Raw genomic sequence first — 144,179 nt, forward strand, 5'->3', positions numbered from 1 at the left:
TTTTTCTTCATCTACTTTGGCATTTTCGGCTTTGAAATCATTAGTTTGAAATATCTGCATTTATTGACAATATAATGGATAATATTAGGAAAGGTCTTGAAAAATGTATATGAATAGACTTCTTGCGGGATCCACATATGACCTTTATAAGATTTGTGTACATCGCCTCAGGTACCACTATGACTGCAAAACGTTAACAACAAATAAGGTTCCTAGGCAGCATAATATTACCCCTCGCTAAGTAAACGTGATATGGTGTGTTCAATAATGTCGATCATTACCTCAACGACATGCAACTCTAACCAAACCGTGCAAGGAAAAAAATTAAGACCCAATCTATTTAAGGTGATAATAAGTCTAAGGTGGCTCATCCCAATCCCAACCCCCGCTGCACGTGTCTAGACCGATTAATTATATTTTAATTATCGTCAGCAAACACCTCTCCCGTCGGAAAATTACCCATTACCCGCCCAGGTCGCCGGTCGCCGGTGCACTGCACCAACCACTTTCACAAGCCATTTTGCAAACATTGGCATTATTTTGCGGTGCAAACCAAGGAACCCCAGCAAAGTCCGCGCAAGCGAGCCAAAGTTGTGTGAGATATTTATTTTGATAATTTTGCGTTTTTGCAGCTCTCGGTTTTGCCAAGTTTGTCGTTCGCTCTTCCGCGCTATAATTAATGCAGTTCGAGCTCGAGTTATTTCTTCAGAGTGCGGTAAGAAAATTGGCAGTGTTTGCGAAAGCGGTGGGAGAGGGCTGGGGGAAAAGTTTGTGCTACAAAGACGCTGGCCCGATCGCCTGCATCGCTTCGTTTGCTGCCTTGTCTTTACCTTTTGCGGGGGAGGTGACCATAATTTTATCATTAAATCTGCAGCGTCGGTTGGTTGGTCGGTTCCACTAGGTTCACCCTTGCCGTGTACCGTGGGGCCGGATTTTCTGGATCTTCGTTAGCTTCCCACGCTGACTTCCAACCGAAGCCGGATCCAATGTGAAAGTCAAAATTGTCGAAGTGCTTTTGTCAGCCGACTGCACCATCGGTCATTGGGATGCTGGTGCCTCGTACGGTCACACAATCTCGTCCCCCATGTGAAGCACCTGTCAGCACGTAAACCTTGTCGTTGACTCCCTGGTTCGCGCACTCGAATGCAATGTGACCATGATTTGTCGCGATGTAGTAGCGTGTGGCGTGTGTGTGTGTGTGTGGGACGCTTTTTATCATGCTTCCGGAACTGAAATGTCGCGTCCTTTTAGTCACGGTGCAGCTTGATGGGATGCTGATGATGCTGATGGCAAGTCGATTCGGCGCCAACGATGCTGCCATGCATGCGATGATGACGGTGGTGATGCACCGGAGGCGATAGCGACCGGTACGGTATCTCTGAGCCCTGACGAGCACTCCCTGTCCGGGGCTCCCCCGCTGTCTGTGTGTCCCGGTGTGTGAGTGCATTTCCATAAATTTAAAGTTGTTGAATAAACCAAATCCGATGCACGTTCCACCGGAGCGCGCACCAGAACATAGTGTGCCGTGTGTGTGTGTGTGTGTGTGTGTGTGTGTGTGTGTGTGTGTGTGTGTGTGTGTGTGTGTGTGTGTGTGTGTGTGTGTGTGTGTGTGTGTGTGTGTGTGTGTGTGTGTGTGTGTGTGTGTGTGTGTGTGTGTGTGTGTGTGTGTGTGTGTGTGTGTGTGTGTGTGTGTGTGTGTGTGTGTGTGTGTGTTGTGCAGGGTGGTTTCGTCGTTTTTTACGTTTTACTTGCCGCCATTTTGAGTTCGGTTAGAAGTATTGTCGTGTTATCTAGCGAACGCGCGAGCACTTGCGAGCACGGGACAGGCCGAAAGAAGGCCGCGGGGATTGAGCATGCCGGCGGACCGCGAGGTTACTCCCGAATGGCGCGTTGGACACGGAACGTGGGAATAGAACTTCGCGACGTAGCAGCATATCAAAGCGGTCGGCAGCTAGATCCGTGGATCCACATCCGTGTTCACATACTACCGACCGAGTAATGATGCGATGATGGCGAACGAATGCCACCGGGCTGGTTGGAGTATCCGCTGCTGTTGCTGCCACTGCTGCTTCTGTTGCTGCTGATGATGATGATAGATGATATACGAGTTGATTTGTTTATTCGGTTCTGTGCTTTTTAGGGACGTTTCCCATTTCCCGTCCGGGTGGCAGGGGCTATGCGGGATGGGGGCTTTTTTCATTTGGAGAGGGGATTCCCCGGAGGGGGAGTTCGTGTTACGTGGGTGGGTGGGTGGGTGGTGCTGTTTGCGTGTCAGTACTGTGTTGATGCTTGTTGGCTTGCTAATGTTCTTTGCCTGCTTTGCCTGTCTTCGAGCTGTCGGTTAACGCCTCGGTTCTGCCCCTGTTCTGCTGACACTATCGTGACGTACATTTTTCATCGGAATTTTAGTAAGCAGAATGATTAGTGCCGAAGTGATGATGTTGTTTGGGGACGGTGCAATTGTGTTGCTGTAACGCGGGGCAGCATTTACGGTAGCAAATTTAACCGGTTCGGCTGAGGGACACCAAATACAGGCAAATTGTTTACAGAGTTGGAAATCAGTTGGTTGCAGAATTGGTAGAAGTTGTTTTCGGAGAGCATTAGCATTTCTATACACACAACATAATGTTAAGCGGAAGCAAATTTGAATTTTATTTTAAATTCGTTTAATAAAATTAAAGCTAAATAGCAAAGTAGATAGCAATAAAGTTTCTACCTTAATCCTATGCTTTTTATTTTTTAGATGCATTATTAAATTAATATTTTTTTAAAAGTAAAATATAACAAACTATTTTCGTTTCTGAATTTATGATCACTTTTAACAACATTGCATGATGCTTTTTTATGCAAAAATAATTCAAAGTTCAGGTATGGCGGCTATTATGTATCTAAAAGAGATTCCCAACGGATGCAGTGTTAACGATAAAGGTAACAAAGTTCGGAAAACCCTTGAGCCAATTCCTCATTTTCTTACTGGTATGAAACTTGACACTTTCCAGTTTAAATGACATTCTTCTAATGAAAGAAGATTATTTGTACAAATCATCAGTCCTTAGAATATCTACTAGAAACTTGATCGATGGCATGTTTCTGATATTTCATTGTTTAAATACTAGCTCAAACATTTCCGACGGAAGGAACATTTTCTAAAGCTAACATGTCTTATCACAAAAATTATGATAATTATCAGAGCGTTTCTTTTCGTTAAGAAGCCCTATTTTATCACACTTGATAAGTTTGTAGTACACTATTTTGAGTAATAATGATCGCATAACTCAACTTCAGCGTATCAGACTTATAAAAATACTTCTTAAATATCTAGACCGTTCTTAATGTCTTCAAATAGGTTTAAAAGGCCATCAATCCATAATTTTCCAAAATTGACTATTATTCTATATAACTACAATCAAAATAAAGAGCGCTTGTCAAAGAACAATGATAACAAAAACTTGTCGAATATTATCTCACTTTTATGATTATTCTAACTCCTAGTTGAAACCACATAAATTGTGATTCCAATCAGGCAAATGTTGAGGACCAACAATTGTTGTCACCCGTTTTAAGCAAATATTTGAATAAAATCAAAAGACTCTCACCAGGTGAACGTATGTACATTCGATTCAAAAACTATTAAAATTGTTTGCTCAAATACCAGTCTCCTATTTTCTTTCGAAATTTTTGGGAAGAAGCTGAATGGGAACTGAAACCGAGTGCAAAGCATCCATACGCGTACAGTTACAAATCCAAGTTACGAACCTTTCAGAAGGTGGACAATAATGGCCGATAGACTTACTTTTAAGTTGAGCCAAACTTTCAGTGTATTATAACGCACGGACGATATAGTAGAAGAAAACAATAGGAATCGATGGAACGTGATACAACTTTGGCTGGACTATTCCACCATCGCCATCCCCATCTCACCCGGATGGATAAGGTGCATGATGTCGTACGGAGATTGTCGTCATTCTTTTGTATAGTAGACGAGCGCGCGAGATGCGCATCCCATACATCAGCGAGGTCAAGTCGGGCGGCAGTCGGCAGTAAACAAAAACAACCCCTAGAAGAACGATTTCGAAACCGATTGCTTCGCCGCTCCAGCATGAACGTCGTCGTCGTCGTCGTGTGCATGTGTGTCCGTGTGGTGGGTTGCAAACGCTAGTGGTCGTCCGTCCATGTTTATGTAAGGGCCGGTACTACTGGTTGCTTCGTTCGCATACCGCAAAAGCATGCGGGACTTCAATTAATCTTAATCAATTTTAATTGATTGCATCTGTGGTGGTGAAGGCGAACGCCGGGCGAGCACACAGCGCGTGGTTTTGAATATGCGACCGACGGGATTGTGGTGTTGTATGGTTTTTTACGACCGTTCGTTCAAACGGGCCCTTGGAACGACCGTATCCGCTAGTGCCGGGCTGCCGAAGAACGTCCTGTCTGACTGTTGGTGGTGCAAAGCAATAGCGGACGGGTTTCGACTGGCAGCATGCATTCCGTTGCCCGAACGCATTCATTACCTTTCGATGGAAGTTTTGGAGTTTGTTCTTTTATGCTCGAGTTTGGATGGTCAACCATTATGGTCGAGGCAGTACTTAGAAGTAAGGGTGTTTTGTGTGTGTGTATGTGTGAGTGGTGGTTTATTATGCAGTTAAGGAGCAAAGTGCACCAGTAAAGAGATGATGCCAAAAAAACACGTACATAGATTTTGCAGCTTTTTATTTGAGATGGATTTCGCAATCAGAAGTGACTGGATAACAAATCTTCAATAAATGAACCTTATTCAGATGGCATCGAATGGACTGCTTGATAATATCATTTTGATTCCATTGAGAGCTTTCTATTTAAATAAGTAAATAACAACGTTACTCCTATTGAAATTTAATCTAGCAGGTAAAAGCTATTGAAATCCTTAAGTCGACATATTCGACATTGTCAACTTTCACCTATCGAAAATGCCGCACAAATGCAACCTTCATTTTCAATTTTATGAACTTCAAACACGAAGGCACAATGCAACTCATCAGTTTGCGAAAAGGTTTCCGCTTTCATAAAATATTACTACGAAATGAATAGCCAATTCATTCATGTTAGGCAAGCATCGGTAAGACCGCCCGGCTAGATTACCGTTCTACGGGGATCAAAATTACAGCCACTTTGCCGAGCATTAACTTCAATATCTATTGCCTTTGGAACGGACGCCGGACAGTTCCTGGCTGAAGCTTACTTTTCTTGGAACAAACGATCACGTACTACGGTGACTGAACTGGCCCTACCATCATCACCAGCTCCAGCCATCGTTGGACGAAGTCTCTCCGGCGGAGGATAGCGTTTCGGACGAGTGAAGAATTATGATTATTATCACTTTGGGCAATGATTATAGAGTACAAAGTCGTATCGTAAAGCATCGATTTGCAGTCAATTCGCCTAGCGGGGCAAGCCTTTTATTTTAGCTCCATTAGCGTAGCTCCCCGAGCCGTGGCTAGCCGTGGACTTTGGGGCGAGTTAGGAAGAGGAACCGGGCTGACTTTGATCTCGATATCGTTCCGTTCTCCTTTTTTTTGGCACGGGAACGGAAAGAATGGACGTAAGTGGAAGGATGGTTTCGCCAAAAGGGTTTTTCCTATGAACGGTAATCAAGGAGGATGTTAGATATTTCGACCAGGGCCGCACCCAGCCGGTTGGGGAGAGGCTTTGTTGATTTTTTTTCTTCTCGGTTTTCTATTGTGCTTCCTTTGATACGCTGTACGATTGTCGGGGAAAAATCGTGGAAAGCGAACGAGGGATACCAAAACACACACTACATTAGGTCGGACAGGTTTACCATCGTTCAGCTTTCAGGGAAGGTTCATTGGCTTCGGTTCGGAAATTTAATCACGGCTCGGTGGTAATTCTTTTTATTAATGCATTTCTCCCTTTCCCGTGTTGCTTCTGCTGGAGAAAGCAAAAGTTTCCCGATCCGAACGATATGCAGCAGCATCGTTGTTGCTATTTTCCAGCGAGCAAACGGCAGCACGAATGGTGGATGGGTGGACACCGAAAAGTTGCTTACGCTCACGAGATCCAATCGAACCACGAATATGGCACTGGAATTTACTGGGGAAATTTACGTTCATTGAATTACGTTTGGTCGCGCTGGTCAACGTACTCGAAACTTATCCGAAGGGACATCTTTGAGGGCTGTGAGGGTAGTCGGTGGGTGGTTTGTGGACAAATTTTGCATATTGCACGGTTGACACAACTCGCAGCTGCAGCAATATGCAGCTAAAATACAACCAGTGTGTACATAAATAGCGCTCTAGCGTAAAAGGTGTCGGTGTGACGCTGGGGAGCGAGCGAGTCTGTGTCCAAAACTTTGATATGGGAAAGATGCGTCGAACCTGGTCGGGCATTTGCCCGGCCCTTCTTCGGCTATTCCCCGGTGGAGGTGAGGGCGACCGGATCGAACGGGAGCAAAACTCCCACCATTAATAAAGATTAGAAAGTAAATTTATTATCATTTTTATCAGTTTACCTATATTAAATTCTCCACCCTTGTGTCAACGGTTTGGCAAAGCCTCTGCCATGCACAAGTACACGGCCATCGTGTCGGGGATGTAGCCGAGAAGGTGTCCAAAATCCTCCGAGATGAGCCTTCCGAGTCTGGTGAGCGCTGTTCTTTGCAAACGACGGCATGAAGCAATTCATGGTCCGCCATGGAATTGGGTTAGTTTGGAAAAACTTTTCCCCCCAGCAGTGTTGTCGCGTGTACCGAGAAAAAAAAAGGGAGAAGGAAAAATGCAAAACCGTGCAAAAAGAAACTAATACTACTAACAGCTTTCATTTGGCGCGACGTCCTTGTACAAAAAAAAAGAGGCGAAAAACTCTCCCGCCGTGGATATTGACCTGACCTTCCTGAACCACGTTCACCACGTGCGAGACACGAGCATTTTCCCCGTTTATAGCGCCGGAGTATCGTTTCCCGCCCGCCTGCCCGCCACGGAAGGATCATCGCTGGCATATCGCTAGACCTGTTCCGCTACTAGGTAGAGCTGCCGATTTTTTAATGACCCCGGCGTAAAAGGAAGCGTCTCCTTGGGGAAGCTTAGCCGGGAGATGGCTCCTGCTGCTGCTGCTGCTTCTGCTTCTGGTGGGAAAGTGTGCCATCATATCAACGCGAATCGGGTTCCGTCCGACGATCGGGGGCGACGCTTGGAGGTGTTATTATTAATATTCATAATTTGCGTTAATGGCATCGGTGCAAAGGCCGGTCACGAAAAATGTTGCTAAGCGGGCTAGACTCTAACGGTGACAGTGTAGATGTGTGTGTGTTTTTGTGCTTCTCTTGTTTGGCATTGCACGGTGGGAGAGCTCAGCATCAAGACAAGCGGATAATTTTCTAGAGGAATTTATTTAAAACTTAACTAAAAAAATGTTAAAAATTTCGATATTTCTAGTTCCTGTAAAGAAGTTTGAGGTGAAACTTTCAATAAATGCAACACGCATGCACAAACATAACATCGGGCATACGATTCAGAATTCCAAATGTTATTTAAGTTTTCATTGTAATTTCAAAGGTGGCCAAAAGCCTTCTAAACTTTCACAGAGTTTTGGATAATTTTGCACAGGAAATAGTCACCGAGTTTATATTGTCCAGGAGTCCAAAGTTAGAGAGAGTGAATTGAGGATTTTAGAGCCACTCACTTCGTACACACTGTTCCTTCTCAGCGCTGTAACACCTTTTATTACGAGTCCTGTACCTACAATAGATCTTCTCACATCCCAATCACATCACCGTCCAAGAAGGTGCAATTTAAGATCGCTTAACCTCGGCCCACGAGTTCCTTCGTTTTCCACCAAGACCTTGTGCTCAATAATTTAAAATTAAACTGTATATTTTTTTTTAATCCATTGAATTAGAATGTAACAAAGCTATTGGAATGGTACGAGAAAAAAAACTGAACTGAATTATGGAACGAAGGTATCGGAACGGAATCCTTTTTTATGGAAGGATTTGAACGGGACGACCAGTAAAGATATCGGAATAATATTTTAATATAATATTTTCTCTTAATTATGCAGTAGTCAAGATTGTCTGCAGTCAAGTATATATTTAACCTAGGGGTTTTGATATTGTTCCAACCAAATTGTCCTCTACTTGTCCCAGTGTGCACCTGTACAAGGCTTTCGTTGCATCCGAGGACCACCCAGCTCAAAACTCGTACACGGCAGCAGTATTTAAGCTATCTCAATGGGAGTTTGGTGTTTCATCGCAGCCCATCATCATGGCGAACATCGTAGGCAAAAGAGGAACACTGGTCGTGCACAACACTTCTTCGCCCAAGAGTGATTCTTCACGGCCTCCGGTAGCCTGTGATGGGCAACGGTGATGAAGTAGTTACTCATAATGGAAGCCCATTTTGCCCCTATTGCTCAATTGTGTGATGTTTGGGCGCGTGGCGGGAAAAACACCTTGGGATCTTTGAGCGCTGCGGTTTTGTGCAGAAGAATCTTACAGGACAATAAAACTTTTCCAATCACCACCAGTCCAACAGGATTACTCCAAGTGGTCGCACCCGTGCCGAAGGTGCTTTCTTACGCTCGGAACGCGGTGAGTAAAGTTTTCCGGTCAATGATCGTCGTCCGATGGGATTGCTTTAAGTTTCTTTGACCGACTTTGATGGACCGTGTTTTCGCCGGACGGGCGCATAACAAAATGTACGCCATTCGGCTCGGTTCTTTCATTTGGCCGCTTCGAATCTTCCAAAACCTGGAACGATAACCAAAATGTTGTGCTTATCGGAGCCAAGCCTGGAAGCAATCCAGGAGTTAGGAGCATCGATTAAGCAGCTCCCTCGGTAGGAGGCACACGGGCGAGCCTGATCTTATCGTCTACTCCAGCTATTCTTGGTTCGTAACGGCAAACGGTCCGATATCGGACGAATCGAGTCGTGTCACGGCGGTAGCAATATCGACTGGCATAAAGTCTACGATTGATAATCTCACAAAAGGCCTTCCAGGCGATACGAACGATACGCACGACGGGCCTCCCGGTTCCCGGAGCCGGGTACGTGTTGTTTTGATTCGTTCGCTTCACATGCGTTCGTTCGTTGGCCCACAATCGCACATATCATTCTGGAGCGAAGGTGTTTCGGGTGTTTCGGAAAGGTGTGATTTGGGAAAATTTGCCCCAAGCGGCCCGGTTCGTTGGGCTGCAGTGCTTAGACAACTTGCTAGAACACCCATCGACAGACGGGAATGATATGAGGTGGAACGGAAGGTTAATCTTATCGTCCATTTTTTCTGCAATCCACCCGAAAATGGCTGACTGTTGTTTCTGTCTTAGGGGTTATCTTATCATCTTAATCGAACGTTTCTTTGAGCGTCGTTGCACCTGTTCGGATCGATTTGTCGAGCGGGAAGCGAAATTGTATAAATAACGGCTCGAGCGTCTTGGCAAGGTTTCAGTAGTTCGACACGGGCGTGATTAGTGGTGTTGATTGTGGATAAAAAAAAAAACGTTGGCCGTGTAAAATGCGCACTCTATCGCTAGTGGCTCTGGGGCTGGTTTGCCTTATGGCAACGGTCGGTGGTTACGAGACGGAGTACGAAGATGATGTGTAAGTCGTCGCTGAAATGCTCTCGAATAGGTTTTTTGTGCAATGAATTTAAACCATCTGTGTGTCGTTGTGACATTGGTGGTCGATGGAGCTTTTTCACAGAAAATACTAGTTTACTCGTAGATTCGAATTTATGGTTCAATGAAATCATGTAAAACAAGCTGATGTGGAAAGTGAGCGCTCAAAACGCATTGATGGAAGGATTATTCTAATGAAATCAAATATCGCATTACATCGATCGGAAAACATTATTTTAGATATTTTCCATAAAAAGTCAAACATCGCTGAGGAGATGTAATTGATTCCGTAGAGATCAAAATTCGTTTATATACATCGACGATGTTTAATCAAAAAAATTCAACTGAAAAACTGAAGTTTGGGAGAATTTTTGTGTCCAATAATAATTCCTTTTAACTAAATAAATAAATGTGTAATGAAAAAACGAGATCATCAAGGGAACATATGCAAACGGCACGCTTAATATCAGCCCTTATCATAGGCACAATGCTGCACGCTATCAAACGGACCCAGGGACTGCCAGCTGCCGAACGACGTGTTTAGATAAATTAAACCGATAAGATTATGCCAACGATCCTTTGTTGTTAGGGATATCAGTTGGAGCACAGTGGGGCGTAGGATTAATATGTTTCGCACCTGGCCCGCAGAGGGAGTGTGTAATTAGTCAGGAATTTAGTACGATCATAAGGGTTCCAGACAGCCCACAACCTAGAGATTAAAATTTAAATCATTTTTAAAGGCTATGTAACAGCTACATAAATAATGATTTAGAATATGCTCGGTCCCATTGCTGAAGAGTTGACATCACCAGGAAATCCAATGCCAAGCTACTGATCGAGCAAAGGGTTTACAGTGCAGTGTCCATTCAACGAGCGTTCCTGGAAGCATTTATCGCGCTTGAAACGTTACATTATGCATCCGTAACGGTTGAAGTTGCTCTGACCATCTCACACCTCCGCTTTACTCCCTCCCCAGCAGCTTTTCCAATATGAAATATTTTACATTCTTGTTGTGTGTGTCCGTGTGTGGGCTTTTTTGTTGTTTCCTTCCAGAAATCGTAATACCGCCATGTCGGCGAACATGAACAACTACATCGACGTGGTGATGATCCAGGTCGGACCGTGGATGAACCAACATCTCGTCCCCATGGCGCTGCTCGATGTGGTCGAAGGATTTGAGCATGTAGGTACCCGGCAAAACCGTTTTTCGGGGCGCGATAGTTTCGCGAACCATTTTCCCCGAGTTTGTACTTATTTTCATGGTTGCAACACAACCGGCTAACTTTTTCACGACGCAGCGCCCCATTCTGATTACGTACCACGGTGAGCTGGCTCTCACGAACGGAGTTTTCCACACCATCCACAGCGTGGGCCGGAATGGAAATGCGATGATGCATTACGACCGCCAGTTGCTGCGTGTGTCCGTCGGTGCCAACATTCGGCAGCTGGGTGTAAGTATTGTGCAGGCCGGAGGTGGAGAGAGAGATAAAAGTAACGGCTTCTAGGAATATGTAATGAGAACAAACTGTTCGTAAGAACGTTTTGTTTTGCTTTTGCGCAAGTAGCGCGAGTTAAAGCGATTTGCAGGGGAAGATTTCGCTTGAATGTGGATAAACAAGTGTGTTAATTATGGACACAGAAATTGTGCTTGTGGTGGGGATTTTGGTTTACATTCTTGTGAAAGGAAGGACTGAATTGTAGAGTTTCTATATTCCTGTAGCTGTATAATATGTTAATATTCTTCATCGGATAGGGTAAAAGATTTACCCAAGTCCTTCCAATAGCTGAAAGATTGACCTTAAGAATGTGTTTCATTCGTCAAAGAGCTAAAGAATGGGTCTCTTTCGTCGAAAAGACTTTTCCTACCACCAAGAGATACCTGCGCCAGGAAAATGGGCTTGCCTGTCTTCTGTCCAATCTGGCGCTATCTGGAGAGCCATCTGTGACTCGGTGGTGGAAACTTCGGGGATCATTTTCTACCAGTCAATCCACATTCTGGCATACGCTAATGACATAGAAATCATTGGTTTGGGGCTATCCTTTGTAGCTTAACCACTAAACCTCGGACTGGAGATAAAGGCGGTGAAAACCAAATTGATGATGAATGACTGATTTACGCTGGGGTAATGTACAGATAGATGTGCGCCTTTATAAAGTCGTGCAAAACTTAACCCATCTGGGGTCAAAAGTTAGCACCGACAACTACCTTGTCCTTACATATGCCTCTTAGTCATGGAACCTCTGTCCGAAACTTAGGAAACTCTCTTAGCCGCGTACGAGAGGAAGATCATGAGAAGATCGTCATTTCATGAGAATGGCACCAGATGACCTAGCTTGTAAAGTTCTTTTAGTCCATCTACACGGATAGAGAAGGTGTAGTAGGCCTAAATTGAGATTATGGCGTTGATGCGTCCACCAGAGCGGCCGGGATAATGGATTGGCATACGACTGCTCAAGACCATGAGAGGTATCGAGGATTGTTACAGCAGGCTAAGATCGGTTGTAGCACCCAATAAGTAAGTAAGGCGGACAGTATAGGCAAACCATTACTTAACAGAATCCAGTTATAAGATGTTTTCTTATAACACTTTAATCGAACACAATCTTCTTCACTTTAAGTGCAACAATTTCCTTTGATGGGTACAATAATTTTGCAGAATGTTTAATGTTTGCATAAGCAAAACGAACGCACCCTCGTGTTCCATTGATTCATGGAGTCGCGAGCGATCTATGCTTTAATCCAATAATAGAACAACAAATTCCTCCAAACCATGTAATCAACATTGTTTTCCATTGTACGAGCTAATCCCGGTACAATGAAAAAACAACTTCCCACACGTTCATTTGGTGGTTATGTTGACTAAACGATTGAATGGCTACGGGCAATTCCCGTAATACCCTGCTGGTAGTAGTGGTGTTTTCCCCCCCAGAGCATAATTCTACGAAAACCATGCAATATTATTTTGCAATAAAGCATGGATGAATTGTTTCCGAGTATTATCAGGTCAGCATATGTGTCCCGTAGCTTTCCGTCTCTGCTGGAGCTGACTCTCGTTTACTAAACTGACTCGGGTAAAGCTTCGTTCCATTGTTTTGTCAGAGAGTAATTTTAAAGTAAAGCTTGTCATAATGTTTTATTCATGGATAAAATGCAATCATCAAAACAGCGACTGTGGCGAGAGAGAGCGCAAGAGTAATTATAAATAATAGTTAAAAATAATTTCGCACCCCGAAAAACTAACTCAAAACACCACAGCTTCGACAGCCACCAAAGCTGCCAGGTGCCAGCCGTTTTCGGTGAAGCGTAAAATAAGATTCAATATCGTCACTCCTGTCCGTTTCATCTAACGCCGGTTGCGCCAACGAGGTGCGCCTCGTTAAACCGGGTGCTCACTCCGGTGCAGGCCGAATGAATTATTCAAAAAGCAAGGAATTATTCTTCACCTCCCAAAGGAGACACTCCCGGGGAGCATTGGGAGCCACAACCTGCCTGCCTGCCTGCCTGGCTCGTCCGGGAAGACTTTGAGCGGTTAGCAAGATCGCTCATCGCTTTTCTACGGGATACACACACACGCACACCAGGAACGGAAACAGCCGGCAATTGCCAGCAGACCCGATGGAAACATCAACCGGAAGAGGTGTGTGATTTATTCAGCAGCCAAAGTACCGGGAGTAGCGTGGAGCTCACTCGTTAGGTGGGCTGCCTCGAGACCGGGAGAAATTGAGTCACCTGCAACCACCATGACAAACAGTTCGTCAAGGTACGGATGGGCTGCCGCCATTTGCTTCGTGCCAGATTCGCAGGGAACACATTCTTGCGGCAACCGGGGTGTTTTTTTCTGTGGCTTTATTGCGTGGCGCACTTTTATGAAGCGTCCAAGTACCGGCAACAAGAAGAATTGCTGTGTTGTGCCTGATTTTCACACATTTCTTTCCCTCTCTGTCTCTTCGACTGAGGGAGTTTTTCCTTTCCCAACGCCGGAGGTTGGAAAATGAATTTGTCTAAATTTATCATTCTAACGACTTTTGCGCAAGGAAACACATTGACGTGCGTGCAGGTGAATATAGCAGCTGCGGTGCGTGTTGATATCTTCCCTCACACAGCACACACACACACACACACACACACACACACACACACACACACACACACACACACACACACACACACACACACACACACACACACACCGAACGTTATCATGTTCGGTGTCATGTCGGGGTGTGTAAAAGTGCGTTAAAGCACCAAGACACCGGCGATCTCGAGTTGCGATGAAATTTGTACCAAAAACCTGCGGAGCAACTTTCCATCCAACTTCCTTCGCACGCCTGCTAGGTAGCGGGGTGAAAATGGGGAAGAAAACCCCACCCCTGTTGTTGGGTGCCCAAGTGGTGGCCGCATTCGTCGTCTTGTGATTAAACAATACTTGAAAATTTATTACCTCGGCGATATGCGATACCGAGAACGAGTCACATTTAATTTGCTTTTCATCGTGGCGTTCGCGGCGGTGGTTTTTTTGTTTCTCGTCTCATCTCAGCTTGTTCTTGGCTAGAGTTTAGCGCGGTAAAAAAGGGGAACTCTCGCTGGTGTGTGCCCTCAAGTGTTACCGAAGCACGGAAAGAGAATGAAAACAACTCACCGAAGGAGCGGTGGAGTGGATCTCGCAGAGAGGTGGCGCAATTTCTTCAGCCCGAGGTGAAGGGCTTGGGGCCCGGTTGGTGTCCCGAAAACCAAAACGCCATTAAAACCTGATCCAAGGGTGTAATGGCGCCTCTGTGCGGGTTGGTGACAGGGAAGGGGCGTGGAAGTGTGCCGGAAAACTCTGCACCAGAAAACCCTGTCAGGTGTTGGTGCAGGTGAGTGGATTATATTTTTCGACGACACGGTGACGCCCCAACCGGAGGATGGACAGATGCGGTTTGGTGGCAAAGAGTTGTCTGGAGGTAGTGGTGGCTTATGCGAAGCTTTCCATGAGCTGGTTTCGGGTTTTTACCAGCCATTTTTTGCGGGGGGTGTTTATTACGCCACAGGTTTAGCTTAACCGAGCCAATGCAGAGTACCGCCACACTTCTTCCAGGGCAATTATTGTTGTTGTTTGAGGCGACCGATCGGTTGGTGGTGGGTTCTTGTACGAGGCGTTTTGTTTATTCTTCACCCGGGCTGCCCCGGAGGGTGTAGGGAAAGGCGGCAAAAGAAAATCGCGAAACCCACCAAGGTGTTTGCTGTTGGTGTGCCGGGTTTTCCCGGCGATGGAAAAGTTTTGCACGCACCTGGAGCGCCCGGAGGTGGTTCGGTTTCGGGATGTTTTCCGGCGAAAGCTTTGCTGGTACTTCTCAGTGGGGAAAAATTATTTTCTTCCAGTAGCGGGAAGTTTCATCACGCGATTTCGTAACCGCATTTCAGTTCACCTACGACTACTCCGCACACATCATGGATCTGGGCCCGACCGGCTTCGTTGACGTCGATGTAGCGACGATGACTTTCACCAGCGAGTTCATCATCGACCTGACGGATTTCTACATCTGGATGCAGGACTTCCGCCTAACGAACATGGGGTAAGTGATGGCGACTTGTTTTTTTTTGGTTTTGCTCTCAACCTTCTCACACTCTCACACTCATCACAGCCTTTGATCACGTCTCACGTTTCTCATAACGTTCCAAGTTCTCGACGGTGGCCCACCCCTCCCGGCATCCTCACCATTTCTCCCCTCCCTCCCCCCTGTACAGGGGGTGGCCTTTTTCTTGTCCTTGCGTGTATCAAGCGGCCGTTCGGTTGGTGGGACGGCTGTGCGTATGAGTTATTTGATCGGCAAAGTTGGCAGCAAAGCATTTAATTATTAGCGAGAAGTTTATTTTCAGCTTTCAGCCTCACCGGTAGATTTGTCTGTGTGTGCGTGTATGTGTGCGCGCAGGTGGAATCGTTTCACGTCTGTAAAGTGATTCACTCTTGAAACTTTCGAATTAACTGGAAGCACTGGAAAACTTTGCAACGAGCGATGTCGATTCCGTTGCCGTGTGGGATTAGCGGATGGTGCATGGGTACGATTTAGATGATGGTGCCCACTCCCCAGGATTGGAAGCTGGGTGAATCATTGCTTGAAGATAATCATTTACAGCAATCGGTCTGAACGGACCTTTTAATTTCGTAGATTTTCATGCCATTTTGCTAACTTTGAAAAGAGATGTTGTAGAGTCTGCAGCTACTTCTATAGCTATTCTTTAGAAGCGAGGTTTTCTCTTGCAAAATTGAACTTGTTTGAAATAAAAATGGAACTCTTCTTGCCTAATGGACGTGCAATAATAAGGAGTGCTTGGAGAGGAAATTGACCCTTTCGTGTGAAGACTGGCTATCAAAGGCTGCTCGACAAGGTTCCACTACTTTGAACATCTGTTGCAGAATATCTCGTCTAAGTCACGAACAAGCTTTTTTTTGAAGAATTGGTTGTTTGTGGATGTTGAAGTCTTTCAAGCTGTATCGAGGGCGTTAGATAGAAGAAAAGTAAGAGATTTTTGTTGCGATTGAACTAGCTCCGTTCGAGCAAAATTCTTGAACTATTTTCAAGAACTAGTGGAGTTTCCAAGTCCATCTCAACACATTCAAGCCTCTTATGGTTCAATTCTTAGTCTATCTTCTACCATAACATACACTTTACTTTACGTGAGTTTTGAGATATATCTGATTGATACTACTTGGAAAATTCAACTACTAGGTACATTTAAACTTCCAACATCATTGCATAAGATCGTGCCCACTTTAGTGGCTTTAAACACCTATTTCAAACCAGAGTCAGCTATATTCTACGAAGCTCTGGAAACTCCTGCTCTAGGATGGCGCAGGCCCTTCCACTATAGAAAATTTATTGTTTTCAACCCGTGCGTTACAACATTGTTTGAGCTTGTGTCAGCTCAATCTCAATTCGGCGGCCGGAATCTCGGTCTGAAATGAGTCGGTTGCCTTTCCAATATTTGACATGCAGGATATTGTCACCGGTGAATCAATAGTGCTCACCGAACCGTGCGCCATGTAACAGTAGCGGAGCTGATGGAGGCTGAGCTTCAAAAAACGGAACCGAAACCGATTTCTTACTCCAACTTTCGAGCCCCACTCGGGTAACGGCACACACACAATCGTTTCGTAGAAAATATCCTACGGGCATTAAATTCGATGTGGGCTTTCGAATTTCGTTCCGGAGTCGTTTTCCCTAGACTTGATACTCGAGCCTCGGGCAGTACTTTCAAGCACTGCAATACGATACGGGCAGTATATTACCGGAGCGCAAGAGATCAACATGCTAGACGTTGTTACCACTGCGCCTAGAACTCGCACCGTGCCATCAGTGCAATCATGATCATGAAAGTGTTCTTTTTTCTTTCACAGAAAAAATGGACCGCACGAGCACCGGAACGATTTCTTTTTCTGTTCCACGTATTCAAATTGTGTGAATTTCGCTTTTATAGAACAGCTAACGTAACAATCATCGTTTCCTGCTGATTGAACATCATTCAATCGTGAAATTGTCACCATCCATTGTGTTGTGCTAAAGCTAATTCCTACAGGCAGTCGGCTGCCTCTCGGAGTTTTTGTTTCCTTCCCGGCGATTGCCATCGCAGCTCCCGTTTGGTTCCCCGTTGTTCATTTTGCGGAGAAGTTGTGATTCAATATTAAAATTTGCGCATTTTATTTACTGCGACCATTTAATCCCAATGGGCAGCAGCAGTAGCACCACCAGCGTGTTCTCGTTTGCTTGTCCAAGCCAATTGCTGGGGCGCTGTTTTTATCGTGTGCTTTCAATCGACTGCGGTGTGAGCCCGGTGGGAAAACTTCCGGAAACAGAATGAATAAACAAGCATAAAACTGTTAAGATAAGCAACGCAAATGTGTGCCACCGTGTGTCTCTCTGTGTTTGTGTTTGGGAGCGCACTAATGCCACCGAGGGTGAAGCACAGCACGTGTGACGACGATGGTATCGGGCAGCCAGAACTAGCGACAGCTTCTCCAGTGTGATCCCTTTTCGCTTTGTTTGCCCCGATACCGACGCCCGCGTAGTTAGTGCGGTGGGTAACAATCGAATTAGTAAGATTTTTATTTCATCCACTTTTGCTTTGTGATATCAATCTCGCTCGGATGGATCTCGGTCGCACTGGGGGCGAGGTTCCGGAATGGGGCTTCTGTTTGGATCCAACCTCCATCCACCCGGGTGACGATAACGCTTCCGTGCGAATGTTGTTTAGCGAATGGATCCTTTCAGCAAATAGAATTGAACAACGGTGGCAAGACACGTGTGGTGTGTCATTATCACGAATGTTCCTGGCTGCATGCAGCCGGTGGTGGTGGTGGTGGGCAATTCAATTTTATTCGCACCATTCCCACAGCCACAACGAGCGCAAATCGGGACGTGTGGTTGCGAAGAGTTTCAACAAATTGATTAATCCTACGTTCAACAAAAGCTACGTTCTTTACAATAAAAGCTCGTGCACAGGCGGGAAAAATGGACATATGGTATAAAAGTATGGATTAAAATGTTTATGATCGAATTAATAGCCTAACCGATCGGGTTTCCATCGATTGGATTCAATGATTGTGCTTCCATTACTTTACGCATATGAAGAGGTGTGATTTAAAGTGGGCTTTAAGAGATCATTTCACAAGAAGCTTCAATCAGTGAGATCCTTTATTCAAAAAGTTGCTTTATTGAATGTGTGCTAATTAAAAATGAGCCCCATTCACTAGAATTGTTAATTGGGATATGATTGTCAAACGAAAGTTACTCAGTTTGGAATTGTGACCGCAGTAAGTGATGGCTGACGTGACATTTACGTAGCATATTAATAAATTCTGAAAAAGCAGGTCTCCCAAGTAAAGATAATTGTGAAATTATTTGAAGCGAAGAGTACTCTGGTCATTAAATAAAATTGTCTCCATGTTTAAATCAATGTACATCTCGCGATAATGTGTTATATATCGAAATCACTTATTGTTTTATGCACGTAGTCAGCAGTTTTATAGCCTAATAAAATCTTTTACATCCCGTCCTTTAAAAAACCACTTCAACAGCTCATAATACATCATTTCATGCTGGTCCCTCCAAATATACTATTATATTTTCTGCTCTTGTTGAATATCTTCAGCTTTGTACCTAGAAATTTTCTATGATTTTTATAACAATATGATGTAGAGATTGCTTTAACATTTATAGTTGAGGTATTACTGCTTATATGTGAAATTTAACTACAAAAATTTGACTGTGATTATCAAATTTTTCATTGAGGATCTTTGGCATGCTACATACTCTAGACGACATAACAATCGAACCGCTTCGATTTTTGGTCTTATGTTTTAAATGTACTTACTGGGTTTTTCTTGTTTTAGTGTAAAATATTAAAACAACCAGTTTAAACCTTTTTGAATAATTACATTGAAAGTGTTGCAAATGATACCATGAGGAAGGATAGACGAGAGATTTTGCAAATGGTTAAAGATCCGTAACGGGGCACTTCGGTGACCAAGGCGACAGTGGCGCCGGTCTTCACACGGCAGGACCGGGGTTCAAATCCCATCCAGAGAGCAGCCTGCGCGTAGGCAGTGCTGACTACTTTGCTACTTGTAGCGCTACAGAAAAGGAGGAAGGATCCGTAGTACCTATTAACCAATCAAGATCTATAAAGCTGTTGTGTGAAAATAGTGCTGCAGTCAGTTTGGAGCTATAGCTCGTTGGAAGATTTCCTTTAAATCAATAGTATTCCAAATTTCAGAATCGGGTTCTTCACATCTTCACAATTAGGCGTTTTTTTTAAGAACGGTACAGCGTTGGTATCGTTGGTTGGTGGTAATTTTCATATTTGATAGCTGATAGTTGGTCAAATTGCTACTAAATGGGCCAAAATTAGAGAATTATTCCTCGAATTTGTTTTTTGAACTACATCTTCAATGGGAATTAACAGCAAATCAGTGAATCAAAATTGAGCAGCATACTACCTTTGCATTGAGGAGCGTATTTTGCTTCCTTTTCTATGAAATATTGAAGTTAAATGTAAACGGGTATGAACGTTTAAATTACGTTATAATTTAAAAATGTTTAAAATTAATTGTTTTAGTTATCTAGACTGAAAATAGAAGAATCGAAAGGTAAATATTCAATATATTGACTCAAAACCCTGATGGTGCTCTTCTTACTTCGCTTAGTGGCAACTGTTAATATTGACTTCCGGAAAGCTTAGAGAGCAACAGTTTTGATCGACTAACATCGATCAATAACTACCGCAAAAGACATATCCCGGGCGGAAAAATGCAACGCGGTAAACCTAATTCAGTGAGCGAAATATAATTAATCTGGATTAAAACCACCTATTTGCCCATGCCAACCGCTGAAACACACATGAATTTAGTGCTACAAGATTTTCAATTGAAGTTTAACGTTTACAAGTACACGAAATTTAATTACATTGATTTAATTATACTCAATCTAAATTATATTCATCGCATAGCAAAGTTGCTGCTATCATAAAAACCCGGCATCAACTTCAATGGTTTAATCTGGCCCATAAAACCACATCCATAATTCACACATACGCACTTGTCAATAGTGTTCTCGGTGTGGCTGGTGGCATATCGCATCGGACAGTCATTACGTGTGGCATAAAACATTAAGAGAACTCACCGGAATGCGAGAGGATGGGCACGATGATGGGTGAGCGGGGAGGAAACATATTTATAGCAGCCACAGACAGCCATATGTCACAAACGCTCGGCAGGATAAAAAGTGGTCGGATGATCCGGATCCGATATTAAAGCCACCGCGGGACGTGAAAGTGTTTGAGGCTTCAATTGACAGTGTTTGGATGCTCCTGTGTGTCCTGTGCGCTAGAACAATAATGTGTACGGTCGGGCCGGTACAATGCGCACCACTTGACGTGCTCGTATTCATCGGTTGTGGCTTTTGCTTGTTTAACGTTATTGAATAGACATAATTGAAGTGGAAAACGATTTTTAGTAGCTGTTTTACCGTGATCTCCTTTTTGTGCCATGGGAGTTGACAAAAAAAAGGTAACTTTTCATAAAACAAAAGAGCACCCGGTGGTCTCTGGTCGCTTCCTGATTTATTTTTTCCTTGTTTTGCTTGATACCATAAACCGTTCAAGTGCGATAGTGTTTATGGTGTGCTAAATGGAGATTTATTTAAAGTGTACTTAAACTCCCTGCCGTCCCATTTACGGCGGATCGAGTAACGAAATGCACATTTTGATAGTTTTTAACATACTTATTTGCTCGTAAGCACCGTGGCGTTGGTGGGCGAAATCTAGATAAAAACTTTTTTACCACCATTACTGTGCCACCCCCCGAGGCATCACGTACACGTGACTGGGCGTCCTGGGGAAACCGGAACCAAGTTCGGTCTGGATGGGACACAAAGCAAAATAAAAAAAGGGAAAGAAGGAACACCGAAACTCGGTTCGGTTCTGGCAAAGTTACTCAGTTCCGGTATTATCGACAGGCGGAATCGCAAATGATGGAAATGCTGGCCTTCGTCGGGCTGGACGCTGCGCTCCGTCTCGTCAGGATATTATCGGTTGAAGTTTATTTTATTGTTCGTTTTATTTACTTTTCATTGGTTTGATGCTGAAAGACAAAAGAGAACGACAAGCGTAAGAGGACACGTTGACGCTTTTCAAAGCACGCTTCCTTCTTTCCCTCCCCGAGGGGACTGAGAAAATCTGCCACCGATCACTGGAGTAGTAGCAGCAATGGGGCAAAAAAATGCGAAAAAATATCACCACACAACGATACGCGGTACGATGCCGATTTTTTCGTCATAAATTTTCATCATTTCCTAGCAGCCTTGGGAAAACTCGAGCGGTGGCGGATGGTAGGACTCGAGCGCTCTGGCTGGCTTGCGATAGTGCAGATCCAACTAGTACGTCTCGGTCGCGTGTCGTTCGCTCCGGGAAGGATTTGCAGCGTACGGTTTTTCGATTCCGACGAATGATAAAAGTGACGGGGCCAAATAGCAAATGGGTACCATAAAGGACAAATCATCGTCGCAATCGCCATCGTCATCGTAGCTGGTTTGCCACCTTTGCCCAATTCGTTCGGTCGGTCCTGAATGTTGGTTCATCATATCGGCAGCGGAACTCATGTTTGCTTGATCCCTGGCTGAGGGTGTGTTTTTTTCTCTCTCTCCCCTGCATGCCGTAGAAAACTGGTTGATTCGAACCAAGGCAAGCATTCGGTTGGATTAAAACAAAATCGGGAATTCTCACGAGCTTTCGATTCGATCGTACTCGCTATTCATCTTGTACTTCTGTCACTTTTCGCATTGACGTTGACAGTGTGATTACTGGAACATTTCATCACTTATTGATCACACACACACAAACACACGCGTATACATACTAAATGGTCTCTCCTCTTTCTCTTCACAGCAACCTGAACATTCGGTTCCGCGGCAACGTGCTGGTCGATTGGTTGACCAACATTTTCGTCAACATCATCACGACCGTTTTCCGCAACACGATCACCACCGTGGTGTCGAACGGTGTGCACGACTTCATTCAGGCCACCCTGGATGACATGAACGGACGGCTGCGTGGACGTGCCCTGAGCGAACAGGAAGCGGCAGTGTTGATTGAAAATTTGAAGAAAATTCTTACCCACTAAGCATGGGCCTAGAGGGCTGGTGGCAGGCCCACTGCAGGCACGGTTGACGATGGCCATGGACGCTTTACGTTTGTGGTGAAGTAGTTCAGCTTTGCGTTATGGATTTGTTAAGATGTTATGAAAGTTGAAGTTAAATAAAAGAGTTGCAGTTGTTGTGTTGTTTCCCATAAAGCTTATAAGCGATATTGGATCTTTAAGTTCGTCACTGCAGATGAATTTTTCGTGGAAGGTATGAGAGCAATGTTTGATGCGTGCAAATTCATAAAATAACGAATAAAAAAATCGTCTGTTAATTAAATTCAGTAAAATACTGCCTCAATTACAGTGCGTGGAAAAATCCCAGAATCACATGCCCAGTTCACACGAACTTGTACCAGTTATCGTTGGTGTTTTAAATTGTTTTCATTAATCATGACGAACGTCGTGTTTGCTGTTTGCTGGAAAATTGAATCTCCTCCTCGAACTGTTTGTACCATAAGTTTCTAATCATGTGCTGTTTAATGATTTCCACCGAATTGTCTCACAGCGCTGGAAAATTCGTGCGCTCGGTTGTTTGCTCTGTTGGAACGCCTAAAGGTATGCAGTGTATGGGGTTCTAATTTTTAGCAGTCGATCAATCGAGAACTTTTTTTATCGATTATTTACGAAGGCTTTGGGTTTCTGAGACCTCGTAGTTGCCTCTTTCGATCAATCGAGAACGATTTTCGTGGGACGATGATTAAAATTTGTGCTCGAAGAAGGGTAACATTTATTTCCAGTAATTCAGCGGCAACAAGAGCGGACAATATTTAAACTATGTTTGCATACTTTCAGGCGTATCCAATTCAAATCACAAATCGTTCTAATAAAGCTTTTGTTCATTAGAAAATTTGCAGAAAAATGGAATGATTGAATTATTGTGATTTGTGTGCGTGTGTGATATAGATTTACAAAATTTTTTTTTAGTCATACCATTATCGTCGTTAAATAGCTTCGCTAAGAAAAATGACTTGGAAAAATCTGGAAGAAAATCAAGAGAAGGTCTATTTAGTTGCATGAAAAAACATGCTAAATTACCTGAATTTATCGTTTCTGTCATTCTGCAAAAAAGAATTCAAGCGTTAAATAATTTAACTTCAATATTTCTAGAACGTATCTCTCCCATATTAATCAATCGAATGTCATCGTGTCAATGCACCGACCCGAACGTACAAATGCAACCATTATTATTAAAATACTTTATTTACAGGTTTGGTTTTGATTTTTTTTGTTCTCAGCATTCATCCTCCCTCGAGGTGTTTCTGTGTTTCTGTGTGTGTGTGTCTGTGTGTTTGTTAGCTAGTGATGAGAGAGGGGGAATCCTTCCTGCTTGCCACTTATCGTCTTCATTAATATCAAAAAGGAAATCGATTACACACTCGGTAAATAAATAGAAAACTTAACTGTGATTTTGCTACCGTTTCCCGACCAAGGGGGAAAGAGATCCGATTTCTCGCTTCCTATTTGTTGTGTGTTTGATAGTGTTTCAGAAAGGTTTTACTTACATGGGCTGTGCGCTACGCTCGTCTCTTCATTCGATCTACTCCTGTTGCGGTGTGCCATTTTATCCGCACATGCAAAAGGGCTTGGCAAGTGGCATCAGTTTCGAAAATCAATATTTTGCTACTAAATTTTTCCTAAAAATTTACAATACGTTCGTTCATTTGCTTGCACACTTTGAGATGGAAATTAAAAGAAAATTCAGTTAACCCATAAGAAAGGGTGTCATGTCTTTACATTTGGTTCAGTTTGTTGTTATTAAGCTTTCTACTAAATCTCTTCTTTTAAATAAATTACAAATGAATTTTCTGTTCTGTTTCACATAAGAAATGGCACAAATTTGTTTGCACGTTGAACATACAAATTCAAAAAAAAAAATCCTCAAATCTTCAACTTTTATCCCAATAGTCAGGATAACGCGTGTGCTCGGGGTTCGCTCGGGAAGTGACAGTGAACCGAATCGCTTTGCTAGCACAATGCTGTCTGTGTCGTGCGTGAAGCTTACCCTGATTACCTTTCCCGAAATCGATCCGATTTCGACGCGGGCGTTTTGCTGTAGTGTGCGCGAGCATTCCCGATTCCGGAACGCACATGACGGACAGCTGTCAGACTTGATTCGAAGGGTTGCCCGGGTTTTTGGCAGATTGGATGGCCTAGGACAAGTTTGGCATCGACTGTGCGACGTGTAACCGTCGCTTCGGAACCATTAATCTCGAGCAGCGAGTTTGAAGTTGTCACGGACCGAACACAACGTGTGCCGGTTGACGCCACGCTGATACTGTTTACGCTAATGATGAATGGAAACTACATGATGTTGGTGCGCTAAACCGTTGTCCGCATGTTGCTACCATAACATACATTCGAATCTGTTTTGTTTGTGTGTTTTATGTAAAAAAAAAGAAACCAAATCGTCATCCACATTTCCTGAACAGTGCTCGCCATACACGGTCATCAACGGTTCGCTCCCTTGACTAGTGCGAGCGTTCATCAAATCTCTTTTGCTACGAATTTTCCCTAACACGAGCCCGCTGTTACTGAATGCGGCATACTTATCATACACTTAGATACATACTCCCCACCTATAAACCGGCAACATTTATACAGTTCTGTGCACGGATTGTTTTTTTTTTCGCTCCGGCCAAACAAAAACACAAATCGCACCATTCGCGTAAGGGAATGGGTATGCAACATTAAATCGATCGAGCCCGCCCAGACCAGCATTTGCCGGCCTGTAATTAACAATTTTAAATTGCACACAAACGATTGTTTTGTACACACACACAACGCACACACTTTCGGTGTCTCTCTCTGTTTCTCTCTCGCTCGCGGTCACTTAAAACAGTTTCAATTTATTGCCTTGCGCTTGACGCACACTGTTTCACCTGTAGGGCATTTGGCATCCGGTCACGCCATACCGAGCTCTAGCAGCTGTTTGTTATAAGATCTAGTTTAATACATTCGCCTACCGTCCGCTGGATGGGTTTTGCTTGAGTGGGTGTGTGTTCTTCAGTTTTTTTTTTGTTTCCTAATTATGTCCTAGGTACTATGTCTTCCTCCTTACCAGCTTTGGCTTACGATAAAATTCGAACAGTGAGAATATACAACAAAATCGCCCTCGGCTCAGAACACATCCAGAGTGAGTTGAATTGTGAATTGTGTGTGTGTGTTGTGGTTCGCGCCATTTACCTGTGTCTCCTGTTGCCTGAAGAACGTTGAACACCTTTTCCCGCTAATACTTCCTCTGTGCTGCCACTGCCCAAGACCCTGGGTCACTATCTTCCAGTACCACTGTGGGGAAGGTACTCAATGGCAAGTCCCCCGGGTGGTACGCGTCGGTACAGTGACGCAGCCTCGAACGATAAGCTCCCGTTTGACGGATGACGCGCATGAAATACTAAGTATATCTCCACTGGATGGATGGATCCATTACGCCATCTGCCGGTGCCGGTATGTATACCAACCGGCTAGCTCTATCTCACTCGTAATATTGTTTGGTTTGGTTGTGTTTATAGCTCGGTGAATGGGGAACTCTGGCGCTGGGGGCTTGGGGCAGCAAGGACGGGTGGGCACGACGGATCTACGACGGATTAGTTGTGTGATGTCCCGGACGCGACACATTTCATTTGCAAAATTTTGCGGAAAAGAGTGCCCCCCGGTCAAGGTTTCGGTGTGGAGCCAAGTTTAATTAGCTTTCGCAAACTTGTCTCACAGATACACCAGATCCCGGTCCAGTGCGCTCGCGCTCTCGCCATTATTGTAGCGCTGCGGGATGATGCCGGAAGAGGAGTTGGTGATGGTGGTGTGTTGCTTCCTTAGCAGGATTATGCTGTAGTTCTAGAAACAGTACGTCCGATTGGGCGGACACATCACGATGGTGTCCTCCCGCTCGCTGATCGTTGGTTCCTTGTTTTTGAGGATGGACTGTGGGTGATGTTGGGGCTGCTGATGTTGCTGCTGGCTGGGGTGGGAGGAGACGGAGGAGGAGGTACAGGAGGAGGTGGTTGACAGTTGGGACGGGTGTTGCTGATGCTGCGCGATGGTGTGGCTCTGCACCGTTCCGGAACCGGGCGGACCGGACGTGGCGATAAGAGCCGGCTGCGAAGGAACCGGATGTCATCCGTAGTAGTACTGCGCGTTGGTCGCTCCTCTACTGAGACTGCGGGGCGTATTACCGTCGTGGTCGCTCGATAGACGGCGAAGCGTTTGAGTGCCAATTACCGAGCCGCCGAGAAAACCGGGCGGAAGCTGCTGCTGCTGCTGCTGCGAGCCTTGGTGGGGCCTCGGCAGTGTTGTCATGGCGGCTAGCGGCGTTCTTATCGCACCTGTCGAAGAGGATTTTGGGGGTTTTAGATTCCGATGGAAAATTGTGCTGCACGCAGCGTTGGAAATGCAATATCTTTCGCTCGGTAGATTATCACAAGTTGAATTAAATAGGCAAAAAAAAAACTCTTTCTCATCACGTTGATCGATTGTTTTCGTACCCTGAAGCTAAAAATAACAAACGGCAGGAGCTTTCAGGCTCTTCGGGGAAACCATTTGCCGGGCGGAAGAATGTTTGTTTTCGTCCTGCATTCCAATGGCCGGAAATTCTCAGCCCTTTAAGCAACATTCCGGTGAGCCTCGCGTAGAAAGAATGGCTTTCAAAATTGCCCTACCTATCGGCGGGCAGCAAAGGCTTTCCATGGTAACTGCTGTCGGTGTGTGCATTGAGCATGAATTTTCAGCTAATTAAAGCATCGTAGCGAAGATGTGCAGGACACAAGATGCTGCTGAGGTCGAGCAACGCTTGAACGCTGCGTTGAACTAATTAAACAACTCTACAGACATCTCGCTCCCCGAAAAAGCACCTTTTCCACCTGATGTCCTGAAGGCGTTTGAGACCCCTGAACCGGGTGCGAATGAATTAAAATATGGCTCTAGGTGAATGGGTGAAAAATTAAAGTCAACGACAGAACATCCGTTGAGGTACAACAGCAGTGCTGGGGGCCTGTGTGTGTTTTGGCAAGTGGATGAAAAAAGGGATGTTTTACAAGAAGCCCACCATCAAACAAGCAAATGGTAACGGCTTTAATGTAAGGTTTAAGCATCGTGAGAGAATGTGTTTTGTTGGGTGGTCTGGCAGAGTAAAGATCATCAGGACATGCTGGATAAAGTGTGCTTTTCAAAGGTGGCGGTAGGACTTGTTTAACAGCAGCTTATTGGCATGAAGCGAAGGACATGGTTTAAGCGGGAAGTTTTTGCAATCTCTCTCACGAAAGGTAACAGCAATATTAGTAACTGTAAGTAGTGCGAGCCTTGTTGGAAGTGGAAAAAGATGTACATAATTTATCGCAGAGAGGCTCGAATGGTTAGGCTTTACAGCTACGCAAGAGTGTGCTACCCTTTATCTGCAGCTCATTAAGTGAGTTTTAATCTGTTAAGGGTCACTATCGATGTTGTTGGGTTACTTTGAATATGTTAAACAAGTCGGTAGTCAGTAACCGTTCGGTGGTAGGTTCGTTTGGTGGATGGTTTCAGCTTCTAGTGTTGACGAGGCACATGCTCATAGAATATTAATGCTTCCGAGTGGTAGGCAAGCTTAGAGCTGTTCAACATGCTTTAGCTTACTAACAAGTACACTAGTGTTTATCGTTTGATTGAAATAGTTTACTAAACATGTAATGATGTTTTTAACATATGATTTTGGTTGTGCAAAAATAGATCCTTTAGTGTTTCAGCTTCATGCTATTTTTTATAAGAAAAGATTTCAGGGACAAGGGATATCCTATCCAGTCCTATTCATGGCGGCAATATCTCAACAATGTACGAGCCAACTTTGAATACATGTCAGCTCAAGCAAATCAGGACTCCATTAGGAGAACATTAATAATTTGCTTCCAAATCATTAAATATCTGGCCATTACCGGCTAAACAATCGCCTCCAGCATTGCAGCGCAACGCAACTCAACGTGATAATCCAACAGAAACTAATCCCTGATCTAAAACTGCATATAAATGATTTCATGGGAATGAAAAAAGAACTTACCTATACTCGAACCCAACTGCGACGGCATGATGTTGATGGGACCGCTCAGATATCCGGGCGGTTGGGACGTGCTCATGATGGCGGCACCCATCGAACACGGTGGCACCAGCATCGTGGTAGAGGTGTGCGAAATGTTCGATGGCCCCAGATTGCCGTACGGTCCCGGGGACGGTGTGTACGGTCCGTAGCTCTGGTGCGATGCAACACAATCGGTCCGAGCGCGCCCGTTCGATGGATGGCAATCGTGAAACAGGAAGCCACAGGCCGGCAGCGAGAAAGCGTGCAGAGAGCGTGCAAACGGCAGACAGGTTTGATTAGACTGTGGCGACCTTCAGACGTGCCCTCGGGTATGTCTTGTGGGGCAGCACTCTGGCAACCCTCGCTCCACCGTATACTTACATCGCTACGCGAAACACTCGGCACGGGCAGGGGCGTCTGCAGATCGATATCCGCATCGATTTCCGATATATCGTCGGTGAAGCCGTTCGGGAGCGTTGTTTCGCCGGTGTTGGAAGTTTGGAATTTATCGTCCCCGTCCTTTGCCGTCCGTCGCCGCTGCATCACCAACCGGCCGATCACGATCGACACACAGAGCAGGATGGCGACCGTCACCGCCACGATAAGGTACAGGTAGAACTTCTCCTGATTTTCTGCTCTCGGGTGTTTCGGTGTTTGTCGCGTGGATTGGTGAAGGTGGCGCAAGTTGTCATCAATATTTCATGGGGAGAAAGAAAAATGAACGGAAAAATATTTGTAAGTAACGTGATAGCTGGAGAGGTGGAATGGAGAGTTTAAATTTCGCTTCATTTCACGCCACATTGGTAACAGAGCTCGTGAAGCTGTAGTTTATCGCTGCGTTAGATATATTTGGCAAGCGGTTAAGAAATATCTTTAATGTAACTTGAGCTTCGATGGAAGTAAGGACTCCTCATCAGCTTCATACCTGAACAACCTAATCGCTCTTTGATATACGATTCGTGTGAAAAATATCCTTTAAATACGGCCATTACCACTCAATCCACAGTTCAAAGCAGCCCACTGTTGGGAAAACTCAATTTTCGCGCCCGCCAGTGTACTTACGCTTCCAAAATTGACGAATTTCCCACCAAACAAACAAACCCGGATAATCGATTCGATCGCTGTTCGGTGGAACCTTCGGCCGCTCGTTGTTGCGACGCGGGCTGTCGCTTGCGTTCACGGGCGGACCGAAACGACCATTCACCAAATCGTTCCGCTCGGACACACCGGTCGGATGCTGTGCGTCAATAGTCTTGGAAAAGTCGACTAATTTCTTATTCGTTCGTGTTCGCGTTGCTGAATTCGGTTCATTATGTGTTTCGGGGAAAACGATGGGATTTCGTTGATTAACACGGCCACCCTCAGTGTTGGCCATTCCATCGCTAGCACCCAATCCAATCGATCGTCCTGATGGCATAGAATGGTGTGTGTGTGTATGTGTGTGTGTTGCAATGGAGGGAGAGAGAGAGAGCTTTAATTCGTTCGTAAACATACGGTTGTGCCATCAGCACCTTCAAAGCTTACAAAGAGGTGGTTGGTGCGTGATTTAAGGTGTGGAGAATCCAACCGAAAGATGGATTCGAATCGATGTGTGAGTAGCGTGTGAAGTAGGTGAGTTGAACTGAAAGCGAATAAAAAACGGCTTGTGTGGTGGTGCTTGTTTGTTGTGTAGTCGATGCAAAGTACAGCATATATGGAGCCATTTATCAAAATTTGAACTTAAGATGGATACTAAAATTCATTGACCCCACCTCGAGGGATTCTCCAACGACTTTTTAAGAGAATATTATTTTCTATTTCCAGTATCCAGCAAAACCCAATCAACCGCCAACTATTCACAATAATAAAGTATGACTTCGCATCGCTTCGTGTGCCCTACAGCTTCACGACCCTAACGTGCCAAGAATGCTAGCGTATGGATTAGCAATAAAGCAAACCAAACAGCAACAAAAAATCCAATCCATACAAACAATTCAACTCAGTCAACTTCTGCGAGCACGGCAATGCAAGAAGTGTGAAGGAAATTTTTAATTAATTTCCTCGCCTTAATTGCATCAAGAAACCGAACAGGTTTTGTGAAACCCGAAGTGTACTGTACGCTGTACGCGCAAACTTCCCTGCGCTATTATACGTTTCGCGGGTAGAAGAAGCTTTCGCTAACCATCTAGTGGCAGGATTGCTTCAAGAGAGTGTTCTTCCGTTGCTTCAGAATAGCTGCAAAGGAAGCAGGGCCGCTGCTGAAGGTACCGAAGGCATTCTCACACCGTGGCTGATTATTTTCGGTACATCCAGCGAACGTTGCCTTGCGAAGAGCGCGCATCTCGTGTGAAACGTGTGGATGGAAACACTTAGTAGAATACATAACGGCATTACGTAACCTGTCACGTAGTACATCTTCAAATTAGCCTGGATTTTGCCCACCGCGCGTACGGGAAGGGTGGCCACGCCGGCCACCGCCTGCGCCGCCGAATGCCGTAGCACTAATTGGTTTATGCTCTTGCTGGGCACGGTTGGTTTTGGTAGCATGTTAATTTACTGCCCCCGGAATGTGTGTAGATCAGGTGGTCGGCTATGCGCGGCTCGGAGGTAAGGTAACAAAAGAAATAGAAAAAAAAACGAGTGCGAGCAAGTGGACGCGTTTGCCAGACAGAACGGCAGAAAAGTGCCTGCATGTTTGTTGTAGCCATCTGTTGTAGAGGGGCAACAGAGCCGTTGTAGTAGTGGTAGTAGTTACGGGCTCATGGTAAGGGTTCTTACTTAGAGAGCACTCCAGCAAAGTTGACCGGTAGCATTGTTACTGGTCAGCCGGTACGTGCCGGATGAGTTTAAACGCTCAGGTAGAGAGAAAGGATACACAGTACCAGCCCGGTAGCACGATTTGCTCGATTTACTATGTAAACTTTTTACAGGGGTTCGTTCTGCGCCCAGCAGGGTAGCAGGTTTGACGTGATGAGACAAATAAATTTAATTCCAGTGTTGTAGGGTAGTTAATATGCTATAATGGTGCTTGCCGAAAAGCACTTTTGTTGTTTGGTATGATAAATTTAATTAAAAGTGTTTGAACTTGCAGTTTCTGTTTGTTGTTTGATCTTATAAGTTGCCTCGATCTTTATGTGGGTCTTCCTAATGGATGGTGATTGTAATTACCCAGCACTAAACTTTCAATTTGCAGCCATGGTAAAGAGGGGATCTTTGAGTATCTTTGTTACTCATGGCTCGTAAGTACCCAATGTTTTTCATGTAGATAAACATTTTATTTAAATGCTATAAATTTTGATTGCATTACCCTGTTAAAAACTTGCCGAATAAATTGGATGAAAGTGACCCTCTAAATGGCATATTTAGAACTAACACCGCACAATCCTCTTCTAGTCGTATTATAAACTCTCAAGCGAGGCTTTATTGAGAGAACAATTAGCATTAACAATGATTTTTATAACTTCCTTTCACAAACAGTTTATTAGTATTAAGCCCATCTTGAACCACAGAACCTCACTCATGAATGATCATTAATCGCATCACGATTCATAGCAGAAGTGGTACGCAGTACGCAAAAAGGATCTATTAATCTTGCCCGTCTTCCGAGGCAATCGAGCAGATGGTTTACCGACAGCAACCACTGGTCGGATAATGTATGTATCATTAGCTCCATTTGCCATTGTCGGAAGGTGACTTCTTCTTCTTCCCTTCCACCCAGCATAGTCAGAGCATCCTCAAACCATTCCGGAGGAAACAACGAAGACACGAGCCGACTGTCTGTCTCATGACTCTTCCACTGCTGCTACTGCTGCTGCTGCCAGCGGGAATTTTAAAGCAAACACTAGACACCGGTCACTGACAGCAGTGTCACACGGGCCAGTCAAACAAGTGCCGTGGTGGGTGTGCGAAGGTGATTGTTTTCGGGGGAGGGAATGTTCTCCTGCCACCCAGTTGGTGCATCCTGACAATGTGGCCAGTACAACAGTCAGTTTCTTTGCTGTTCGTGTATTTTTTGTTTTGTTATCCACCACTACTACTAGGGAACCCGGGAATTAATACAAACTAGCCTGCGCGGATGGGTGAACGTACTTCGGATGGGAAAGCGGTGGGGGAAATTGTCACACTGGCCCATTGCAGGAAGCTGGCAGGATAAATGGTTTTCCGGCCGCCTGTTTTCATTCCCAAAGCACAGTTACGCTTCGGCTTTGGCGGGCACGTTACTCTGTGTGTGTGTTTTTTTTTTGTTGCTCCCACTTCTACCAACAACAACACCGAGCGGGGTGACACAGGATGAGACAATTTATTTTGGCCACCGGCAACGGTGCCACCAAACCAAGGCACCAGCGACGGCTTTAACGGCTTGCCTGGGAATTTGCTGCACATAGCAAAATGGTTATTTTTCAGGCAGTATAATAGCCTGTCCGGACTGTTGTGGTTGTCGGTGGTTTCGGCAGTTGCTGTGCGGCTGTGTGGCCCCGGTTTGCTTCATCTCGTTTGGCCCATTTTCTAAGCTTCTGTGTGAGCTTTCCTTGGGCTGGGTGAACCAGCTACGAGCTCGTTTGCTTCCAGGGGACAACATTAATGCAATCGAGGTTTTGCTGTGCCTTGCTCGTTCATCTCTCAACTCAATCACTGTGCCGTTGAGGCATTGGACTCGCTACAAGGATGTACATTCGAGATTTCCCTGCCGTTGGGACATGCACTGTGGCGCGGTGGGTGGTGGTGGAGGAGAAAGAGAAGAATTTATTCACAAGAAACACTTTCCAAAGGTTGAGTGCTCCATACCGCAGGACCGATTGTAGCAGCGAAAGCGAATGATCTTACTTGAAGGCAACTATATTTTCGCCTGTTATGCGGTTGATTGTGGCTTCTTGAATCACTGCAATCTTGTTTGGCGGAGCAATTGAAGGCGCTGGTTCACAGTGGGTGGTCAATTATAGGTAAATTGAAAGGCAGCGCACCCAGTCGCACCGGGACAGTGATCCCTTGTACGATGAGTTCATCGTAGCCGGAAGATACGAAAACTGAGTTATGCAGGTTATTCAGATTGCAGTTTGCGTAATCTTAATAGCACATCTCAGATTGCTCCTGGGCAATGGATTTTTTGACTGATATTTAAGAAGGTATGATGAAATATGTATTTTGCTTATTAAAATCACAACACCACTGATATCCAACTTTCCTCCCATCGATGGAGGCGCCCGGTACTTTACATCAACTGCGATTCAAACGGATGGAGGCGCCTGGTTGCTGGTACAAAAAGGTTCTTCTCAACGGTAAATCAGCAATATTTGTTTGCTTTTCGCTATGAAAGGTTTCACGCCCTACCGAGTTTGACGTATGTTTGTCGTTTTTGCTAGGCTAGCTTAAAAGCGTGTCAGGTTACGTTGATCGAGCAATAAGTGTCAAATAAACGACACCCCGATACTGGACCCAGACAAGCGCGCTGCAGAACGATAAAAAATGTTGCACCTGATAATATGAAATAGATTTCGAGGAATTGTTTGCTCCATCGAATACGCAAAACAGCAATGAAGCTTATAAACTACGTATCACTCGCCCCGAGCCCGTCTGAAGAGAATGACGAGAGTGTTTTCGACGGAATATATTATCTCGGTTGTTGGCCAAGTGACTGGAAACCAATTTTCTTATAATACGTTTTCTCACTAGGTGCTATGTTTGCTTGAGGAGGATTTAAACTTAGCCTTTGCTGAGAGGTTGAGATGAAAGAGTGTTAATTTTAACTAGTGAGATTCCTTTGTTCACCTCATATTTACGCTCTGCTGGAGTGTGATCTTACTTATCAGGTTTAAAACTTGAGATAAAATTTTAATATTGCATAGAAAATCATTTTTAAATTAAAAATCCTTATTTAAGGAAAGCAAATATGGAAAGCCTGTATGGTGTATAATACAACATTGCTTCATGTATAAATAAGCGCTACACACAGTGCGTGAAGCAGAATCTTGATGACAAACATTTGCAAAAAGGCTCTTTATATCAATGACAAGTAGTGTTGTTTGACGATTTGCAAGAGAAAATATCCTTTAAAGCTTTTCACATAATGCTTCACCAGCTAGGTAAAAAAGACAAAGAAAACCACGACTGATAAAGGTCCACGACTCTGCTCTACTTACCACCGAACGAAAAGTCACTATCGTCCATGATGTCGTGGATGGAGCGTGGCGGTACCGCCGGGGTACTGCTCGATGTGCCAACGTACACCGGCACATCCGACACACGACCGTTGGTGGGGCCACCCTGCAGCTTCGGTGCTGGACCAGGTGGCGCAGCGTCCGATTCGCGGAAAAACTGATCCTCATCGTACAGCTCGTCCTGGTCCTGTTCGAGGTCACTTTGCAGCGGTTCGTCTGGTTCCGGTGCCGCTTCGAAGCGGTCCTTCAGCACCTTCCTAGGCACTGTGGGCGGAGCAGAAATGAACGAAACGATAAGCATTTGTACAGTACGTCATGTTCCAACGTCAACGCTCTGGTTGGCGAGCGAGGTGCGAGGTAGAGGTGGAAAGTTTTATCAGCCCAAAATTTTCCACCACCTTCACAACCGGAAACTGCCCGGATCCCAATGGATCGGAACCGGTGCCGAGGATGCCACTTGCGCACCTCGAGCGCCATATGGTGGAGCACCAGGGAGATACTAACCGCATGTGTAAACAACTTTTAAATACATCCTCGAATCGGGCCGACAAGGTTTGCCGAATGTTGTGCTGTCCGCCGAAAGTGTGCATTTCCGCCGTCCGTGACACTTTTGCATCACCGTTTCCGTGGCGTACGAGGCGAGACAATCTGACAAAAAGAGAGAGCGAGAGAGAGAGAGTAAGAGATAGTGAAAGGGTTGCGCAAATAGTGTAGAGGAAAAAACGGAAGGCTCGGCCACCATTTTATGGCTATTCCGAAGGGATATGTTACTGCTACCAGAACACAGTTGCACATTTATTGTATCGGATTGCGGGAAAACCAACTCCAATTTCGTTCACAAAAACCATCCTGCAACCCGGCTGTTTTGGGGTTTTATTCCTGTCCATACTTATTCTATTCCTTTTTTTTTGTTTCGAATGGCAGCTCGAGATGCGAGTACCTGACCGTAGGCTAGCTAGCGTTGGTGTTTCGTTTCCGATTAGCTTTGGTGTGAAAATGGTCCCCCGGGGGGAGGTGTAGTCCAAAGGATTTTCCTTCTATTTTGAGCCCTTTTTTAAGAGAAACACCACCCGTTTTTTGGAGTCCCTTCGAGCTGTCGTAATGCATGACTGTTTTAAACCGCCTTTCCCCGTTGTGCAACCGGACCCTTACGAACACCGCGCTAGATTAGGTGAGAAAGAACCGTGAGAAGGAATGGCCAAGGGAAGGGGACGGGGCGGGGATTTTCCAGGATGTCGACTTTTGAAATAGGACACAGGGTAAGCGACCGGCGATTCGATGCGGGTGCGGGATACTTACTTTCCTCCTTTACGCCCTGCGGTTGCGCGCACTGAAGACTTTCGTACTCGGTGCGACCGTAGTTCGCACTGTAGATTGCTATCCGGGAGTATGGGTTGCAAATTAATTGAATTACATCGTTTTCGCAAGCGATTTTGCTCCGGAACTCGTCTGTAATTGAAGACGTGAGGATGTGGTTAGTCGGTGGAATGTGTGAAAAGTGCTGGGCGAACAAAAGGCGGTGCTGCTAGCACAATCGGTTCGTTCGTGCTGTTGCACCGCAGAGCAGTACTAATTAGGCGAGCGAGCGTTTTGCGCAGTATGATTAGCCGTTGTACAAAGAATTTCATTAATTGATTCGTATGAATGAGGGCGATGTGGGTTTCGATGTGCTAAGGGAAATGCTGAGAAAAGGAGAATTTGAAAATATAGTTCAAAATGTTATGAGGATGTAAAGTAAACTCTTTAAAATCCTTTTCCCTTTGAATTTCTCGTAGCAATTTATCAAGAAGAGTCCGAAACCAAACCATCTCTACCACATTGGTCATCATCAAATATATCACACAGTATCTTAAAGCTCTCTCAACCCTTCTGGTTGACGGCCAACATTTATCTTTGTGTGGTGATTTATTCAACCACCATAAGCGATAAAGTTCATTTTCCATGCTGTCGGAATACACTCGGATGATAATCATGCTATTTCGGTTACACAAAAGCCCAATACATATTTGCGGTGGTCACCCGTGGGCTTCATATAGACTCACATTCTCGCAGCCAGAAGCGACGGGCGAACGGTGGTAAAGGTGTAATTATTTAAATTCTTAATGGACGCCACGCCCTGCACTGCTGGTGACAGGCTTTTGCATGAATTTTGCATCAGCTGGCTGCTTACCAGTCGTCCAAACCGACCATAATGCTGAGCACGAGGCGAGCCGGCGGACATTTATGAGCTCGACTTGATGACATCGCTGATAAGAACATCTTCTGAATGCCGTGCCACGGTCGCAAGACGGACGGCCCAAGATGGACGACGGCCAGAACGATTAATGGTGGCAGGTTCAGCGAACCAAAGGCACACGACATATGAGCATGATGACAGCCCGAACCGCTTTTCAGTGTGTGCGTGTGTGTATGTTGTTGGTCAGCATAAATCTGATCAGTTCCTTTGTGAGGCGCTTGTAACAGTGGCAGCATGGCAACCCCCCCGGGGGGCGGAAAAGAGGCCAAGCTTTGACCTAAATCGTCCGTTCCCCGGATCTGCTTGCCAGATTTTATCGTGTGTGAAATTTATTGAGCAAACGATGGCGCAAAATAGGTGTACTTACACGGCCGGCACTTGTAGGCCACCTCGACGAACTTCCGCTGGCCCGGGCAGGGATCGCCGCCGAACGTTTTCGGCGAAGCGAGAAACTTGCAGTGGCGCTTCTTTTGGCACGCTTCCACGACCGTTTGCAGCAGCGAGTACTGTAATGAGAGACCGGCGAAGATGAGAAGAGAGCGAAATAGATTTAATGGCAAAAGTGGCGAAAGCATTTGTTTTGTGTAGGTAGGTGAAGGAGGGCAAGTGCTTTTGGGGTTGATTTCAAGAGCACACGGGATGCATTAGTTGCAGCAGAGGTAAAAGACTGTCGGAGACAAACCGACCGTCGCAACGCTAACGATGGCTACTTTCGTTGCGGTTGTTCTTTAATTGAAATTTATGTCACATTTAATCTTTGGCATTATTTTGGATAGTGTATAAAATTGTCATATGCTTAAAGAGCCATTTCAATTCATAGTTTTATGTATTAAAAGTAAATAAAAAAAGTTCTCTAAAAGAATCCAACAATTACATCACTTTCACAGTGAAAGTAGGATTGCGTGTTAGCTTTCCCTTCAAGCGTTGGCAACAGGAGTGGAATGTATTGCTCCACATGGTGCTTGGACACACCAACTCATCCTGAGAATGTCCTGGTGCGCCTTACGCCATTTTGGTGACTTTAAGTTCCATTTGATCTAAGCAATACGGCCAGGCCGCTCGTTATGAATAAAAGAAAGTTCCATTTAATCCAACTGCTAACAGGACACGGTTTGCTTCAAGATCATATAGAAAAGCCCAAGCAGATCGAAGAGCCACTGACTTCCCTGAGTGCAAGAAGACATCTGAACAAGTATCGTTGGAATCACATTCAACAAAGCAGAATACGAGTATAAAGAGGCAAGTTGCGAATTGAGACTGGTCCAGGTGATCGATCAGACATGATTCGGAGGAGTCGTCTCTTAAGTCGAACGCCGTATTGTTGAAGGCAGTAGATCTTCGTTGGACGCTGCTAAGGTCTCATTTGCTCTTCCAGTAGTCCTCGTTGATGGTGATGCTAGGACACTAGACAAATCTAACCAAGAAGGATCATAGCACAACACCGAGATGATCCCCTTGGGATATAAAGCGACTAAATCCTTCATTTGTGAAATAATACGCTAGCTAATGTTATCTAGAAATGTTAGCTAAAGCTTCATGGAGGTTTTGGTCAGTAAAACCCTTACAATACCCAAAGGATGGTCCCTGCCGTAGACCTCGTGGGTGTCCAGATTCACTTTATGAAAACAAAAGCAATTAAACTTTATATTTAAACTGCCGGTCTTGACACGGTAGGACCGGGATTCAATTCCCATGCAGACCGCCTCCCAGTACGCGAGGCTAACTACTTTGTGACGGGTAAAATCCAGTCTTAGGAAGCCAGAAATGTCAGGCTTAGGCCTTAAGAGCTCACAGCCTTAATATATTACACTTAGTTTTAATAACTCTTTATTAAATTCATAGAACTCTACCATTATCTTACATCAAACCGCCTTCTTTAACTTGAACCTTCAGAAAAAGTTGCAAAAAACGTTACCCGTATTTCCTTGGTAGAATTGGTCGGTCTAATGTGACAAGATTTAGGCATGTGACAAGATTTAGACGAACATGCGACAGTAAAACCAGCACAGATTTTTAAAACTCTTTGACAACTGTTGCTATTCCCTGTCCCTTGAAACCGTATGATTTCTACCAAGAAAAAGTTGTCATTTTCCTTAAAAAGGATTGCAACATGAAAATTCTATTAGCATTGCCTGAGGGGCAATACGAATCCTTACGAGACTTTACACTCTGCTGGTCCGAGCAATTCAAACCGTTTTTTTTTCTTGCAAAACATTTGCTTCGGAACACTTAGTTACCGTCCACAAATCTATTCCAACTACCAGTTGGAAGAATGGAGCGTATAAATTGAATTCTGTTGAAGAATCAGCAAGTGTGCCACCTGCTTTCAATTTACAACCGGCAGCGTCTGATTCTTGAGCGTGATTGCTCAATCACGTGAAACAGTGTGATTTGACTGTTCGGTAGGAAGCTGACGAACAAAACCACAAACGGTTCGCCGAACCGCTTCCGGAGTGCTGCAATAGCAACACGAAAACAACTGAAGATTGAGCAAATTTGCACGGAATACTTCGTTTGCTGTTTGTTACTTCGCTACCTTTGCTTTGCTTTTGAGCTATGCGAAAGTACAACACGCTAGTACAAGACTTCCCGCCGCAGCACTTGCCTCACTGCTGCTCACATGGGAAAGTGTTGCGGCACATGATTTGGTCGCACCTTAGTTTGGGTCGCTCGCTCGACAAGGATTTCATGCATGCAGGCGACACAATTCCCCACGACTCACGTACAGCCCAAACAGCATGTTTTCGGTTATGTTTTGTTTGTCATTGCTTACCGTGGCAGTACGGTTCGTCATTTGTCGCTACAACAAAACCTCACACACGATCACGTGTCCTCCGACTTACAAGCTTGCCACCACGCTCCTGTTCTTGAGACATTGCTGCCTAGTGTTTGGATATTTGCAAATCACCTTCACGCGGTGCTGCTCTAGCCATACGGTGTTCTTGTGGCATCCGACGGCTCTAGCACTAAGCAAGCGGGGTTTTTGGGTCTAGCATCTTGTCAGCGAAAGGCGCAAGAAAACAGCAAACAGCAATTTAAAGTAACATCTTGAACAAAGCCGCTCGGTCCCGGGAAAAAGTACGGCAAGCAACAATTATTTGGCAATAAACAGCGCCACAGGCCGTGTGCGAAATCGCGGTGCCCAATCGAAAAACGCTACCAAAGCGGGGCATGATGATGCAGCACTGAGCCGCTTTGTGTGTGTGTGAGAGAGGGTTTTGTAGCAAACCGTTTTCCCGTTGGTCGGAGCTTTTTTGCCAAGCAGCATGCCGGATTATCTACGGCACACTTCACCACCGCCGAACGGGCGAACAGTGAACCAGCTGTTGACAAGATAGTACTAATTGAGATAAATGCTGTTCTGCAGGCGCTAAGCTACGCTAGGGTGCGTCGGCTTTTTGTCTGTGTGTATGTGTGTGTGAGCGCGTGGTGGTTTTTGGTGTGCCAACCGACCCGAAGAACCATAATTCTAGCGGCACAAAGCGATGCCTAGCGTTTGCCCCAAGCGTTACAGCGTGTTTGCGTTGTACTGGAGTGTGGAGCAAGCATATCTCTAATGGGCTTATATTCTTAGTGTTAATGGTAGCTCGGGTTTGTTTTTTCGTCATCGGTTCTACTATTTGAACCGAATGACCTTTGTTCGTTATAACTAAATGCATGGAGAGCTTTAATTTAAAATGTTTTAAGAACTTTGGTAGAATTATACTGGTAAAGGAATATTAAATCGTTTCATTCTTATATATATGTCGCGACGATTTTCAGAATCTTCATTTAAAATGAATATTCGTCTTAAGATAAATTCTTTAAAGCTTAAGCGTTTCGTCGTCTCAGGATGTAAAAGTATTTCTCTAGCTCTCTGGACCTCTGGCTCTTTGGTTCTGTGGAATTTCTGGCTTACTAGACGATAGCCAGTCCTCTGCAGGGAGGAATGGTCCGGACAGGATTTGAACTCCGGTAGTGCCGTGAGAAGACTGGTATGGTTGTCGCCACTACCACCAGGCCGCCCCAACAAGTAATATTTCCAATTGAAATTCTCTGATCGTTGCTACACTTCTTTTCAACCTTATTTAGCTGTTGTGGGAATTAGAATAATTATATAATCTTGCCTGCATTTGAACTACAGGATTTAATATTACAATTTTCGAGCATGCATTTAAATTTCACGAATTAAACAGTAGACAATTAAGGATTAAGATTAGGACTACTCGACTGTTATACACTTACACGAACTACTCGAATTACATGTAAATCATTATGGACAAACGAATACACAGTTGCAAACCGACCAGCGATACGAGTGCACACAGTCTCACTTCAATCCTCAAAATATATCACAACCACCCCCTTTCGTGAACATTTTCACATTTGTTGGTCCTTCGAACCGGATCGTGATATACGGAGAGGAAGTTTCATTCTGCAACCAAGAGTGGAACTCGGTATACGGAAATTGTGCAAGTCATTACGTGACAAATTCGCCATCGCATTCGGCCCCGCGTCAAGGGCAACGGTCGGTTACACTCCACCATTTCGAATTTCGCGCCAACGAGTTGTTCGTTACCGTCGTGTGATATTTCGTGTGATATTTTCGAGAAGCAATGGATAAGAAAATCAAGGCAGTGCAGTTGAAGAAAAGGATTGCTGTGGAAAGCATTAAATCCATGGAGCGGTTCCAGACGGATTTCCAACCCAACGACGCCCAACAGATTCCGGAGGTGTTAGAGAATTTGGAATCGCATCAGGCAGGGTTCTTCGCCGCTATTTCTAAACTGGAGGAACTCGACGAAAGTGATGCAACAATCGAAGCGTGCATTATGGAGAGAATCCACTTCGAGGAACGTTGCAGGAAGCTGAAATCATTTTTACGTGCAAATCAACCCAAGGAAGAAGGAGCGGTCAACGATACGACAGGTTTGGCTTCGTCGACACTCGCTTTTGGTCGACCGCACGCACCAAACCTACGCTTACCCAAAATCGAGCTTCCAACGTTCGATGGAGATCATACGAAATGGCTGTCGTTCCGCGATCGCTTCCTTGCTATGATCGACGCTTCGCCTGAGCTTCCGTCCATCGCAAAACTGCAGTACTTACTTTCATCGCTAAAAGGAGAGGCTGCACTACCCTTCGAGCACACACCTCTAACGGAAGACAATTACGCAATCACATGGGCTGCTCTGCTTAAACGGTACGACAACTCGCGTCTACTAATCCGTGAGTATTATCGGAAAATGCACTATCTCCCCGGAGTGCATTCGGTGTGCGTGGATAAGCTTTCCCACTTGGTGGATGAATTCACGCGCTTCGTGAACGGATTAGTGAAGTTAAAGGAACCGGTAGATTCGTGGGATACACCGCTGTCGAATATGCTGCTTATGAAGTTAGATCGGGAAACGCTGTTGGCTTGGGAAAAGCATTCGGTACACTTCACGCGGGACAAATACAAGGATGTGATCGAGTTTGTTCAAGATCGGATCCAAATCTTGAAATCGACCAACACTTTCGTGATGGATCAAAGCGCTGGTGGTACCAAGGTGGCCGGCAACAGTCGGCAGCCAGTGCAACGACGGTTCATCGCGTATGCAGCTACTTCTCGCCCGGCTCCTGTTCCTTCGTCTGCCCTCATCCAACCGCCAAAGTGTCCACTGGAGTGTTCCGAAGGTCACACTTTGCGCAACTGCCCAGTGTTCACAGGTAAAGAAGTTCAGCAACGACGAGACATTGTTGCAACGAATCGACTGTGCTGGAATTGTTTGAGCAGCAATCATCAGGTGAGGGAGTGTAAATCGGAATTTTCGTGTCGCATATGTCGGGAGCGTCATCACAGCTTATTGCATCACACTCCACGCTACACTCCTCCCACAACGGTTACAATGTCTGCTCAAACGGATGACGACAATGTGTTCCTTGCAACGGCAAACATCCAAATCAAGGATGACTACGGCAACATCCACGAAGCAAGGGCTTTATTGGATTCGGGTTCCACATCGAATTTCATCGCGGAAGACCTAGCTCGAAGGCTGTTGACCAGTCGCAAAAGGGTCAACGTCGCTGTTTCGGGCATCGGCAATTCGGTACAGCTGGTCAAGGGTTCGATCGTCGCCACCGTTCACTCCAAGACACAACCCTTCTCAACGGAAATGGCGTTCCTGGTTCTGGACACGCCATGTACAAACATTCCTACTTCACCAACGGACATCTCTTCATGGGAAATGCCGGATGTGGCATTGGCGGACAGCACCTTTAATCATCCGGGGCAAGTCGATATCGTCATCGGAGGCGATACGTTCTGGGAGCTGCACACCGGTCGCAAGCGCTCTATTGGCAGAGGCAAGCCGTGGCTGATTGAAACCCGTTTCGGTTGGGTTGTCAGCGGCATCTCTCATCATATATCAGCCGGTCCGCGGCTGTGTCATCTTTCTGCACACGATGCCACATTGGAGGAGATCCTGCATCGATTCTGGGAGAGCGAAACCATAGCCGAGGATCCTGTGCTATCGGTCGAGGAGAATGCTTGCGAAAAGCATTTCGCTGCAACAACTGTTCGCACTACAAGTGGAAGGTATGTCGTTCGTTTGCCTTTTAACCCCAATCCCAATGTCGTTTTAGGAGAGTCGAAACAAATAGCTGATCGTAGATTGCGTAGTATGGAACGGCGGTTGAACAGTAATCCTACAATGAAAAAGGAGTATGCCAAATTCATGAGAGAATACGAACAGTTGGGGCATATGAAACGACTTACCAGTCCTGCAGATGATTCGATAGATCACTATTACCTTCCACACCATGCCGTTGTTAAAGAGTCGAGCACAACCACGAAGGTTCGCGTCGTGTTCGATGCATCGTGCAAAACGTCGAGTGGTTACTCGTTGAACGACAAACTCATGGTGGGACCAGTCGTTCAAGAAGATCTCCTATCGATCATCCTTCGGTTCCGTTCTCGTGCCATCGCATTGTCTGCCGACGTAGAGAAGATGTATCGGCAAATTTTACACAGTCCCGATGATTGTAGATATCTGCGCATCCGGTACAGAGAAGATCCTGCTGAACCCATCTCAACCTTTGAACTACAGACGGTTACGTACGGCACAGCATCAGCTCCTTTTCTAGCTACAAGGACCTTGAAACAAGCTGCTATTGACAACAAGGAAGAGTACCCGCTGGCAGTGAACGCTGTCCTAAACGACTTCTACGTTGATGATTTGTTAACGGGTACCGATGATATCTATGAAGCGATTGAAATGCAGAAGCAGATATCAGGCATGTTAAATTCAGCTGGTTTCACACTGAAGAAATGGGCTTCAAACCGCACCGAAGCATTGCAAACCGTGGAATGGAAGGATTCGAAGCAGGTTTCCACGTTAGGTATCATGTGGGAACCAGCTGCTGACACTCTACGTTTTCGGATCGATATACCACCTACACCATCCCGCATGACAAAAAGGCTAGTTTTGTCATACATAGCTAAAATATTCGATCCCCTCGGGTTGCTGGGTCCAACGATCATCATCGCCAAAATGTTCATGCAGCAACTGTGGGCTCTAAAGCAGAACGGAAGATCGTGGGATTGGGACAGCGAGCTACCATCGCACCTACAGCAAGAATGGTTGAACTTCCACTCTACCTTATCCTCACTGCGCAACCTGAGAATACCACGGTACATAGCTCAACGCACGGCCACAAGTCTGCAAATACACATCTTTGCTGACGCATCACAACTAGCATACGGCGCTTGTTGTTACATCCGCGCTGAAGGCTTGGAAGGAGTCACCGTACAGCTGCTAACAGCCAAGTCGAAAGTCGTCGCATTATCTAACTCACACTCTATAGCTAGGTTGGAATTATGTGCAGCGCGATTGGCCACACTCCTACACGAGAAGGTGATTAATTCACTGAAGGTTTCTGCTACTACAATCTGTTGGACCGACTCAATGACTGTACTTCACTGGTTGAACTCCGTACCAAATCGCTGGAAGCCGTTCGTAGCCAACAGGGTGGCTAAAATCCAGCAAACTTCCGGCATACAGTGCTGGAAGCATGTTCCAGGCACCGACAATCCAGCAGACGACATCTCGCGTGGCTTAACACCAGAGAAACTATTGGCATGTGAACGCTGGTGGCACGGGCCACATTGGTTAGCACGCAACGCTGAAGATTGGCCACAAAACACTTCACCACCAAACGAGGCTGAGAGCGCAGAGGAGGAGAGGTTAACTTCACCACGGGTTGCAACAACATCTACAATCTGCGAATTTCGGAACAGGTTGTTTTCCCGAATTTCGGCTTACCACACACTGCAAAGGGTTGTTGCATACGGCTTGCGCTTTATTCATAACGCGAAGCTTCACAAGGGAAATACGGCACATTCAAAACACATACCACCTCTCACTACGGACGAACTCAAGGCGGCAGAACTCAAACTGTGTTACCTATCACAACGAGACACTTTCTTCGAGGAGATACAAGCCCTACAGAAGGGCAAAGAGATTCCAAAGAACTCCAAACTGAAGTGGATCTCACCCTTCATCGACATCGACGGGATCCTGCGCATCGGTGGCCGGCTCACTAACGCACAACTAACAGAAGCAGAAAAACACCCGGTCATCTTATCTTCAAAGCACCCACTTGCCGCACTACTAGCTGTTTCGATTCACTTGCAAAAGTTGCATGCTGCACCACAATTGCTGCTATCTACTCTGCGCCAAAGATTTTGGATTATTGGTGGTCGCAATTTGTGCAAATCCGTGTACCACACTTGCCACGCGTGTTTTAAGGTAAAACCAACACTCATCAAACAAACTATCGCCGATCTGCCAACATCACGCGTCACACCAACAAGGCCATTCTCGGTATGCGGAGTGGATTACTGCGGGCCAATCTACCTAAAACCAACCATCCGCAACAGAAGTCCGATCAAAGCATACATCGCTATTTTTGTATGTTTTTCAACACGAGCGGTACACATCGAACTGGTTGGCGATTTAACCTCAACAGCATTCATAAATGCACTTCGTCGTTTGGTTGCACGCCGCGGTCAAATCAGGGAACTTCACTCCGACAATGCAACCACATTCAAGGGAGCCGCGCACGAGCTGAATCGCATCTACAAGATGCTTAAATGCGACGAACACGATCGAGCTGCAATATTTGATTGGTGCGCGACGAATCAGATGAAGTGGAAATTCATCCCACCGAGAGCGCCGCATTTTGGAGGTTTATGGGAGGCAGCGGTGAAAGCAGCTAAAAAACACATCATTAGAACCATCGGCACTACAAGCATCACGCAGGAGAACATGCTTACCTTGCTTGCCCAGGTAGAGCAATGTTTAAATTCACGGCCAATAACACCTTTATCCGATGAGCCGTGTGATTTAGAACCACTGACACCGGGCCACTTCCTTGTCGGTGGCAATATGCAAGCGGTACCAGACATCGATTACACCAATACGCCGAGCAATCACCTGAAGGAATACCAATTGGTACAAAAACATCTCCAATCGATTTGGGCCCGATGGTATCCGGAGTATCTGCAACAGTTACAAGCCCGGGCCAAATATTGTTCCGGTAAAGCAGCCGTCCTACAACAAAATCAATTGGTGATTATTAAGGAAGACAATGTTCATCCTACCTCTTGGCCCATGGGGCGCATCGTTGCAGTACATCCAGGAAAGGACGGGGTAGTTCGCGTTGTTACACTGCGCACTGCTTCAGGGAAGCATATCGTCCGCGCAGCTAATCGTCTAGCTGTTCTACCAAATCCAGACCCGCTAAGTCATCTTGAAACCACGGAAACCACATGCACTGATTAATGCGCACTTGTAAACCACGCTACATTGTTTACATTCACAAGTGTCAATCACGGATCAAGATAAACAAACACACGCCCACACGCACCCACATATACACACACACATATGATAACAGGCAGATAGGAGATAAGCATTGCGTCAGGAGTACACGATTAGTTTTGAATTCACATTTGCATGAAATTTAAAGAAGTTCCTTCTTTGGTGGCCGGGAATGTGGGAATTAGAATAATTATATAATCTTGCCTGCATTTGAACTACAGGATTTAATATTACAATTTTCGAGCATGCATTTAAATTTCACGAATTAAACAGTAGACAATTAAGGATTAAGATTAGGACTACTCGACTGTTATACACTTACACGAACTACTCGAATTACATGTAAATCATTATGGACAAACGAATACACAGTTGCAAACCGACCAGCGATACGAGTGCACACAGTCTCACTTCAATCCTCAAAATATATCACAACCACCCCCTTTCGTGAACATTTTCACAGCTGTAGAAGATTCTATCTTATCAATCAGTTGTTATACTTTTTCTGCCATTTTAAATTCTATGTAAATTTCATCAGCTAGACAAAGTTCGTTTTTGCTTCAATTTTTATACGGTAAAACGAAGCTACACAATTTCTTAATAGTTCCTATTTGCTTACTTATATCTCCGTAATCCCTAACGCCTTCCGGTCTCTACTATTCTTATCACAATTTTATGCAAAAGCACTAATAAGATTGTCCGTAAAGCAAACAGCAACATTTCCTCTAATGCTGATTCTGGCTCGTAGTAAAGTGCATACCATTTTTGCATAAGCTTTTAACGCGATTACCACAACATTTCCGCGCAATATTCGCGATTCATATCGTCCGAAGCGTAATTGTGCTTTCGATATTTTTTCCTGCTTCAGCCCTCGCTTACTCGCTCTCTTCCAACGTCAGAGGCGAAATTACAAGACGAAAGGCACGAAAGGTGGTAATATTCCGGAAATTACTTCCTTCCGTAAGTGCGTCCGTTCAACGCAGCTTCTTTTCACCCGTCTTCAAAGACGGAAAGACATAGGCCGCCGACACTACTTTATCTTGGGTGCATAACCTCACCGTCTGGTTCGAGATGCGTGGGATTGCTCCTCACTGCTTGCTCCTCTGCACGGTCCGCCGAAACTGGCCACAAAAGCTTCTGTGCATAATTTAATAGTTTCCGAAAGCGCATTAACGCTGTTGTGATTTGACCAAAGTTTGTGCATTTTCCCGGAACTTGACGAGAATGAGCAAGAGTTTTCCCCCTGTGTCCGAGCCACTTAGACGGTCAGACGGTAGATTATTTTCCTTTCCCAAGAACGACCACACCAGAAATGGCCGGATGGTGAGCACACACAGCAAAAAAAGAGAAAACAACGGACGAACAACTTATTTTGTGCATCGTTTCTGGGGGGGAAAAGAACAGTGAGGCCAAAGGTTGGATTGTGCAGCGTGGGACAGATTTCATGATTTTCATATCTGTAGACAACATTCCGGAAGCTGCATGTCCGGGTCTGTGGGTGGGTTTTGTCGTAGTTTTGCATTGGCCGGTGTCACATCGTTACCAGAAGGTCGATTTTTCCGTCCCGCAGTGGACAAACGGGACTGCCGTATTCCTTCTCCAAGCCAGCTGTCAGACACAGAGCGGATTTGTCTAACGAGATACTAAATGGGAATAAAGTACCATCCTCATCCGGCGTGCAGTGGTAGTGGAGATTAGACCGGTACGCTTGTTCGTGGTGGAGCGAAGGTGCACTAACATGCAACATGAAAACATTGCACCGGGTTTCGGTCAAACACACATCGCTGCCGGCCAGGATTAACTGGGTAAGAGTTGTGTTTAACTTCGTTATCGCTACTACGATTAAGTATTCACCTAACGCTTTAAAAACAAGCAAACAAGATACATTGTGAGCTTTTTGTGTATTGTGTTTTTTAATTAAACAAATCATTAATGCATGTCTTGTTTGAGCTTAAGGTAGGAATAAATAATCAGTTTAAATAAGTGGATTAGAAAATGTGTTAGAATAATAAATTTAATGGTAAATTGCTGACTATGCACTCACTTTCAGTGTTTTTACTCCAACACTGCGCTGTAATTCACTCGCTTCGTTTAAACTCACTCATTCTTTATCATTTGCTCACATCGTGCTACCTCACTTACTATGTTTTAACTCACTCACTTCGCATTAGCTGTATTATCAGCATCTCTTATGCTGATGCCGTACAATAAAAAACAGTAAATTTTTTCCCAGACACTAATTGCATCATCTTCATGAAATATTCTTGCCTCAACGGTTAAATTTCTCAACACACGTAATGAGTGAGTAAAACATAGTGAGTGAGTTAAAACAGAGTGAGTGAGCTGGCACGTAGTGGGTGAGTATCACATAGTGAATGATTTAAGACATAGTGAGTGAGCTGACACGTAGTGGGTGAGTAAAATATAGTGAGTAAGTTAAAACGGAGTGAGTGACTTATGAGCTAGTGAGTGAGTTGTTGGTTAGTTAGAAATCAGAACTATTAATGATGATGATAAAAGGCATCAGATTCTTCAATTTCGACACTCAAACTTCAACCACTCAAGTTAAGCTATGCAACATTGAAACTTTTCCCAAAAACCGTTTGTTTGTTTTGCAAATGCTCAACAAAAAACAAGGAAGACAAAATGAATATAATTCAATTCGCGTTTAACTGTCGTCGTAACGGTTTTAACATTTCAACCACCACAAGACATGCCAAATGAAGCAAGCAAAATTATGTCCAGGGGCAGTTGGCGAAAAAGCTTGAGGAAATAGAGAGATACCCGAATATTAACGAGCAGCAGCTTTTTGTGCTGTACCGCACAGTTCCGGATGCAGGCGAGAATGTTTCCGCTCGAGGAAGATTATCGCCTACGTGGTTTTGGGTTTACAGTAATGGAAAGCGTGGAAAACACACCGACACAGGTTATTGTTTGTTTGAGCACTGAACGACCAATTACATGGCACGGTTACGCCTTTTCCCGACAGCCCAGCTTCCAATAACCAAATTTTCCCAGCATCCAATTCCATGTACAGCCTTTGTTTTCGGGGGTTGCTTTTTTTTTTCTTGTTGATGGTGTGTTGTGATGTCCAACGAAGTATAATTGAGCAAAATTGACAACCCAAAAAGTCTTGCTCGCTGAACAGTGGGAAATGGGCTAAAAATGACAATGAAAATGGAAATGAAACGGCAGCCAGGCACACAAACATACACGCAGGCTCACGGTGACGAAAGACAGGAGAAAGCCCAAACGCTAAATAACCGCCGTGGCGAATGAACGAAACACGAATCAAATTATCCGCGGGCACAACGGCTACAGCGAAAAACTGCTCAACGGACTTGAGCGTGAAGAATATCGTGCTAAAACAAACGACTGTCAATAAGAGCGACAATTGCGGGGAATGAAAAGTCAAGCATTAGAAGGTACGAACGGTACGAACAGCCAGCTCATCTTGCTTAGCGGTATGTTCTTTGCCGGTAGAATCTATCAGTAGTTGCCTTTCGCCTGGACATTCAAGCGTTCGGGTGAGTACGGCGACGGGTTTAGCAGATCGAAAGTGTCTAATTTGGTATTCATCAAAGTCGGTACTCTGGGTTCCCCCTGCTTGATTCTCCGAATCATCGGATCGCCGTTCATCGCGTCGTTCGAACATTTATCCGATTAAAATGCGCTTTCTGTTGAGCTGTGTGCAGCTGGACCATTCGCATCGCTTGCTCAAACACTGTGCTGGGTGGTGCAAAAAACAAAAGGGAAAATAGTTTGCTAACCAAAAACGAACCTGAAGAAGCATTTCTAGAACTCAGAAGCAAGCGCTGACGTAAGCGAGCATGGTGTTCGAGACAATTCGGAATTGGGAAATGCAGGGCGTGTTCGATGGGTGGTTCGGGTGGATTATTTCCACATTTCGTGGAAGGGCGTTTTCCGCTTCTTTCCCTCTATTTTCCTCCGCTCGTTTCGCACCGTGTGTTCGGCATAAAAGGGTTTTTGGTGACAAAAATCGGACCTAATGCGATGATTGTGAGTCAAACGAATCAGTCGGTGGCGCACGTCCGAAGAACACAATCTTGTCATAAATCGGACACATCCGTTTCATTGGCAAAACCCCCCTCTTGGTTGGAGCGTATTTTTTACGACGCGCACCGAATAAAAAAAACGTTTCGCTTCAGTCGCGTTTCCTGCATAGCTTTTTTCCCGAATGCTTGCCATCATAAAAGCACCTACTGTGTCGCCGACCGACAAGACCAGGCACACCGTACCATAGGAAGCTGGAGAAAAATTGAATAATTTCCCACCGAATGCAATGGCTGCATCTTTCGGTCGGTTTTTTTTTGTGAGTGTGTATGTGTGTTTGTGTGTTTTTCTCCCTCTGTGTGTGTGTGAGTTTGCGAAATTCTCTCGCCGGTGCCACTTGCGCGGATGGATAAATGCTGAATCGTGACGATAATTTGATTTGGATTATTGGATTCAAGTAGATTTAATAATATTATGTCGCCCTGAAGCTTCATGGAGATTTCTTCTGTTGGGCACACGGCCACACACACACACACACACACACAGCTGGAGCAGCAGCAGCAGCAGCAGCTGAAGTGTGATAGTTTGCGAGTTTGTGCTTAGAATTCGGGAGTTGTTTTTGGTCTGGCCCTGATCGTCTAGATCGGTGACAGAATGGTATTGAGACATTGAGGGGATGGAATAGAGCTTTGAAGCTCAAATTCAATTCGTTTCGTCTGTTTGTCATCGTCGTTGACGTGGAGGTCGCTTGTTGATCTGCTTCAAAGGAAAAGAAAAAAACGATCGTAGAAAGTTGGTTGACAGGGGCAGACATTTGAATAACGCCCAATGATTTGCAATAAAAAGATATTGATAGGTATCATACCAATGTGTTGAGCGAGCAGACATTTGACGGTAATATCTTCCTTTAATGTTAATAAAAATGCAGTTGCTTTAATGGTCCAATTTATACATTTTAAAATATTACTCAAAGCAGTAAATAATGTACTGCTTGCTACGAGAAAGCTCGGCAAGTATTTAACATAATTTATCCACAAACTTTCACTTCCAGCAGCACCATTTTGCACTTCCTACAATATTGAACCAACACTTCGATTTATGGCTAGCAAAGCAGATTACCATCACACCTGGGAGCCCCCCCCCCCCCCCCAACATTCGGTAAACCCCACAACAACTTGTACTTGTTTCTTTCCCGATCGATTGTAGCGTAAGTGCTTGTTCGAGCAAGTAGTTTCTGCACACGTGCTACAACCAAGTCCTGCTCAATTTCCTCCTAGCCGCCCGAGCTTGCTCGTGCGAGCATTTAGATGCAGAGCTTTTGCATTTGGTGCGTACAAAACTGTTTTCCAGGATTGAGCCGTAATCCCTCGTCCTAAATCTGCTTCCTCTGGTTGGATTACGGTGCTTAGCAGTTACGAATTTATGTGCACTTTTCCATCGATATTTCACTCGCCGTTTGGCTCCACGCAGTGTGATAATGCTCCGAGCGTGGACCGAGTGGCGATGGGGAGAAATAAATTGAAATATCGAAAACCCTGCTTAGGTATCACTGGTACTGGCATCGCGAGATCCTGATCCGCGCCGCCCAATCGTCGATCAATCCACAGCCGATTGAGAGAGGGAGAGAGAGAAAATGGGTAAACGAAATTTACGCTCGACGATCCCGGGTTTCCCGACCTGATTCGACGCGGGTCCAGGCCAGCAGGAGGAGAAGGATGGCCGGAGCCTTTTTCTGCTGGATGTTGTGCAGTGGGAAGAAACGGTTGATAAAAGTGTTGCATATTTATGGTTTACGGAACCATACCCGGTTTTACTCTCGGCTTTCGTCAAGCGAAAGGAACAATTTTGATGTCTGCCAACGCTGTGGCGCGGTTTGGTGCTATTGCGTTACGCTTGTTAAAGGCTCTTTCGCAGGGATGGATGGGCTCTGGCGGAGCAGTGGGTTCCAATGCTTGCCGGTGGACGGATTCGATGGGAGCGCCTTTAGCAGGTTTTGCTCCAAACGGGATCAACATAAATTTAGATCAACATAGTGAAGTTCGGCCGGCGTAATGGAAGATATTTGCACTGAATTCACGGTGAATGGGCACTGGGGTAACTCTTTTCAACCGACCGTCAATCGTTTTTTTCTCGCTTCTCTTCCTCTCCTCGTGGTAGCATTGTGGTGCAAGATTTATACATGTGGGTTAGTGGTTGATCGGACACAAAGGAAGCATGCGTAATAATATGGGGGCGAAGCAAACATCAAGCGGCTTTCCACTGTCGGTGTGCTGTGCATTTGTAAAGAGATTCTCGATTCCCAACCGGTAACGATGTAATGTATTGTAAATGGGTAATCTTTACGCATGGTAAGCTCACCTTGTGCTGGATAATGCAATATTTTGATAGCGGAAAATGTTCGAGCTCTTCTTCTTCTTCTGTGGCACTACAACCTCGAGAGGTCTCGGCCTGCCATTTCTGGCTTTCTGTGACTTAATTTTACCCGTAGAAAAGAAGTCAGCCTTTCGTACGGGGAGGCGGTCTGGATGGGATTTGAACCCCGGCCCTGCCGTGTGAACCACCGGACCGCCCCAGTTCGAGCTCACCTCGATGAAACTGTATGAGTTAAAGCAGACAGCTAGAGTATGGCAGTTGCGACTTCAAGAGCCATGCATTGCTGGCATGTGATTTCTCGATTAGTAGAACTTCCTAAATTCTATTCTTCTTCTAGGGTTACCAACTCGTTAACAAAATAATTAAAATGGAGTTTCTTCTTACACAGTAGAAGCTCTAGACAGTAATCAGATTCTTTGTGCTTTCCATAAGCCAAAATTCGTCCATTGTTGTCTGGTACACTCTGCGCTGAAGGTATCATGCGAACCGGCTCACGTTACCTGAGTCTAATTTTCGGAATGATGGCTTGACTTAGCCCTGAAGGTTCCCACGGGTATTGCATGTGTCTGGATAAGCGTATCAAGAGCATCACAATCACAAATCTCAAGGCATTAAGAAGTAAGCGCATTACTCTCAGAAAAATCATGATTTCTCATCTACTTATTTAGCAGTGGAACCTCGTGAGGTCTAGATCTGAGATTTCTCGCTTCCAAGAATTTAGCGTAGATGTTTTTTTTGTAACCAACAATTTTCGAATACTCGCACGTGAACGAGGTATTCAAAATGAATTGACTAGACAAATTTGGGATTAATACCATGGTGAAAAGATAGCCAAGACAGAAAACTTCTATAATTTACTTGAATAACACACTGTTGTTTCGTTAAGTGAGCCTTATGGTTCACAACAGTGAGTAATGCGTGGGTGGCCAACCTTATTAGTTGAGCAAATTTAGTCAATAAACTCTCTTCAAGTTATGCATTTCTGACTAGCTTAAACTTGGTTTTAATATACTTTTATTTTCATAATTATTTTGAAAAGAAAATGCTTACTTTTATCCTTTCTCGACTTAGATTTCTTCCACTTGCATTTCGTTCCAAATGTTTAATCTTGCCCAGAGTTCTTCTCTTCTACCACACAGCTGGAGAAAGCATTTTTCCCGACACCTTCGTATGCAAAACACGTTGCTGGCCATTAAAGGTGTAAGGATTCGTCGCTCCACCACGCTCGCTCTTTTGTGCATAAATATTTGCTACCTTACGTACGCTGCCTTTCATCCAACAACGGTGCGAGAATCCGGCCGGTTCGCGGATTGTATTAGCCTAGCTAGATTGCACAACAGCGCAAGCCGGGCAACCGGGGCTTGCTCGTTGGCAACGGCACAAACCCAACCTCAAAATAAGGCATAAAATTTTAATACACAGATTTAACCATCTGCGTGAGCCGTATGGTGTGTGTGTGTGCCCGAAATGCAAGGATTGTATTCGTGGTTAAAGAGATTTCGTACGTAAAAACTGCGCGAAAAATGAACATACCGCCCGTGGCGGAGGGTACTTCACATCGCTTCTTAGCTTCCATGGCAACTCCGGGGGTTTCCATGTGGATTTACGCTACAGCGCCTAGTTAGACATTCGTACGCTGGAGGACATGTTTGTGCGGGAAGTATTTTTTGTTGTTGTCTTGTTTTGATACAATTGCCAGCCGTTCCCTTTCAATTGCCACATTTACATCTCAGGCAACCACTTTTCATGCTAGAGCAGATTTAATCAAGCCGTTCAAGCGCAATAGCTTTGCCGACCGGTGGCCCTGTCTCCGGTGCACCATCGCAAGCAAACATTTGAGCCTCGAGGCAACTGGGGCTAGGGTTTTGGAATCCTCCGCCTGGTCGTCGTACCTGCAGCCATTCATCTTTGCAGAGTAGCAAGTAACTCGGGATATTCATCTTCCAGCAGGATCGCTCTGTGCAGCCCCCGATGCGCTACCGTAGGGCTCCAAGGTACGATTCGTAGCATTGTTACCCGGCACCGGAAGCCAGCGCGAACCATACTGTCTGGGCTGTGTCAGGAAAAAGTAGCAAAAAGCTAAAAAGGATTCCGGACAGTTTTGGTCGTTGAAAGTGGTCGTCATTCGATTGTCAATGGGACCGTACAACTGCGCCTAACACGCCATGTTTGTTAGTCTAGGAGCGGTGTTTGCTTGACTGACGCTTTTGAAGTGAAGTCAGTCCGGTGCTTCGGATTCCGTCTGCTGGCTGACGACCCTTTTCTGTCAGAGTTCATTCCACTTCAATTGTCCACTTCTGATTGTTTAACTAGTCCCCTGTTGGACAGCTGTAATAAACAAATCGATCGAGTAGTGCGCTACAGTCGGCAAAACAAAGGAGCACATTTTTAAGCCACCCACAGAACAGCTTCCCAACTGGTAGCAGCTCTCAATCACAGGAAACTTTGTAGACGGTCGGGAAAAAGTTCAAACAGTTTACCACGGTTTACCGTTGGCCTCGGGCATTATCACAACTACCACTTGAATGCTGCAATCACGGACCACCGGGGATGATTTTGTTCACGGGCGTCTTTATCTAAACCTACTTCCCGGAAAGGAAGGCACAAGAAAAAACAACCCTAAACTTATGACATTGTAACGAAACAGCACAACAAAAACGCGGGCCACTGCGACAGGAATGTTAAGAAACGCCTGGAACGTGCACTCTGAACGACAGCAATGCTAGGGACGGTGCATATATGTGGTGTGACGTGCAGCGAGCTGTTTGCTTCCTGGTGTAGCTCAAGTTGTGCGACACCACCAGCACTGGCAGACAGTTCAGCAGTTTCCATGCCGTAGCAAGTGTTTCAATTTCCTACACGATGTAGTGTGTTCAACTGTAACTACAGAGCTTTCGTGTTGTTTCCATCCACTTTCCCCACACACACACATACGATCTCGTTTTCTAGTACATTTCAAAATGGCGACAGTCACACACACACACACACACCTTCGGCTGGCGGGAAGGAATGAAAAGGATTTGAAACATTAGCTTTTATGCACCGGCACAGACTCATTCAATTTTCCAGCTCGGTTCCTTGGGTTCCGGATGTGGTTAGTTGATTTCGAGCCATTTTCCTTTCCGCTTTCAATTTTGCATCGTAACAGCAGGCAAACGGGAATGTGTAATGTCGTAAAGGCGATTATGTAAGGATAGTCACGGAAAAAACTCCTCAAGATGGAAGGGAAGAAAGAAGTGTTAAGAAAATCGGAACCACTTTTCGGAGGGCACTATTTGACCCTGCCATAAATAGTGCCGCAATGAGGGGAAAAATAACACTATATTTCAGTGAACTATATTCGTGTCACTATAAAAGATTTTACAGTTTGTCCTTTGGCGCTTGAGTAAAATTGTAAGCCACTAGAAAAACGGTTCAATTCGCTAACCGAGTACACGGTGATGAATGTACTGTACGAATGTAGGTGACAAGGTTTGTTGGATTGGTGTGGAATGTTCGTGCAGGAAGATTTCCATTAATTGCGCTAGCTGTGCAATCATCACACGCGAGACAATGATTAAGACACCAGCCGTGGAATGCAATTTAGAATGCAATTGCAAATGCAAAACATACAGCCGTGCGCTATTAGAATTTCATTACGAATGCAAATTGAATTTTGTTCCAATTGAAGGATAATTTCGCTCCCGCTGTGCGTCATGCACAGGGCACTTGTGCGGTGGGGTTAGTGTATGTGTGGAGGCCTTCAATTACATTTGCAAGAGTAAGGTAACTTTTGTAAAGTGTCTGCAATTGATTTTTAATAGAATAGATCATTGACTTAGGATGATGTTAAGTGATGACTGATATTAAATTTAAAGAGGAAGTCTCACTGGTGATACATATATCTGAGAGGATTCTACTACTACTGAGAGGATACTGAAATTTTTTAACAAAATCAAGTTCGAAAGGAAGTTGATGCGACAGTTCTTTCGTACCGTTTGTGTGGAAGGACTCGTCATAATATCCAGCCTTACCACCAAGATTCTTCAGGTTCGTCTGAGCTATTCAAGTCATGAAAACGGTGCCGGTCGACCTTGCCCGGTTTATATATTCTGGCTATCCATACGGACAGAGGAGTCGTTGGAAGTCTCAAACTAAAATGGTGTTGAAAACGTTGGACCGTTGGAAGTTATCAAGGCTGATAATTAAGTATAAGAGGCCTTCAACTTTATTTCCTTGGCGTTAAAGGTTCAAGTTTCTTTAAGGCAAGAAATTGTTTCCTTCACGATATACCATGATGGACAAAGTATCTGCTTGCCGTAGGCTCTGACTGTGATAGGGCACGATTCGGGAAAAGAATATAGGTTGACAGCGATGATCTTGTGGTAGTAGAGGAGTTTTGCTACCTTGGCACGATCGTAACTTCGGACAGCAACGTCAGCAGTGAAATCTGCAAATACAGTAATCAGGGGAATCGTGCCTACTACGGGCTGCACAAACACCTGAGATCCAGAAGACTCCTACAAGACACACAATGTGTCATATATCGCAGACTGTTACTGTTACGCAGACTGTGTCCTCTGCTGGCACAAGTCCTGGACTCGTCGGCACAGGACACCAAAACACTCGTCATTTTCGCCGAGACGGCAAGTTGTGCGTATGGTGAAGGAGAATGACATCCTGACGGTTGCCGAAGCCGGAAGGATACACTAGTTAGGGCACGCGATGAAGATGCCGGACTCATGTCCTACCAGGAAGGTGCTAGTCAGTGACCCGTTCGGCACGAGGCGCAGAGCTGCACAGCGAGCCCGTTGACTGAATCAAGCGGAGTCAGACCTGAGGGAGATCGGCTTCAGCCATGGACCTACTTTCCTGGAAACTGAATGGCCATGTATTTTACACGTGGTTCATAGGAGCAGCCCACGGAAGAGTTCTTTCTTACCTTAAATATGAAAAAAAAAACATTTAAATTTCAACAACTCTTATCGATTTTCAATCCTTTCAAAGTTTTCAATTGCACTGCAGAGACCAAGCATTGCTACTCACAAACGGTTCCATTATACCGGTGAACCTCAACTCATTTCCAGGCAAATCTCTTTTGTGCAAGTTTTCGCTCGTAAAACCGATTGATTGTACACTGGCGTTATAAAATGAATTGACTCGAGCTCAAATGTTGCGAGGGGGAGAGGCGAAACGGAGCTGTTTTATTTTCCCGCACCATGGGAACCACTTTGCCCAACGGGGGCAACTGTGTAGCGAGCGTTAAATCGAATCGTTCATCTTCCTTTACGTCATGAATCGGGTACAACTCTTTTAACTGTGCAAACGGCGTAGGGCCGCCACATACACACGTTGACGACATGTTGACGAAATTTGGCAACAACCCTCTTTTCCCGCCGTCCAGCATCGGCCGGAGACCCTGCCAGCATCCCCGGCTCCGAACAATCAGTCATCGGGAGCGAGTAAGACGAACGAAAACCGCTCTCATGTGGCCCGTATCAAATTCAACCAAGCGCGCGCTTTGAAGTGAGACAAAAGGCAGAAAACCAGGCACCGGAGCGCAGGTAGCGACGAGAGCGATCCTTAAACAACCTTTCGAGATTCGCGATCCATCCCGTCCGGGTGTCCATCTTTTTTCTTCTGCGGAGCAACCCGATTCGGATGCCCCGCGTACGAGGCACATTAATCTTCTTCAGCACACCGGCGCACCGGCTGGCAGGGGCTAGCTGACACACAGGATTGCTGCAATCCTTCGTTACTTTGCATCGCAGCACCTCACCGGTCTGGGGACGATGAGGGCCCAGCAAACGCCGACCCGTCACCGAGTATCCGATTCCGTTTCAGCCAGTCCCTAACTGACTGATGTCCCTGATGCTCGGAGGAAAGCAGGAAAAAGAGAGAGAGAGTGTGTGTGAGCCCGAAAGTGAGTTGAAAGTTAGGTTGGCTTGGGTGCAGTTAAGAAACAGGTCGCCTTTAGTGGCCCCAAAGAAACCGAAAAACGAAAGATAAAAGTGTCACATTTGCTGATAGTTACATAATTCATGGCGTATGGTCTGGGGCCGCCAAAGCGGTCCACCTTGTGTGTGTGTGTGGTTGGGGCGCTCCCTAATGTGTGTGTGTGTGTGGATGTGGGTGGGTCCTCTGTTAGTAAATCTTGGAATTGGTTCGGGTTGACATCGTCCCATTTCATTTCTTTTACATTTCGTTGCGTTCATCATGGCTCGCTCGCTTCGTCAAGTGGTTGAAGGTTTCATATCGATTTTGTGACAGTTCCGGAAAAGCCAAAGTCGCCAAAGTACCTCCAAATTATATTTTGTATTTTTTGGAATGTAAGTGGAGGATGTTTGGAACCGAGTTTTTGTATGCTTGGCATGGTTGGATCGAAACCTGGAAAAATATTTAATTTATTACTTTTTGGAAGAGAGTTATTTGGGAACGTTGTTGTGAACAAAAAGTTGAAGTAAATAATCACAATCCGGTAAAAGTTATTATTTTCCTGAAGCAATCTATTTCTACTGAGATTTTTAGCAAGAAGTTGGCTTGGGGTGGTCCTATGGCCGAAGCAGTAGCTACATAGTCGCTGCCTTCACGGCAGAACCAGATATCGAATTCCGTCCAAAGAGTGTCTTCAGATGCTGGTCTGATTATCCAGCTTCGGGTAGAATGAAGTCTAAGTGGGACAATACGATGCTGTCTCAGCGCATCTTAAAAACATTATGTGAAACAATCTCAAGAATTTGTCTGGTGATTCCCAGAAAAGGTTTTAATTTCTCTTCTTCCTGTTTCAAGTCAAGTCATGGCCAACGAAATGGACAGCCCCAACCCTCGTAATGAAATCCTTGAAAACAACAAACTGTTAAAAAGACCTTAAAAAAGATCGCATGTAATGTCTGATAAGCACGAGCAACGAGACAGGGCAAGCAGTACATGCACAACCTTCCACGGCTACTTTGCACCAGAGCACATTTCTCAAAATTGCACCATTCTCAAGTTAACACTCTAACACTACCGGTTCAATCTGTGCACCGAGCGATCGTCTCTGTGTATGTGTGGAGCATTTCAACGCCCACTTCAAAAAACCGCTCCCGAGCCACCGGAAACGGAAGGCGGAAAAACAAAGTGACCCAGGACAAGGTTTCGAAACCCGGGAACGGCACACTGGAAGCTTGGGGCACTGGACAAATGTGGAGTTTTATTGTGCCGGGATACATACATCCTGCAAATCATGTACAGTACAGCGTTTCCTTCAAGGCCAAGGAGACCAAATGGGAGGCGGTCTGGCTGCCTTTGACAGGCGTACTGGCGTCATTCGCTTTCTGCTGAGTGGTGTGTGTGTAACACTAAACAGTCATTTATATGCATGAAATATGTACCATTGTCCTATAAAAATGTAAAAAATATCCTCCATCGTAAACCAGCTTCCAGTTGTAACCGTCGTGTGAGCGTGTGTACGTTACAATGAAGTTGCCTACAAAGTCAAAACCCACAACTCTGCTCTAGCAGCACACACGCATAAATTGCATTCCAAGCAGACGGTTAGGGCTGGCCGGAAGAAATTCAAGTTCTCTCTCTCTCTCTCTCTCTCTCTCTCTCTGTCGCGTGTGTGCTAGAAAGTAAAAGGACAAGGTTTATTTTCCTACATTGCACATTGCTTACTCCGGCTGGGACAATATCTTTTGCGTTTACCAAAGCCTCCCAAAATACGCATGAAAATGAAGATGAAATAAAATTGCACGTTACACGAACCGTAGTGTCTCTCCTGACAGGCACACACACACACACACACAATCGATTTACAGTACTGGACAAAATAAATCATACGCGAGCAAAAACAATGCTTTTAGGTTGTTATTATTGAGACAGGTTTAAGGGTTGGTTTATTCAGACTTTAGCCTTATTTTCTTTATTTTTTATATTCATTTATCATATGAAGCATTATAAAAAAAAATTAATCCGTATGATTTATTTTGTCCGTTACTGTAAACCCGAAAAACTGCTCCGTGATGAGTACGGGTTGAGTGCATGAAAAAGTACGGAATTCTTCAGCCGTTTAGGGCTGTCTTTTTTCATTTGACAGATCATATTCGAGACTCGATTGCCCTCCCTCCCAAACAACCCGAGCTAGTTCATTAGATGTACTATAGATAGAAAATACGGATTCACAATAAAAAAAACGAAAGAAAATTTCGAGGGAAGCCATTTGGTTGAACAATAAAATTGACATTAGAATAAAATGAAGCACAGCAGCAGCTCAGCAGCAGCAGATGTGGAAAGTTCCGCCTTTATATCCTGCTGTTGGTCATTTGACGTAGGCCGTTTCGCCCTTTAGCTGCTGCAGTCTTAGCATGTGTCCACATGTGATGATAGACATTTAGCAGAAGAAAACGCACATACCCAGCACGACACATCCGCTCGTTTTTTTCCTTCCTTTTCGTATGTTGAGCCTGTCCATCTCCGGTGCGAACAGTTGGCAGCCTCTCAACCGGCACGTCACTTACAAACTGATATCGTTGGTCATTTTGAAATATCTTTTCAGCATTCATCATACTGCAAGCTCCCGAACCAGCGCGGGGTGAAAGCTGTGAAGTGGGCCGAATGTGAGCCTCTCTGCTTCTTTTGAGACAGGCAACCGGAGAAGGATGGTGAAAATAAAAAAAAATGTGCCCCGTAATGCGGTGGTCAGTTTGAAGAGGGTTTATTCGGCCTTTTTGGGGATCTGCAAAAGAGGAAATCATCTGGACTGAACTCGTGGCATGGGTCCGAGTTTTATGTACTACTTGTCCAACTATATTATTTGCGCTTGAATAAAACATTACGAGCTGAGCTGTGGTCCATGCAGCAAGCAGTCGGTCGATCGAGTTTGATTTCCGCCCGATTGGAAATGTGTTTGATATGAACGTTTGGAGTGCTGTGAAGAAGAAAATAGACTCATAGGATGATGATCCGCTTCTTGGAAACTGTGACTGAATATATGGCATAAATAGGGCTGGTGGCCTCCAAACAACAGCAGGAAATGGTTGCGTTAATGCCACATCAGAGAAGCACTGAGCCCAGCAGAGACATCAAAATAATTGTTTCAACCTGTTACAACGGGCCCGCCACCGAGCTTTCTTTGTGATTGAAAACGATTCACAATTACTCTGAGCCACAACAAAAAATGGGGGGAAGACATGTGCTTCGCTTGGTGAATTGTAAGAAATTGTTTTTATTTCTACTGTGTGTGTTTTCGCAAGCCGCCAAACATACAATAAAAGCTTACGATCGCTCGACAAATACGTGTCCTTGGGGGCCAGTTTCGTCAGTCAGTCAGTCAGTCTATGCGCTTCCAGCCAAACAAACCCAGCGAGTACGTGAGTGAATGGCCGAGGTGTTGTGCAGTAGTTTGTTTTCGTTATTCAAAAAGCTGTGTGCTTTTATGTTGTAGCTTGTTTTTTTCTTTCTTCCTTTTCCAAGAGCAAGAGCAGCACAAAAAAAAAGGAAACGAAAGCTTTCGCCTTGAGTGCAATCAAGCGCTTGCAAAAATGGAATGAACGCCCGGCGTAAGCGAAAACGGTACGCGATGAAAAATTCAATATTCTCACTTGTTTCACGCTCAGCGGTCGCGTTATGCCACATCGGTTTTTGGTGGTGGCTGACAGCAAGATGGTTCCAGGACTGTCGGACAGGACAGCGGAAGCGTTTGTAATTTTTCTTACCCTTCCCACGTCAAGGAAAGGGACGAAAAAAACCCCGAGCAAAGAAACAATATAATAATGTGCTACCAGTGTGACTGTGAAAGAAGGGGGGTTTTTGTGTGTGTGTGTGTGGCGTGTGTTAAGCAACGAATGCACGAAGAAAGCATACTGTGGTAGCGCAATATTACATCCGTGCACACTACTTCCATGTTCCTTTTTAACTGGGCTTCCGGTTTCTGGTTGTGGTTGATGCCGGATGATGGTTTAGAATGACGGTTTTAGTTTCGCTTGTTCTGTGGTGACGTTGCACGCTGCTTTAATAACTGGAAATGACCGATTGTTATTACGTTCAGTTAGAATTTATGAGTGAAAGAAGAATTTTAGTGTATTGCAATTAAAATAATTGCAATAAAGCAAGCAACACTATCCACAATCTTTCTCCTCTTCCCATCACGTAAGTAACCACAGCTAGGAAACATTATTGTACTACACGCAAACACACAGCAAAGCTTTAAAACGAACGGCAAACACGCTACCAGAATAGAACTGTACACGCTGAATGGTTGGACTTGTTCTTTTGTTGGTCGTATCGTTCCACATTTCCCGTATGCTGTTTTTTCTCACATCTCAAGGACGAGCCAGTGCTCAGTCAGCGAATCAGTATGAATGAGACGTCGCCTGATGCAGCGTTGGTGCGTTCGTTCGCCACAGACACCGGGATGGATCCGGACATACATTGTGCAATCATTTTCGCAACCCCCTGTCCGTGATACTCATCATGATGAGATGCGGAACGGATGCGAACGGAAAAATAAACTCCACTCCTTCAACTGGACCTCTTCCTGGACTGGATTGTACATCGCCAAGCTTTCCCCTATTGGGGATTCTCTTCGGAGATACTTTTTTTAATGCACGTAGAATGGGGATGAATAAAAACAGTGCCACCCTTACGATAGGCGCGATAGGCGGGAAAAACCGGGAAAGCGGATGCGTTCCATGAGGCTTACGTGCATACGTGTAGGCGTAGATGGAACCGCATACGTATCGTCGGTTCGGTAATCGAGCTCAAGAAGATCGCTCAAGGGAGATAGATCGTGCGGCAGATAGCGTGGCGTGGATGAAGCGTACGAGACAGTATGCAACTTCCAGCACCGGTGGCATCCTAGTGACAAAATGAAGGCAAACAACCAAAGCAGAGGGCAAATTTAGAAATCGCTCCACACAGCCACACCATCGAGTAAACGGTACGGAATCCTGGCTCCCCATTGGCTTCGGCGTTAATACCGAAAAGGATTCTAATTTAATCAGAGTAATGAATTCCATTTTTGTGCTGCTCCCGTTTTTTGCCCACCACCACCACCACCAGCAGAACTAGTGCAGCCCGGAGACAGAAAGCGAGCACAGCGTCGGTCTAAGTTGCCGCCAGCGTTTGGACGAGCTCAAGCACAAACGTTTAATTAACATTATTGCGCCCCGGTGTTATTTTCCGAACAGCGCGCAACGGAATGAGCTGTTTATACGAGAATGGATTTTCTATGGGGGTGAGACGAGCGAGAAGGGATGCAATGCCACGGCTAGTTTCGCTCTAATGCCGAGAGTGGAAAATGATGGTAAACGTCGCGTTAACCTGCACCGGGCATCGGTGAGGGAAACTAGAGGGAAACGGGGCAAAGAGCTCAAGAGCCGCGATTCGGTTCGGGGTGCTCGTCTTGCCTTTGATAGCTTGTGGCTTTCCACCGGCATGTGTACGACCGGTTTTCCGGGCGGGAATTCCGACGGTTTGTGCAAGGCCGGGACGGTTTCCACGTTCCTGTGGCCTATTTCTTCTCCATCGGTGCTTATCGTTTGCAGGCCGACGGAATTGTGCTGTGCCGCCGGGCAGAGATTCTTCGGCTGCTTGAACATCGAATGAAACGAAGAGCGAAGGAGAAGAGGCAGAGAAAAAACAGATTTAGCAACGTTCCACAACTAATGAAAGTAATGTCTGGGTGGGTGACCAAAGCTGGTATTTGAGGTGAAAAGTTATCCCCAGGGGGTGGGGAGAGTGTGGGGGGGGGGGGGGGTAGAGTTTGCTCAGTTCGTTGCATTCGTTGTTGGTGGGAGATCCGGTAGCGCACCGTTTCCGAGTGCGGTCCATTTCGCTTCGAGAGATGATAATCAATTTTCTAATTTACAATCAATAAAGTTGGCGAGAGAATGGTGCGCGGGAGTTGGTTTAAATGGACCTGGGGCCTGGGGGAGCCGACCAAGCGATGTTATTAAATATTTTCAGCTTGGCTAAAATAGCTAATTTCGTTAATCAGGTGAGCTTAGATGCGATCGGAGTTCATTATTAGATTCGGTAAAAATAGTATCGTACCTCCCCCCAGCACCAACTCAGTGACTGTTGCTTATGGTGATTTTCACTTACTACAAGTTTCATATAAGGTTTATAAACCTAAACGAATAGCCTACCGTTCAACTTTACTCTGATGCTCCGACGAGTGTGTTTCCCGGTTTAGGAGCCAAGGAGTGTACTTGAAGCACAGTTTAAAAGGGAATGAACTGTTTAAAGTTCTATTAAGTGGAAAACTGCGCATCAGTCATCAGAGTGTGTCGATGAGTGTCGATGAAATATTCATCCACCGATCCAGCTTCTGACGTGCTCTCTCGCCCACCCACGACCGGTGCAACACTTCAAAGTATCAATGATGGTTCCGAGTTTCAGCGCACACTTCAAAAAGAATAATCTCCCACTCGTGCCGGTGCTCCAGCTCCAGTCGAACTGACACTTGATGAAGGTCCTTTCGCACGCTCGTCCCATCTCTCGAACTCTCGTCCAGCGGACCAACCAGCGGTGGGTACGTTTCAGTCACGCAAATTTCAAATCATTCGGCTACAAGTGACTTTAATGACTTGGCTGACGAGACTCATTAGGGGAAATAATTACTTTAATAGATTGAAAAGGTAATTGACTTAAAATTATCAGCCAAGCGATGGTACTCAGCCCGGGACGATGATATTAAGGGATCGTTGAGCGAGTTGGTGTTCCCTTCTTTTCCCCCTCTTCCGGAAGCAAATGAGCAGCAAGTTTTTGGAAAGTTTCATGATATAGTTCAACTTTAGGCAATCGAAACAGATAATATCCCAATATTTTAGCCTTAAGTCTCTTTAGCCTTAAGTTTATTTTAGCTCTTTACTCTCTTACACCACCTCTGTTCATGAACTCATCAATTCAGCACTAAGTTTTCAGTACGTAATGTACGTGCAAAAAGGACATTATGGTCCTTGGTTAGACAACTAACCTCAGCAACGCTCGTTAAAGAGATCAGCAAAATGAAAAATTGTACTCTATGGAGTTGCATGCGAGTACGTCACGTTGAACGATAAGGTTCAAAACTTTCTTTGAGAATTTGGCCACATTGAATTCAAGCAAAAAATGTTGTGACAAACTGTTGCCATTGTTTTTCTTATGTCACTACCTTTAATGTCACAAATGGAGACGCCGACTGCAATGCCTGATGGAGACGCCTTGTTGTTTTATATTTAATTTCAATTAATAAAATTCATGATCAAAAATTTCTCAACAGCACTTAAAACGCTTTCCACTTCATAAATCTTTTCCCCACACTCGCACCCGGAGCAGGGAAGTTTTTGATAAATTGTACCAAACACTCATCGCTCATTTTAAGTGCGTCCTTCCGGTGACTTTTCGTTTCATAGTTTCGTGTGGCGCTGTGTCTAAACGTGCCGGTCAGCATGGGTCGTCGTCGGTGAGTGAGTGACTGGGCAAACGACACGCTATAAATTTATTAATTGAATTGAGGTACCCGTTGCGGTTATTAATATTTTATAGTTCATTTAAAATGCTCTGCAGTATGCTTTGGAGCGATGGCGAACCGCAGCACAAAAACTTATGAATTTTTGGCTGATGGAAACGACGGCAGGAACGCACCGAAACGGGATTTCGGTTTGTAACGTTTAGCGGGGCGAGAAAGGGGAAAGTGACTGATTTTTGTGCAGGATAGAGACGAGACTATCGATTATAATGATGGCTGAAGTTCATCTAAACGCACATACTCACTCAAGCATTTTTTAAATAAGTTGTGGCTTGAACAACATTTTAATAATAGAAATGGTAATTTAGGAAAAAAAAACATTTGAAGCTTAGGTGCAATTTTATACATTTTCTTGACGTAAATGATATGCGTGATGAAACGTTTCGGTACGCTAATGCGGCCTGCATGCATGTTCCCAACAGCCTGTCACTTTTGGCAGCATTTTACGACATGAAATGTCCTCTCGTTTATGAACCGTCCTATCATGATGGGTCATAAAAGCAACGGTGGGACATTTGATCAAAGTTTCAGTGACCCGAGCGGCTTTGTATGTGTGTATGTCTGTGTGCGCCCCTAAGTGAAAGAAAAGAGCAAGCTGGAGGGAGAAGCAGGCGTGAGAGAGGAATGTAAAATGGAGCTGGGTAAAGTGTTGGACGGATCATATTGCCAAGGGTATAAGTAGTTAAGGAAGATTTTTACTGATATTCTCGAGCGTGTAGAGCAGATTCTACGCTCGCTTCTGTCCTTTTGTGTCCCCGTCGTGTGTTGATGTATAATGCTCTGTGTGCCTTTTTATGGCGTTGACTGTTGTTTGACGGAGGACAATAAACAAAACCATCTGGCTGTAAAACACTAAATGAAAATCTGTTTGGGTGTGATTGCCAAGATTATTTAATTTGGTGAAGTGCAAAAGGGTGGGATTGACGTTTTGTAAGGCCGGTGCAGAAGTCATTCATCTTGCCACCGATCCGATCGATTACTTAAATAAATATTACAAATAAAATTAAAGACATTTTTTGAATAAATGTTTTACATTAAGTTATTCAATTGCTATCTCTTCATTCTACATTAAAAAAACACTTGAAAATAGGTTACATATAATCTGAAAACAATCAAAAATTCTCTTTCGCAGCGCAATACCCATTCAACCAACACACGCTGTACCTGATAAATTGCATACCGATAAAACAAAAAGCAGACAAACAGGCGTTCCCTACCAGAAAATGTTGAAAATATGGCTTTCGCATCAATTTCAAGCGAAGCAGAGAGTGCCATTCGGGTGAAGGTAAAGTAATGAAAGAAATTCCTTCGATTAGACTCGCACTGCTGCTGACAGATGTTCTCAATTTCAGAAGTTATCACAGCTCGATCGATTTACCAGCTACTAGAGCTGACGGCAAGAAATAAATTGTGCCTGCCGTGGCCAACACGTGATGACACTGCCGCTCGGCAAGCAGCCGGATTGGCTTAGTAACGAACTTTAAACGTTTGTCGTTAAGCCAGTGTACCATTATTATTGGGTGGATTGAACTTTTGCTGGCACCCATATTTCATGGAAGAAGTTATACTGAAGCAGAAGAAGAAGCCTGTTAAGAAGTTATACTCTGAGGAATTGGAGTGTCCGATTGAAGATGTGAGAATTTGCTGTGCTTGATATTATGTGCAATACAACATGTGTTTTAAATCATCTACCTCAAATCCATTCATCGTAAAATATTACTCTCATCCAGTTTTAGTTCACATAAGTATGTAAGATTTAAAAGCGTTGCCGTAACATTCAGTTTTTTTGTTAGACATTCATTCATTTTAAGGGAATATAATGTCTGGTCGCTCTTCCCTATCGAGTATTTTTTGTTTGGAATTGTTTTCCAAAAATGGATTTTAGGAAATAGTTTTTCTTGCATTACCAAATCCAAAACGAAAAAAAAGAACCAATGATAAACGAAAGCAAATAACTTTTGGTGTGTTTTTTTTTTCTAGCGATGCGACATCTGTTGAAATGGAAGCAAAACTAAAAACATCATTTATCAAAGGCATCAATGCAAAATTTTCCTTCGCGTAGATTCAACACAATGCAACGAAAGAGGGTGAAAAACGAGTAGTTCAACAATACACTTTCTGTGGTTGTTTGCAAGTCTTTTTTCGTTGTTATAATTTTGTCATTTCCTAACGTAAAGCATTCTGCTTTACAAATATTCATTCTAAAAATGAAAAAAGTTCATTTTTTCAAAAGTTTATTTTTTTTATTAATTACACATTTCTATGAAAAATATTTACTTCAAAAATTACTTATAATAAAACAAAAATTAATTATTTGTGCGCTTAATGGAGACGCCTGGTACTTGTCACTTCGACTTTTGATGGAGACGCCTCGTTATTTATGTGACAACCATGCATATAGTATTTTTTGTTCGGATTAAGAGTTAGAATGTGATTTCCTTACATCAGAAAGATATCTTTAACCCGTTTATAATGTAATGTAATAAGGAACAAATATAGACACTTGCATCCTACCAAAGACACACCTGCGCCCTCAAAGTGCTTCTCTATGCTACAGGAAAAAGCAAATTTCTTCCATCCAAATTCTGTCAACACAAACACAATAATAATTCATGTGGTTGGCACACAACGAACCTACCACCGTAATAGTTAAAAATCCTCTCTTCCCCTTGATGAAATGATGAAAATTTGTGACACAACACTAAAGTACCATTGGAGTTGTGCACGGTACGGAAAACGGTCCCCGGTTAAGAAAAAGGTCTCCGTTACAGCTTGACACACCTGTTGTTGTTGTTTTAATATGCTTCCAGCCGCCGTCCTGAACGATGGATTGCGCAACCAACCGAAAGTAAACGAACTTTTCGTGGAAAATTTTTGTTCCGAAAACAGGGGAAGCAGGCGGCAAAGGAATGAATAAATGTCGTCGGGTTTTCTGTTCCACGGTGGCTCGCACTGTCACACGGTCGGTCACGCAGATTGTTATTACGCTCTCGGATCCCGGCCAGGGCTGGAGGGAATTTGCAGCTGGGAGCGCCCGTAACGGATACTGGGGATGATCAGAGAAGTCTAGGTTCCGGTGACCGCGTTCCTTGAGCTATAAAATCTATGAAAGTTTATTTGAAGCAAAAGTTTCGCCACTGGTTTGGACGGTGCCCGAGTGCCACTTCTGGTTGGTTATTATCATCTGTACTGCCCTCGAGCGTAATAATAGGATTATACATAGCCCTGCAGTCGCCATCAGTAAAAGCCAGGGCGGGCTATGACTCTCGTTTAGTATAAGATGCGGATTTCACTCTTGTTCTTTTCCATCTTTTGTTGGCAGCTTCTTCTTCTTGGTGGGAGGGGGGGGGGAAGCAGACAAACCAGGACAGTTGCGAAAGAAAGATTCCTTTTCTGAGAAATGCAGGAAAAACCACAAATCCGGACGCACACAACACAGAGCATCCATCGCCAACGACGAGGGAGTGTGAGCTAATGTTTCAGAAAAGGATTATGACAGCTTTCGTCCACTTCGGGCAGGCGTTTTGCGGGCAGGCACTTTACACAGGAAACCTTGAGAAAGTCGTCCGAGTGTCGATTCTCGGGGCTGAAGATGCTACTGCAATCCTGCCAGCTTCAATGTAACTCTCGCTGTGGAAAGCATAATAATGCTGGTAGCTTGTGTTTGAACGTTCGCTCGGGCATCGGTTCGGGGTTGGCATTAAAGCGTACGAAAGTTCATATTTCCTTATGGTTTTTTGAAAGTGAATGAAGGCTAACAACGCAGTCCGATTGCTTAATCGGAGTCGTTTATTGTTGTCAGAAGCTCCATCATGGAGATGTCAAAATATCAACAATCATTGTGGTATTTGAAGGATGGTTATTTTAGTAATTTAGCTACAGTCCTTGTTTTGAAAGCCGCTAAAAGAATATTTTTTTCTGACAATGATTGCTTTGAAGAAAAAAAACCATCGCCATTAAGAGATAACATTTATTCTTCGAAATCCTCCCAAAATACCAGGAAAGAATGCATCGTTGAGCACAATGGAAAGAAAATAATGTTGGTGCTCAACAATTCCGAAGTTTCATTCCAAGTTCGAGTTCTTTTGAAATGTTTATTACCGTGCATGTTCGTTCGTGTTTTCATGCCGTACGAAACGCATAAACGCCATCCGGAGATGAAGATAGGAGGTGTGAAAACACAAATTAGTTCACACTTGTGCTCGCCTAAAAGCAAACCCTGCACATGCATGGGTGCAAAGCAATTGCCTACATTTAGGCGCAAAAGAAAATCTTGTAGCAAAAGTTTGGGGCGCCGTCCGTTGCATGCTAGGCAATTGCTTTGCTGCATGCCTAGCATTCGGTTGCTTCTTGGCTTGATGTTTGTATGTTTGTGTGTGTGTGTGTGTCTGTTTCGGAGTGCTTAGAATTGTGCCGGCCTGCACACAAACCATGCCGTCACGGAAACGACGTCATCTACCCGTAAGCACATTATCATGTACGCAGAAGATGACGATGATGAATGCTGATACGAACGTTGTGAACACGCCAAAGCACTAATCCTCCCATACGACATCCACTTGGGAGTGCCTCCCACAGAACCAGTATCCAGCGGGGAGTTGCGAGATAATGAACCGGCCGACCGGTACGACGACGGCCGAGAGCAGGCTGGTGTGACACAAAGATGCTTTATTTTATCATGCATTACCGAGGGTGATTAAAGCACAACACAACACTCCGGTCTGGGTGGTTGATGTATCAATCCGGAGTGTGTATGTGTGTACACGTGTGTAAGCAGCACTAGCTGGTTGAATGCTATTAACCCTGAACATGGAAAACATTGAAGCTTGTTAGGGTGAGCCGAGATTCAGTGGCGTCAAACATCGGCCTAAGGAGCGGGAAGGCTTAAATGGGATTAAGTACTAAAGGGTAGCATGGTTTTGCTATTTGTTTTTAATTTGAAGATGTGGCTTAGCTACCAGCGGATTTGGTAGGAAGACGTTGATATTGGAAGTTTATCTATGCTCTATGAGCTCTAGGTAGTTTCCAGTGCAAAACAAATTTACTTCTGATTTTAAATCCCTTTTTTCATAACCCGATTCAACCCACAATGAATAAAAGATAAAAAAAAGCTCAAAACGTACGGAAAACACCGTCTGCACATAAAATATGCATTGCATAAGCAAACCTCGCCCATCGTCGTAATTAATTTGCCTCGTCCGCGCACCTTCCGTGTTATCACGTCCGTTTTTATTGCTTCTTTAGCAGTAAGCAGTTTTTTCCGTAAGCAGGAGCTGCTGACACAAACCCGAACCAGCCCGAAGCATCTTTCTGCAGCGGCTAAATAAAAGTTTGCACAGCCACACTCATTAAAACACAATTCACTAAGAAGTGAAACCCATTATCGAATATTAGCCGCGAAAGCGGCCGGCACCAACATAATTCATTTCGCGCTCGCTGCGACAGATTGGCAGAGCAAAATAAAAAAAAGTGGAGCCAAATAATAAAAAACGCCCATAAAAACTTGCACCGAACGATCTTGCGTTGGAAAAAAGCTTGCCGGAGAGAACGGACGGTTTGCTGACGCGGGGAAGTTAACCACAGTTAGATGAGTTTCTTTCTCCGTTTTGGCTGGAATGTGATTGGGTGCCGGTCGGTTGGAGAAAAAGCTCTGCCCGGGCCAATTGTATGGTGTGGTGCGTGCGTTTGCCATTTTTTGTTATTTGTTTCTGATTTTACAACAAGCGATAACAGTCGTGGGTGTGAACTGGGGTGCTGGCTTTTCACAAGTTCAACGAGGTCAAAATAAATTAAATTTCATCCGAAAAGTGCTGCTTGTTGCGGTTAAATTTGCGCTCCAGCAGAAAATAGCTATCTCTCCCTCTCACACACAAACACACATACAGAGAGGAAAGGTTCGAAGGACCTTGACGCAATTTGTCCATTATCGCATCAGATCGAAAATCCTTATCATCATCATCCACTTAAAGCGCTGAAAAATTCTTCGTAACTGACAACACTGAGAGCTTCTCTGGCCCAGCACTGGACTGAACTGGACATTGCAGGACACGCTCACATGCGCTTGGTACTGTTGGGAACCGTTCTGGCACTGCTGGTGCTGCTGCTGCTGCTGCTACTGCTACCGAGTGGAAGTGGAATAAATTATGCATTCTGACATTGGCAGTGTTTGCTAATTAGCATAAATTATGATTTATCGCGCTCTGTGTTAATTGCCTTCATTTACGACGGATTGGTGTGGATTCTTTTCTACCGCGGCCATCGTACATTCATTGTGGTTGCAGCAGAAAATGGAACGAATGGAGAAAGGAAAATTTGTTTACTTGCGGAAAGCCATCTGTTTTACTTCTTTTTTTTTTTGTTTTTATTTCCAGTATAATAAGGGGAAAACAATAGGTTAAATTGAAAGTGGTTGACTTGATTGTGTGTGTGTGTGGTTGTGTGAGCGTTTTTACCCCCCGTAGTTGATCTTATTCAAAGTTTTATGTTAACAACCTTCTCGGTGACATACAGACACCTTTCATTCTTATTTGGCTGTTCAGCAATGGAAAAAACTCTCTCTCTCTCTTTCTTTCCAGCGTAAAGTATGCCTTAACTGTGTGCGGAAATAGTTGGTGAAAGTTTGATGCAAAGTGAGCGAAAAGTTTTCCACTTACCTGTAACGCGTTTGGCCAGGTGCAGCTCTCGGGTGCTTTTATTTCTATTTCCGTCCCCGGTATGCTGATGTCGAGTGCATCCTCGGTGCTGGCCGGACACAGGTTCCGTTCGTTTGCATCTGTGTGTGTGAGTGTGAAACAGAGGGTAAAAGATTTGATGAAAACTGCACATCGTTTGCCACCGGGAAAAGTGTCGTTATGAGTGTTTTTATTGTTGTGACAACGCTTCGTTGGAGTAAAGCGACGACTAAGGGTGATTGAAGCAATATTAAAGTGTAAGCGGAGTGTATAAGTCATTGTTATAGCTTACTATAATAATTCTTTTGTTCCCTGTTAAACTAATTATTACACAGTAGTAATAAAGCCTTTACCATCCACTGTACTGCAGTGGGCAACGAAGAACAAATAATGGGATAAAATTATTTTCATGTCTTTTTGTACAAAAAGGGGAATATTATTTAAAATTTGATGGAAGTTTGAGTAAAGTAATGTGTTTTTTTAACCTTGTAACGAAAAGGTGCTGATATTTCTGGTTGTTATGAGCATTTTTGAACGAATTCCTATGGCGTATTAAATGATTGTTTTGATGGAACAAATTGTTATCTGCTTCTATTTATTTCTTTATATAATGACCTCAAAGGTCTTGTCTGCTATTTCTGGCTTACTAAACTTATGGATACCGCATAGTTGGATAGTCAGTCCTCACTATGGGAGAACTCCTCACTAAAATGGCCCAGATGGGTTTTGAAACCCGGTCCTGTCGCCGCTATCGCCTCTTAAAATTCTACAGAGGTAGAAAATTACGATTTCGGCTTTCTGCTAGTCTGAACTTTCAGATTGAACCATAATTACCAAATTGAAGAAAACTCAAGGCTGATTTTGGTCTATTCTCCCCGCAAATGCCAATTGTGCACTGTTTAATAACGCTTCATACGTGGATACTTAACCATTTGCAAATTTAAACCAAAAAACAGAATTATATGCTAAGCTCATAATGTGTGACTAAATGGTAAATGATCAGAAAAACTCACACACACGCACATAAACAGCGAGCGAAGAAAGCACGCAAATAGCGTAAAAACCGCACATCGCACACGAAAAGATAAACTGTAAACTGTTATGAAATGCTGAGTCGAATTGAATTATTTGCTAATTGGATTACACGAGCATAATATTTACGCCACATATAAACAAAGCCATTTGCCAAAGAGCAAAAAAACGAAAACACTCTCGATGGAGACAAAAACAAACAGCTAAAGCTCGGGACAGTGCCTGGGGTTGATCGAAAACCACAAAATTTCCCAATGTGCGCTATCGTCCCCCCCCCTCAGAATTGGGCGAAAGCTGGGTAATATTTTATGTGCGTAGCCGAATGGCGCACGCAAGCGTTTGTGTACGGGCGTGACTCATGTTGGTGGCAGGAGTAAAAGAATGAGGCGTGCAGCAGCAAAAACAAAAAAAAACGTCGAAGCGAAATAAAATATACCAGCAAAATGGGGTATAGCATTTGCTTTCCGGACCGCTGCATCGTTGCTTTATGGACATAATTTGTTAATGCTTCTCAATTAGTTTCCGCACGTACGGTTTCCGGATCGGTTTTCGATTCCCGCGCACCCGGAGACTACAAGACTCCCGCCATTGACGATGACGGCCTTGACGGCAACTATGGCAGTCTAAGCCTCCGCTCGGGGCTCGAAGAAGGACTTTCTGTGAAGAACAACCAGCAGGCAGGCGGCTGAGCATATAAATCAAAACCCCCCGAAATAAATCCGATAACGAGCGTCTTTTGCCGATGCCGGCGTAGCTTTTTAACCGGAGAACCGACTAAATCCCGAGGTTCCCCTGGTTCGTTCCCTTGCTGAGACCGTAGTCGGCCTCAATCAACCCAAATACAGCGCCGCGTGGGAAACACAATCCCATCGATACGTAAATGGTGATAAATGTTCCTTTAAAAAGATTGCAGCAAATTAATTTCCCGGGCGCTGGCTCGATTTTCCGCTAGACTTTCTTTTGCCGGTAAATCCGGGCACACCAGCAAACGATCCGTATGCGATCCGTGTGCGGGTTTGGACGGAATCGAAGAATCCAATCGCAAAGTGAACGCCAATAATTAGTAGGATTATTTAATTATTATATTACGCCAACCGGTTTTCCCGTATGTTGTGGGAAATGGGGCGTGGATGTGGCTTACGAGAAGGCGAGGAGGGAGTGGGTTTGGAAATTGCACTTTTATGACCATTGTTTCGTGAGCCGCTTTTCTTCTGGATTTTCTAGAGCATACTCCGGTTGGGAAATGAGTGCTCGTGATGCATTCGTTTTGCTGGTCGGTGCTTTTAAGTTTTATTTGTTTAATTTTGATTTACTGATATTTATTGCTGGAAGCTAATGGAACAAAGTGCTGAAGATCATTAATTAGCTTTTTGTTTTCGTATTCCTATTCGTTTATTCAGTTATCGAACAATAATTGCCTACATAACAAAGCAGCAGGTACAGCATATATAGTCAAAACAGTTGTCTGAAAAGAGCTTTTATACGAACAGCCTTCATTTTTAAATGTATTAAATCCTCTTTTCTATGCTTCCATAATTTATAAAATCAGCTCATTAGCGCTATATGCTGTTCATGTGAAATCTGATCGTCATAATTGTCGAGGTCTTAACTGTCAACCTGGAGCAAGGTAGTTAATTCCTTCTAGGCTAAACGAATCGTCAATAATTCCATTTATTGTCTGAAGAATGTGCTAATAAATGTTCGAAAGATGCTAGAACATAAAGCAAACATCTTATGCGGTCATTAGGGCATTGAGACATTGCGGGTACGTAGCAGAAGCTTACCAAACGATCAATCGAGCGGCACTAAACCTCGGGTGGGAGATTAAGAAAATGGCAGGCCGGTGGCCGGGACGATAACGGCGCCAACCTTCATACGGCCGGACCGGGGTTCAAATCTCAGCCAGACCGCCACCCTGTACGCTGGGCTGACTTATTTGCTATGGGTGAAATCCAAGTCACAGAAAGTCAGAAATGGCAGTCCAAGATCTCTCGAGTTTTTAGGGCTAAGAAAGAAGAAGAATGAACAAACAGATGTCATCATCTTTCAAGTCGGCCAAAACTTCACCTATCTGAGGTCAAAAGTCAGCATCGCCAACAACATTGAAGTTGAGCTACCCGCAAGGGTTCAGGCTGCCAACCGGTCATACTAAAGCCTGAGGAAATTACTCAACATACCTGTTGTGACGGACGGAGCCGGGGACTGTATAGAACATGAATAGAACAAATTGTTCGGAACATGCTCAGAAGGATGTTCGTTGCCGTATGTGTAGAGGAGCTACTATAATGACGAGCTGTACGAGCTGCACGGTGATCTCAACATCGTGCAGCAAATTCGAATCGCTAGGCTGTTTGATCGCACTTTGATTGTAATATTGAGACCTTGAACTAGTTTCCTATTTACTCCGTATTTCGTTAGTTTCGTCAGCAGAAACGTAACGTAGAAACCAGATAACTTTACCAAGTTTTACAAGCAATTATTTTTTATTTATTTAAGCCCAGAAATAGATAGCCATAGCCATGAACTACCAAAAACAGAGTTCACATAGATCCCCCACTTATTGGAACCTAGCTGGATGATTGTCACGCCACTAAAAATATGCTCCCTGGTTTTTCATTACATCCACCCTCGTCCAGTAATATAGTTTAATCAACAAAGATTTGGATCCTTCTATCGAATTGTTCTTGGTGGATTATTTCGCTCAAAAACCTGTCAATCGTGGCGTCGAGAGAGCTTCGACGACTTCACACAAAACCCCCCGTTACGAGACTCGAGTGGCTGCACGAGTTCTTGTGAAATTCTTCGAACGCTGACAGCAGTCACCATCGTTCACCAGGGCTAAAAGTGAACTGGGAATGAGGGAGCCACTACCCGGACGGTGACTGATTTATTGAAATGTCGAGGAAAACACTTTCGCTGCAAATGAAAGGACGGGGAAGCTTCGCGATGATGAACCATTCGGTCGGAACCAAACCAAGCACCAGGAGTGCGGTTACGGTTTGCTGATAATGACAATTTCGCCAAGCTTGGAGGTCAAACGGCTAAGCACTTTTATTTTCGGGTGGTGCCGTTGAAGGGCGCACCACCCTTCCACACCAACACACAGCAACTTCTCATCATCACGGGCGGACGCTCATCAAAAAAGGCGTGCTCCAGTCGTAACCAGTCATCGAACTTTGCTACTTCGCGCACGAATAAGTTTTTAATTAATTTCCCATTATTCATTCAGTGTTTTGTGCGATTGTTTTCGCACGGAACGGGTCGGGAAAACTGGTGCCCAAAATTGGTGCCCCGTCTGTATCGACAGACCTAGCGAGCGCGCTGATTACATCAGACTTTTCAATTTTAAGCCAGCTTCCCTGGTGATTCTGCTTCTTCTGGCTGCGTATTGATGCGGGTTGTTTGCGGTGAAACCGAAAGCTTGTTTTTACCTTTTTTGCGTAGCGATCCGATTGAAATGGATGGGAGAGGGGCTAAAGCTAAAAAACAATAACTCGACGCCCGCAATGAATGAGTGGGTTGTGTGGGGTGAAAATTGATTGATTATGCGTGAGAATACAGAAAAGCCGATAAAGTTCGTGCGCGTCGTCGGGCGGGGTTGTTGTTGTTTCAGGCAAGTTTGAAATTTAGTTCTTCGGTTCGCAGCTTGGGCCACAAGATAATTGAGGGCAAGCAGTTTTTTATTCTGATTTTAGATTTAAAAATAACTCGCCAGTTAGTTAGTTATTTGGAATAGGATTTTGCTACTGAAAGTGAGGTGTATCTGGCCATTCAAAGTCTCTCTTGTTTGAGAAATTATGGTGAACAAGCTTTAATCAAGAACTCAATCCAATATTTCATTACACAAACCCTAACACAACTCGAACATCATCATCCACTGCCGCTGCATCAACTCGCACGTTGCACGATTTGTTAGATCGTATCTACTTACCGCCACTTCGCCCGTACTGCGCTATCTCGATCGAGATGCTCGTGCCGCGGGGACAGCTTAATGTGACAAGCTCTCGATCACAGCCGGCCCGTTGATATGTGCGCAACGTCCCCGAAAGAAGCGCTGCAATTGAGACACCAAGAAATAGAGAGAGACAGAGAGAATAAGAAAATGGAATATATATAGTGAAAAGACGGAACAATTGCACGAGCGTGGAATAAAAATCAGGATGTGGCACCAACGAAGAAAGAAAAGAAAAAACCTTCCACAAACGAGGTCGACGCGAACGATGGGAGCAAACTGGAAGCGTTTGTCATTGTGCTGGAAGATTTTTCTCCCCGGCATCGGTGCGAAGTGTGAAAGGCATCCATATTGTACGCTTCGCCCGGGAAAACGTCCCCGGAACAGTCTAGCGATGGAAAGGAAGCGATGGTACGTGTTTTTGGGCAGCACGGAAAAGAGCATGCCCTTTGAACGAGAAGACGGATGTGTCTGGTTGAAGGAAAATGAAAGGGATGGCACAAACACTCACACACACACACACTCCTAACAAAAAACTGGCGAACCTTCATATTATCACATTAATTTGTCTCGACACTTTCGCATCTCGGAGACTGATTAGGATCAAAATTGAGTTGATAATCTTGAGACGGGAAAATACAATTCCGCAGGGTGGCGTACGGTTGTGTTTGTGTGTGTGTGCAGAAAAAAGATAAATTTGAGTTCTTCTCGGAAGGAGAATACAACAAAAAAAACATTGTGGAAAACATTGTTGAAGCTCAATTTTTCATTTACAAAGCAGTTGTGCTGATGGTTTCTGTTGCGCTACTCAGAGGAGGACATCTGAATTGGTCGGATACGTTTTTGGTTCTAACTTTTTCCTTATTTACAATATTACCCTACTCCTTTCCTTGTACTGAAACTATGAATGTCACATTCATTATTGATTCTCCTTGTGGCATGTAATCAAATAGCATACATTTAGGCGCAAACAGCATTGTAACACGTTGTATCCAGCTAGGGGGTATATTTCATACTGTTTGAACGACGCAAACGTTTATTATTTTCAAACAATTGAATTTAACAAGAATTAATTTGATTTTAAAAAGGGCATTTAATAATTGTTTCGTTCAATTCCGAGTTACACGAAAAACGATACTAAAAACGCATCCGCACCCTCTTTACACCACTCGATTCCTTCGCTCGGCCTTGATGGCCCTTTGGCTCTACGCTTCCCAGAAGTCACAAGCATGTGGCGTCCAAAGGCACGTCTGCAAAAGCATCATAACATTTGCAACTATGCCATCAGCCCGAAGTTGCCCCCAACACAATGTTACATCGGATGTTTGGAACTGGAAACCGGGTTTTGGCTGCTGGAATGCGCTCCATATTGCATTCTTTTTCTTCTGCCGGGCGAAACATTGCGGAAAGTAATTCCCAGCAATTCCTTGCATAGGCGTGCATGGTTCGGCATTTTTCGGAGTTTTACAGAGGAAACATTTATTACGAGCAGAAATCCGTCTGAAAATGTTGTTTTGTCGGGGTTTGAGCTATCTGGTAATGTGGGTCATGCTGTGGTATGAATAATATCTGTAACTTTGTTCTGGTTTGTTAAACCGGCTTCAGATCATCATCATTTCAATGTTATAAATAAGAGCTTTTTTTAATTGAATTTAATTTTAATTTATAAATTTCCGAGAAATTTATAGCTTCAAGATGAAAAGAAAATAGGACAAAATTGACCAACTGATTGTAAACGAAAACATTTTTGAGTACTTCATTAAAACAGCACGCCAACCAGAGGCTTCAGCAGAGAGTACACGCTCTACCAGAGTACCCTGTCCATTGATAAACCTTGATTCACGATACGTTAAACGGCCCATTGTTAAAGCACCGATTTTTTCCCCACTCGCCAAAAAAATAGCCGGCACTTTGCACGATACTAGTAAGGATTCAGTAAATGATCCCTCCACGAAAACTTTACTACTTAACGATTATGATGAAGTATGGCTTGATGATGATGATGGGCTCTTGCCCATGAATGGTACAATTTTTCCGTTGAGCGGTACTATCAATATTCAATCGACCGGTACGAGGGGCACTCAAGTGCGTTTTTGAAATAGCTCCTTGTGGAAACGAAAATCTAAGCCGATTAATGCGTCCGACCGAAGGACGGATCTTTACAAGCGTCTTTTAGGTTTTCTCAAACCTCCCCAAAACGAGGGTGCAGAAATGGCTTCGGTGTTTGGGTTTGGGTTGGGAAGAGAGATAGAGAGGTTATTATAAAACTTTTTCCCTAATTTTTGATTCCGTGTTTTTCCTCCCCGAGTGGGCTGTTAATTAGCTTTTGTTGAACGTTGTACCGGCCGTGGAGTGTTTTCGATTTACTGTACTGTTAGTGTTTGGGCTGTATTGGATGAAATTTAACGTGGCTCAAAAAATGTTTTTTTAATTATAATTTAAATAAGATAAGTATTGCTTTGCCATACAATTTGACTAACTTGGGAGACGATTTTTATTACAGTGATACCATCTTGCCCATTGTCGTTTAACGTTTTCCACGAAACGATTCCATGAGTTAACAGCTCACAGCTAAGAAATTAAATTTGCACAGCTTCTGCACTAACTCACACACATTAAACGGAAGTAACTTGCATCTTCGCCAACAAAACTGAGATATCTTCCAGATAACCTTCCAACGAGCTAGCCAAAAAAAAATCCATCAATGGGCACCAAAATAAAAGAATAAAAAACTGTCCATCTTACTTTTCTTCCTTTGTCGCTGGGTGCGTATGGCGCCCGTGTGCTGATAAATCACTGACAACGAGTCGGACGACGCTGTAAATTATATGCTCCATTTCGTACAACTTCTATCCGACGGAAGCGATGAGCTGACCTGACTGAAGTGTGGCGACGGTTTGTTGAAGGTAACGGCCAAGGTGATAACGGTGTAGCAAAGAAAGACGGCAAACAAAAAACAACAACTACCCAGAACTCTTGCCAAGGCAAACCAGGGTTGCGGAAAACGAGATGGGAAAAATATCAACCAACGAAAAGAGAAAAAAAATCCGTAAAGAAAAACACTGTCTATTTGACAAGTACATGGACGGGCCGGGGTTTCGGTACGTACACTAAGGACTTTACGCGGAAGGTTGCGCCGTACGCGAACGGTTGGGAAATGCTTTAAAAACAGTGAAAAACTTCTGAAAAGTCATCTCGGAACCTTTTCTAAGCAGTAATAGCTGTGTCATCGCGCACAAACGCGGCGTCCTGGCGTCAGCCCGCACGCCATAACAACGGCGAGAAAATTCAACACCCCCCCCCCCCCCTGCCACCCTTTCAGCGGCCGTATCCGGCAAACCCTGTCCCATTTCCTCGCTACTGATTGGTTGGAAACGAACGCAAAAGTTGACCGAAGTATTCCAATATAAATTGTTTCGCAAACAGCGCAGCAAAGCAAAGGTACCAGCAGCAACACTTTTGCCCCAGCCACCAGATCGGAGCTCTGTACCTGTCTCGAAGATAGGTACGGTTTATGTTTCCCTTTTTGTCCCCTCCCGGCCCGGTTTGGTTAGTGGGCCCAAGCGCTAGGGAGTCACTGGCCCAAGCAGGGTGGTCTGGATCGTTGGTTGGTTGATTGGGTGTGAAAGTAAATTTATATACGATAATGCATCCATCCAGCCGACCGGTCGCCCTTTTGCTAGCGTAGTGGCACCGCTTTGCGCAAAGCCGACGGCCAATTACTTTTCGGCAAAAGGACTTTAACTTGAAAGTTGTTAAGAGAGAGGTATGTTTTTTTTACAACGCCTCTTTTTGGAGGAAATCGGTGTGGAGCAATACTTAGTGATGTTTTTGTGGCTCTGGGTATTTAGCATAAATATCATAGTCGGAGGAGACAGGCTCTGATGGGAAGACATGTTTGAAAATTGGACACTGTTAAGCTTTGGTTACAAAGAGTGAAAGCAAAATTTTATAATTTTATGTAGAATTTTTGAAGAACTATTGAGAATAAGATATTTCAAGTTGTAAAACATGTTATTTTTTAAATTCTCTTCATATAACGTCTCACAGCGATGAAGCGAGGACACTCAAACATCAAGTTTTTAGGTGTATCTCTTTCAGCTCGGGACATTCAGGACAGCGGGCTTCCTGAAAGAGGTTCGTCCGCTCAAGATTACCCTGGAAGTTACCGTGTCTTGTCATCAACTGCGTAGAGAAGAACACAGCATCACCAAAACAGGATGTCCAGGATATTTCTTCCGCGATGAGCTGACCTGTCCAGGCGCCATGATCCGACACTTGCCATTCTTGCTGCTACTGTTGAAGTGAGACCTCCCTTATGACCACTCAAGCCGTTTGATAGTTGCAGTCAGTGTCTGTGCATTGGATGTAGAGGAAATACAGACTCGCCGTTTGAAGGGCACTACTGACTCTCTGAGCCTTCAGGGTCTGGCGGGGTAATTTACACTCAAAATTATGGGAGAATATAGGAGCTCCATAGCGACCATGAACCACTAAAATCTGCGCCAGCTATTTCATGACCTTAGTCTCGTGCTCCACTGCATGTGACAGATGTGGTACGCAGCTTAGGCGGTCATCAATAACGATCAATAGTACTCTCTACCAAAGGGATGGTAGACCATTCTATCGTAGGGACCAGGTCGTCCACGAATCTCTCTGCCATTGCACCGTCGGGTAACTCCAACCGAAGTACCTCGTCATACATCAGCTTCCACTACATAGGACTCCAATGACTGAGCCATGCGAGACTGTTACGACTATCAGTTCGGTCCACACCGACTTGAATTCATAACATTATACTTTTTTTGAAGATTGAAGCTTTTCACCTTACATTATCAAAAAACCTTATTTTGTCATACTATTCCGTGAAACATGCTTCAATAAATTGTGTTTCTTTGTATCTTCCATTAAACATTATTATCTGAGCATTAAAGCAATCCTTACCAAGCTGCAAAATTGAAATCAGATTTCGCTTCTGCATTCCGCACACAACTTGTTGGTGATAAAACAAATACCTTTTTTCCCCGGCCATTTTAATGCTCCTTTCGCTCCTTCCCGTGCACACTTATTCATTCCTAGCGTCAACACAGAGAGCTGTCGTCAGCTTGGAATAATATTCGTTCGCTGAGCAGCTGTTGCACAACTTTTCTTGCCGAAAATTTTCGCCTTTCGTTTGCTCGTGTGTTGCGAAATTCGTACGCCCTCCCTCCGGACAGTGTGCTGTGCCAGTACACTCCAGTTATTGCATTTTAAGATGGGCCAGCTGATGGTTGCATCTTATTGATCGTTAATAATTTGTTTAGACGGCATTCGAACGTTCCACAGTTAAATACACTTACGGGCGTGATTTACAATCAATAAATTTGAATATTCTTCATAAACAGATAAATAAATGGCACGGTTTGGATGAATAATAAGTAAAAGTATGTTTGTACGGTACGGTTAGCATTGCACTCAGGGCACTCGCTCTCACTCGTTCGCTGTCGCTCGATCCATCTTGCCTTTATTGTAATTCTGGGCGTGCCGGCGTAAACCGGGTGCTGATTTATGTATTCCCTTTTGGTTCGGCGTTGTTTTCTTCCTACTTCACACGTTGCGTTTTTCCTTCTCCCGTTCTAACTTTTTTACGGATATGTATCAATTTAACAAACCGTCCTGCCGACAAACATCCGCCGTTTTGCCACGGATTCGCACGTTGGCGCTCATCCGGTTCAGAAGGAAATGTTTTGCGTTCCACGCGCCGTACCGCCGGGCTAAGGTGTCGATTATGCAACGAAGCAACGGGAACGAGATCGTAGCTGGTCGAGGCAAAAATTGAGGCATAAATCAAACATTGAAAAATCTCGAAAAATTCTTGCGGGACCGGCGCCAAGGGAGTGAGCGACGCGTTTCCTTCTCACCGCGTGTGTAAACGGAAAGCCTATTTCCGTTTGTTCGGGTGTGCGGCCCGACGCCAGTTGCGAGCGAAATCCGTCGGAATCTTTGTTTTCGAACGGTGGTGTGGTGATGCAAAATCGGTGTGAGAAATCGGTTTCCGGTTCCCATTTTGGCAGGAAATGTTTGCCATGTTGGCTCATCACGACCGAGCGCCCGGTGATTCCCGGGCAGCTACGGCATTTCGTTAGGTTAAGATTTGTGGTGGAATTTTATTGTACGGATCTTAACATGTGAAGATGCATGCATGCGTTGGTTTTGGGGGGGGGGGGGGGTATGAAATTTTGGGGAGCACAGCGTATGCTTAAGCGGATCTCGCAGGTCGTAAAACCGTTCGATCGTTCGTTCGACACGCGATTAGCATTACCGATTCGATGGCATATTGTGTCACCCCCGAGGGTGAAGGGCGACGACTATGTGAAGAAGCGTGACTTATAGCTAAGCCAGATTAATGGATCATTTGAAAAGCACATCCAAAAACCCTTACCATTCTGTTTTATACCCCTTGAATAGTAAAAAAAAAATGCTCGACACATAATGAGGCCACAGCATTTTCTCGATACTTTAACTCTCAAGAAAGACACTTTCCCAGCAAGCGTGTGTTAATAAGTGATGGGTTAAAGCTTGTAACTGTTCGCACCAAACATGTGCACAAAGACAAATTCTTCCCCAATCACATCTCCACATCGCTTGCTGTCCCGCATCTTTTTCCCCTATCTTCGTGAGCTGTTTTTATCAATCGTTGGAGATACGTTTTCTCCCTTCATTTACATACACACTAGCCCGCGCAGGGAGTACAATTTCGGTGATGAATTTCCCCGCCGCGACTGATCGGAATCGGTGGCAGAAAGAATGGCATTCCACTGTACGGACGAAGGACCAAAACCCATAAAGCCGTAACAACGGCGAAAGATAAATTTAAATCACTTTGATGCTTTTGTTCAACCGAGCATAAAGCGTTGCCCTAGATTGTTACGTCTTCGATTTTCCCGCACCCGAACGGAAGACAATTTACCAACGCTCTATGTGACAGGGAAAAATCTATTCTTCCAACCGTCGTCTCGTCGGCAACAATTTTTTTAAAGGGCACACGGACTTTGCACCGAGAAGACGTAGCGACGGGTTGATCCGCGAAAAGCATCAATTTCGGTTTTTTGTTCTACATTTTCACACGCGCTACTTTTCGTGTGCGGCAGGCAAGCAAAGGGAAAAACTATTTCCAGCTACTTTCACCTCGGCGCTTGATGATCGAGATGCGTAACAATTCATCGCTCATGAATCATTCGCCCGAGAAGTTGATGAAACTATTACATGCTTCATTACTGGCTCAATATTTGCTATGGTGTGCCCAGATGCTAGCTGAAACATTGAAGCGTCGTCGTATTGATGTTAAGTTGTTTGCTCAGCCATAAAGCCCTTGCTTTTGCTCCACATTCAATATTATGTTTCGAGGAACATTTTGCAAAACACTTCCAAGCGGGCTACTGTTAAACTATTATGAAAGTAAACACGTGCACGAGTGTGTGGATTGCTGAATGCTCTGCTCGTTAAGCTTTCGATTCAGACTTATCGAGCAGCACAGGTCTCTTTAAATTGTGAACACAGCTACATAAATCAAAATGAAATCACAGATTCACAGAAAACGAGTAAGAAAGTCCTTTTTATAGTTGAACGTTGAACACACACCCCACCACGACCGATGAAAAAATTGACACTACTCGGGGGTGCAAAGGATTTTGTAGAATATTTTCAGCAGACGAAATGGAACGGAAAAGTTAGTTCAAATGAAGGTTTTCTTTTATTTTGCCCAGTTCACTATCATTTTGAACTCAGATCAAGTTAACTCAGATTTTACGCCCATCCAGCACACGGTGGGTTTGGTGGTGCGTTCCATTCTTCTTCACCAGAACGGCACAACCACTTTTGCCCGGTATAGAAAGTTTAGATCTTGATGGGTTGATTTTACTATTTGTTGATTTGCTTTTTTTTTCTCCCGCACCGTACGATGGGTCGTTTGATATGTATTTGTAGATTGTAGTCTGATGATCGATTCCTTGGGTGGGGGTCTTTTTGTCGTCGCTTCTTCATCATACTACGGATGTCGTCGATTGAGCAGCGTGCGCTTACATCGCGCTGATGGAAAGAATTTTATTGACGCGCAGAATTTTTGCACCAGTTTGACGCAGTAGCTAGCACCATTTTTGGGTGAATGTTTTTAATTCAGTTAGCTGCTCGTTTGACGAGGGTGAACATTGATCGGTGAATACAGCGTTGCCCGTTGCGTCGTCGGCACAGCTAACGAAGTATAAACTTTTGCTCCGATGCGTAAATGAAGGAGGGCGTGTTAAGGAATCTTGCTGCTGCTGGTTAGCATCTTCACATGAAGAATTCTATCACGAGAGAAGTATCTTCGGTTTGGGTGTATGTAAAATTAAGATACGAAAATTTACATAGGTGTACAGAGGGAATACTTAAGGCCAAAATTTATGAACTGTATGAGCCCAATCCTTAAAAACTGCCTTACCTACAGTTTTAGACACAGGAAATTTTACCTCAAAATCAGTTTTTAAAAAATTGCCCCTGTGTTTGAAGGGACTTATAAAACTTTTCCAAGCTCATCTAGCTTTCAAGGTTCTTCTAGAAAACCAAGCTCTCATATAATTAAACCTGACTCTGTCTTCTTTGTTTACTTCTCATTCTTGGCTTTGTTACCGTCAAGGTCATGCTGGATTTCTTGACTTAATTGCCCTGCTAGATAAATACGTCTCGGTCACCATACCGCGCCCAGAAACTCTATATACAGGGTGTTCAAAGTAAATTTCTTGGTCGATCAGCAGGTTCGAGTGCTGCAAGATTCGGTGGTCAGAATTCAGTCGTTGGCATGTGATAAGGGCGTGAGACCGGAAACTGTATATAATTCGTTGAACGAGAATTTTCTCTATTCGTCGTGCTATCGCCGCTCTATCGCCACAGAGATCAGTTGATCACCGAGAAAGGTCATGAGAGGCGTCTCAAGAAAGCGATGAAACTGCTGAAGCATTCGATGCTGGCTGGCGTAATGCTCTTCATGCGTTCCGAGGGTGTCATCGATCAAATTTTTCCAGAACCGGGATGGTGTGTGAAATGCCAACGTTCTTCTTTGCAGAACTGTTCAGTTCTTCAGCAGAGTTCCGCTTCTTACGGCTATGAAAAACTTCAAATGGTTGGCTGATAATTTGGACAAGTTTAACGCACCGACTTCCGAACTCACATGATCTTAATCCTCAAGATTATATTGTTAAGTGTTCAGTTGAACATGATATTAATCGATCGTCGAGCAACACCAACGAAGAACTAGTGGAGAAATTTAAGTCCGTTTTTTGTGGTCCTTCCTACGGACACGGGATCGATGCCGAAGGCGGATATTTTGAATAAATTAATTGCTTCCATAAATTTGTGAGAAATTCATCTTGAACACCCTGTACGTAATAATTAAATAGTGCTGCATCAGCATCCTTCCAGAATTGTCTGACGCTTAATTAGGATTCTTGCAAAGTTAAGCTTTCGATCATGCACCACATGCACATACACCGACGTATTCGTGCATCTCAATGCTTGAGAATGCAAGACGCTAATCCAGCCAAGATGAAGTGTTAAAAGGCAACGGTGAAAAATGCAATTGAAACCCCATACTGCTGGGGAGCGTCAAAGCCAAAATGTGCCACTTTTTATCGAAATATCAGTTCCCAGCAGAAATCGAACAGCAGCAGCAGGATCCTACCAGAGCAAGGTAAAGTGGAATTTAATTTGGCAATCCGTCACCGCGCTTGCCTTGCCTCAACAAGTTTTCCTCGCCGTAGTACTCTCAGCACTCACCCCAGTCGTATCGATCGGAATGGCTGTAAAACTAGTCTCCGGTTGCGAAATGCACATCGCACAACCCACCACAACGTTGGTGCTGCAGGTTTCGGTACCATTTCATCTTCACCTGGCAAAGCTATCGGTTGAGAGCTTTCGAAGAAGAACAGGATTCCATTCTTGTCCGTGTGCCGGTCGCTCCGGGGGCAGGATTCCGCCTTCGGTGCGTTCAAAAATTCGAACAGATAACTGGGAATCCGAAGGCACCGGCACGGAATCGGGGGAACCGGCACATTTCGCACAAGCCGTAACTGCTATTGTAATAATGTGCAGCACGTGCGGCAAAGTGCAATGTATGCTATCAGCAGCGAAGACGCACCCGGGCCACGCCAGAAGCTATTACGCCAGATGCATCGTACTCGGGGTACTCTTTTTTCTGTGTAGTGTAGTTTTGCTATCTGCCTATGACGGCTTGGTAGGTGCTTTGGTGCTAAGAATAGTTCGCTGTGCCCGAGTGTGGTGCAAGCCGTCGCTTCTCAAGGATTTACGCGTACATAATATGGGAAGGAACGCAACTTACGAAGCTATCGGATACACCGATAGTTCGAAGCAATGTGTTACAGACTTGGGGCGGGATTTTCTCAACTTGCTGGGATCGGTGGGAGAAAAAAAATCGGTCCAATACGTTCCTTGCGCAATGGTGAATGCATTGCAACGACGTCAGACAGTTTGTCGTTGTTTGCCATGCACAACCTCAACACACAGGCGCGCACATAGGACAGCCCGTCACACATAGACATGCAATCGGCTCACTTATCGATATCGGTACAAATTCGATAAGCAATAGTTTCGTTCGTACTTTTTTTTTCTCTAGAGTGGGCCTTCACTAGAAAACCCTACCATCCATAGACACATCGATGAACTCCTTCTTGCTACACCACTTGCTATGTTCTACTTGCTTGTGCGCTTCTTTCATTTTTTCGCTTCTGCCTTTCCCTATCGGTAGCTCGTTATTGACAATTTTACATCTTCTGCCTGGGACCGATTCGAAGCCAGCAGCTCCCGAAGCCAAACCAAGGTCTCCGGATTCGTACGTACGGAAAAATGTCCCACTCCCCCCACAAGCTGAAGACGATGTACTTTCAGGGGCCGGGCTTAAGTGTAAAGCACATAGGGGTTATCTTGCCGGCATCGGGATAAGTGGAAATAAATTATTCATTCGATTTTGCAGTAACACTTGTGCCTGGTGCCGTCATAGCAAAACCGGGCCGAGCGACGGCATCGGATGGGTGGTGAAAAGCTTCACAGATGGGATGTGTGATAGATTTACGCTTAAAGCTCATATCAAGCCGGGAGCTGGTGGATTGTCTTGTCGCATTCTAATGCATAAATAAATCGTAATGGTTGCATCGTATTAGACGTAACCATCAACCGCCGAGGATGCCTAGACCAAGATTGTGTCAGGGTGTCACGATTGTGTGGCTTAGTCGTCAAAGCTGGAGCAGAGTGACAGTGGAGCAGGCAGTACAATACATATTTGAATATTGATAAGATTCATTAAAATATTGAGATGTGTATTTGTGGCTTCAATGGTTTATTCGACCATTTTTCTTCGCCAGTAATGCTATATTAAAACGATCCGAATGGGAATGATAATCCAGCTGTGAGCGCGTTAAGATATTAGATCTCTGGTAATATCTGTGTGCCTTTTAAATCCTCTACTCCTGCATACTGTTTTTTATCTCAACTAAATAAGTAAGCTGCTATCGCTACCGAAATACAAGATTCCAGCAAATAAATGTACAGAATGAACTCACCCACAATAAAACCGTAACAGCTGTCAGCCCTACGCGATCGTAACAATTTGGAAGCTAATAATAATGACACGCTTCATGGCGCTGGCTTGGCACGGAGTTGATTTCCCACATCCTTGTTCCAGGTTGTTCCAGCAGCATCAGAACACCAAACATACCACGCCCGCAACTGACGAGGGACAATATTTGTTTTCGAAATTGAAATAAATGTCCGTTATTTTTCTCGCCACGCTATGTCGCCATTCATTACCATGGCCATGACCGAACGCCATCATGGCCTCGTTACGATTGCTTTGTGACTAAGCAAAGAACTCACCAAAAGAAAAAAAAGCCACTAAAACACGGCCCAACAAAAAAACAGCATGCCCGTGTTTACTTTGCTTGCTCTCTTCGGGGTGGTCATGGTTCCTGTGCCGGATCGCCGACCGTTAGATTCCGCCCTCCGGATTTTACTTCGCGCTTGCACCGGCCCTTCTGGGTGGTAGCAGTGGGACGGAAAATTTGCGAAATTACCATCGGATAACTTATGTGGTCATAAAATTGTCGGCTCAGTTATCTGCAGTATCCCCCTCGGGAAGATGGCCACCAGAACTTCCACCGCCCGGCGGGGCGTTCCCACGGCCACACGCGAGAGCGGACTGATTGGTACGCAAGTAATTATCGACGTCCATTTTCCGTGCCAGTGTGCCAAAAGTTCGACGCGTTTTCCCTGCCCGCCCCACGACGACTCACCGCGGCCGTTTGCGTCGCCGGGCAAACAAACGGGCCAAAACTTTCACTTGCCCACCACTTTGGACAGCGTTTAACGGTAATGGTAAACATAATTTCTGCGATAGGACGACGAGCGGTAGTAATAAAAATTATTATCCTCCACTGACTAACACAGCTCCCCCAACTGGGCTGCCCGACTGCTAGGGGTGGGTGTGGATGAACAGTGTGTACCTAGCAGTTGTTTGACCGGCACCTAGTAAAGTGTAGATGATCATCGATGGCTTTAGGCGATTTTTTATTGCGATTAATTGAACAATTCTGGGGATTCGTGGTGGGCGGGTAATGATGATCTCGGTGCTAAATGGGTTGGAAAGTGAATAGATTAGAGTGTTTTAGGGCGTGTTTTTTGTGCGTGTGATTATTACTGTGGTTAGGCAGTAAAAATGGCGAGGGAAATAGCACAAATTATTAACTGTCTTTGTGGAACTTTTGAAAAATTCACAATCGCATTTCATGATGTCTGTGATAATTAAATTAATGCCAGTTTTTATAACTTTTCCAAGCATTAGTCGTGTTTGCGCCGTATAGTTAGGCAATCCGCATACGTTCTCGATCCGGTTCGAAGGACCAAATGATGAGTCGTGGAATAATCTTAGAATAATTTCTCAAATTTGAAGTGAAAGAACTTTATGATGGCCTCTTTGGGAGTTTAACTTTATCGTTTTTTTCCTAAACGTAAATTATTCCTAAATCTCAAGTATTAATATAGAAGAAATCGTCCGATGTTCGCCTCCGAGAAGGTGTGCGGGTTGCCTAACTATAAGGCGCGTACAGATAGCATGCTTATTTTTCCACATTATTTGTAATCAATCTTTCAGGCATGTTTTAATTGAATTCAAATAAACTTTCCTTTTTTCAAGACACCTAATTGCATCCTCTGTAAGCTACAGAGCACTTGTTTGCCGAGCCCATGTTGATGATTTTACGTGACGTGTAACAAAGCGTTTCGGAATTAATCTAGACGGACTTCACGCCAATATTCTTCCCCATCAACATGCGCGTCTTGCACCAGAGAAAAAAAGTTAAAAATATACACTCTCTCGCGTTCGCTGTCCAATCAATTCGCCGGCCAACCATTCATCATTAACTTTGGCATGAAAGAACTCGAATGAAAACCCATAGCGATCGAATGATTAATTTTGCACCCGTTTGAAGGAAAAATGAACCATCCGCTTCTCACACTGCAGACACAACGATGATTATGAATAAAGTTGCCACGGTGTGGTGTTGGCAAAAATGGCTTTCAAAAATCGCGCTACTGTTGATTGTTGATGTTGTTGATGTGGCAGCGGTGCAACTACCACGCCCAAGGAAGGAAAAGGCTCGCTAATGGTGGTGCTGAAAACCGATACAGACAAAGCGAAGATGGAAGATGAATAGTTGAAGTATCATTAAATGGGCATGACGGTAAGTGAAGATAGCTAAACAATCAATCAATATCGTTATGAAGCGTCGGAAATGTGCGGACGATACAAACAGTTTCAATTACATAGTTCCCTTCATCGATGATATTTTTATTAATGCTTAAGGACCAAAAGATGTGAAATACTTTGTAAATTAGATTGTTTCTAATACTGTAAATGCTTCTCGAATTTAACTCAATTCGTTAAAAGAACGAAACAAGACCCAAAGAAAATGTGTCAAGCGTCCAACAGCGTCCCAAGTCCCGCGGAAAATATGACGAATATACCAGGTCGTCTTCATCACCACGTACCACGTGATCTGCATCTCAAGCACTGGGTAACAACGTTGGCCCCAATAGATCCGTGCTGGCAATCACACTGTTTTGGCGGTGTATTGCATAGTGCAATAAAGCTATGGTATGCGTTTGATCGAATGAAACCCGTAATAATGGGAGTGATTTTAAAATAGAACCTGAGTTTAAAAATAGTTCATTAAGGGTTGCTATAAAAGGGAGTGTCTATTGCTTCCAAAAAATTCGTCTTGTACTGCAAAAACGGACGAATAATGGCATTTGAATGTAATGAGCGGAAGTAGTTTATGATATTCAAATATTTAGTTAAAACAGGTGATTAGAAACATACGCTAAGTAATGATTAAATTTAGTTCACTCTTTTTCATTACTTGCCTTAACTTACTCCCAATAAACCCCGCATTCCCGCATCTGTTGCAATAATTATCTACCGCCATGCAAAATACCATCTGTGCTATCCACCGTGCAACTCGCAAGGCCGCCCCACTCAGCACAACTTCCAACATCCCTCCGATCGAGGTGCCGATGGTCGTGTGCAGGGTTTGTTTACGTTTTCAGCATAATCACGCATCACCGTGCACCGTGTTGTGCATGTGCGAAGAAGAATGGAAAGAAACCGTTGCCCTCACACTATTTTCGTATTCGCCTGTCCGCTAACTCGTGTCACTTCGGTTCATGTTGTGCTATTTTCGGGCACGGGCACCCTATGCACGGTTCGGTTCGGTCGGTTGCGCTGTCCCTTTAAGTTAGATGCTCGCGAATGGAACGCCTGTGGATAATTTCCCGAACGGCGGTGTTGTGGGACGGTGGGAGGCTACCCCCGAATAGCTGTAGCATGTTTGTCTGCTGACTAATGTTGAACTTGTTTTTGAAAGTAAATTCATGCAAAGTCAAAGCAAACCCCGTAAGGCAAACACTTTGGGTAGTAGAGATTTTGTGGGGAGGTTTTTTTGTTGTTTGAAGTTTATTCTTGGTGCTGCTGAGTTTTATCATCTGTTGCTAAACATCACGATCGAAAGGTAAGGGAAGTGGGTAGTTCGGTGCTGTACAGCTAAGTGAATCGAACGCTCAGAACTTGTACCGATAATGCCAAGGAAATCCCAGAGTGAATAAGTGTGTTGAGCCAGAAAATTCTGAGCATGAAAATTATGTTCAGTAATTTAATCTTTTGCTTGATCTAACTAGCATCGGGTTGCATTATTCAGATGAATTTTAACTCAGTCCGTACTAACTCCTGTGCAAAAGGCAAGCCTGGCCAATCAATGGAGAAAGCAGACAAGCAAGCATCTAACAGAACCCCAACAAAAAAAGCATTTCTCAACTTCATCATTAGTTTAAGTGCAGTTTTCGCCTACGTCAACCTAAAATTTTACAGCCCCGTAAAAGCAATATTGCGCACGGAAAAATCAATCATTTTAACCACCGCATTCCTGCGGATGGGAGACATAATTGTTATGGTATAATTTAACAGATACACGCTTTTAAAAAACCGTTCATTTATGTTCGTTTAACGTTAGTCAATTTGGGCAACCATATAAGAAAGTGCAGGCTGTTTCGTGCATGTGAGAATTTGGTATTCCTTCCTTCTTTTGGCCCTTCGTCATTGCATCCAACACAGTGAGGTGTTACGGCACCTATCCGCAACACCAGCAGCAAGACAAAGTTATGGCAGTCGTGAATTTTACGATAGCAACACGTCGTTGGATTTCGTGTTCTTTTGCCTCAATTCAATCTAATTTTTTTTAAAGCGTTAGTCTCGTTCCATCGGACAAAATTTTGCATTTGCTCCCGCTTGGTGCTTGGTTCCTGTTCGGTGTAGAAGATTTATGATCCTATTCTTCCGTCCACCTTTAGTTTACGGTCAGTATGGGGTGGAAGTCGTGGTGGCCTTGCGCTTATGATGTAATTTAGAGCATATTTGTCTTAGGTGTAAATCCTGCCCTCCGGGGGCAAATAAAGCAGTATGGTCGTGCGGGTTTTGTTGATTCATTAAAGAGAAAGGTGATCCAGAAAGATTCCGAGGGATTAACCATCGCCATCTTCGAAGAATAATCTCAAAATGAAAATTGAAGCGATAGGGCATTTCTTTTCGGGATATTGTGTTCCTAGAGAAATATTCTGTAGTGCTTGTATTGTTTGAGAAAAATACGGATCAATATTATAATATATTTATTTAATTTATTACAAGTGATAGCTTGTTGAATAGAAAAAAAAACAAGTTTAAGATTTATTCTTTTCAAGGTGTTCGCGCCTTAAGTTAGACAATCTGCATAGCACAACATTTTTCCACAGGGGAAGATCGGATGAATTCAGTTAAATTTATTTTAAGAATTTAGGAATGATTTTAGTTTGGAAAAAAAACATTCTAACATAATTCTTTACAAGGTGTAGCTCCCACTGTGTAATTTAATTTCCCAAATATTTTTTTTCCTAACTATTCCAACTGTAAAGCAAAACCATTATTCATCCATTCCATTCCAGCCGTTTCGTTTTGTTTCTAATCATCATCACTTGTCGGACAAATATAGCCTTGCAAAAAGCACGCTAAGCATGGTACCGTAAATTGCCCATGATATTTGACTGGTTGCCACCCACTCACACACACACACACACACACACACACACACACACGCGCACACACAGCTTCCGGCAACAGATTGAAACTGACTGGATGAACACATTCCAATAAAAATAGCCGATAGTGAGCCATGAATGGCTAAACCCGCACACTAACGAGAAGCGACAGTTGCGCTATTCAATGGAAAACTATTTCTGTGATTGTTTCCCAGTTTTGTTTCCCCGTGTTTGCCCGGGGCGTAGAAAATTGTCCGACAATTTTTGATACTTTTTGGTTTTGAATAATTTTCCCCCTTCCCAAAAAAATCAAAAGCGGAGGCGATTGTTTTTATGGTTCGCTATTTCGATACGAATTTCCATACACACCACCGAGTGGGGCTGGTCGACGGGTGAGGAAAAGTTTTGTTCTCCATCCCCCTTTTTCGTTGGCGGTTCGTGTTTGAATGGTTCGAGCCGTCATTCCCATTAGTGCATTCCTTTGCAATGTGTTTTTTTTTGTGTGCCTTTACGAACCGTTTTTCGTAAAAGTATGCCGTTTATTATATTCTCTCCGTCTTTCGTTTACCCGAAATCGTCCGACCAGTGTAGCGTGGTGGAAGTGAAACTTTAAGTAATGGTTCCTTTTCTGAGTAGTAGCACTATCGCTCGGCCGTTGCAGGAGGTAACGCGGGAGATATTTATCACCTACCGTACCGAATTCCAGCTCGGTTCATAGTATTAAAATAAAAGTCGGCTAGATTTATAGCGTCCCGGGTCCAGAAATACTTTCTGCTCGCTTCTGCGGGTCACTTCGGAGGAAAAAGCATTCAATTTATCAAAAACCATGAAGTCGTTCTTTCAATTTTCCCGTGCAAAGTGCATCCGGTAAACATCAATAGTCCACAGTAGGATTCCAAAGAATGTTTCTAAAAGCAGAACTCCTGGAACGTGGATTGCCAAAGTTTATCAGGAAATAAAACACATTTCGTCGAATAAAATAATAACGCTGTAATCCTATTGTTAGTCAGCGTAAGTCTTCGAGTCTTAAATATTTGAATCATGCCGGGGAGGATAATCCGGTGCCCGGTTTAGGACAGTTTGGCCAGGTTGACACAACGCTCAGGAGTAAGTGTCGTGGTATGGGACGTAATGCTAGCAGCTGGAAGAATCCGATTCCGATGATGTTTCATTGCTATACCCCGGTATCTGGTTCGACAAAGTTTTTCCTCCAACTAGCATACGGTGCACCGAATAAAGCTCTCCCCCAGTTCAGTCCTTACGTTCCCAGCGCTCGTGCCGCGTACAAATGTTTGCTTCACCAAATGAACGCCGTACCGGTACCGGTCCAGGCAAAAACCGAACCGAACCCGAACGACAAGAGTCCATTTACATAATTCAGTTACATGCTAAAATGTGTGGCGGCAGTAGATTTAATCCATAATCCTTTATCGGGCGTAGTGCAGTGGGTGTTGCCGGAATTTCGGAATGGCATCGTAAATTTAATCAATCCTGCCACCCGCCATGGATTTTGTCAACCCGACGCCTCCATTACTGGGGACGAGCAGCGTTTGCTTTCCATCTGTATCGGATGCCGATATCCCGGGGGCGATGGGCTGCGAAGGGAAGGGAGCGAGAGTCGCTGGGAAAAACCGGAAAACCGATTGGGTCAGCTAGTTTGGGGCTACTGGGGGGGTAGCTGTGGTGCGAAAGGACAGAATCCTGCCTGGGCTAGTTAAAAGCTCGACCGACTCCCGCCTCAAAAAACAGGGCTCCGTTTCACTGTTTTATGCTTGCGTCCAGTTCAAACATAATAAAAAGTCATCTTTCGAATCCAGGCATATAAAAGATATATCATGCCAACTGCAATCTTTCTTCTCGGCTCTGAGTGAGAACTCGCAGCCAGCCCTTTTGAGCGGCGAGCTTGCACCGAGCATGAAAAAATATGGTAACGAAATATCCCCCGAAAGAGGAGTCGTCTGGCAAGAGTAACATCCCATTCTAGGGTCTAGTGCGATTGTCATGGCCCGGGAATGATAGGCCTGCACGGTGTTTTTTGGGCGCTGGAATGTTCCGCTGGTCACTACTGTTGGATGATGAGTAATGGGTGAACATTAGATTTTGCTGACGTACCCCGGAAACAGTAGATCTTTTTATAGTTTCGAACGAGTTTTTAGGTGAGGTTAGTGAGCTGTCACTGGGCGAAGCTAGATGTATCAAGAAAAAATATGTTTGAAGTTGGCAGGATTACTGTCACAATGCAGATGATTAAAGAATCCTTAGTAGTGTTTGTTCTTTAAAGTTTGCACGAGATATTTGTAACAGTTTTTATCTATTCATTCAACGATCCATCGAATGTGAGATAAAATATATTATAGAATGTCTACAAAAGCTCAACCACCTATCTCCTCGATCGAAAGGTTTGCTCTCACACAGCTCCTTCTCTGCTCCGGAAGATAAAGCGTATCGCATCTCTGCTAGAGCCACCCCTTATTCCGCGTTTGTGGTTTTCTAACGAACTACAGAGAATTCGTAACCTATGCAAACACAATTTCCGAGAAGGCGTCACAACAAAGAGCAGCTTTTTATTTGTTGCTGACTGTAGCAACATTCCGGCAGGCCCACCACCCCCCAACTGCTCCCAGCCACACTCATGTTTGCTCAGGGAAACTCGGCAGAGTTGTGGATAATAGTTCGCAAACAAACGTTCCCCCCTCGAAATGAATTGGGATGTGGAGAAATGGGAAATGGAAAAAATAAAAACTACCACCAACAGGACCCGAAAACCTTCGGCGGACGGCCACAGAACGGTAGACGAATTGCAAAAATCGGTCAAATCAGAGCTCACATCATTTACGGGCAGCATTTTTATTCCATTTCACAAGAATGAATGCTAAATGAATTAAATTTCAAGCAAAAGTTATTTTGCCTTACTGTTTGCGTACACAGACAGGCAAACCTGGCAACAACAACAAAAAAACTCCCTTCAGCACAGTAAATCAGAACTTTGTTTGAATGCCGGTGAATGACTTTTTCGTTGCAAAAACTTGCTCCTCTCCTCACCCCCCATCCCCCCCTCGATTTGCCTTTCTCTCTGCCAAAGGAAAGGAGCGGAAAGGGATTTTGGTCAGTTTTGTTGGGAATAATTTTGCACACGCAGCCAGCAGGCGACCGGGTGCGTGTTTGCATCACTTTGGAGGTTATGGGTAAGTTGAAGTTTTACGACGCAGCCTTTCAACAAACCCCACTCTCAACAAGTTACAATCCGCCGGGTTGGGTTGGGTTTTCGGTCAAACTTGGTTAGTTTAGGACCGAAAGTATGCTTTTATATTACGCGGTGGCTGGATACTATCAAATTCCATGGCCGTACGGTGTCCCTCCGAAGCCCTTGACCAAACTGGACGGGATGCTCGTTTGAAACCGGCGCTGTGCATAAAATTTAAGTCAATTTAAATCTTCCAAGCATGTCGTTGGCAATTTCTTTCACGCTCCCTCTGTGCTCAGGCGTCCAGGCTAGTGGGGCTGGCGACTAGTGTCTGTTGCGAAAATAATTAACCTCACTTAGGGAAAGTTTACGGTCCTGATCTGATAAAGAATAAGCGAGTGCTGGGTTGGGCGAAGAATCAATCTCATTCAGGGGGCAAACAAATCAAGCAGAACTAAAACGTTTGTTTGGAGAGTTTTGGTTTTTTTTTCGCTCGTAGTTCTGCTACAGCTTCTTCGTCTATGTTAGAATTAATGTATCAAAGTGGTAATATTTCTGAGTAAAGCTCAATAGAATTTGTTGTGGTGATAATTTGGTCGACTCAATAACAGAGATGGGCACAATTGACAAAAAAGCTTAACTGGTTCCGGACGGTTAAAAAAAATCGAAACAATTTCAAAAGGTTGGGAACCGACGAAACCACCTGAATCTTAGAAACCGTAGGAATCATCGGATACAGTCCTGTATTATACCCAACTTTATCGTCATTAGACGATTAGACTTTCAACAGTCATTAGAGTTATCGTTCTAGAAGCTTTTAAAATCGTTGATCCATTTACCAAAGGTGGGCATATTCTAGCTAATTCTGGGTGACTATGTTTCCGGTTCCAGACGGCTTCAGATGGTTCCGATTTTTCCTGACAATTCCGAAAGATTCCGAACGGTTCTATGTGGAACCGACAATTTCATTTCCCTGGAATCGGAACCGCAGTTAAACCGGCCGGACCCGGAGTCGAATGCATTTCAAAGAACCCATCACTACTCATCAACATAGAGAAGGTTACAACAGACTTTCTTCATGTTGAATTTTCTTTAAAATCCCTTCCAGACTTATCTCGAAAATTAGATCAAAACAGTCAGTAAAGCCCATTAAAGACTTCCTGAACTCGAAGTACCAAAGAAGAAATTGTGATGATTATTCTCATCCAAATCCATCTCTTTAGCGCAAGCAAACACAAATTACTGTACATGGATGGTGGCTCCGTAATGCGGTGTTCCATTTCAGCTTCAGATCACCTTTATCACACCAGCGTACGCGAAATCAGAGAGTGTGTGCCCAATATAATTGATAGGTTTGTAATGGATTGACGGCTCAAGGGACACGGGTCCCACGGACACCCGGAAGAGAGAGAGAGAGACTGAACGAGCGAGATGTACGACCAGGCCAACGCGTCATCAAATGTAATGATGATAATGACGATGATGTATGGCTCGATCCATCATCATGTATTGATGCCATAATAAATCATGCCCACCGTTGTCTTCCTGTGGGGGGTGCTGGTGTGAGAACTGCCGATTGTTGCGCTGCTTGCTGTAGGCCTTCGAGCTGGAATTGTGGTCAATTTCGAAAGGATTAAAGTCGGCCGGGTGATGCGCATTGTGGTGTGGTGATGAATGTTTGGTGAGCTAGTGAGATGAACGGCGTGATTCCTGTGGATTGATCCTGTGAATTGGACCTGTTAGAGAGTTTCTCCACGTTTGCTAGTTAATTTCCCATCTTCATTTAACAGAGTATGTTCGAAACGGTTTATAGAGGAATCGTTCAATCCATTACATTAAATAAGAAGTAAAAGAACATGTTCGTTCAAAGTGTACATTTACCTAGCGGGTCCACGCGGAATATTTGTGTGTCGGGATCGGCGCGCAGGAATGACGGTGACGTGACCATCACCGTCAGTACTGTTATCCAGTAGATGCAGCTTTGTTGAAACGCTTTAACCCGTCTTAATTCCATTACGGGCGGTTTGTGTGTAAATCGGTGGGCTGAACGGTGTTGATGCAGGTGCACTAGCATTCACCCGATTTCGGCTAATTTACACAACAAAAGGATAAACACTTTCAAACTAAACAACAATGGCGAACGACAAACATCGCCTCGCGAATCTGGCCACACCAAACAGCAAAACCGAGCACAAGCACGTACTGCACGCGGGTATGCACTTACCACCAGGCGATTATAACATTCACTATGCGATTGCTCTATTCAATACCAATTATCATTTTCTACCGTTTCCACACGATGCAACGTTGCAGCCTCTGCATCTTGCAACCACAGGGCACACACACACACACGCACACCTTTCAAACCACAATTCCACACGCTTACACTTTACACGGCACACAATTTTTGCTATGCATTATTGAACAATTATCGCAACGCTACACGTTAATCCTTTAGATGGTGGGCGAGCATCATCATCATTAACCGCAACACAATTTGTTTCGTTAGAGATGAAGATCGCTTTTTTGTTTTGCTTTGCTGCCCGTGTGTTGTTGTTATCTGCGGGGGGGATTAAGATTATTTTTTTAAACATTTACTTTCATGGTACAAAGCTGCCCACCGTCCATTCCTATACACCCGAAACATAAAGCCCGTCGTCCTTCATGCTACTAGCGAGCCGCGCCGTTCCAAATGAAGGACAGCGAATTAATTTCCCATTCTGGTGAAATGATACGCACACTACTAACGGTGGCTAACGCTCGCAGCGGATGGGTTTTAATTTTTGCAGGACACCTTTTCCTCTCCCTCCAGTGTTAATGCTTCTTGATCACTTCCACCACATTAAATGTCATTTTCAGTGCGCCGTTTCTGCGTGGTGCGAAATGGAAATCGTATTACCCATGGTACGGTTCACGATGATTAAAAAATTTGCTGCGCGCTTGAACCAGACATACAGAGGGCGTCCGGTGTCCGGGGAATTGATTGCTGGACACGGATTTTTTTTAAAACAATTATCTATAATTACTTCGTCTTCGTCACCGGGTAATGGTTTGACATTTAACGATCGATTATTGTTGGGCCAGAAATGTTTCGCTTTCATTGCTATCGATGGTGACAATGTCATTAGGCGGATGGGGGTGTCGTCGGCCGGTTGTCGGTGGCTTGTCATTTGTAATGTTGTTGTTCATTTCACCACCATTAAACAGTGTCAATGTAATGTTGAATGTGAACGAAATAAAAAATTCCTTCAAAAAAGTCCATGTACTCCACGATAGGTTGTCGATGTTTGATTCTGAAAAGAAAAGACAATAAAAAATCCGGAATAAGTAGACTTCATGCGTTCAAATTTACATTAATTTATGTGAGGGTTCTTTAACATTGATAGCATGATGATGAGTTCCATCTCTAACCCCGAAAATGAAATAAGGGGAACGTATTCATCACTAGGACATTTGAAGCTCATGGGCGACCTGACCTAGAAACAGCTGGAACCGGCTCAGAAAGCGGCTCCGCTTCAACCGTTCCAAGGCCTGCACAGCTCCAACGGCTCCGGAGTCGGCTCTGCTTCAACGGCTGCGAAAAGGGCTCCGCGCCGACGTATCGTTTGACTCAAAACATGTATTGAAACTGGTCATTACTTCTCCAAAGAAAAAAAAAACAGACATATGTATTTGACTTCAATCAGAAACGAAGTCATTTTCTAACTGTTTGAGAACAAATACAGCCTAGCCGGCTAGAAGACTTTCGATGAGCTTCACCGAAACGCCGGCAGGCAAACATCGAATTTCCGGCAAACCGACAACTTGTTTCAAAACCTTGCGTGTCTATTACGAAGAATCTGTTCTTCAATTTTCTCGCCCAACAGATGCTCACATCGCAAAAAAGAGAACTCATCCGAACCTATCCTATCCACCATTACAAGTTGTGCCATGTTTGTGTAGGAAAAGCAATCACACATATGCGTTGTTTTATCACGTGAACCATTTTTTGGCAGTAGTTTTTACACTTTTCCTGCCCCCGAGCGACATTCGCTGGCGTGGAAATGGGTGGAACTTTCCAACGAACACGTACGACGAGCAAGAAGCGCTGTGCGCCAACGGTAGGAAGAACGGTGGTTGTGGTTTTGGCCGCAGGTTGAAGATCATTAAAAGTTTTATGCTGTTCACTGGCTCTCAAGGTTGATTCTGGGAGGAGGAAAGGTAAAAAGGGGCTAACGAAAACATCACACCCAAACCCACCGGCACGAAGACGAATGAGTTTGTCGTTGTGGGTGTCCAAAGAGGAAACACATTACCTCACTCGTTGAGATGATCACCGCGTTCCTCGCGAGGTTCTTTTTTTACTGTTCTCCCAACAACGACAAAAAAAAAAGACGAAGACGAAAAACACACCGGACAACACAACGACCACGATAATGGTGATCGTGATGGTGGTGAGAAGTTGATGATTGCAAACACCTCTAGGGACTGTGTTTATTTGCGATATTGGTCACGGAACTGGAGCATGCGGTGATGCTTCCAGAAGCCTTCCTGACTAACCGAATTATTTGCTTACACCGGTACAATCCAACCGTGCCAGCACGTTCACGACGATTGTTTATGCACGATGCAAAAGGTGCTTGATTGACCCTTGACGTATGTTTTGCCAACCGTCTTCCAATCAATAAGGTGATGTTTTTACTTTGCTGAAAGCGTGCTGTGGGTAAGAGTGTATCGAAACGTGTCTCTTTCGTTCCTTTTAGCGTTTCTCTTAGAGGCTTGGAAACCATGGTCGGGGTAGGCCTGCCTCAATAGTTTTTCTGTTACTTGAATACGGATAACCAGAACTCGTCCATGTCTTGGCAATGCGTAGTGCGCTAGAATATCCCGAAGGAAGAGCCTCTAAACTTCAATTAATAATAAAAGAATATGTTATACACAGATTTATGCATAGGCCTGCTTACTTATTCCCACTCAGTAAATATGAACAGTTTCTTCACCCACGGCGTTCGCCCAACCCAACAAGCAACCAAATTTCGCCACATTGCGCATAAGCCATCTTGTGCGTCTTATCAGCATTCATCTACCACCAGCAATGCAAATGCCGAGCAATGAGCAATGTTTTATACCGCCGCCTGTAAATGCCTTCAGCAAATCAGTTAATCCAAGCCGAAGGAAGCCACAAGATTTCATCACGAAAAATTCAAACCACACACACACACACGAGGGCAGATCTCAGAGCGAAAAGGGATGATGGAGAAGGAGAAGTCGTGGCGAGGGGTGGCTTCTTTCAATTTTCTTATTATTAAAGATTTTTTTCTTGCTTTCCCGTATGACCTTCCAACGGTTCAACGTCAAGCAAATCGTACCGAGCGGAGGAGTTCTTCCCGAGACAGAAAGCAGGCAGAAAGAAGAATATGGACTCAATAAAAGGTTCAACGCACCACGATTGCTGTCCTGGAGTTTCGGGGTTGGTGGTTCAATGGAACATGCTGTGTATGATGAATTAGTCTTTTGGGAGCTCATGAAGATCGCTCGCATTTGGGTTGATTCGGTAACCACATTCTGGGCCATCCACTATTGCTTGATGAGCGCTGGCGGATGTAAGCTGGCGGTGAGCTGCGAAATATTATTTTTCGCACAAATGACAGCCCAATGCGTGTGTGTGTGTCCGTGGACATGGAAAGCGCGTAGGATGAAGTACTTGACATTTGCATGCCTAATGCTGAAATAGCACCATATCACTACACCAGGGCGTGCGTGTATCATGTCACGTTTTTGGCGTTTGTTGATTTGATCAGGCACCAGGAGCGGCGCCTAAGGGACGAAGCTTTCGGTGATGCTTTCTCATATACAAATGTGATTCGTTCTGTGTACGTTAATGCGTCCTGGGAGGGGCTTTTCTTTTCGTTGGTGGGAAGCTAAATATGTCACAAATTCTTGCTGGCCCCATTTTGGCCCTAACGCCCGTTTGGCTGACGGATCGGGATCGGGATGTGTGCTTTACTGTCACACATGTACTAATCGCTCCCTTAGAGCTGGCCACAGGAGAATATGTGTCACACACACGCACACACACATACATACATTTTGTTTACCATGAAGCTATTCAGGTAGCATGATCTTGCCACGCAATCTCCACCGTGTCAGTTAGTGGTATTTTAATGTGACGTAAATCAACCGTACAGCACCCACATCCCGGCGCAAGCTTCCCTGTGTGACAGGCGGCAAAAAACACAAAATGGAGACGGAAATCGGTCACAGAGCACACAGATCTTGCAGTGCGGTGCGTGCAAATGTCTGTAAATTATGAATTAATTATATACACGACGGTTCGCTCGCTCGTTGCCCGCCATTACGGATGCTGTCGCCTGCAGTCGGTGGCGCCCAGCGACAAGATTGATAAGGATTCTGGTACGGCAGCACGAATTAAGGGGACGCGTTGCGGTAGTTAGCGAAATCGTGACCAAAATTAATAATTCCCGTAGCTGCCATGCCGCAATTCGACTGCTGTACGAAGAAGTATGCATACTTCCCACAATAAGTCCTCGCACCCGCATCCGCATCATTGACAGTGTTGGTAAATATTCTAATGAAATGTAATGTATGGAAATAAGGGGCACATTTATTTACTTGTCGGCCTTCTCCTTCGTGGGTTGATGATGTTAAACACATTTCAGCTAGAGCAATCTGGTATCGTTTTTAGCATCCTGCAGCTGCAACGTCGAGCCGCTTCCGTGGAATGTATGTTAAACGCGCGTTCGAACTTTGAATTTTCCGATTTTCCTTCTGCGTTTTCAATTAAAATCACATCAAACGAAACAATCAACAATTGCTTAACGCACTGTGGGAAAGAAATGCGATCAATTTGATCAAACATCAAATAGCGCTTCTAGCAGGCAATTGTGATAAACAACCGACCGGCTGAGCTGAATGCTTGGCGTATGATTGATGTTTGTCAGGCATCGATCTAAATTAGGCTCACGTTGTTGGGAAGGAGTGGAGCGCTCAGAGAGATTAATTAGTGGCTAATGTGTTCCAGGTTTTATTTATTCTTCTTTAGAAATTATTCCACAATGATGCACTCCTGGCAGGAGAAAACCCAGGACACAGGCTGCATGTTTAGTTCAGAAAGGCAAACGGAGTTTTTAAAAGCACCACGAGAAGTGTGTTATTGTTTTAGTCTCTTTTTTATCGAAAATAATTATTAACAAGGAAAAAGTTCCTCAACAAAACGAGTATTTGGCGGAAACAGCCAGGAACCCGGAACATAATGATTGTCCAGAGGACAACGGCAAGCGCATTGCCATTTGCTCTGTGTTCTGTGTGTGATTACTTTTTACATGAATTTTTATAATAAATAATAACCTCCCATCAGCAGCAACGTGCTCGAATCGACCTACCCGAAACCATCTGCCACGCATAAACCTAACCATAATTTTCCGCCAATCGGTGATGAATACGTAATGAGTTACGCAGCAAGCAGCAGAGCCCGTTTTTTGATGGCTGCTTATCATTTATTGATTGACATTAATTAACCTGCCTCGGTACCGGTGTCCACACGGACACTCCTTCCCTTGCCGTCGCTTTTCCCCTAAGTGTGATGCAGTTTTAGTGGCGCTACAATCGAATACGCAGCACGGTAACGCAGCAGCTTCGAAGGCGCGTGTGGCGCTTACCAAAGTAAAACAAAACCCGCTGCGATACGGCGATTTGAAATGTTAATGACTGCAAATGACCAGCAGCAATGTGCAGCAGTGTAATTAAATTGTTATTAGACGCGCGGCCATGGTTGTAGCATTTGGGGTCGGTAAACATTTTTAGCTGATGATGTCGAGTGTGCCAGCGTGAAAATGTACAATGTAAATATATACAATGAAATGTTTGTTTTGCACACCATTAATTTAAAAAAGGGGGAGAAATTGAATTCTTAATCCAATCCGGCGAGTGTCCAATCCAATCGGGATGGAGAAAAACCACAAACAAATTTTTAGTATTGTTTCATGGATTAAAAAACTTCATTTGCATTGTTATACTGATACCTGATGCTGGTGTGTTTGCTTCGACTGATGAGGGTTTTCTCGGTTAATCAATATTTGCTATAAAATATTTCAATTTGAAAATAATTGTCATTGACTGTTCTGCAACGGCCAAGTGTCATTTCAAATGCAAATGGTTCTGAGCAATGTCTTGATCGAATAAAATAACTTGCCATTCACCGTCCTCGTGGAAAGCGAACTGCCTGTTTCAAAGCTTCAGACAGCCTTTTTTTCCTCGGCTTTACCATTTCCCAATTTTTCGATCCCAAGCCTCTGTGCCGCGAGCTGGCGAGCTTTCATCGCAAATAAAGATAATGTGGTGATGAGAACCTGACGTAAAACCAAACGACTTTGCGATCTCGACCCCGACAGCCCGAAGACAGCTCCCCCCCCCCCCCCCCCCCCCCCAAAGCCCAATCTGATCAGAACAAAAGGGAGAGCAAAATTCGCGAAAGGAAAACCCTCTTCGATATCATTTTTTTTTCTTTTTTAATGATACCGTCTCGTTTCTCGGTTTTAGGGGTGAAATGAACGTGAAAATCGTGCGTGACTTTGATGGTAACGAGAAATGAGATGCTTGCGAGCGTCTCCGCGTGTGTCCTTTTGGTGCCTTTGGATTGGTTTCCGAGCGCACCAAATTGGATAGTGACTCGCTCAGTCAGTTTGCTTTGGCATCTAAAGTTTTGGGATTTTATTTTTGCTATCTTTTATCTTGCGCTGTTTCCCTCCTCCGGAGCTGATAAGGATATCGGGCAACGCTGATAGCATCGGAAAGCGAAGCGTGGTCTAGTGGGAAATGCGTTATTCTATCCATGAAGCAGTAGCGTATGGACTTAAGAGGTGGAAAAACGTTTTCCAGCGAAATTGTATTTCAAATCTTCTGCGGGTCAGTGATCTTGTGAGCAAGGGGCAAATAAAAGTGAATTGATGCTCGGGGGTAAAAATCACGTAATAATTATTTGTTCTCTTTCAAATACAACTTTTCAAATAACTGCAATTTTATCCAACAATCTCTCAAAGTTGATAAAAAACTTAAAATAAAATAGATCGTAGATAAAATAGAAACAATAACCCAAATCCGCCATCTCCTGTTGGATGTGAATCTCCTTTATTGCAATCCCGTCGCGGCCAATCGACAGGCCTAAATGTACTTCCCGATCGGCCAAAACGCTTTAATCATGCCAGCAGATGCGATAGAACCCAACTGCACTCAAATTAAGCACAAAGGCTGACTTTAAAAGTTGATGAAAATTTGATTACTTTCAGAACTGATCATCACCTCGGCGATTTCGGCCGAGGCGCCCGCTTAATCCGCTTCCTTCGGCAAAAGGGAAATAAAATCCCAAAGCTTTGTCCGATTATCCGCCTGAGGTTACGGTTTGGGCTTTGCCCGACCGTGAATGAATCATATCCTTGATGATCTAAAGAACTCTCTTCCGCTTCTTCTGCTATCTATTTACATAGTGCCGGGATCGTCGTGGTGGTAAAGTTCGCTTCTGCTAAGATAAAAGATGACATTGATTGTGTACATTACTATTGAGGGTGACTTTTCCGGGCTGCTGTAATGGCAAGGGATTTTCTTGGAGGCCTTCGGTCTACGATGGATCAACACTTCAAGCGTCCTATTATTGCTCTCGAAGCGCGAGCTCCATTACAGCCAGCGTTGATCATGGCCTCCCGTCGGAAAAACTCATAATCCAGCACGGATCGGCGAGATTGCTACTGTGCCTGAGAACTGAGGAGCAGAACTAACAGTCGGACTAACCGAGTGACAAAGATAAAATAAAGTTCGAAGTCGGCCATGCTTCGCTAATTAAGTTAATTGCTGGCGTTTCTTCTTTTTTTCTGTGTTGCTCTCTTACTTTCATTTCTTCTAGTTCGCGAGCACTCGTTGCTGGGCCGTGTAATTGTCGAGTCTCTGTGCAGTGAGGATGGTGCTCGTCCTTTTGAATTCAATGATTCGACGGGTTCGTGACTCGTGCGCTCATGATCGAATCAAGGACATACTCACGTCCTTAAACTGCCCTGACGCTGAGGCGTTCTCCAAACTTCAACCAAAGTACTACATGACACGGAAATGTAATTTTGTTAATAGGCAACGAAGCGGCAGGGTCTCTCCACCATTTTTTTTGAATGTTTCTCCGGTCCGTGATGTGCCAGGCAACGAATTCGATGTCATGCAAAGTATGTTTGAAGTTCGTTTTTTTTTTTTTGGAGTGGGGTCAGAGCTTTGCCTTAGTTTTGTTTAATTTTATTGAAATGAAACAAGGCAGAACAAATGGTTGGAAGCGGGGAGAAAAAAACTCTATTACTTCCCATTTTCTCATCTGACTCATGCAAATTATTCGCTATGGTTAATTTGACTTATAGTTCATCATTGAAGCTACCAACGAACAATTATTCGGCACAGCTCGTAGCAAATAGTGCCTACGTGTTTGCGTTGAAGACTTGAGAGTGAGAGAGAGCGAGGAAAAAAAACCCGCCCCAAATCACTAAACCCAGCATAATTTCCAGCTTCTCGTATTGTTTACAAAGTGGTCTAAGGATTTAACTCATGATACAAAAAAAAAAATCTCTCTCCTCGAACGAACCCATCCCATTACAAACCATTAACATTCTGCGTTACTAATCTCTTCCGCACGATTTATCTCTGTGCCCGGTTCACTTTCGAATCGTTTCGCTGCCCGCCGCATTTGCGAGGGAATAAATTGTTGTGGCAAACGGCGTTGTGGCAAAACGGTTTTCAAAAGTCGCAAGTACAAAACTTAAAAAAATAGAAGCAACCCCGATCGTAAAAGACAGCTCGCACGCACAGACCAGAAAACCCTGACCGACCGGAACGTGCATAGCAAGCGAAATTGGCCAACAAATCCTTGAACCCCCAGGACACGAAAGGGACGAACGGTACTCCGGTCGCCGCGATCCTATCGCAGCTTTTCTCAGTTAATTTAAAAGGTTAATACTGAAAGCAAGTGTCCCTTTTGACTTCTAACGAAACGCCCGTCTGTCATCTTATTGTTTTCGGCTTCGTCTATCGCTCGCCAACTCGCTCCATCTCATCCACGCTTAACCAATGAGCCATGATCGAAGTCATGGCGTCCGACGTCTTGGGACGGTAGCCCAATGAAAAGAAACAAACAAACGCACTCACACACACACACGCTCACGTAAGGCTCACCCTTTGGGGAGTGTTTTAATCTTGCACTACATTCGTTCGTTCGTCTTTATCCGTTGAGCGAAACGGTGTTTCGTTCTGTATGAGGGATGAGACTCGCCAGACGGCTGTTGGGCGCTGTTCAGCGGCGACTCCTGCTGTCCAGTGTCATTGATCCACCGGTTTTAAAGTTAATTAAAACAGTTTAATTTATTCGAGAAACGTCTTGCAGCAAACGGTACCGCTAAAGGATAAAAAGAAGCCCCGGCGCATAAACTTCTTGCAGAGGGATCAGGCCGCTTGTCAGGACTGTGGGCGCCACCGAAACCGGATCCACCTTCGAAAGCGCAGGGCGAATAATGTGTCGCCCTCCTCCCCCTCGCCCTCGTTTTAGGTTGGTGTTCCTTTTTAACCTTCGTCACGTTTTTTGGCTGTGGGAAAATTTGAATTTCGAAGTAGCAAAAGCCAAAAACCGTCCCAGAATAAATGAATAGTACGGGGACGGGTTTCGGGACAATCGACCGAGGGAAAAGTAAACCAAAAATTGCTCGAGAAGAACGCAAGATCTTCGTCACTACCACACCAAGCCTTGTGGGAAGAACTCCAAGCAGCAGCAGCAGCAAGGCAAACGGCGTGATGAATCAGCTGGTTGCTTAAAACGGTAACGGATGGCAATCTTCCGAACCGGAAAGAAAAAGAACAAACGATTGGTTTTCCTACGGGTGACCGATCAAGATCTGCTACCAAACAAAAGGGGGATAATTTTTCTAAGGCCGCCCCGGTTCTTAACCTTAAGCATACTCTATCTGTCAATGTAACCTTTGTTTTTGTGTGTTTTCTTTCAGGTTTTTGCATATTTTACGCTGCATCAACTTTACAGGACAAGTTTCGGTTCGGAAAAATGACATGTTTCTTTTTTTGTTCGCCTTCCTCGTCTTCAACGATTTACTGCTCCCGTGGGAAAAAGTTTTCCCCACCCGATGGAAACCAGTACCGAAGAAGTGGGAGAGAGCGTGCGAGCGAAAAGACGATTAAGCACGTCAATTGATTTTCCTTCAAAGCGTGTGCAGTCAAGCATTATCATCAAGCGGAGAAGAGTGTGTGTGAGTGTAGCTTTTACCGCAGTAGCGGAGTAATGAAGCTTAAAGAAGCGCAACGTGGGAGCTGGGAAAATGTTACGCTTTTCAAAATAAATAAAAGCTTGCTTAAGCGAGTAACGAACGGTGGAACAATGACAGTGAGTGTCCACAGATCTTTAAAGACGACCTTCGAGTGAAAACTGCCCGATCATCGTTTTAGTTGTGTTTGAAGTTGATAAGGGGAAATTACGGCAAATTTAAGCTTCTAGCATCCAAAAGCCAAGGAAATGTTTAATCTGGATGAGAGCAGGTTTTGAACTGTGGAAATGGTTCTCTAACAGGCAAACTCTCAAACAAACCTTGGCTATCGAGTCGACAAATCGAATGGATCGGAATTATGGCTACGAGTTGCAGAACTCAACCTGTGATGATTTTGGTTCTAAAGTGTATACAAAATGTAAACAAAACCAACTGCAGCTTCAACCGATTTCATTTGTCTCGTGACTAACTATGAGATTGGAATACAATTTAATGAGCAGCTTAAAAAAATGGCTTTTTGCATCTTCAAACACACGAAATAATTTTAGCTCCGTTGGGAGCTCCGTCTTGGAGAATTTTTGTCAAACACTCGACCTTTGGTATGGTAATAAGGACTATTGTTTGATTCTATTTTGCTATAACATTTTTTTTTCAAAAATATGTTCATTGTGCTATCGGAATAGTGGAGTAGATAGACCGACAGGCAAAAATTGATAATTTGTCCAGTCAGCCCTATCACCTTCATCATCGCGATCCTTACGCATTCGATGCTACCCTAGTCTCTCCCGATGCCCGATGCTTCAGCCCTTAGCCCATTTGTACCCCGGGGAAAATAAATTGAGTACCAGCCACCGGATGCGGATGCTGATTTATTTTGCGTTCGTGACATTATGCCAAGGGCGGCGGAAGTACAACAAAAGAGTGATTCGCGCAATTTCGAACCCGGCTCCATAACGCGGAACGAGGAACCTTAAACTTTGCCGTCAATCGTCCCACTCCATAATAAAAAAGGGGTCACCGTGTCGTAGCGACACGGTCAAGGGTCAGCGTCAGGGTGACCGAAGGTGCTCACAGTGCTGTCTGTTCGCTTCCGGTTCCCGCCACCACGTTCGTCCTGTCACGCAGAACAACGAGCGGACATGCTTGAGCACGTTATGGTGGCGAAATTTATTCCCCGAACGTAGGCACTCTGCAATTCTAATGTTTTAAGCCATTAATGGGTCGGTCGTGCTGTTGGCGAGCGGATCCAGTGCGCCCTTCGGAAAATGAATGGTGGCGAATATTTTCTCCGAAATGCGCCATCCGTCTTCGTTCGGCTATCCGGTGGCGTACCGATATTCAAATTCATTAAAACTTGCCATGGGAATAGACGGCATTGTTTGCCAGCGAACGGGAGAGAATCTGGTGAATTCTTGGAAGTGGCGTTGCCGTTTGTTTAGTCTCTTCGGGACAGATAGAATTTGAAGCAGACAATGAAACAAAAATCTAGCCTTTTGTTGTTTTGCAAAAAGTCGGAGAGGTAGAATTGGGTGGTGGGAATGCATACCGGAGACATCGGATGACAGGAAACTGATAACGTACATAAGTAATGATTAATGCCAATACCATCGTTAATGGAAACCAATTAATGAAGTAAACAAATCGCTACTTCTGTTTTAATTAATGCTACTTGCAGTCGGGAAAAGGGTAAATAATTGATTGTCGATTATTTATAGAAATGCAACTGATCCTGCCCCACACGGTGTGCGCAACTATTTGCCTTTAATTATATTTAATCACTACATGTGAATCAATAAATGATTTCTTGGGTAAACTGTCCTAAAGAGCATTTTGTGCATATGTAATAAAATTTATTTAACAATTAGGCACTCACAAATGTCCCCGCAACACAATCCGCTTAAAGTAGCACCAACAAGACATAGGTTCAAAATTCTATGCCCGTCTAGCAGCTCATCTCTTCAAACACCCCCAAATGGCTCCGAAAACAAAAGGCTGCTCGGCTACCAAATTCCAATCCGGTCGAAAATGTGCTTATTCTACCATTGCTAAACATACACACACACCACGCGAGCTTCTTTGTTTGCTCAGGGAACGGAAATAGAACCAGTGTGTGTGTTTAACCTACCTTCAACTTAATCGTCAAGCGTGAAGCATTTCTTCACATTTTTATCACTGAACAAATGGAAGGGAAGCGCGAGTTGTATTTTCATTTTGCTAACGACGATTTTGGGTTAAAACGATCCAAATATATACCGTCGTGCCGTAACACAACAAAGCGGTCGCTGGCGCTTCGACACAAAACGATGAAGGAAAAATAACGCCAACAAAATGGCGCCACCTGACAACTCGTCGGCTCGACGGCAGGCCACTCCATCCTGCCCTGCAGGACGTTCCAGTAAAGGCGGCTTGAGCGCTAGACACAGCAGTTTAGGCATTTGTGTCACGGATAAGCCTATTGCCGAACAAGAAACATCAATCTAGCGCGTGGTGCTGCTGCTGGTGGAAAAAACCTCGTGCGTTCAGAACCGGCCGTACTGCTGTGGCCTGGTCGCTCCGGAGCGATTGCTACGTGTATCGGTGATGGTTGTGTGCCAAAGACAACATAAAAATGAAAATCCTGAAGACTACGACAAACGCCAGCACCATTCCACGTTGTCTGTGGCTGTGTGTATGTATGTGTGTGTTTGTGTGCATTTATGATGATTCCTCATATCTGGGACACTAACCTGGAAATCGCTTCCTGTACCTCGATCGAATCCACTCGCACTTCCACCAACCCCTTCCGTTTTGCCGTTCCATGGGGAACGAATGGCTAGACCCTTTTTCTACTATCGGATGCCAGCGCACCGTCCGGGTGTGGGTTGCCGAGTCTATCGGTGTCCTCGGTGTCCACGGTGTGGGATATCGAGCAGCGCCGTTGCAGCCCTAACAACAACAATATGCCCAGACAAGAGGTGGACCCGAACAATGGCGGCAGTCTTGGACGAAGACGTGAAATGAAACCGTTCCTTAACTGATCGCCCTCCGCACTCCGGCGCACACGATACGGACCGGCTGCCCGTGCTGGGCAGCTCAATGGCAGGTTTATGATGCTTGTATGAATAAAGATGCTGCTCTCGTTTGAAGCACAATAAAAGTCATTATTATCTGTATTCATATCGTTCTCAAGAGACCGACCTGTCACGGGCCCCGAGACACACTCGGCCCCCGGGAGGATCTATCAGCTCAATCGTTTTCAGTTTTCGGGAAGTCTGCGTCCACTGTTTGCGGTTCTGGTTTCTTCTGTCGGGCCCCGTCCGGAACTGGACGATTGAAGGCGATGGCTTCTTGGCTTGCTGCTGGCCATTGTGCAGCGCTGCACAGGCGAGAGACGCCATTAACTCGGCAGTATCTTGGGACCGGTAGGGTGAGACCACCAGCGGGAGAAGGCGCGTTTGGAATAGGGGCATTCCGAGAAGAAGCAAAACGAAAAATGTAGTGCAACTTCCCTGTCCTATAAAGGTTCCGAGTTTTTGCCGACCTTCCAAGAACAGGACGCCCTGTTAGCTGTTGCCGGTCGTGCCCATTCAAAGTGGTTAATGTTTAGAAAAGGAGTAGAGCAAAGCACCCCCATCGAACGATCCTTTTCGCTATTGTCAAACGGTCGGCGGCAAGTGTTGTAGGTCGAGGCGATAGAGAGTGAGAAACGATTCGACTTCGGGAACAATGCACTTGTAGGATCACCGCCGTATCTTGCGACAAGTCCCGCTCTGCTTCTGTATAGCTGCCCTGTTCGAAAATCAACACTGCCAAGCGATTGATCGACTTCGGTACGGGGTATATGCACGATTTATCGTCAATGACTGTTCGTACAGTCGAGGTAACAACAACAAACAAATGGCATAGTTCTGCTTTAAGCATTGCACAGCTACGACAGTGTCGATAGGCAGCAAAAACAAACAACTGATTTGCATGTTGTTTGGCTTTACGCTTCACCGTTTCGTACCGTTAAGCTGGAGAGTATGGCCGACACGGCATCCGCCTCTTCGTTCCGGTCGCTGTTGACAACGTGTGTGAGCTGACACAGCGGCACGTCGTCGGCACAGCGTCTTCCAAGGAATGTCCATTGAAAGCTGTTCATGTTGAAGATGCAGCTCGAATTGTTGTGCAAAATTCAAGTCTATGTTTTGTTTTTTTTTCTGTTGCTGCTTCGAGGTCTCCTTGTTCCGGAACCTCAGTACAGTAACATTCCTACACGGCTTACGGCTTAACATCCTGCAGGTAGTCAAACGAATGGTATCGGAGCACATCGAACCATCGAACCTGGTGGCCTGGTGTTCGGTGTTTGCTTGCAGCCCGAGGCTCGACAAGAATTTAATCTTGTCCGACTAAATGGATAATTCAGCAGATTTCGATCGAATGGTTCGATATGTTTGGAATTGTTTGAACAACAGAACCAAACCAACGCCACCGGAGGGATACATTTTCCCGGGCGATACGGTTGGAGGCCGGACAGGAACGTCCCGAGTGATGAGTCTCGACATTTCCCATCGGGCCGGTCAAGATTCAATGAAGCCCCCGGGGGAGGAGAGTTTCAGCCGGCGTTTGGGGGTGGCACACCGCAAAACTGTGTGCCGGGCAGGATTCTAAACCACAGATTCTTCAAGCGGACTTCTTCAACTCCATTACCGTTTCAATTAAAGTTTATGGTACGACTTACGGGCATCTTCAACAGTTGGTTTCCTTGTGGAGGCTCCGAGTTCCGGGCGGAAGAACAAAAGTTGTTTCGCTTATAACTGCACTGTGACGAGCGGAACATGCGGGATATGCGAGACGTGTTTGCAAAAGTTTTCTGCCAAGCTGTGCGTTGAGCCCGATCCTAACAAGATTTGAGAAAATGATCGAACCCATTTCAAACGGGGTTTGATCTATCTGGCCGTTTCGGAAAACTTCCTGCATTTGAGTTGAAAAATTAAAATATCTCGCCGGGGGATTGTTTAAGGTACAAATGGCTTCATTGTGCGGCACATGTGAGATGTAAAGTTGTAAAGCAAAGGATAGACAATCATCTTGTCGTTACTGTTGATAGCCACATCCTTGGTAGTCTTTGCCTTCGTGGACGATCAGAGTCATTCATATGACGCGTTGCTGAGGATTTAAGGTGAAGAGCAATTAACGTGATTTTTCGAAATATTTCACCAACAAGCTGACTTCAGATATTCAGACAGAATCGACAATGAATTGTTTCGAAGCAAATTCGATACAATTATTTTCATTCAAATATCTGCAAATCCTAAGAATTATTGTTCATTCGGATTGAATGAGCTGAACCGAATTACTGGCAAAGCTCGAAGCTGAATATTATCTAATCATGAGAAAGTTTACCGAATACTTGCTCCCAAGTACAGCGAAGGCGCTTTTATCCGCATATGCCTACAGGTATATGTATGTGCATATTTAACCACGTCTAACCGCACGTGCGCGGTTCCGTGGATCATGAGCGTGGGCTGGGGCTCGTCGGCGCTTAGAACAAAGTGAGTGAGGAGCAAAAATCATTCAAATCCCAACAAAACCAACCGCTGTCTAGACATCAAGTCAATCAAAGCAAATTTGCTTCAAGATGCTGCGGCCCTAGTGAACCGTTGCTCGTGCTCACTTCACGACGTATGACGGATGAAGGCAAGCGAAGAAACAAATTTTCTCCACCATCCTATGCCCAAGAATCTTGTCTGCTCGCACGTATATATTTGACAGTGGTGGAAAAGTGTAAGGTTTGCACAGGACGCGTACAGAACGCGTAAGGTATTGGAGCGTTTCTCATTGATCCGTATATTGCGGCTTCTCCTTGAGACACCTTCCCATACACACACACGCTGGCTGCAAAATGAAACCCATTAGCTGAAAGGATATGGGCCACCGTTTGGTTTGCGTTGGCGCCGTTCGGTCTTTCCAACTGTTCGGCGTACGTGTCGCTTCCTGCTACAGCATCATCATTATCATTCGCATCATGATCCTTCCACGTCATCAGAAATCGTCTACCGGGCTGTACGCCGGTGTCGGTGGAAGCATTTTTGCGCCATTACGGTTATCGTCGGCTTTACGAACTCCACTCTGCCTCCCCTTTTTCCACACTCACTCCTCCCTTACTTCAATGCTCCTCGTTATCCATTCCGGATCCGCTTATCCGGGTTGAGGTTAGCGATGGGCAAAAACGCCGGCACCCGAAAAAAGGTAAACTCAATTTTTCAGACCACCTTATCCGGCTCGTTTAAGGGGATGGAATATAAATATGGAATGTTTTTTTAATTACATTTATAATCAACATACGCATCCTTACTTTCGCAACAAAACACACCGTCTAGCAGAAAACTCCCCCAACCGACCAGGTTGGCAAGCCCCTTGGAGTTTTGGCTTTAAGCTAACCCAACTCGGTCGAAGATTATTCGGGCGAATAAGAAACCATACACGAGGCTATCCGTTTACAGCCGAACGATGTACGGTATTGTGATAAGGGTGTGTGATCAAAAAACGTCAATCTTAGCCGGTAACGATATCCGTTCCGTGCCTTGTCAAACAAGACGGTACGCGTGATTAAGAAGTAATTACGTTTTGATTAAATGCATGATATGATTTGTGCGTGGGATCGACCGACCGACCGACCGAGCACACTGTGTGTTTAAATATAATAAATATTTCAATTTTCCATCACAGCACGAAATGTTGTTTCGGTGGAAACAACTTTTACCGTTCACGGTGCGTTTCGATCACTTTGAAATACGTACCTATTTGAACGCGGAATGTAGGCGAAAGGCTTCCAATTGTGTGTGTGTGTGTGTTCGGTCGATCCAGCTGCGAGAGAATTCCTTTACAGAATTCTGAAATATTTGACGATTGCTTTCACTTTTATTGATGTATGTTTTTTTTTGCTCTTCGCTTGCTGGATACTGCTGCTCATTAGGTTCACAGTAGAACTCGCATTCTTTACACGCACCAACAACGCACATTGGCAATCAAATGCCACACCAGAACATCAAAGGAATCATGGTTTCAGGTGATGTTCACCAAATTCGTCACTTGATTTTAACCTGCGTAAATACCCCATAACTCTGCCTTCACTTACTGATGTTTGTCGTTGTGCTTATAAAGCCACACCGTACAATTACTGAGTTATAAAACTATTTCACTGTACTCCACATCACCTAAAGTAAAGATGCTCGGGGAACAGCTTCAACTCCCTTTCTGGCACCAAGACACACGATTGGCAATGCAACCACACATGGACTATTAACACTGATGATCTTCGCCTCGCCAGATGGACGCCCTTTCGCCTTTTGAAGTATTATAATCCAATTTCGGACGCGGATTCCATTATGCGGTCATTATGGGTGTTGTTTTTATTGACCCATCGGTCCCTGCGCGGGAAACCGAGCGCAAGCCCACACACGCACAGTTGGTGGATGTGAACCCATTTTGATTTCCCCCATCATCTCGACCACCCTCTCTCACACACACACACCATCCACCCCCCGTTGTGGCTTTTTGCGGGTGGGCGAAATCCTGCCCGCCGGGCAACACAATCAAACACGGGTCTCACGGACGCGGATCTGCGCAGACCACAATGTTACTGTGTGTGTGTGTGTGCACGTGGTTGTTGTTGTTGTTGTTGTGTTAACGAACCCAATTTTGTTTACCACAAAACTCGCCGTGTATCCGCAGGAAGGGATGGTTGATGAAAATTCACCTTTTTCCCCCCGGTTCCGGCGGTTCCGCGCGGTCAATCAAGGAAGGCCGGGGTAGCAGGGGCGACAAATGGCGGGAGGCTGAGGTGGAATTCCTTCTGCTTCATTTATTTTTAGCACACACTGCAAATATTCACGCGACTACGTTGTGTCTACGGCGGCTGTGATCGTGGCAGAAGTTGCAAAAGAACAACTAGCCTTCGGTTTGCTCTGTTTAGCAAACAAACACACACTCACACACATTAATCACTCGCACACACACACACACACACACGCACACTTTATGCTGACTGCTCCTCAACCAGAAATATAGGAAGGAAGGAATTTGTAAACATATCTTACATTAATTTTAATAAATATAAGCCCAGCATAACATCCACTGCAAATTTGATTTCCACACTCCAAGCACTGTTTGCCTTTGTCACACAGCACCACATAAATGTATCCTTGACAATGATCCCGCTGACTTTGATGTATTTCCTTTTTTTTACATCCACTCACGCTTAATGTACGCACGCTGTATTAGGGCACACGATCTGCACAAAGTGCGCGATCATCTCTCGCGTACCGTCAAACCAACTCCTCACACGTTCCCGTCCAACCGATTGTATCGTTACAGACTCTGTCGCACACACACACACACTCGCTCACGCTCACGACACTACCAAACACGTGTCCGACCGTCTCGAGGCGAACCGTCGTACGTTCACAGAAAGACTGACGCCGGTGCCGTTGAGATTCCTTCGCTGGCATCGCAATGCCTAGCTCAAATCACAGCAACATTGCAATCTCCGTTACCATGCGTTACCTGCCAAGAGCCCCGAAACGCGTAACGTACAGAGCGACCAACATTCCTGACTCTCTCGCACCATCTCTCTCTCTCTCGCTGGGTCCTGGTGGAAAACTCGGCGGACTGTTTTCCATTTTTATCCTTTTCTCGCTCTCTTGACTGCTCTCCGAAACTCTCACCCGCGAGCGATTCTTCACCGTTGAAGCACATGCATATTTTCGCATTTTCTCAACGTTCTCACCCTTGACGTGGTGGAGTGTTTTCGGGATGGCTTGTCGAGTACGGTAGAGTTCTTTTCCCCAAAGCAGCTGTGGGGAAAACCCCCCCTCCCCTCCGGTTTCTCACTCTCACAGTCTCACACCTGAGCACTGCTGGTGATGCTGTCGGTTTCGATGCTGCCAGCATCATGTGACAGCATCGTCAGGAAAAGCGCGCTCGTTCTCTCGCGCCCCATGGAGGGAAGGGGGGCTGGAGGGAAACATTTTGCACTCGCGGGAAACACGCTTTTCCGAATGCGCTTCAACTGTCATCGGCCCTTTCGCGTACGGCTAAGTGTGATTGTTTTCATTCGCTTTCCACTCGTTCTGTGCGGTACGGTGACAGTCCGGTTATGAGGGATAGCTTTTGTTTCCGGAACACTCTCACTCTCGCTCTTTCCGATTCCTTATCGCCGCCACACAGTGCCCAAAGAGGATGCAATCATTACACATACACACGGTTGAGTGATGGATGCACATGCACTTTTGAGTGTGGAAATTTTTGCACACCCCGCAGGGCGCAGAACGATAAAGTTTATGATGATAAGCGGGATTGGATTTAAACTGCACACGCCTGTGTGCACTACTCGTGAGCCGAGGCATCGATACGAAACGTTACAGTGTTTCGACAAAACAAAAAGATTATGCGCTATTAACGACGCTTATTGCTGCAAGCGGCTTTATTCATTTTATTATGGCCGTTTCCAGAAGCACAACACAGTCGGTGGTGATGATGCGTTTAATGCATGTTTGCTGTTGGATAATTAGTTGCTTGTTGTTGTTTTATTTTTATTGAGTGAAAAGGTTTAATCGAGTATGTTAAGAAAAAATTTGCCGTTAAAGTAAAAAGAAATCACAGGATAAGGGATATTCACTGATCGTGATCGGGTCTTATGGAAATAAATGCCATCTTAATAGTTCATTTTAATAGCAATAACTGAAGCGTCCTCCCAAGATTTTCAGCAACGATTTATAGAATATATTTGCTTAAATCAGCATAATATCACAATAAATACATCTTTAAATAAATTTCTAAAAATGGGACTTTATTTTGTTTTTCGACTACTGAAAGTCACTTTACTTAACTTCATCTAAAGAAAATAATAATAACAGAACCATTTAACAAACACAGTAGATGGTGAAGATAAACAAAGGATGTTTAAATTCATAACCCTGCTTAAAATGCGTCGAGTTCATCCTTTTAAATGAGCTCCAACTACCCACTTCGTAAACCAAATTCAAAAATTTCCAAAAGAAAATATGAAACGCAGTGAAAAATGAAGCGTTACTTACATCGGCAACAATATCGGCTTTTACTCTCTCATCACCATCTCATCGCTCTACTGGATCCCGCTGTCCGCACTATCCCTTCGTTGCCCTTGCAGGCCCCGACACACACGCACTGTGTTTTACTGTTTTTCATTAATATTTATGTTCATCATCGCTCCAAACCCTCCGTTTCGTCAACGGGACTGGATCACGAAGAAATGCTGACTGCAAAGCACCATCGTTCCGCATATACACGTCAAACTGTCGCTTTCGTAAGGAGAAGCCCCAATTCAGTGGCATTATTTTGCCGCAATTTGATTTCACCCGTTGATGCTGGCCTTGACCGGCGCCAGCTTGAAGAAAAAAAAAAGAAAGGGAAAACAGATCCTCAAAATTTCCATCCTTAAGAGGCAACGAATATGCTTCACCCAGGAACCGGGCATTTCCCTAGCTAGAGTGACCGACGATGCGGAAGACTCGAAACAAGAGGCGCAAAACGGATCCCCGCCTCAACAAAGTGTCCCATCGTCACGCGAGGAAAGCACATTTCCATTCCGTCGTATGTTTTTGGTCCGTTTGTCAGTTGCTTCTCGGGTAGTGCGAGAGTTGTCTAAATCTGAAACCGTTTAAAATACTTGTTCAGCACCTCGGGTTTTGCCCGTTTCGAGTCGTGTACGGTGTTGCAACACTGCAACACAAGCATCCAGTCGGCACAAATGTACACTCACAAGTAGGGGTGGGTACAGTTTTCCACGTTGCACGACCCTGGTACCATACGGTTGTAGTACAAATGTAACGAACGGACTGGCGAACCGGAATGGGACAGAACATACGAATCGCCGAGAGCGAGATGCGATGATAGGTGCAGCTTGATGAAACAAATGGCTTCGTAAAATCGCATAAGTGCGTTCCGGATCATTGTTTGACGGTACTCACCAACAAAGTTTTCTTTCTGTTTGATCGGAAGGCTTTTGAGAAAGTATCGCATCTTGCACCAACTAACTAATGAGTGTGTGGAATCGTTACAAAGCAGTTCCTAGTCAAAACGACTCTACAACAAAATTTATTTCAAACTTCCTTCACGACAGACAACATTATCCACCCAGAACTCTTGCTTTCGAAACGGCTCACATTATCAGCCCCGATCTGTCTGTCAGAGACAAACGTCCGTACACTTCAAGCGCCCCATTACTCAAATATCCTCGTGCTTCTCATCGTTATTCCGCTCTCTATCTTTCTTACTCCCCGGCACAGTGATTTGCGTACATGTCTCCAGTTGAAAGGGTGCGTTTCCAGATGCATCACATGCACCCGAACCGAACGCGTCGAGGCAATCACTCATCGCAGACAGTGCTTGCGAGCAACAACACAACCACAATGTCTGGCCAACCTGTCCCGGCTCGCGATAGCACGAAAAACCACGAAGTGCATCAGAGATAGCGGACTAATGTGCAACGGCTATAAAGAACTGTGCACGATGCATTTTCTCGCGCTCGAGAAAGGGGTTGTGCTGGGGCGGGTTACCCGAACTCCGAAACCCGACACCCGGGGGTTACCATGGCACCCGAAGAACTTGGCAATGAACCTTCGACCCTTCGGTGTCGTCTCGAGGCCTTTCCCGGCTGGCTGTGCGAAGTGATGCGACGCTTCTTCGAAAGAGAAAAAACACACACGCAAACAGCCACCAAACGATTGACGGGCGTCGGTGATGGCAAAGTGATCCACTCGAAATCGGTAACCCGAACCACCGCCACGGTACAGTCGGTTGCGGAAGTGGAGAAGATTTGGAAAGTGCGCTTGAAACTGTCACGCTCCAGAGCTGCAACTGCTTCGTCCGTCTGCGCGGCACTGGAGAGCGTGATTTTCCAGCAAACGCATTCGGCGAGTTTTATGAGTTTCGGGCTAAAGTTGTCCAGAAGCGGAGGCTGCGAGCGAACGGGGTCGGGCCGGGATGGTCCCGAGTCCCTGTCTGAGCTAATGCAGCCCGACGATGTTCCAGATGCCGCACACATGTGTTCTTAATCATTCACAGCCCGTACCGTACCGGGCTTTATGACCGGGCTGGTTCGATGCGTCTGGCGCTGTTAGCCGAGCATTCCGAGCATCGAAGCGCAAGAAAAGAATTATCCTATTTTTAGACCCATACGACCGATGCCGCACACACGCTTAACGTACCGTTACGCGGGTGGTTCGGAGGCGCCGGTACACGAGTGGTTCTTCTGGAAGATGGTTCTTCGTCAGGACGCGGTTCTTCGAGGCGATCGGTTCGGCTCCCTTTGAACGTGTAGCGCGCGCGCGCTTGTGCAGGGCGGGTCTTTGCTAGCAGGGACGAAACGAATGGAAGGAATGTCGTTCTTGTCAAATAAGTAGTTTTATGGTCTGCTTACATCGGTTCAGCATTTAGTTTTAATAGATTTTTCATTGGCTCATTTTTCTTCCATTCACACTCGAGTGCCCGGCTACGCTGGATGAAAGGGAACAAAAATCGGAAGCAAAACACACACACACAAACAAAAACGAAGAAAAAAATAACGACACCAAGAATGTCACCCAAAATGGTAGCCTCCCCTTCCCACTTCCCCACCCTTCCCCCCAACTACCTTCCAATGCCTGAGGGAGATTCGTGAGCACGTTCTTAATAGCCGCCAGACTGTCAGCCATCGTAAGCTGAATGGCTTTGCGAGCCTCGTAATTGGGCACGCTTCTCTAATTAGACGTTGTTCTTGTGGTTCTGGCCGTCGTTCACCGGTTTTCGGGTAGCGCTACCCCGGTCCCGATCTCTATCGAACGTGGGACGTGATTCTGGCATCGATTGACGGTGACGTATATGCGCCGATAGGCAGATAAAATTCGAAGCATTTCCCATTCCATCCGATGGGCGTCCGGTCGGAACGTCGGGTTTTGGATGGAGCAGATTTTAAAGAGCCATCACGAATGACACGAACTGAAGCGTTATCGAAAGGCAATGCAATTGCCCTATCCAGTAGCAGCCCTATGCTGAACAAGCATCATGGGACGGTTTAAAAGGGTGGCAAACATCTTGACCGTAGCCAGCTAATTGAGGAACGCTCTTTCACACGACCAGCTCATGCATCGATCACATGCATGCCGAAGACAATATCTTCTCGGACAGGAGCTTTTCGGACGGGAAATCAAGGAGGACACCTTGATTAAAGCGTGGCGTCGGACAGCAGCAACCGGAAGCGCTTGACTCGGATGTTGTTGACGTGAGTGCATTTTTTGGGTGTGCTTTGTCTGGCTAATTTTATGTCATAATGCTTTGATGGCAATGTTATGATGTCGATGGAAAATAAGACCACAAATTCGCATGCTATAAAGAGTTTGGTATTTTATGAATAATTTGAACAATGTAATTATTATAATTCTTGCATTATGGTTTATAGAATTATTGTTGCTATTTTCCCATAATGTCATCAGTATTTTTCCCGAAAGCTCTAGTTTATCTGACGAAATGATTTTTTCTTTCAATATGTTTACTCAATTAAGTTGTGTTTACTAAGTGATGGTGTTGATGCGTCCGCCAGAATGGCAGGGAGAATGGATTGTCAGACGACGACGCAAGACCGAGAGCGGTATCGAGGATTGTTGGACCAAGTACATAAGTCAAGCCAAGATGCAGATGTAGCATCTTACAAGTAAGTACATAAGTAAGTAATTACTTCAGAGAAGAAGTTCTCCGATAGAAGTGAATCTTAAACATTATATATGTCGCTTTGAAGGCCAGGTGGACGTCTATTTGATCGACGAAGCTCCCACAGATCCAATTTTTTAACATACGCCATCAGCTCATTTACAGTCATTGCCCCAAGGAGGTTCAGCGTGGTTTCGCAATGTTTTCATCAGTTTTGTTAAGGAATAATACTGACCATACAAACAAGACAAAGAAAGATCACTCAAACACACCGGTGAAAGCGTTGAGAGCCGTGGTAGTCTTCACATGGAATGACCGAGGTTCAAAGCCCATTCGAGCTGTATTCCCATGGCGAGAACTGACTATTCAACTATGTGATATCATTAAGTGTAGTAAGCCATTTGATAGCCGTCACGATCAAGCAGGTCGTAAAAGTCAAGCGGAAGAAGAATTATTAAACTTAAACACATAAATTTACACAAATTCTTCAAATTAAAACATCAAACAACTTACTTTACCATCTCGGGTACACCCCATGTTCTGGTCCGCTGACTGCTGTTATTTTAAACCAATCTACCAGCGGTCAGCCCGGGTGTTACAAGTTTGTTAAAATTATAATAACCGTACCAGAAACACTTGCCCTGAGCTGACAAAAATCTATTAACAGCATTATGCAAAAGCAATCCTTCCCCCAAAACAATATCGCCTCGGTCTCGGAATCGATTTAACGGTGTAAAAGTAAAAAAAAAACCTAAAACCAACAACTCGATCTTTTCCCGGAGCGGAATTGTGCTTTTTTTGTTAAACCACACCACATCCAGCCAGCCAGCCAGCCAGCCAGCTAGCCGGCCACCGTCCGGAAATCCTTCCTGGTGGTTGAGAAAATGGACACTGCTAGAGAGATAAAGAGAACCCCAGCAGCGTTGCCGGTAAAAAAGAAAGAGATAGAGAGTGAGAGAGCAGTATACGGCACACACAAACACACTCGTGAAACGGTGTGTGGAAAACCGAGGGCAAAAGCAAAATCATTCATCCGTTCGATTTCCCCGTTCGGTTTTCCGGAAGCTCATGTTCAATTATGAAAACACACTCATGCTGCCCCGGACCGGGAGATGCCAGACCCAGCGGGAGGTTAAGCTGTGAAGTGAAGAATTGAAGCGCTGGGGCGATAGAAAGTAAAAAAAAAAACAACACACACACAAACCAGCCCCACACACACAAACACTGGGGAAGTAGCGGAACCAACAAGCGTGCCAACATTTCGCTTGTTGTTGGGTGGTGGGCTGGATAATGGGTGAGCTGGGGAAGGGGGGGGGGGGCAGGTTCGAAATAAGGGGAGCATTGGAGCAGGAGCAGCAGCAACAACAAGACCAGCGCACGGTGAAAAAAGTCACGGACAGCTGCATAAAAGGAGCCGATCAACGGGTCCCCACGGATGGATGGACCGGACGTTCCGCCAGGACGGAATGGAAAAACCGGCCCGCTGGTTCCAGGTCAGTGGTTGAGCGTCTTTTTTCCCGTCCCCTCCCGTTCTACCGGCCTCACCTTACGGCCACTACTACCCACCCCAAAAACTCCATCCATTCACCCCTTTCTCAACGGAATCGTCGCTGCACCGTCGTGTACCTTCGCACGCATACACACATCCAGTGTAGACCAAATTCGCTCGAACACCCACACACACCCACAAAGAGTTGCGCGTACACTCACTTTCCAGTCCCTTCCGTAACCGTAACCGTGGACGAGTGTCCTTTGAAGTCTGGTCCGTTTAGAGCCTCACGCTAGCCACACTGCCGGGTCCGATCCGTTTTATCACCGCCGTACGCTGATTGTTGGATGGGAAAAATCGTCCCGTTTTAACGTTATCCCTTTCGTCGTCGTCGTAGTGGTCGGGGAGTGAGACATACGTTACTTTGGCTGGCGTCAGCGCGTTCAGGTCTCCACCATCACCGTCGCCAGTCCATCTCCACCGCACCGTACACCTCGACGAGGCGGAAAAGTAGCGTTCCAAACAACGATTCTTTGTAATGGTCCATTATAGGGCTGTTGCGTGGGCCGTTTGTGGGTGATCAGCTCTTTTCTCGTTACTCGATGGGCTTCATCGCTAGACGCCGGACCGTAAAGCGACCGTTCGGCACTCGAGGTCGGATACTCGAGTGCAAATGTCTGCTGAAGTAGATACAGTACCGATCGGGTGGGCTAGTGCCGTCCGTCAACCTTCCGTCAGGGCTGTAAGTAACGCGAGGCCGCTCTTTACCGACTTACGGATGGGGTTCGGCTGGGTTAATATTGTTTGGAATTGAGTTTCGTACGTTAACCTATTTGCATACCGGTGGTTATCCCGTTTGCTGGCCGGGACCTGACCTGACTAGGCTGGACCACGACACGGCAGATGATACGTCTGTCCAGCTTCAAACGACAAATCCCTCTAGGGGCAGCACACGAGGAAACACTCTCGGACCGGCGTCCTGTTTCTGTGACCGTGTCAACCCCCCGTGTGCCACTGTAAAGCCGTATGAGTCTAAATTAATCACGGAACGGTGGATCGTTCGGTGGGAGTGTGTGTGTGTGTGCGAGCGCCATCCATCGACAATCTCCCTCGTGAGCCTTGTGGCTCGATGGCTACGATGGCCATGGACCATGGGCAGAATCGCCGAGTCGTTAGCTTTTGCATCGGTCGGCAAATTATCCCTCCTACCCGGTGCCGTTTCACCCTGCTTCAAACGATGTGTGAAACCCCGGGCTTCGGTGGGGGGTTTCGTAGGTAAACATCCTAAACACGGAAGAGATTTCACTCGGGGTTGTTTATTAATTGCCTGCACTATCGTGCGTGCGCCGTGCCGCGAGGGAAAGGATGCAGCTTATCCGGGGTTGACGCTAGTCATCTAGAGCTAACCAGGAAAGTGGACGGAAATTAGTTGTTGAAAAAGAGACGAGTAAAAAGTGTCCTGAGCTGGGTTGCCGGAGTGGAAGGCGAGCATCTGGTTACGGGAGTCACTTAATTTATGGTTTGCTTTTAAAGCGTCAGGGATAGAGACATGCGGTGGGTTTGGCGTTTTAAAGTGAGCCACACTTGCTGGACGTGTTGAGCGAATGAAAATGAATTCTTGGTATGCCATTCCCTTGGTGAAGTTGCTTTTCCGGATGTCTTTAAAGGCGACAAAATTGTATGTAAATTTTGTGTTCGATTTGCATGAAGTTGTGATGAGTGTTGGTCAAAATTTGACAGTTTCATATGAATATATCTACAAAACGGGGGTGTTTACGATATATTAAACCTTTTAATATTTGTTATGACGTACAGTACAAAGAATCAGTACAATTTGTCCATTTGTACTAAAAGTCTTCTTCTTCTTCGGTGGCACTACAACCTCGAAAGGTCTTGGCCTGCCATTTCTGGCTTTCTGTGACTTGATTTTACCCGTAGCAAAGTAGTCAGCCCTGCGTACGGGGAGGCGGTCTGGATGGGATTTGAACCCCGGTCCTGCCGTGTGAAGACCGGCGCCGCTGTTGCCTCAGCCACCGAACCGCCCCAGTACCCCGTACTAAAAGTCAGTAGTGGATTTATATGATTGGATTCTATGTGAATTCGGACCCACTGCGATGTCAGGGCCCAAGCGACCGCTCAGTCTGCGAACCGTTAAACGGGCTACTGACCCTAGTTGGCTAGAACTTTAAAGCAAGACTCTTTGGATAACTCTAGAGCTTTCGATTGCCCTTTTCATCCTGAGCGGTGTCACGAAAGTCCTGCGATGGAGTCTAGTTCTAGTGCTGACCAGACTGATGATTCATCAATGGCAGATGTTGGTTACTGTACGTACTGGACATAGCTTTGAATCGCTTTATTAACTTTTCAAATGCACATTGTTTACGCCTAAATGCATGCGATTTTGTTGTATGCCATAATACGTGTTTGTGAACGGTTGTAACAGTATTAGTGTAGGCATAAGATAGGATAGGATTAAGAAATATTGTAAATATAGATAGAACCCAAAACGCATTCGACCAGGGCAGACGTCCCCCCTTGAACAGCACAACGAACCATCCGAACATTTGGTCCTTCGAACCGGATAGTTCCTGTTAGTTACCGTTCCTATTGTTGTTTAAGTTACGTTGGTTTTGTGCAAAGTTATAGTGTTTATCGTCCTGGTGTTGTTGTGAACAATTTGCGCTTGCGCTCGTAAGAACTTTGTGTCAGTTGTAACCAGCGAAGGTGTAAGGACGGAGAACGACAGTGTTTTTATTTGTTTTCAAGGGGAATTTGTGATTTGTTTAAGTTTCACATAGTAATTTGTTCGAATGCAGATAAGTAATTGCACGCGGACTTAACTAAGCGTGGGTTCAGGGTGTTGACCTTTCGATTTGTCGGTGAACTAGTGAACTATCAAGGACGGACATTGCACAAGGTTTAGTGTGTTTACAGCAGTGGTATTAGTGTAGTGTTTCGTACGCTGGAAGGAAAGTTCATCGATGAACAGTTCGGTGCCGTAGCAAGTTCTTCGATAAGGATAGAAGCAGCCATTGCAACTAACCCACGGTGATTAGGCAGGAACGGCGGTAGTGGCAATTTTTGAAGCTTTATCCGTGAAGTGTGGAACAAGCTTGCTTGCAGAGATTGATGTTGTGCCGATAGCAAGGTTCAAATTATAGAATTCAGTGTGTGGTCAACACGTGGCTTGATAGTGGTATTAGTGCGAAAGAACTAAGTACGTTAACCTTACAACGCAACGCGTCAGAGTGAACAGCTTTGAGAGTACGACAGGGTTCATCAGTGAAGGTGAAGTGTTCATCGAGAATCGTTTACAGTGTCGGTCGTAATAATACGTGTGGATTTCGCGTTCATTTCGTAATCCTTTTTTGTTATCGCGAAGGAAGTGAAAAATATTTAAAATGCCTGCAGGGGACAAGCAACAGAAACAATTACAGCAGCTGCAGCGCTTATATCGCGATAGTTTGCGTAGCATTGACATTTACGAAGAGTTTGTGAACAATTACGATCCAGCCAGAGATAGTGACCAGGTCCCAGTGCAATTAGAACAGTTAGAGGAAGTGAAAAATGCATTTACAGATGCTCGAGCACAGTTACTCATCGAAGAGTCAAGCGTCGAAGACGAAATGTGGAATGATCAAAGGACATTCATGACAAAATATATGAAGGTGAAGGGTTTTTTGTGCGCACAACAACGAGTAGATGCAACAAATCTTGTGGCTAGCAGTACGTTTCAAACATCAGTGACGCATACACCATTACGACTTCCCGAAATCAATCTGCCTTCATTCGACGGCGATGCAACGAAATGGCTCACTTTTAAAGATCGTTTTACCTCTATGGTTCATGAAGTGATAGAACTCCCAGATGTAACAAAACTGCAGTATCTGTTGACGGCGTTGAAGGGAAGTGCAGCAACACCATACGATCATACGCAGTTAGTAGCAGAAAACTACGAGTCAACATGGAAATCATTGCTACAGCGTTTTGATGATTCTAAGAGAATAAAACGAGAATATTTCAAGGCACTTTACCAACTGGAGTCTATGAACGGGTCAAGCGCTGAGGAGTTGGCACGTCTTGTAAATGAGACCAGGCGGCTGGTACGAGGGATGGAGAGGTTGAATGAGCCGGTAAATCAATGGGACACTCCGCTTACAAGTTTGATTCTCTACAAGCTAGATTCTGCTTCTTTGATGGCCTGGGAACAATATTCTGCCGATCATGAGGCAGACACGTATAAACGTATGATTGAGTTCTGCGAGAAACGAGTGAAAATACTAAGTAGCTGCACCACACACACAACGAACGCTGTAGACACAAGGCCGGCAAGGGTGGTCGGCAGTTCATCACCACGTAGTTATGCAGCAGCGCGTCAGAAGAAAGAAAGTGCGACCTTTTTAGCATGTGCAGCACAAACTCCCAAGGCAGCCTCTAATACCTGTCCGGTCTGTAAGGCTGATCATAATGTGGCGAAGTGCACCTCATTCAGAAGCATGGACTTGTCCCAAAGGCAGACGGTTGCGAAGGAAGCTAGGTTATGCTTCAGCTGCTTAAGAAGAGGACATTCTATACGATTTTGCAGAATGCATGGCAGATGTTTAAACTGCAATGGAAGGCATAACACTTTATTGTGTATCAAGCAGGGAGAGTTTCCAGTATCAACAAGCTCAGAGACATCAGCGCTGCCAATTAGTGCGACACTTCAGGACAAGGTAGAGAAGCCACAAAAAACCGTCTGGTTGTCAACAGCTCTTATTTTGGTAGAAGGGGTTAATGGTTCTACGATTCCTGCACGAGCCCTCCTGGACATGGGAGCCCAGTCTAACTTTATGTCCGAAAGATTGGTTCAGCAGCTAAAACTAAAGAAGGAACGAGTTCACAAGCCGCTGTCAGGAGTGGGAACCGTTGCATTGACCGCGAACAATTTGGTTTCGACAACTGTCAAATCTAGAACAACCACATTTGTTAAGAGGCTGGAGTTTTTAGTACTGGCAAGGGTAACAGCTAACTTCCCATCGAGATACGTGAAAGTCGAAGGCTGGAATGTTCCATCAGGATTGGAATTGGCAGATCCATCATTCTACCAGCCTGGATCAATAGATCTTTTATTGGGGGCGGAAGTGTTTGCCGATATGTTGAAGCAAGGTCAGATCAAACTCGCGCCCCACTTACCCAAGCTACTCGAAACTCATCTTGGATGGATAGTTAGTGGCACTGTGTTTGAGCATCCTAAAGGAAGTATTGATGAAGCCCATATTGCGTGCTGTGCTGTTGAAGACGATAGTTTTGATACGGCAATGAAGCGATTGGTGATGCTGGAAGACCTTCCAACAGAAAGAATTCGCTCAAAGGAAGAGGAACAATGCGAGCGCAGCTACCAAGAAACAACATACCAGAACGAGGAAGGCAGATACGTGGTTCAGCTGCTCAAACGGTTCGATTGGAAGACACTTGGAGAATCCAAAGAAACTGCACTGAAAAGGTTCATGGCTATGGAAAGGCGAAGAAAATCGGACTGCAGGCTCGACGACGCTTACAAAGCCTTTATGAAAGAGTACCTTGATCTTAAACACATGTCATATTTGGGTACGTATGCAGAAATCGATACAAATAACTTAAGACCTTCTTTCTTTCTTCCACATCATGCGGTTTGGAAAACGGACAGCACCACCACTAAATGCAGAGTTGTATTCGACGCATCATGTAAAACAACTTCTGGTCGGTCCCTGAATGATGTGCTATTAACCGGTCCGCAACTACAAGACGACGTTGTATCGATACAGCTGCGATTTCGGATGAAACTAGTAGCTGTAGTGGCAGATGTGGAAAAAATGTATCGTCAGATACTCGTGAAGGACTGCGATAAGGCATTGCAACGAATTTTGTGGCGCAGCGATGCTAATGAGCCGATAGCAGTGTACGAGTTGAACACGGTCACATACGGCACGGCCTGTGCTCCGTTCTTAGCCATCCGAACCCTGCAGCGAATCTTTGATGATCATGGCACCAAGTTTCCGAAGGCAATGGCATGCAAGGCAGATTTTTACGTCGATGATTTGCTGTCCGGTGCAACGACAACACGTGATGCACAAGAAATGGCCGAGCAGTTAAATAAGTTACTTTCGTGCGGAGGATTCAGTTTAAGAAAGTGGGCATCCAATTGCCCAGAAGCGCTGAAAGATATTCCGGAAGATCAAAGAGCAACCAACCCACAGCATGAATTGGCAGCCGAGACCAGCTCTATTTCGACGCTTGGATTATTGTGGACACCTGAATCGGATATTTTACAAGTCCAGGTTAAGCTACCGATACAGGAGAGCAAATGCACGAAACGACAGGTGCTAGCATGTATTGCACGTATCTACGATCCACTCGGCTTCATAGATCCGGTTAAGATGAAGGCCAAGCTTTTTATGCAGCAAATTTGGATGTTGAAGGGAACAGATAAGCGCGCTTGGCCATGGGATGAAGAACTCCCGGAACAGTTGGCTCGAGATTGGATGTCATTTTTTATGCAGCTACATCTCTTGGAAAAGGTACGCATTCCACGGGTAGTTATTCAGAGTGATACGTTATCGATGCAGTATCACCTGTTCTGCGATGCATCAGAGAAAGGCTACGGTGCGTGCTGCTACGTTCGAAGTGTCTCGACCAGAGGAGAGGTGTTAGTTCGACTGATGATTTCAAAATCCAAGGTGACACCGTTATCTCAGAGGATGACCATTGCACGTTTGGAGCTCTGTGGCGCGTTACTGGCAAGCAGATTGTACGAGCAAGTAAAACAGGCAATTGGCCGCGATGAGCCTACATTCCTGTGGACCGATTCGATGACCACTTGGCATTGGATTCATTCCCCTCCAAGTCGGTGGAAGACATTTGTTGCGAATCGGGTTTCGAAGATTCAAAACCTTACGGAAGGAGCCAGCTGGAGACATGTGCCTGGAGTGGTGAATCCAGCCGATGTGGTGTCTAGAGGCTGCGATCCTGCAACGTTTATGGAGTCAACATCATGGTGGTCGGGGCCAGAATGGTTGGCATCGACAGAAGAAAATTGGCCAACAGTACCGGAGTCTAAGACTCTGGAGACGGGTGAAGAACGTTCCAACGAGTTAATACTTTCTTCACTGGATGAAGAAGGATTTATTGACCATTTGTTCACCCGTTACGGATCATACTCAAAACTTCGCATGGTAGTTGGGTACTGTTTGCGGTTTATACATGCTTTGCGAATGAGAGTAAGCAGCTCAAAGGTCCAGCCTAAGTTTGGTGAGGGCCTTTCAACGGCAGAACGGCAGCAGGCAGAATGGGTATTGTGTCGATTGGCTCAACGTAACTCGTTTAATAGAGAATGGAAGGATTTAAACGCCAAGAAACCAGTTCATCGAGCGTCACATCTTCGAGGGTACCAACCATTCATCGACAGCAATGGTTTAATTCGGATAAACGGCAGATTGCAACATGCATCTCTATCACCTGATGCCAAACAGCCCATAGTGATACCGAAAAAACACCCGTTGGCAATCCTGTTAGCTGAGTACTACCACCGGAAAAACCTGCATGCTGGTCCACAGATGATGCTTACCAGAATAAGGCAACGATTTTGGCTGTTGGATGGACGATCGGTGGTGAGAAAGGTATTTCATCAATGCGTGCGCTGTTTCAGATGCAAACCTAAGGCAGTCACTCAACCGATGGCGAGTCTTCCGAAAAACAGAGTGACTGAGGCGAGACCGTTCTCTGTAGCTGGCGTCGATTATTGCGGTCCTGTTTGGGTGAAGGCACAATCGCGGAGGGCCGCCCCTATAAAGGCTTTCGTTGCAGTATTTGTGTGTTTTATTACGCGTGCCGTCCACATCGAGCTCGTGTCGGATTTGAGTACACCAGCGTTCCTAGCTGCATTAAGGCGATTCGTATCGAGAAGAGGCTTGGTATCGGAGTTATACTCTGACAACGGTACGAACTTCAGGGGAGCTGCGAACGAGCTACACCGCCTATACGAGCTGCTCAATTCTCCTGATGACCGAAGGGAGATCTCATCTTGGTGTGCCGAGAACCAGATATCGTGGAAGTTCATCCCACCCCGGACTCCACATTTTGGCGGATTGTGGGAGGCTGCAGTGCGTTCTATGAAGCACCATTTGATTCGCGTCATCGGAAATGCGTCAATGTCTTATGAAGACATGACAACGTTGCTATCGGAAGTAGAAGCATGCCTTAACTCAAGACCTCTAACGATTCTTTCTAATCATCCCACAGATCCAGAAGTACTCACCCCTGGACACTTCCTAACTGGCTCGCACCTCCAGCATGTCGTAGAGGTTGATTTGAAGGATGTACCAGAAAACCGTGTGAACCATTGGCGCCTCGTTCAAAAACGACTACGACAACACTTCTGGGAAAGGTGGCGTTTAGAATATATGCAACAATTGAATGGGAAACACAAATGGGATTGCATTGCGACAAAAATTGTGCCAGGAACAGTAGTATTGTTAAGAGAGGATAATGTAGCACCTATGCAATGGCCATTGGCGATAATAACAGAGGTTTACCCTGGTAGTGACGGCATAGTAAGAGTGGTAAAAGTACGTACGGCTCAAGGCAATGAGATTAAAAGACCAACTGTGAGAATCTGTATTATACCGAATCAAGAACGACAAATGGCACACGATGGAAGTTAGATTAAAGTTTGTACATAGCATGTTCTAAGGTTAGGAATAAACGCATGAAGCTAGCAATTATTTCACGAAAAGGATTACAAGCATGCGAGGTAAAATTAATGAATTTTAGGTGGTCGGCATGTTTACGCCTAAATGCATGCGATTTTGTTGTATGCCATAATACGTGTTTGTGAACGGTTGTAACAGTATTAGTGTAGGCATAAGATAGGATAGGATTAAGAAATATTGTAAATATAGATAGAACCCAAAACGCATTCGACCAGGGCAGACGTCCCCCCTTGAACAGCACAACGAACCATCCGAACACACATCGAAACAATACTTAATTTTTTTAACTTCATTACATCCAGAATGCTGTAAACCACTGTTCCATTCAGCCATTTTCAATCGAAACATGGCGAATCCAGCCTACCTAATGCGCTTTAGTCGTTATGCTCACTAAAATAAATACTGCAGTAAGCAGCTTTGGGCATCCCAACAAAACAACGAACGAACGTATGAAACAAAACTACAAAGAAAACCAAAATCGATGTGCTCTCGGCAGCTTCGGGCAGCATCCGCACTCCCCCCCAAAAGCCACCGTTTCCGCCGGGCTTTCTACTTAGGGCTATTTTATGGGCAAACAAGAAACAAAAACCACATACATCGCATTAAATCTCCATCGACGGTGAGATGGATGCTCGTGTAAATATAAGCCAAACCGGGCGTGCGGCTCGTGCCTACCCGCCCTAAGGGTCCGTATAGGTAGGCCGAATGCACTCAGCCCGGCCCGGTCCCGACCCTCGTCCCCGAATACCGGCGCCCTCCCCCCCGATTCGGCTGAATACTATGATTGATTGTTTCGATGATTGATATCTCTTGCTCGGCAGGAAAGGGAAAGACAGCTTCACACAGTGGGCCCGGGCCTAACGGCTCCCGGCAGTATCGGCTCCCGGGGCTCGCCCCATCATAAGGATCGATTTCGGCCTTCGGTGCTGCAGCTGAGATCGGTTGTTTTGGTGCTGGTTTTTCGTTTCATTCTACTCTTGCCCACCAAACCGAAGGCAGTCTTCATCTTTTGCCCGTAAATGAAATGTTGTGCCCTGCTGATTCGTGTAAAAAAAAGCGTGTTGGGGGCATGGGCCGTTTTAAGTCATCAAACCATCTGCGATGCTGCCGAGATGATATGGGATGTATGTTTTTTTTTGTCGAACACGGTAAACTGTCAACCCATGGTAAACTGGATGGTTCTTGAGAAATCTGTTTTGGGGATGAGCGAAATTGGAGTCATGAGTCGCGTGTTTTCCTTGTATTATGGAAATTATGGTTTTATCGTTTGAAGGGACAATTGCGTGAGAGATAAGCCATAAATTTATGGCATAACGTAAGTATATCTCAACTATTCCGGGAAACTGATCACTGTGCGCTACGATAAAGAAGTTGAACTACTTAAGTCTTAAGTTGTGAAGAGCGAATTTACGATGCTGCTCAAACAATCAAGAGTCACTCCAGACAACTATCAATATTATGAATCCTAGAGACTTGACTTAGCAAAGCATCGTTTACACATCCCTGCGAAACTATTGTTGATCGTCGATTCTGATGTGCAATAAGACCTTGATTATTGCAGAGACAGGAACGATAAATGGTTCGTAAGGGACTTTGATAGTAGGACGACCATGGAATCTTTCAATCTCCATATCTGGACATCGCATACTTGAGCTCAGTTTTGATCAGGACTTGCTCAGTTTATGTACTTTAACGATTTCTTTATATCTCTAAGTCCTCATGATTTTTCCCCCCAAAAACAGTAGTTGATGTTCTTTCAAATCATTTAAGGTAAATAAAACCCTAACGTTCCAAAAGCACCAGATTATTAAAAACAGCCTTAAAGCATCTTTCATCCACTTTCGGCACGTACCGAACGCTCGCTCTGCCTGTTTTTCTGTATCAACATCGGCAATTCACATTAAAAATACAAGCCATGTGCAAAGCAGAGCGGCCAAAGATAATTCAAACTGGCCCTGATTTTCAATGACCCTAAAGGGAATGATTCCGATGTTCCGAGTGAGCAAAAAATGTGGGACAAAATAACACAATGAAGGATCACAAGAAAAACTGGTGGAAAAAAAACACAAACACAACGAAACTCAGTTGGTCCCTTGTACGTACGCAAAAATTTATAAACTTTCAATGTCCCATAACCGTGTTGATCGTGGGCTCGCGGGACACATATTGTCAGTGCGCCATCGAGTTGGTGCAGAAGTTCGCATTAAAGCGAGTTCACGCACGTGCCAGGCCGGAAGGACTTAGCAGGCTAGCGGTGGACTTGGTCCAGATCCAACCAACCAGAAATATGAAAGCAACTACCAGGAAACGGATCTTATAAATAAATTGGTCCGTACTTGCTAGTTTCGTTTACATTTATTCTTTAAACAGTGAGTCTCTAAAAAAAAAAGATCGCCACTCTATTACTTCATCCTCACCTTTTAAGGGCGCAAAAGGTTCACCGTTGTTTTTGACATGCTCCAGAGCATCAGTCTAAGTACCTTTCCCGCTTTTTTATGGGGCATTTCGGATTTTTTTTTCCTGGAAGTCTCTTCACGTGGTCCTATCAACCCTCGGTCCTGTCATCAATTATTCTCACTCGGTAAATTATACGGGATGGGGAGTCTTTTTTTCTCTTCATCTTACCACGGCCGGAAGCCATACTGAAACCCGCGTCCCGAGCGCGGAAAAGCATCGGGGGGACTTTCACTGCCGGTCGGGAAAACTTTCATTGAAGTGATTTTTCTTAACCCCTTCAGTGAGTGTGTGCGCGTGTGTGTGTGTTCTAGCGAGAAGCAATTCCAATTCGGCTCCCATTTTCTTAACCATCCAACGCATCATGACATTAAGGAAGCAGAGGCCGACCCGGTTGAGTTTGCTTAAACCAACTTCATCCCATCGGTCTCCGGATCTCACGCCCCACCGACCGGCAACTGTCTGGAGCAGACCCCCGTCGGTCTGTTCGGATTCATTTCTTGGTTTGTTTAGTGAGAATGAAAAATAAACATTCAATCTCGAGTGTATCGTGCTCCGAAAATGAACTTGTAAGCTAAGCATTTCCCCAATCGCTCCGAAAAAGAAAACCCCCCGGATGGGGTGAGTCGAGATCCTTGCTAGATGGCACGGGGACTGAAATCTCTTCGTGTCTTAACAGGGTACAGCTTGGGTTCAGATGGCTGCTAAGAAAGCTGGAACTAAGAGCCGCTGTATCCCGATTGTTGATTCGGTCTTTCTGTCACTTTTGACCCAGCATCCAATCCCCCCGGGTTTCCATTACGCTTTACCCTCACAATAGTTGCCAGTAGTTTTATGGATTGGAAGCTCTTGTTGCGTCCACTTCCCGGAACTAACTTTGAATGAACCAAAGCTTAATTAACTGCAGAATTTAAGGCTTTGTTGCAGGATTTAAATACAAGTGTAACTGAGTTCTTGGTAATTTGGAGAAGTAGAAAACATGATCAGAATAGCTGAAGTTATTTTGTAAAAAATAACATAATATTCGATTTTCACAATAAAACAAGGGACAGCACGATTAGACCGATTCGGGTAAGAGTAATTCCGAAGTACAAAGTAACTCGATTAGGACCCTTTGTCACGGACACTCCCTACGGGCTTACGGGTGTACTAGCACACCCAACCCGGTACTGAGCGATCCATTAACTCATCAAAATACCTCGTGGTGAGTGACAGAGTAATGCATCCACCTGGTGACACGTGCAACGTATCATAATTTATGACACTGTCAGTTGGCTACACCAAACGATTGTTACTCAATGTATAGAAGCTCCACGTACACGGTGCTCCAACCAATTTCCATGGTCATTTTTTTATTTATCCATAAAGCGTAGAGGGTTTTTTTTAAACTCCACTTTCGACTAACTCTTTTCACCGTTTTAACGCGCTCCGTTGTTCTCGGTAGTCTTTAATGTCTGTTTGCGCCCTTCAATTACACGCCAGCTCTCACGCACGCAGCTGTTTCGACGCGAAGCAAATTTTCACAATTATTGCACGCTTTTCCCGGTTCTTTATTTTCCATCACTGGTGTGCCGGTGTATGGGTGTGTGTGAGTGAGCACGTGCGCTTAATGTCGCGCTGAGCGCGAGCCTGTGTGTTTAGAGTGGCTCCATGTTCGCTCCAGTCTTCTGCCACAAAAATGGCACAAAACGTTAACCGATCTGCAAGCTACTTCGACTGCGAGCGAGAGAAAGAGAGAGGGAGAGAGAAAATGGCAGCAAAGTGATTAAAATGCTCGCCCGTTTTGGCCTCTGTTGCCCACACTTCGGCTTCGGTGGTAATGTAATGACGGCTCCGGTCGTCCCGACATTTTTCATCCTTTCGCCAGGGTTTTCGGTGTCACGGCATGTTAGCATGTTCCGGTGTGATGTTTATGTTTGCTAATGAAAGCGGCCCGCTTGGTCCCCGACCTGTGTCGTGTGTTTTTTTGTTGTTGTTTGCCTTCATTTTTCCCGTCACCATACAAATTGTTGTTAACGTAGCCAGAAGGCTGGAGTTAGATCTCCCCCGACGAGATGGGAGATGCTACGGCACAATGGACAGTGACAACTGTGTTTCACTGATGATGTCCGTGAATGAGCATCCGGGGACGTTTTAGCGGTGTTTTATTGCTTGCTTATGGTCGAGCGTGGTCAGTTGTTTGGTCCGGTGCGTTTGATTAGCCATGAGCCACGAGGACTTCAGCATATGGCGTAACCCCCACTTCGTGCCCAAACATTACTAGCGAAAAGCATTAAGGAAAAACAATGGCATTCATGGTGTGGGTTTGAGGAAGGAAATATTAATGATTTAAGCGTGCATTGTTAAAATAATTATAAAAGTTTAACTCTTCCCTTAAAACGTGCACATTTTGAATTGCCAGCATAGGGAGCCAGCTGTTTGACAGCATGCAGTGAACATCGTTTCAAATCGAGGTGAAATGTTTCGTACGTTAGCTTATGAAATATTTCAAGCCAGCTTTAAATGAAACATTTCAAACTTACTGGACGGTATGATTTTTATGGCAAGCTTTTTATTGCATTTTTGTGCCAGATTCCTTTTGATACTTTTTTATGTTTCTAATGATAAAAATAGTTTATAAAAAAGATTTTTCTTATAAAATAATCCATATAACCTTTGTTTTAAATAAATTGTTATTGTAAAATCCTGGCAAAAAAGCACCGAACTCCACAAAGGAAAATTTAGTCACCACAACAGCGATTGAACGATGGACAGCTAAATAATGCAGACGTCTTATTACTGCCTTCAAATTGAAATTATCTTCACACCCTTCGGCTACACTTCATTAATCCCGACCCGGTGCCACCGCAGCACGCACAGCACCAGAACAAACCGAGAACCGATTCCTGCCAATATCTGGCAAAGCCTACGACTGGCCCCCGAACCGACTGAGGGCCGCCGTGTTTGGCGTATAACTTTTGAGTGCGAAAACTTCTCCGATTCTGTTGGTGGGGTTTACACTGCTTAAACCACAACCATTTAACTTGCATTTTATGTATTTTTCGTTTAGCAAGCACTCGGCACCGTCACGGCGCGCGGATCTGCTGCACTCCTCTCGGGTGCAAAAACTTTTGCAAAACATTTCCCTTTTACAAGCGGGCTTAGGTGTCTTGGGTGTGAGTCGTATCCCCCAACCCCCACGTTTTTGGGTGGGTTTTTGTTTGCGTATCGGCTCCCCAGGGTGATGGGGTGTGCGGTTTCAACGTTATCATTAAGTTACCGTACAAATGTCTTCACCATTTTCTTCGGTACGGAAACCCGGCTTGTACCGAATAGTAAAACAACAATGAATGTGCGCTGCAGCCGTATCCAGTACGATTCGATGTCGTATTTGCATTGGCAATGACTAAAGGCAAGTCTGCGTCTTAGCGTGCGTCTCCCAGGGAAAACCAACATTACTGGCATGGAGTCAACATGTAATGACTCGCTCGGTGAGTGTGAGTGTGTGTGGGAGACGCAGTTTTCGACTGCATCTTAATTGCTATCGGAGCCAACCGCTTCGATTCTTCCCGATTCTCTGAAGCACATCCTGCCCACCACATCAATCGCAACAGCTTCGTGTGTAATGTGGCCGGGCTGGCCTCCCCAGAAAACTTACACCCATATTCGGCTCGAACGATTTGGGAAGCAGCATCATCTGTCTCTGCTCGTGGCCCGCTTTTGAAACCCCCCGGAAGCACTTTTAATGCACAAACCCATTACTCAGGGCTCCAATCCGGCGATTCAACTATGCAAAGTATGCAAAACAAGTGCCATTGTTGGTGATAGCGAGCTCTACCCCCCCCCTGGTTGTATCTCCAGACCCGTCAACTACAGACCATCCGCACCAGGCCATCAACCCGGCAAACGAAATCCACCCCACCCAGTGAGTTCGACGAATGCAAGAAAAACAAACCACACTGGGGAGCTCACCGCCGCACAGACAAGAATGGGAACATCATCAAATGGTTCCAGCAAAGCTAGCACAACAACAGCAATCGGCAACACCGACGCTTTTGCTCTCCTGTCGTCGTACTTGTCGTCCCACTGCTTTAAAGGGAATAAGTCAGTCCCAGAAGTCGTGCTGATGGCATCCTCCCTCGGGGGAGATACTCCGTATCGTATCCTTACCATGGAACCCATCGCCGGATGAAACTGGTCACTTCCGGGGAGCACTCCGGTGGAGACAAATTTCAATACAAAACATCGTGGTTTCTTTTCTTCGCACTTCGTACGCCTTGGTCCGCACGGCCTCCCAGGACCGGCGAATGTCTTGAACTGACCAGCACCAGGGACACCGAGGTGCGCACACACTCACAGCAAAAAGCTACAGTCCATTACCATTTCCCCCACGAAAGGACTCGAAAGCGGGGTGGCCCAGTTGTGCTAGATGTTGTGGAGTGGTTATGGACATGGAAGAATATCACTTTCATCTTCTCGTTGCTCAACCAGCACCGGGTCTGAAAAGTAGCTTCGCTTCCCCGACTTACGATTGAAGCCACAGTGTGTTTCTAAGCTGTGCAGCTGTGAAAAAGCTGCTTCTGCTTCTCGGCTTCTTGGCCACACAGTCTTGGCCACATGATTGTAGGTCGGGTAAAGGAACCGGAGATTTCAACCACGTTGAACCATTTTTTGCTAATTACAAATACATTATACCGGATTTAACAAGATTTCTTTTTACACTTTTTTTTCTCTCCGGTCAGGTCTCGTGTCGGCACAACTCGGGGGCTTTCTTGGGGGCCGGGCTTTACCCACACACACACACACACACACATACCTAATGGTGTACCGCACCGTACACCCGACAACGTTTAAGCATAACCTCAAAATTGTTTCTCCAAAACGAGGACGGGGCGCAATAGGAAAGCGAGCTTCCGCGGCATCCCCAGGAACGGGAGTTCGAAGTTGAAAACAACAGACCAGAATCACCGGAACGAACGAAACTACGGAAGTGCTCGTAACGTAGCTGGGTCGGTTTGCTGGATCCGGTTGTGTTGCAGAAACTCCCCCCGGCACGGAACGGGGGTAGCCCCCAAGTCCCGGCATTTCCATCTTGTTTCGTTGTAATTAATATAAATTGGTAAACTAAAGCAGTGCGCGTTTGAAAAGTGGAACGAGCGTACGGGTTTGAGTGCACGAGTTAGCAACCGGAGTGTTGGAGCATTGCGAGCACTGGGGCCGAATGAAGAATGAATGGACAGAATATTTCAATCCATTGTCGAGTTGAGCTGCCACTGTGTCTGGTGTGTTCAAACTGGGTTTTTGTCTACGTTTTCTTCCTTCTCTCATTTATTCGTTTCAAGAAAATAAGTAAAACTAATGCATGTTAATGTGTGCTCCTCGTGAAGTAGATACTTAATTTGTGTTTTAGAGGTAAAAAAGAGGTTACAGTGTTCTTGAAGAACAAAAATCACACCCACACACCATATTAACCATCGCTCTAAGGTGAACGGTGGTGAGCATAGTGGAAAGTAAGAATACAGGGTGGTCAATAAGTTTGGTGGCACATTGAATATGTGTTAAAAAAATAATAATACAGGATATTGTTTTTTGATAATAATAATATAATTGTTAATAATATTGTTTCCTCCATAATGTATACTAGATGTTTGTTCTGCTTAGCCAGCATTTACGACCGCTTATAAAAGAACCAGGCTACTGGGAGGCCTCTAGCTTTTATCGAGGATGTCAGTCGAATTTCTGTTGCATCGTCCTGTTGAAAGAAGTAGAGATCCTGAAGTGCTAGGGCCTTTTCCCCGAACATCCTCGGTCTTATAATACGATGCGTTGAATTTTCGGATGTCTGGAAACTATCCCCCGCAACATCACGCACCTGCATGCCGTGAAACTATCAGTTTGACTCTGTCCGGCCTCTGTTTCGCTGTAGCCTCCGTTACTTCATGAACCTTGCGTTTCTTGTACGGATTATATCCCAGGTCCTCAGGTTAATCCTGGTATACGACTAGGTGTACAAACTGGCAGTTTCTCCTGCATTAAACAGAGAGCAATACCAACACTCAGAATGCACATGTTGTGCACCTACACCAGCGATGCGGAAAGTTGTATTGGAACTTTTTGAACACCCTGTACACCCCCCCAGGAAGTTATGTTCTCAGCAAACGGTATATGGAAACAGGAAATGCTACTGAACGAAAGCAGTTAAATATTCTTTAGGCTTCCGGAGTCTCGTGCAACAACAACAACGACAACGAAAAACGGAAGGGGTTCCCGGCTTCCTTCTGCCAACACTTAGTGGACTGAGAATATATTTACTGCATCTCTCCCTCTATGTGTGTGTGTCGATTTTACTCCTTCTTCTTTCTTCTTTTTTTCTCGGGTTTTGTTTCTTCCGAAGCTTCTTTCCCTAACGGCTTCTGCACCGTTCGTTCGTTTGTTGCAATTTTTTATCGTTTGCGGAAGCAGGTTATTAAAACTTTTCTCTCCTTACCTAGATACCCCCCGAAACCTGGCGTCGTGTGCCGGCACACCAACCTATGTCCTGTGTAGTTCGTGCCGGATTCCTTACGTTCCCTTTTTGACGCTTTCCTCTGGAACACACACACACACACACACACACACGCGCGCATGTAGCACAGTAAGCGTTCGTTGCGCTCGGCCGGCAAGTTTTCGTTCCCGGCTAGTCATTAGAGACAAGGCGAGGCTCGCACTCGAAGGTGAAACTTGCCCTCACCTTAAACTTTGTAATGGATACGTGGCATGTGTGGTAAATGTGTGATTAGAATTAGAAACTATAATTAATTTGCCATCAGCACGGCCTGCAATGTCTGGCGCTGGCGACAGTGGCCGCCTAGTGGCTGATGTCGGCCGAATGTTGCGCTCGATGTTTAACTTTTGCTTCCGCAAGCAGAGTTTCTTGTGTGATACTTACTTCATCCGTATTTAATTATTTACTTTAACAAGCTTTTTGGCAGGAAAAATGCTGCACCACATTATAACCCGACATGTGATGCATGTGATTGCATGCTGTGCTGTATAGTATATGGCTTCTTAGAAAATTAGAGCTCCCCGTCGCACTAACGATGCAGTTAAATAAATCCTTTTTTAAATAGGATGATCAGAAAAAGGCTCTATTTACCTTGCGAACCATTCATGCATTAACAATCGGTATAATCTTTATTAACAAGCAAACAAACACTAACGAGCCGTAAATTGTTCCTTCACGCTGGCCTCAATTATTACTCCCACAGCAAATGGAAATGCCGACTGTTTTCTTCCAGCTTTTCCGAGTGGCCATTTTTGTTTCCCATTTATTCTCTTGCACTCAGTGTACGCTTTACCGACGCGCCAATCCAAAACATAGCGGCCATTGTTCATTGGCGAATGAATTTAACTGTGAGCGCATCCGATTTCGGTTTTAATTTTTATGGATTCGCCCGTGATGGTAACGCCTGGTCGATTATTGTTATTCGCGCCACATTGAAACTCAATCAGCCGGCGGTCTGGCTTATCCACATGTTTCCATATTTTTTTAACTCCTCGTACCCCCGGTACCCTTCCGCTTCCACCCTTTTGCTCGCCACTTACTCACGATCGGTCGGTAAAATGCATAAAATATGCACTCATTAAAATCCAAGCAGTAACCCGGCCCCCCGATTGTGATTAACGGAAAGCGTCC

At 44.9% G+C, this 144,179-nt stretch overlaps 3 protein-coding genes across 13 annotated transcripts; 2 read left to right on the forward strand and 1 right to left on the reverse strand.

Annotated features, from left to right (window-relative positions):
• The first annotated feature begins 9,421 nt into the window (after positions 1-9,421).
• LOC118503181 lies at positions 9,422-22,439 on the forward strand. The gene is made up of 5 exons (XM_036036155.1): positions 9,422-9,590; positions 10,661-10,790; positions 10,906-11,058; positions 15,012-15,163; positions 22,029-22,439. Exons 1-5 carry the CDS (start codon positions 9,505-9,507, stop codon positions 22,261-22,263), a joined length of 756 nt encoding a protein of 251 aa, XP_035892048.1. The 5' UTR covers positions 9,422-9,504; the 3' UTR covers positions 22,264-22,439.
• Positions 22,440-23,465: 1,026 nt separating this feature from the next.
• Positions 23,466-118,612, reverse strand: LOC118506289 (protein eva-1-like). Of its 11 annotated transcripts, none has more exons than XM_036043218.1 (11): positions 118,551-118,612; positions 99,759-100,437; positions 78,029-78,151; positions 73,048-73,166; positions 37,062-37,200; positions 35,758-35,907; positions 34,963-35,106; positions 34,441-34,722; positions 28,706-28,956; positions 28,307-28,625; positions 23,466-26,603 (listed from the first exon to the last, which is right to left on the reverse strand). In XM_036043218.1, the coding sequence occupies exons 2-11, from the start codon at positions 99,949-99,951 to the stop codon at positions 26,395-26,397; spliced, it is 1,929 nt and encodes a 642-aa protein (XP_035899111.1). In that variant the 5' UTR covers positions 99,952-100,437; positions 118,551-118,612; the 3' UTR covers positions 23,466-26,394. The 11 variants fall into 11 exon arrangements, with proteins under 11 accessions (XP_035899111.1, XP_035899105.1, XP_035899104.1 ...); XM_036043212.1 differs by having other exon boundaries at positions 118,402-118,611; XM_036043211.1 differs by having other exon boundaries at positions 118,387-118,611.
• Positions 118,613-127,756: 9,144 nt separating this feature from the next.
• On the forward strand, positions 127,757-134,277 carry LOC118507990. The gene is made up of 2 exons (XM_036047359.1): positions 127,757-128,630; positions 128,725-134,277. Exon 2 carries the CDS (start codon positions 128,744-128,746, stop codon positions 134,021-134,023), a length of 5,280 nt encoding a protein of 1,759 aa, XP_035903252.1. The 5' UTR covers positions 127,757-128,630; positions 128,725-128,743; the 3' UTR covers positions 134,024-134,277.
• The last annotated feature ends 9,902 nt before the right edge of the window (positions 134,278-144,179 follow it).

Source organism: Anopheles stephensi, chromosome 2, assembly GCF_013141755.1.
Source record: "Anopheles stephensi strain Indian chromosome 2, UCI_ANSTEP_V1.0, whole genome shotgun sequence".
Lineage (NCBI taxonomy): Eukaryota > Metazoa > Arthropoda > Insecta > Diptera > Culicidae > Anopheles > Anopheles stephensi.

Excerpts from the sequence above, each read along its gene's own strand:
- LOC118503181 (XM_036036155.1), top strand. The coding sequence starts at position 9,505 with ATGCGCACTCTATCGCTAGTGGCTCTGGGGCTGGTTTGCCTTATGGCA. Across the intron at positions 9,591-10,660 it reads ACGGAGTACGAAGATGATGT|AAATCGTAATACCGCCATGT; the intron begins GTAAGTCGTCGC and ends GTTTCCTTCCAG. Across the intron at positions 11,059-15,011 it reads CCAACATTCGGCAGCTGGGT|TTCACCTACGACTACTCCGC; the intron begins GTAAGTATTGTG and ends ACCGCATTTCAG.
- LOC118507990 (XM_036047359.1), top strand. The coding sequence starts at position 128,744 with ATGCCTGCAGGGGACAAGCAACAGAAACAATTACAGCAGCTGCAGCGC.
- LOC118506289 (XM_036043218.1), bottom strand. The coding sequence starts at position 99,951 with ATGCTAGTGCACCTGCATCAACACCGTTCAGCCCACCGATTTACACAC. Across the intron at positions 37,201-73,047 it reads CCTGGCCAAACGCGTTACAG|TACTCGCTGCTGCAAACGGT; the intron begins GTAAGTGGAAAA and ends CTCTCATTACAG. Across the intron at positions 35,107-35,757 it reads GCAGGGCGTAAAGGAGGAAA|ATTGTCTCGCCTCGTACGCC; the intron begins GTAAGTATCCCG and ends TCTTTTTGTCAG.